This window comes from Spermophilus citellus, assembly GCF_964194105.1.
Source record: "Spermophilus citellus genome assembly, chromosome: X".
Taxonomy (NCBI): Eukaryota; Metazoa; Chordata; class Mammalia; order Rodentia; family Sciuridae; genus Spermophilus; species Spermophilus citellus.
In genome coordinates, this window is record NC_138190.1 from 31,088,164 (window position 1) to 31,212,757 (window position 124,594).

Below are 124,594 nucleotides of genomic sequence, written 5' to 3' on the forward strand. Positions count from 1 at the left end.
ATGGAGAAAAAACGAAAGATACATTTGAGTTGAAGACAAAATGGCCAACAAAAATTCAGACTAAATGATGGCAAATAGGAAATTACTAAAGGTTGCCTTTGTTTTTCTGTTCTGAAAGCTGGATTTGTTTAACTAAAATAATTCAGATTCAATCAAGTGTCTTAGATTAAGAATCATAGCTTTTAGCATTAAAAGGAATACTCACCATTTAGAGGCAAGAGCACAAAGTGACATGTTAGAATACCTGGATTCTGGTCCCAAATCAACCATGTGAACATGGTGAAAACTCTTAACCTCTTAGAGGTGAGTGAACTGGTTCCAAATACTCATTGGGTTCTGACATAGAACCCTGGACATAACATTTAACCTTTCCTAGCCAGTGGTTCACTATTTGCAAAAACAGGGCTAACTGAACCAAATTATTATGGATATTCCATGATTAAATGTATATATTATAATTAATAATTATTACTGGAATAATGGATAATAATTATAATATGCTAATAATATTTACATATGCAAAGAGCATAGCACTGCATCTGGTATACAAGTGCTCAATAAATACTAGCTATAATTTATTCATTTCTTAGGGATGAGATCAGTGAGACTGGCAGGAAGGAATGGAAGGGGAGGATTTGGGGGGTTTTTTGTTTGTTTTGGTACTGCGGATTGAACCCAGGGCACTTTACCACCAAGCTACATCCCCAGTCCTTTTTATTTTTTATTTGGAGACAGGGTCTTCCTAAGTTGCCCAGGCTGGCCTTGCATTTTGTGTATGCTATCAAATATTTCCTACTACTGCCTCAGCCTCCCAAGTCACCCAGATTATAGGTGTGTGCCACCATGCCCAGGAAGAAGAGTTATTTTTTTAAATGATTCTTTACAAATTTCTAAGCCTCTACAGAAATGTTGGTACCATATAGCAAATCCCTAAACCCCTGAGTGACCACACCCTAGTCAATCAAATCTCTGGTAACTGATCTTGCTCTTTTATTTATTTTTTTTAGAATTTTTAATATTTATTTTTTAGTTCTCGGCGGAAACAACATCTTTGTTGGTGTGTGGTGCTGAGGATCGAACCCCGGGCCGCACGCATACCAGGCGAGCGCGCTACCGCTTGAGCCACACCCCCAGCCCGATCTTGCTCTTTTATATGAATGTTAGAGGAGTGCTGCGTTGGGTAGATATGGCCAGGCCTCAGGGATCACAAGCCTCATGATGCTCAATCACCCAGGGGAACAGCACAGGAAGTGTGTGTTGCCTTTGCTCATCCTGAAGGTAATATAGCTGGAGGCTGCCAGCTAATTTTGTTCCTTGCAGACAAACAATTTTCTTTCTTGAAGAAGATCTAAGTGGTGCACTTGAATGCATGCCAACAAGAGCTTCCAGGAATATATATACCTTCAGCATATTTTACTAGAATAAGTTTTCCCTATTTTTTCATGCCTGAAATAATTTAAAATTTTATAATTAACATCTTTTATAGTTTTCTTGCACATATTTTAACAAATGTTTGAATTGTTCATTTTAAATAACAAATTAAAATTGCAGCAAAGGATTTTAAAATATACATTTTAAATGCTGATCTACTTACTTTATTTTTCAGGCAATTAAGTAAGACCTCATTGCTCTGCTCCTAAATTTAACAATAAAGTTGGCATTGAAAATGCTGAGACAATTATAATATTTCACTCATCTTCTGAATTTAATTAAAATTTGTGATTTTGAGGTCATATTTTATTATCACATGCTCATATTAACTACAAAAACAACATTCTCTTCTTCTAGTTATTTAAGCATAAGAGCTATATCCATACCAGCAAGTATATTCTAAGAAGTTATGCACTGCTCAATTGTGATGGACAAAGAATCACTTCACATTTCTAGAATGTGGTGAAGGATTAGTTAAAATATATGTTTCAGTTGAGCATGGTGAGCACACCTGCAATCCCAGTCATTGGGGAGACTGAGGCAGGAGGATCACAAGTTTGAGCCAACCTCAGCAATTTGGTGAGACCCTGTCTCCAAAAAAAAAAAAAAAAAAAAAAAAGAGCTGGGGATGTAGCTCGGTGGTACAGTGCCTCTGGGTTCAATCCCTAGTACTGCAAAATAATGATAGCATAAAATATCTTTCACATAAGTGAAATATATAAATCACATTGAAAATGAAATATGTTTTATATGTATCCTTACATTTTACCAAATTCAAGGTAATAGACTATGGTTTTGTATTGCTCTGTGATAGAAAGAAGTGACCCAAACAAGTCATGGACTTTAGAAATGAAAAGCCATACTCTGATTATTCATTATGACAGCAAACCAAGGATATTTGCTCACATACATTTTTTTTAAAGAGAGAGTGAGAGAGGAGAGAGAGAGAGAGAGAGAGAGAGAGAGAGAGAGAGAGAGAGAATTTTTTTTAATATTTATTTTTTTAGTTATTGGCGGACACAACATCTTTGTTGGTATGTGGTGCTGAGGATTGAACCCGGGCCGCACGCATGCCAGGCGAGCGCGCTACCGCTTGAGCCACATCCCCAGCCCGATCTCACATACATTTTTACAGAGACATATGAACTGACAGATTGAATTCTATAGATATATACTAGAATTTCCAATTCACTTTAAGACATTTTAAGAAATATGAATATTGGTTCTCTAGATAGCCTAAAGATTTAAGAAATTTATTCTGTACATAAATAAGCCATAGTTATTATGTAACTAACTTCTGGATTCTGCAGCCAAAAAAAAAAAATCCTTCTATTTTGATAAGATCAGTAAATATGGATAGCAAAAAAAAAAAAAATTCATTTAACATCATCTAAGTACACCATATTTATTTATTTAGGTATCAAGGATTGAACCCCAGACCATTTTTATTTTGTAGAGACAGGGTTTTGCTAAATTACTTAGGGCCTCACTAAATTGCTGAGGCTGGCTTTGTATTGGTGATCCTTCTGCCTCAGCCTCCCTAGCTTCTGGGATTATAGGTGTGCGCTACCACACGTGGCAGTACACCACATTTTGTTGTGTACTTTTTCCAGTGTTCTATCATAGAAGTTTTCAAACATACAGAAAAGTGGGGAGAACTGTATAGTGAACACTCACATCTAGATTCTACAAATAGCATTTAACTTCACTTGTCCTATCACATTTATCTGTGTGTCAAGCCATTTCTTTATCCTTGTGCTATAGTTTGGATGTGATTTGTTCCCCAAAGGTTCATGTGCTAAAGACTTGATCCCCAATTGGAAGTGTTAAGAGGTGGTGGAAGCCACCTTTAGGTGGGACTTAATGAAAGGTGATTAGGTCATTGGGAGCACACCCTTGGAAGGGATCAGCATAGTTTTCCCGGGATTCCAGGTAGTTCCTCCTGAGTTGGTTGTTATAAAAATAGTGAGCCTGGTCGCTGAATACCTCAGACTTTCTGTATCATCACATGCTCTATCCCTTTCACACATGCTTCTATCACAATGCCATCTGCCATGCTGTGACACAGCCAAGTGGTGCCTCACCAGAGCTGAGCAGAAGTGAGCACCATGTTCTTGAATCTTCAGAATTGTTAGTAAATAAACCTCATTTTTTATACATTACCTAGTTTGTTATAGTAACAGAAAATAGATTAGTACACCTGTATCAGTCCAAATTATTTTTAATGCATTTGAAAGTACATTGTATATATATATATACATCAGCATTATATCCCTTAAATACATCAGAACTAAATGAAGTTTAATATTTGTGTTTTCTTTTGAAGTAAAATTTTGATAAAATGTGATGCTAATGTATTGAATAGATTATTCAATGAATTTTCATAAATGCACAAATCTATTCAACCAGAACAGAATAACAATATTACCCCAGAATGTTATCTCATGTCACTTCCCAATCTCCTAACACTCCATAAGAAAATACCATTCTATACTTTTCTCTCATCATAAATGAGTTTCACATGCTCTATAAATTCATATAACTAGAACTGTACATACTCTATTGTTAAGGCTTTATTCAGTCAACATTTTTTCTTTCTTTCTTTCCTTCTTTCCTTTTCCTTCCTATCCCCTCCCCCTCTCTCTTTCATCTTTCTTTCGGGGACTGAACCCAGGGACAATCAGCCACTGAGCCACATTCCCAGCACCCCCCCCCCCCTTTTTTAATTATTTAGAGACGGGGTATTGCTAAGTTGTTTAGGGCCTCAGTAAATTTCTGAGGCTGGTTTTGACTTTTGATCCTCCTGCCTCAGCTTCCCAAGCCACTGGGATTATAGGCATGAGCCACCCCCAGCTAACATACTTTTTTTTTCCTATTCATCTACGTTGTTCCTTTTGATTGCTAAGTAGTATTTCTTTCTGTGAAGATACTGTTTATCCATTGTACTAAAGAAGGTTACATGGGTTTCCAATCTTGGGTTATTATAAATAAAGCTGCTATGAACCTTCTTGTACTAGTTTATTTGTAAACTAATGGTGTTAATACCTTCAATTTTAGTCAAACTGGTAGGTATTCTATGTTAGCTAATTGTAATTTTATTTTGCATTTCCCTGATGACTAATAATATTGGACATATGTTCATGTACTCATTGTCCATATATGTGAGGGTTTTACTTAATGTTTTTGCTCATTTTAAATAGTTTTTTTTTTCTTTTTATTGTGGAGTTGCAAAGATTGTGTATGTATATCAATACCGTATTTTGTCAAATGTATATATTTTACAAATTTTTCTCCCAGCCTGATGATTGTTTTTTAATTTCTTTTCTTTTGATACTGGCAATGAAACCAAGGGGTACTTCTACCACTGAACTACATCCAGCTCTTTCTTATTTTTTATTTTGAGACAGGGTCTCACTAAGTTTCTTAGGGCCTTCGTAAGTTGCTGAGGCTGGCTTCAAACTTGCCGTCTTCCTGCCTCAGCCTCCCAAGTAGCTGGGATTACAGGCCTGTGCCATTGTGCCTTGTTGTTCATTAATTTTCTTAATGATGCCTTTTGATGAGCAAATGTTTTAAATTTTACAAAGTCTAAATTATCATTGTTTTTCATTTATGGTTACTGCTTTCTTTATTCTAAGAAACCTTTACCTGACCTCATGTCACAAAGATAGTCTACGTATTTATGTAAAAGATTTATAGTTTTACTTCTTATTTTACATATCTGTCCCATCTCAAATTAATTTTTGTTTATAGCATAAAGTAAGAATTGAGCCCGCATGCCTGTAATCCTAGTGGCTCAGGAGGCTGAGGCAGGAGGATCACGAGTTCAAAGCCAGCTTCAGCAAAAGCAAGGCTCTAAGCAACTCAGTGAGACCCTGTCTCTAAATAAAATACAAAATAGGGCTGGGGATGTGGCTCACTGGTTGAGTGCCCCTGAGTTCAATCCCTGGTTACCCCCCATACCCTCCCAAAAGAGAATTGAGTTTTATTTCAGTGGTTCCAGTATCATTGATGGAAAAGACTTTTCTGTCCCCAAAGAATTGCCTTGGTTATTTTGTCCAAAAGTCAAATGACTTTATAGGTGGGAGGATGTTTCTACACTCTCTATGCAATTTTACTGATATATTTGTTGATCCTTATGTCACACTGTCTTCATGACTATTAAAATATAAGCCTCAATTGTCAGTTATTTTAAGTTCTTTAGCTTTGTTCTTTTTCAAAATTACTTTGCATAATATAGATTTATTTTTTGCATTTCCATATGCCTTTATTTTCCTCTATGCCCTATCCAATTAGTATTTCTTTAAAACTCTTCTGGGATTACAATTAGGAGTATGCTGCCTCTAAAATCCATGTTGGAGAAATGATATCTTAACAATTATGAGTCTTCCTATGTAGAAGCATGGTACATTTTTTCATTTAGATTTTGATGAAATTTTCTCAGTAGTATTTTGTAGGTTTTAATATAGAAGTTTTGAATATAGTTTGATATATTTTTTCCTTATCACTATATAATTTATGCTGTTGTTGTAATTAAAATTTTATTCTCTAATATGTGCTAGTATATAAAATGTAATTAATGTTTATGTTATTTAATTTCCAAATATATGGGGCTTTTTCTAGATCTCTAATTTTATTGTAGTTACAGCACATATCTGTATAATTTCAATCCTTTTAAATTTATTGAGCCAAATTTTATGGTCCATCAGATGCTCTATCTTACTTCATTTATGTTTACCAACAGTTTTTGAAAAGATATGAAAGAAATACAAAAATAAAACCCTGTTTTCTTGCAGTTTACCAGTCACAGGGAAGTGTTAAAAATATAAAGATGCAGGGTGTAGCTGTACACACCTGAAATTCCAGCAGTTTGGGAGACTGAGGTAGGAGGATTGTCAGCTCAAGGCCAGCCCAGCAACTTTATGATACTCTGTCTCAAAATGAAAATAAAAAGGACTGGGGGTGTAGCTCAGTGGTAGAGCACCCCTGGGTTCAATCCCTGATAGATTAGATAGATAGGTAGGTAGGTAGATAGATAGATAGATAGATAGACAGACAGACAGACACACACACACACATATATTCATACATACAAAGTTAAGAAAACAGCTACAATTATGTTGTCAGTATGGATTAAATACATAAGTGATGAAAAGTCCTAAAGGAAATTATCTATCAGAGTAGGGGCTCAATCAGCACGTGTACTACTCCACTATTTCTGGATGTGAGTGTTTGAGCCAATTCTTAAAACAGGTGTTGGGAATGATCTGTTGGAGTGAATATTAGTGAAGTGATATGTAACACAAGAGATTTTAAAAAGAGAATTGGGACATCATGAACAAAAGACAGTTTGGAATCTCTTTCCCTTTTTTTCCTTCTGTCTCAGTCCATTTTCTCCTGCTAGAACAGAATGCCACAGACTGAGTAATTTATAAAGAAAAGAAATTTATTTCTCACAGTTCTGGAGGTTGAGAAGTCCAAGATCAAAGGGCTATATCTAGTGAAGGCCTTCTTGCTCTCCCATAATTTAATGGAGGGTACTACATGGTAACAGAAATCCACTGCATGTGAAAGAGAAGAAAAGAGGGCCCCATCCCTCTCTTTTATGACTGACCCACTCCTGTGATAAAAGCATTAATTTACTCATGAGGATGGAGCTCTCATGTTTTGTGTACCTTCTATTAGGCCTCTCTCTCTCTCTCTCTCTCTCTCTCTCTCTCTCCATATATATATATATATATATATATATATATATATATATATATATATATATAGTGCGAGATGGACACAGTGCCTTTATTTTATTTTTTTATGTACTGCTGAGGATCGAACCAAAGTGCCTTTCACATGCAAGGCAAGCACTCTACCACTGATCTACAACCTCAGCCCTAGGCCTCATTTTTGTTACAATGAAAATTAAATCTCAACATGAATTTTAGAGAGAACTAATATTTAAATCATAGCACATATTTTTTCCACAAGAATTTTTTCTAACTTAATATGTCTCATGCTTTGTGATAAATGCTGGCTGTGCACTGTCTCTGCACCCAAAGATTTCTTAGTGAAGAGGAAGACGCAGGCATAAATTGGTAGAGTACAAGCTTTAAGAAGTGGGATGCTAGCCAGGGGCAGTGGTGCATGGCTTGTAGTCCTAGTGGCTTGGGAGGCTGAGGCAGGAGGATTGTGAGTTCAAAGCCAGCCTCAGAAACTTAGTGAGACCTTGTCTCTATATAAAATATAAAAAGGGGGTTGGAGATATAATTCTGTGGTTAAATGCCCCTGGGTTTAATCCCTGGTACAAAAGGAGGAGGAGGAGGAGGAGGAGGAGGAGGAGGAGGAGGAGGAGGAGTTGGAGGAGGAGGAGGAGGATGCTAGTACTAGAATAGCAAGGTGAAGTAGAAATAACTAGTTTACTCTGCCTGGAGTGGCATCAAGAGTATCTTAGATAGTGGATATCATTTGAGCTTGGTCTCTAAACATGTGTCTACTGGACAGAGAGAATGAAAAATGCCTAACAGCATGAAAATATAAGACAGAGGCATCAGGTAGACAACCATTATGGAGTTCAACCTTGTGGTGATCCTGTGATGCAGCAGAAACTACAAATGCTATTTCAGTGTCCTCTCACACATTCACAGGAAGATAGTAGTCTCTGCTCTCCAACGAGTTGCAGCAGAAGTAAAACAAACATTCATTCCATACCCACCTGCAAGAATGACAAAGTTCAGGGTTTAAGACTCTAAAATGATTGCAAAATTGGCAAGGAAGTCCAGGTATATAGAAAGAAATATGTCATCTATATCAAATGGTTGCAGCAGGAGAAGGCTAATGACACGACCATTCAAGTGGGCATTCACCTAAGCAAGGTGGTTATCATCAGGCTAAAACTGGACAAAGATAGAAAAATAAATTATTGAATGTGAAGCCAAGTCTCAACAAGTTGGAAAAGAAAAAGGCAAACATAAGGAAGAGCTTATTGAGAAAATGCAGGAATGAATATAACCTGTTGTGCAACTACAGCTTAAGTGGATTCCTAGCCTCAAATGTGTTTATTTGGAACTTTCCAAGATATCTCTGGAATGTTTCATTGCCTTCCTGTTTGTTATTATTGTGTGGCTCTATCAATTCACTTTTGTTATTTTTATTCATAATTTTATGAATAAAAATTTGCACTGTTTCCTAATTTCAAATGATATTTACATCATTTTATAAGTAAAATCTATCATATCAAAAAAGAAAAAGAAAATATAAGACAAATTGAAAAAATAGCCTAGGGTATATGTATATGATGAGTGGGGATACGAATTTGCAAAGGCGTGATAGAGCCAGATAATTAGAAAATTTGATTGTGCCTAAGGAGTTTGTAATTTAAGTGAATAGTAGTCATAAAATGTTTTTAAGCAGTACAGAGGCTTGATCATATTTGTGTTTATAAAGATAATTGGCAAAATTGGGAAGGATGGTGTATTAGCTTTATGTCACTGTGACCAAAAATACCTGAGAAGAACAACTTAGAGGAGGAAAAGTTTATTTTGGCTCATGGTTTTAGAGATTCAGTCCATGGTCAACTGATTCCATTGCTCTGGGCCTAAGCTGAGGCAGAGCATTATGGCAGAAGGGCAGATGACAGAATGCTGCTCTGCTCATGGTGGCCAGGAAGCAAAGAGAGAAGGAGGAGCCAGAGGGACCAGATATAACCTCCAAAGGCATACCCCCAGTGACCCACCTCCTCCAGCCACACCCCATTTGCCTAGAGTTACCACACAGTCATTCCATTCAAACTTGGATTGACTGATTATGTTACAGCTGTCATAATCTAATTATTTTACCTCTGAATATTACTGTATTAACACAGGAGCTTTTGGTGGGACACCTCCTTTCCAAATCATAACAGGTGGATTGGATTTGTGAGAAATTAAAGACAAGAAGATGAATTGGGAGACCATGTTGTAGCTCAAGTGATTGAGGATCAATCTGAAGTGAGGCAAGAGAGAGGAATTAATATGTGAAACATAAAGGAGGTAGAATGAATAGACACCTGGGAATTAAGACAAAGTGGTCATTAGTTATTTCCACTTTGAATGACAGTAGGTTCATGGTGGTTTCATTAACAAGGAAAGAAAATGCAATAAAAAGGCAGATCTGGGGAGAAAAACTGAGTTCTATTTCTTTTACCTTGAAGAAGAAGGATCCATTAGCCAGCTGTTACCATAGATCTGAAAATCAGGAAAGGGTTTAGTGCTAGAGACTTGATTTGCAAGTCATTATTATTGACTGGACATCAGTTAAGCAGGATCTATACTTGACTGGTATGTCTGAGGGAAACTGGACTATTGGAGGGAGAAGCCCCTTTCAAGGACTTTGAGTAACTATTAAGAGAATGGAGGAGTAGAAGAATATGGGATAACAGAGATGACTGTTGAGAGCCACAGCTGAAGTGGCCCCAGCAAACTTCCAGCTGATTGGCTCACCATGGCCCCAGCAAACTTCCAGCTGATTGGCTCCTCTCCGGTGATGCTCATTGGGCTGTTTCCCCGCCCTTTCAGATCACGGAACTGCTCATTGGGGGACTCTTTTGGCTCCGCCCATGCAACCCAGCCAATTGGCCTCAAGAGCGGGAGGAGTGGGGGTTGAGAGGCTCAGCGGAAGCTGGCGGTGGCAGTTGGGCTCTGAGGGAATTCCTGAAGAGCTCCTGTGGTGAGGCGTGTGTGTTTGCTGGGGCCTCTTTGGTTGTGGCTCTCAACAGATGAGTGCTGGTGATGTAGAAGGATGATCTGTAATAACAACTCTAAAAGTTTGGTTTTTAATCTTGTGTTATTTATTAAACAACAGACATATCAAAAGAAGTAACTGGAGGAAAATTAAGCTTACATCACATATTAATTAGAACACTTTAGGGTTTCTGTAAGAGAAATCAACTTGAGCTAGCTTTGGTAGAATAAGTGACTTTCTTATGTGGATTCAGTGATTCCTCATAGAATCCCAGAGTTAAGAAAGCCATTTTAATCATGAGTCAGACAACCATTGAGGATGCAGGCTCAGCTACACTCTGTCTACCTTTTTTCTTTGTCTCTCCCATTCCCTCCAGTCTTGTTTTCTCTACTTCTCCTGATGCTACAGCACCTACATGGATATGATATAGCATCGGATACTCAATATTACCAATTGCCTCTCCCTATTCTAAATCCCCAGGGAAGTTCTCCATTGGCCCAGCATGGGTGAGATGTCCCATTTTAATCCAGTTAACTGTGTGTGTGTGTGTGTGTGTGTGTGTGTGTGTGTGCATGTGTGCATGCTTTGTATGTGTGTGTATGTTTAAAAGGGTGAAGGAACTCCAGGCCAATTAAATTATAATGGGTGGGATCCAGAAGTCAGTATTTTTGTTTATAAATGCCCCACTTTGAAAACCAATGGATTAGGCTCCATTATTTTTATGAAAATAAATACTTTGGTAGGGATAATAATGCCAGCTCTCCCCAATCCCCCCTCCCGTACATATCTATCCCGTACATACCAGAACCTGTGAAAATCTGAAGGTCAGGTGATTATCAACCATAACAACAACAACCACAAGAACAATAATTCTATCTATAACTCTAATTCCCCTAAAGAAATATTATTTTGTATTATCTGGATGGGCCTAATATAATCACAAGGGTCCTTAAATGTAGACAAGGTAGGCAAAAATGTCAGTGTCAGCTATGCACAGTGGCACACACCTATAATTCCAGCTACTCAGGAGGTTGAAGCAGGAGGATCACAAGTTTGAAGTCAGCCTCAGCAACTTAGCCAGACCCTCATCGATTTAATGAGAACACATCTCAAATTTTTAAAAGGTTTGAAAAAGGTGGGGATATAGGTCAGTGGTAAAGGACTTCTGGGTTTATTCTCCAGTACCCCGCCACATAGCAATTCAGTTTTAAAAATGAGTGTCAGAGTAATATCATGGCTGATTTTGAAGATGGAAGGGGGCCATGAACTAAGGAATGGGGACAGCCTCTAGAAATTGGAAAAGGTAAGAAAGAAGTCTTCCAAAGAGTCTCCAGAAAGGATCTCTACTCTGTGGACATCTTACTTTAGCCCAGTGTGACTATTTTTAGACTTCTGTCCTCTAAAAATGTAAGATGTGTATCTTTTTCTTCTTCTGAAAATAGCATGTCCATCTAACCTTTTCATTTAGAAATATTTCTCTTTATTTTTTTTTCTTAGGTCACACATGTATTTTCTTTACAGGAGTGGTTATGATACCCAAACCCACACAATTAGGCTCTTCCTTTGGTGTTTTAAAAACTGGAATGATGTTGAGACCCTGTCTCAAAATCAAAAACAAACAAACAAATAAAACAAAACAAAACTGGAAATGGGGAAAGAAAGACATCTTCTGTCTGATAGCAATTTAATAGGCATAATCCCACTACTTTTCAGAGGCCATGGTTCCAAGCCTGTAGTTCATGACTTTGGGAGGTTTAGAAAAAAAATGACCCTGTCTGAGAGTGGTAAGATTGAGAGCCTGAACTGGAATTTGAAGCATTCTAGCTTCTGGTTCCATTTATCCCCAAGACCAATCATAGAATTACAACTTGGGTTACACAATAACCTAAGCTACTTCAATTTAGTATTTGTTACTCCAATCAAAATAACCTGACAAATGCAGACAATAAATAAATAAATAAACCCAGTAATTAAATGAAAAGTTTTAAAAAACCTACATATACACATCTGTTAGGATGCAAAAAATTATTTTTTATTAACCCATTGTGTTTTTAAAGTACCTTCTATAAGGGAAAAATTTTACTAGTGAAATGAATAGGACAATGCCCTGCTTCCGGACACTTACAGATGTATTCAACTGTGTCTGTATTTGCCAACATACTTTTCTGCAATAAGTCCTTCGTACAATCTCTTTATGCTTATTTAACAAATGCAAAATAGAAATGTGTTCAAGAAAGTTGGCTTTGTAAAATACACAAATGAAAGAACCATAAAGGTTGATAAGAAGATTTTCATGATAATCTTATCTTTAAAGGCAATTACCAGATTCTTCTGTAAAATGCTACAATTACAATCAAAATACTTGCTGGGAAGGAATATTGGTGTGATCCTGTGGTGATTCTTTTATTCTTAATGAACCAAATACGCCTTAATTCCATCATTACTAAAGTAAAAAGAAAAAGGGGGAAATTAGTTTGGAATAAATCACTTCAGGCCCACAGCACAATTCGATTTGGATTCATTCAGGTGTGTGTTTATTTTAATAGCCGATCTGAAGGCATGTGAGGTGCCACAGCTGACCAGAATCTAAACAGAAAAGCATAGAACTTCCAATTAAGCACACATGCAGCATGGAATAATAATCAAGTTAGGCTCCCTAGAATGCTAAATTCCAGAAAACCTTCAGCTCTTAGGTTGTCATCTCCACAACAGCACAGATCTTTTATTTTGTTTCTAAGAAGGGCTTTTAAAATTCTAAAATACAAATTCTAAAGTAGCAGCCTAAAAGGCAGATTCAAAGATGGGTGTTATTTGACAATCTATGTTCTCTCCTTTCCAAAATATTCCTGTAGGTTTGTTCAAGATTTTTTTTTTCCCAAGAGAAAGCACACTGTTGTCCCCAAAAGTTGTCCAGAAGCAGGGCAAGAGAGTTTGTCCTTAGGGAAAGGGCAATTCCCAGAACTGTAACAGTGGGCAATGCTTGGATGGTTGCCAGTCAGTCATGATCTGGACTCGCTCGAATACCTGCATAGGTCATCTGTGGAAGAGAAATCTCCACTCCCTTCACAAGGGCTGAGGACTGTGCATGATGAGCAGTGACAAAGGAAAGAAAAATGTGTAGTTAGATAGGCATGTGAAAGGGGTAAAGTCTGGCAGGAATCTGTGTGGCTTGAGGAAGTCCCGAGGGCTGACTGTTTGGCCCTGCGCCAGGTCTGGTTTTTTTTTTTTTTTTTTTTTTAGAGTGCAGAGGCGCCTCGATGGCTTTTCTGTCTACCAAGAGTGGAGAGCCCCAGACCGATGCACAGGGTAGTTGGTCTTCCCGGCAGAGGCAGTGGTGACAGCAGAGGCTCCACTCCTCCCTTCATTCCTCCCTTTCCCACTCCGCCTGGCCCCGCCCCTCATTCCCCACCCCGACTAGCCCCGCCCCTTATTTCATAACTCCGCCCCAACCCGGTCCTGTAGCTTATCACCTCCCTTCCCGTCCTCTGCTGCCTGCTAGCTCCCGCTGGACTCGGCAGTTGTGGGAGCGCGCAGGCGCGGCGGGCAACTCTCAGAGCGCTGAGTAGCGGAGAGGGACGCGCGGTAAGTGTGGCAGGAGCTCGGGGCTCCTCCTGGGTAACTTGGTCCCAGGCGAGCGTCCCAGGAGGGATCGGGGTGCATGGGGGTGATTTCAGTCCAGCAAAGAGAAACTAACTAGACGTGAGGCAGCACTGGTGGTGACGTTGCCTAAGGGTGTCCGGCCAGGACCGCGTGGGGAACCGAGTGCTTGTGGAGAGTGGGCGAGGGTGTGTATAAGGAGAAAAATTGGAGAAGGGCTCCAGAGGTTGGGAGTCCACACACGGGGTTGGCAGGATCGGGAAGCTGGCCAAGGGCGCTGGAGAGTGTCCCAGCTTCAAGTTCAGTCCCCCTGCTTGGTGCCCCTGAGCAGCGTCCCAGACACATCCCTTCCCCCTCACTGCCTTCTCGGGGTGCATAGTTGCCAGAAACCTTCACCATCGCTGGGGAGAGGATTTAGAGGTGGGCTGTTGGCCCGGGCTCGTGCCAAGGAGGGCGTAGCTTTCGTGTGACTTTCCTTTACCCCGCCCCCGGAATGTGTCCCTCTTCTGGTCCATTGTGCTCGTGGACGTTTTAACAAAGGCTATGACTGTTTCGCAGGCAGTGGCGGGTGACAGCGGGGGCGGGTGTGTGTATGTGTTGGGGGCGGTGATTGAAAAGTCGGGATGCGGCCCTGGGGACGGGAGATCTAAGGGGTGCCTGGCGTGGGGGAAGTGGAAGGAAGGGAACAACCTTCCTGCTTCAGCTTTTTCCTTCTTCCTGGTCCGCTGATTTTGATCAGTGGTAGAACAACCTCAAGAGGGATACGACTGGATGTTAGTGTGCATGTTCAGGCTCTGGCTGCTGCAGCCTTTGCTTTTGTGATTGTGTTGTTCATATATTTTCTAGAGTCCCTTCAGGGAGAAAAGCGAAACTAATAGAATTTGAAAGGAGTAATTGAATGGGGGCGGTGAGGAGGTGGAGTGACAAAACTTACAACTAAAAAATTGCCTTTTAAAAGTTATAGTTTAAAGCCAGACTTAGAAAGATGTGAAGATGGGCAAGTCAGGGTAAGTAAGAACTTGGTTGGGGTACTGTTGATTGTTTCAAAGACAAGCATACTATAGGGGGTAGGGTGCTGCCAAGTACTTTGGCAGACTCTCTTTAGAACTTTTAAAAATTATATTAGGAAGGCTGGGGCTGTAGCTCAGTGGCAGAGCCCTTGCCTAGCATGTGTGAGGCACTGGGTTCGATCTTCAGTACCACGTTAAAAAAAATAAATTTAAAAAGGCATGCTGTCCATCTACAACTATAAAAAACATTTTTTAAAAATGATATTAGAAATACAAAACACTAGGGCAAATATTATGATGTTGGATATGGGTCCATAGGCTTTCATTTTCAATTTTAGAATCTTTTATGAAAGATGGTATATGTATTCCCAAGCATAAATATTGATATTTTTACTCATTTGTTTTAACTTAATACAACAAACTGATCTTCCTTTTCCTCCACCCCTTTCCCTTGATTGTGAATCCTGTTTTATAAACATTTACTTTCAGACTTGAAATATGTTTAAAGACAATTGCCCCACCTCAGGTATGAAGTAAATAAGATTTCTGCTCCTTTATTCTTGTAACTCTTTCTTCTGGTTTTTTTTTTTTCTGTTATTTTAAGAAACAGAAACAGTTGCTAAATTATCAAACTAGGGAGGTAGGAGTAAGTGATTCCTTGTCCCTTTTATGAGGAACTCCCGGAACTTCCCAAATGAACTCCCTGTGCAAACTCAGCCCAATTCACTTCTTGGACAAATTTGCCAACATACCAAGAATAAATTAAACATTCCCTTTTTCATTAAATTGATATCACTGACCTTATTTCTCTCTTGCTACTAGAACCTCAGGATTCTGTGTTACCCCAGTACACAATGCTACCTGGCATGTGGTGAGTGCCTAGTAGACTTATAGTTAAGTATTAATCAATGTTGTTAGAAAGATAGTAATTCATTCTGCATAAAGTTCATGTGATAATAAAATATTTAAAATGCTAAAATTGTTTTTAATATTTGAGTAACATTATTTGGAATATTGATGAGGAATAAGTACAGGATTATATTCCCATGTATTAGTCCTAGTTTATCCTTATAAAAGAAGTACAAAAACTGCAGATAAAGGGAAAATAGGGGATCAGAAAATGGCCAGATTTTTTTCTGAGGGGGTGCTGGGGATGGAACTCATGTCCTCATACTAGGCAAGCACTCTACCATTGAGCTGCACCTCCAGCCCCCAAGACCAATTTTTAAAAGGCTAATTTCTGATACTGAAACTGTGAAAAATCAACATGTGGCAAATTAACCATCTGTAGAAAACACAAATAGTGTGCTGCTGGAATTTAGGAGGTATTACAAACAATAAAGCTTGCCAGGTGGTATTCTCTGAAGCCTGATGTAACAAAAGAAATTGTAACCTGGTCAGTTGTGTTATACTTCCATATCTTAAGGTGGTTTGAGCCTTTAGTTAATGGATCTCTTTGAGTTGTAGTATTCCCTGATGGGTTTGGTCTGACCATTTCTGCCATCTTACCTTTGATATTCTCTTAATTCCACCAGCCTTACTGGCTTTCCATTCACCTCTGGTTCAAACAGAAATTAACTTCCCCCAGCTCCTCACCAGATCCACTCAATCTCATCATTCCCTCCCCCAGCTTTCATTTCATGAATGGATTTTCCATTTGGAGAGACTATCACAAGCAAATGATCACTCACTTTGTAAAATAATGTAATTGATTCTTTAGTCTAAAAATGAGTCCTGATTGACTACTTGGTTAGTCCAGGTTTCTGTGTGCACAGAATCTATTCTGGTCATTAGTAACTTCTGTTTTTCTTCCTTGATTTCACCTCTATCTACTTAAATGTAAAAGTGACTTAATTCTATTTCCATGACACCTCTTTAAATAACATTAACCATTTACCGCCCCCCCCCCCCGACTTCATGTTCAACGTTTTTTTTTTTTTAAATTTTATTATTTTGTGGGAGTGGGTGCCAGGGATTGAACTCAGGGGCACTCAACCACTGAGCCCCATCCTCAGCCCTATTTTTGTATTTTATTTAGAGAGAGGGACTCACTGAGTTGCTTAGCACTTCACTGAAGCCGGCTTTGAACTCATGAGCCTCCTGCCTTGGCTGGGATTACAGGTATAGAACACTGCACCTGGTCATGTTCAACATTTCTATTAATAAAACTTGAGACGCAGAGACATAAACAGATTCTATAATTTTTTTTTAAAGAGAGAGAATTTTTTTAATATTTTTTTTTAGTTTTTGGTGAACACAGCATCTTTATTTTATTTTTATGTGGTGCTGAGGATGGAAACCAGTGCCCCACGCATGCCAGGCAAGCGTGATACTGCTTGAGCCACATCCCCAGCCCCATAATTTTTTTTAAAGTTCTACATCTTCTGTGACTTATATACCCACCTATTAAAAAATATTACAAACCAAACCATTGCAAGCATATCTTCCTTCCTAAAACTTTCCTCACCTAGACTGATGTTACGCTTTGGATATGAGGTGTCCTCCAAAGGCTCCTGTGTTAATGCAGGACTATTCTGAGGTGAAAAGATTAGGTTATGAGAGCTGTAACCTAATCAGTCCAGCCTAGTTTGAATGGATTGAGTTGTAACTATATACAGGTGGGCCATGACTGGAGGACGTGGGTCACTGGGGATGTATCCTGGAAGGGTTTATCTTCCCTGCAGCCCCTTCGCCCTGCTCTCTGCTTCCTGGCTATCATGAGTGGAGGATAGAACATTGCCATGATGTTCTACCTCACCTTGAGCCCAGAGCAATGGAGCCATTCAACCATGGACTGAACCTCCAAACCATGAGCCAAAATAAACTTTTTTTCATCAAAGTTGTTGTTGTCAAGTATTTTGGTCACAGTAATGAAAAACTGACTAATATAACTCCCTCCTTGTATTAATTCTTTATTAGTTCATTTTACCAAGTCTTTGAGTTTTATGCAAAACTTTCTTTCTTACTATATGCTGAAGACAATACTATGGCAATCAAGGACATGGATATGGAAGGAAAACAAAATTTTAAACTTCTTAGTATCGGTTCCCTCATCTGTGAAAAATGATAATGATAATACTTACCTGATAGTGAGATCAGGTATTTTAATAGCTTATCTTAATGTTCTAAAATGGCAGCAATTTATTTGTATTTGCTATTTCTTGTGAGCTCCCATCATTTCAGTTATCAATTGACTTCAAAATGTGGATGTTTTGACACCTCACACCCTGTTCAAACTCCAGTTGTGTATTTGTGGTTTCCTTCCATATATCTCTGTCAAGTTGTTTATAGCACAGTGGTTGTCAAATTTTAGCATGCACTGTAATCACAAGAATGCTCAGATTTCTGGGTCCCACCCCCAGAGTTTATGATATAAGTCCTGAAAATTTCCATTTCTATCAAGTTTTCAAATAAAGGTGATGTTGCTAGCTTTGTGAAAGAAAATTGTTCATCTGCAAGGAACAAAATTAGCTGGCAGCCTCCAGCCTAGTGATATGGTAGGCATTGTAATGTCATAACACATTACTCATGTGTTTGTGGTAATGATGATATAAGCAAGCATACTGCACTGTCAGTTGTATAAAAATACAACACATACAATAATGTATGTATTACAATAAGGTATGTACATTAACACTTGCTAATGCTAATACATGAGTGTTACCAATTTATGTATTTACTATACTATAATTTTAGATCATCATTTTAAAGTATATTGCTTCTACTTATAAAAAATTACTGTAAAACACTATACCATTTACTCTAGCAGCAGCCTCATGCATCTTGTGTTTACTGTATCTCTCAAGTGCATCAAAAGGCCAAGAAGGATGATTGACCTATACCATCTAGGCTTATGTGAGTATACTCTAAGATGCTTGTCTAAAGACAATTGACAAAGAAGCATATCCCCATTGTTAAGTGGCATATGACTACACACATATACATACACACACATACACATATATATGAAGTCATATAGTGTTGTATTTTGGGGGGAGAAATAAAAAACAGGGCCAGTGAATTGGGGGAACACTTACCTGTGGGTGAATAAGGTGTGATCAGGGAAGACTTCACTATCAACAAAGGCCCATAAGAGATAAGAAAACTATTTATATAGAGAAAGAGCATTTTTGACAGAGAACATCAAGTGCAGATGTCACGAAGTGGGACCTTTTTGAGACCTTGCTAAGAACAGCAAAGTGATCTCTGCAACTAGAGTAGCATGGGGTGAATAATAACAGAGTCAGGTAAGCAAAAAGGAGTGTTGGAGAGTGGGAAAATCCTGTAGAGCTATTCAGCTCAATATTGGAAGACATTGTAAGGTGAGGATAGTTATTAGACTTTAAAGTCAAGAGTGATCTTACTAGATTTCTGTTTTATAGGGATTTTTTTTTCTGGGTGCTGTGTGGAGAGTACATTGAAAAATCACAAGAGAGGTCAATTAAAAGAGGGATTATGGTGGTTGGATTAAGGTAGTGTAATGCTGGAGGTGATGTTAAATGATCCGATTTCCTGATGATTTGGAAGTAGAATATAACAGAAGATGAGAGTCAAGGATGCTGCCAGTGAGTTTCAGCTGAGCACCTGCACCTGGGAGAATGGAGTAGCTCTTTAATGAAATATGAAAGATTGCACTACTTTTGTTGTTCTATAATATTATATTGACTATTAACTTCAGAATCATTTTTTTATACCCACAAAATAACTTGCTGAAATTTTCATTGGGATTGCATTGAATTTGTAGGTCAACTTGGAAAGAACTGACATCTTGAGACTATTGAGTATTCCTATCCATGAACATGGAATATCTTGCCATTTCATTTTCTGAAAGAAAAGATTAAAGATTAAATACTGGCCATGCTGAATTTGAGATGTTTGTTTCATAGCCAGGTAGAATTCATAAGTATGGGTAGTTCTATCTATTTTTATCTCTGGTAATATTCTTTGTTCTGAAGTCTGCTCTATCTGAAATTAATATAACTAATCTTGCTTTCTTTTAACTAGTGTTGGCATGGTACATCTATCCCCATCTCTTTAATTTCAGTGTTATGTGCTTTTAGAGTAAAAATGAGTTTCTTTTAATTGTATTTAGACTATTCACATGCAAAACAATTATTGATTTAGTTGAATTAACATCTACTGAACTTGTTATTGTTTTCTGTGTATTGCCCTTACTATTTTTGTCTTCCACACTTTTTATACCTCTTATGGGTTTAATTAAGCATTTTATATGTGCTATGGTTTGGATAAGTTTCCTCAAAGGTCCATGTGGTGAACTCTTGGCTCCCTGCAAGGTGGTATTGGGAGGTGACAGAACTTTTAAGAGATATGGTCTACTGGGAGGTCTTCAGATCATTATAGGCATGCCCTTGAAAGAGATGGTAGGACCCTGGCCCCTTCCTATCTCACTTTTACTCCCAGCCATGAGGGGAATAGCTTTGTCTTCCAAGCATTCCTGATGTAATGTGCTGCCTTGCCACAGGTCCCAAAGCAATGGAGCCAACCATGGGCTGAAACCTATGAAACTGTGAGTTAAAATAAATCTTTTCTCTTTAAAAGGTGATTATCTCAGGAATTTGCTGTAGTGATGGAAAGCTGACTAAAATTATGGTTTATTGTCTCTTCTTTTTTGGTATATCAAGTATGCTTTTAAAAAAAAAAACTTTAAAATTGTTGCTCTAGATTTTCCAACATACATTTGAATCCAATAAATTTTTAAAAACACTGTTCTCCCCCTGGGTAGTGCAAGTATCTTGTAATAAAATCTTCCTTAATGTTTTGAACAACCAATAAAAAAAATAAAAAAATAAAATAAAATCTTCCTAATTCCTCCCTCCCTCCCTCCCTCCCATTGCTTTGCTTTTCTTAAGACTTTAGCCATATAATTATTTCTAAATTATTAGTTAATTTTGCCTGTTTTATTAAATGAAAACATCCACATATCCACATTTTTTTTGCTCAATATTACATATATGAGATAATGTCAATTAGTTGTATGCTTCTCAAACATTGGTGTGCACCTGAATTCCCTGGAGGTTTGGGATGGGGCCTGAGATTCTACCTATCAATTTCCCATGTGATGCTGATGTTGCTCTTTCACAAATAATGTTTGTAGTAATATGGTTCTAGTTCATTCCACTTTCAATTGTTTAATATGCTCTGAATACTTCAGTTATTTACTGTACAGATATTCACCTAAGGTAGAAAAGACGTGGGAAACTGTCCTTTAGTTTTCCACAAAATTTTTTTCTTTCTAGGATTGGGAACTAAGAAGGAACAAATTATTTCATACTAACATGGGTATTGTCATCAGAATAGTAAATTAAAGATTTGAATAAAATAGTGATATGGTCCTAGAACATTTCTCACATTGCCTTTTTAGTTATAGGCAAGATTTTGCCAACTTTATTCTGTTCAGGTTATTCTGACATAAGGAAAAGTTAGAAAGGACTTATCAGGTACCCTGTGTGCAAGTGAGTATGTGCTCACTCGCATATGTATAGGAGTAACAGACAAGATGGAAAGCTTTTTTAAAAGGGCTTTTATAGGAAACAATAGCTCCTGTGTTTTGTTTTGATTCTTTTTCTTGTTGGGGCTTTGAAGACAAGCTCTTTCTATTGTAACATCTTTCCTATAATGGCAAAGTGATTTGGTTAGCCTGAAAACCTGGAGGACTATAGAAATGATATTATCATTGCAAGTTGACTTGTAGAGCCTCCTAAAGAAGTGAATTTAGGGCTGGGGTTGTAGCTCAGTGGCAGAGCACTTCCCTGGGACATGTGAGGCACTGTGTTCAATTCTTAGCACCACATAAAAATAAATAAAATAAAGATATTGTGTCCATCTACAACTAAAAAAAATATTTTTTTAAAAAAAGAAGTGAATTTATATGTTAAATTTAAATTAAGCATTTATTGAACACCTTTGGCATATAGGAGTGTGTGTGTGCAAGCGTGATCCTTTGTAAATACTTCTTAAAAATGTTATTGGGCCAGATGCAGTGGAGCATACCTGTAATCCCAGCAGCTAGGGAGGCTGAGATAGGAGGGTGGCAATTTTGAGACCAGTTTTAGCAGCTTAGTGAGGCCCTAAGCAATTAGGGAGACCCTGTCTCAAAATAAAAAATAGAAAGAGCTGGGGATGTAGCTCAGTGATAGAGCACCTCTGGGTTCAATCCCCAGTACCAAAAAACAAAAACAAACAACAACAACAACAAAAAGAATGTTATTGGTTATTGGGCATAATGGAGTGAGAATCAAAGAGTCATAGGGCTGGAGTAATCACAGTTCTTAAAAATGCTTATAGTTGCTTTGCTTTCTCCATTATTGTGGGGTAATAATTGACATAGTTATTTTCAAGCTCATTCAAATACTTGGTGATGAATTTTTGATAAAGCACATTATCTCTTCAAAGGCTTAGCAATTAAATGGACCAGAATTGAAATAACCATTTGAACTCTAGGCACATTTTTTTCAGTGCCTCAGAATGTAGAAGCTAGAATTTCTTTAGGAAAATGTGTTATATTTAAAATCTCTGACATGGAGTAAGCTCCCTGTATTCTGTTTTCTTTCCTCCTTTCAAAACTGTCTCAGAAGATGTGGGTTATTTTTTTGGAGTCCTAGTTAACCACATGCCTCCTTTTTCAGTGACAAAGCCTTGTTATTTAAAGCACTTTATGTTCTGTGAATCATTTCCAGCCTCTCTCTGGTGTGCCTATTCTTTGTGATTTGGTTTCTAGTGTTATGCATTCCAATTTTATAAAAAAAAAAAAACTATATAAGTAACTTGCCACAATAATCTATTCTGACATGTTTGCTTCAGGGAGAAAGCAGAAAAAGTCAGGAACATAAGCCCAGTTTTAAAATTTGCTGTTGCTGCAAAAAAAAAAAAAAAAAAAAAAAAAAAACAGTTAATGGGATATATTTCAAGTTTCTTTTCCTATATTAGTATTACTTATGGGACTAGAATATTTATTTTGTTAAGAATATATTTACTTTCATATGTAATTTTATCCTGCTTCAAAATCCCTTGGATTTATCAAGAAAATATTATAGAAGTGAAAAATGAGAGAAATATCTTCATTAGGTTTTTAAGCAGAGTCTGAAAATACAAATATTTTTGTTGTATTAATATGAAGAGTATTGTAAAAATAACTATTCTTTGAACTTTAAACTTTAAAATGCAAATGGTAGATACTCATATTTATTATTAGCATTTTCTTTATTTCATTCTCTAAATTATGAATGTTCACCAACATTTATAAAATTTACCTTTGAAGTTTTGAATAGTGTATTCCTATTACTGTTGTCCTAGTTTGAGGGTTTCTTACATCTTTCCTAACACTTTAGCCATATCTTTTTAAGTGGTCTCCCCAGTCATTTGTTCCCTGCTCTTAATCCAGATCTGCCTATCCACAGGTATTGAAAACCTTCTAAACAAGGCGTGGTGGTGCACACCTATAATCCCAGCAGTTTGGAAGGTTGAGGCAGGAGGATCATGAGTTCAAAGCCAGCTTCAGCAAAAGCGAAGTGTTAAGCAACTCAATGAGACCCTGTCTCTAAATAAAATACAAGATAGGTCTGGCAATGTGGCTCGGTGGTCGAGTGTCCCTGAGTTCAATCCCCAGTCCAAAAAAAAAAAAAAAAAAAGAAAGAAAGAAAGAAAAGAAAAGAAAACCTCTTCCTGGGGCTTGTAGCTCAGTGGTAGAGCACTTGCCTAGCATGTGTGAGGTGCTGGGTTTGATCAGCAGCAGCACATAAAAATAAATAAATAAAATAAAATAAAGGTTCCTGGAAAGCCCCATTTACCCCTATAGACAGAACTATTCACTCAGTCAAAAGCTGTGTGTACCTAACTTTTCTGAGTTGTATAGGCCTAACCATTCTTCTGATTTTCTATTTGAATTCCTCATTTGCATTTCAATTATTAGCCTTTTGACTGGTGCTAATTCTCTGTCAGCATCTCAGGCCTACTAGTCAGAGGCCTGCATCCCACCACCAGGAATCTCAGTGCTAAATATCCCTAGAATCCTTGCCACTAGAGCGCGTGGATCCTACTCTACCTTAACTGGACTTAAGAGGAAAAGGTTATCAGAATCTTCAGTGAACCAGGAAGGAGCCTGTAGAAAATCCTGTGTAGAATGGGATTTTCTTTTTTCCTCTGGGACCCAAACCCACTCTCCTGACAGCCCTGTCGTTCTCAGAAATATAGTGATAGTTCATTATTTGGAAGATTGCTCAAACTATTTTTTCTTCTTATCTCTTAAAAAACTCCTTCCCATATGGATTATCATCTTTATTCATAACAATAACCACAATCACAGTAACCTCTCTATGTTGTACTAGATATTTTCATGACTTTGTATTACCCTCTAGAGTATATGACTTTATCCCCACTTTGTAGTGGGAACACTGAAGTTTAAAGAGTTTTAAGTTTCCAAGGTCACTTTGTGGGTATACGGTAGAGCTGGAATTCCAGTCCAGGTTTCTCTGATAATGAAAGGTGGGAACTTTTTTCAGGAGGCCCCCATGCATGAAGCTTGCTTTGAGGACTTTGTCTTCCTATCCTCACTTTCACATGGCAAGCACACAGTAGAACTCTTTAGTTTAGGAAGAGAAAATGTATATTGAGCATTTACATATGCATTTCAACCATCTAGTGTTATGATCTAGTAGGGGTTAGTGCTAATGAATGGGTAAGTGATCAGATGAGAGGATATTAGTCAAATTAGTTAGAATCGTAACTTCCCTGGGCTTACACAGTGGCAGGCTTATGATAGACATTCAAAAGTATTAATTGAACTGATGACATTATCTACTCAAATATTATTGAATTAATGATATTATCCACTATACCTTTCTGTTAAAATTGATGATGATAATATAAGTATTTGAGTCACAGCTCCAATTTTCTGATGAAAAAAAACTAGTTGTAATGGATGTTTTTTTCCTTTGGATCCCTCAAAATGTCCTTGATATCATATGTTGAACCCTACTTCATATGATGACGCATACTTCAAAAAGAAGGCTTTTGTTACCTGTGTGTTACTTGACCTCTCACTCCCTAAAATTTCTTCTTTGACTTCTGCCCTTTCCCTGGACAACATCATCATTTCCTATGACTTCAGACTCATTCTGCACACAGAAAATCCCCATATCTATATCCAGTCAGAATTTTTTTCTAGAAGATTCAGGAATATATACATGACTGCCTACCTCAAACTAAAATATCTAAAACAGCTTCTCCCCTGCCTACTGCCCAATCTGTATTATCTGCTTTTTTCTCCTTTGTTTCTCATATTGTTAAATGGGAAGAAAGCTCTGAATTCAGACCTCTGGATAAGAAGCACCCTGGGAAAAAGTGGCCCCATGGAGTTCCCTTCTCCAGTCTTGGAAAAATCCCAGGCCTGGTCCTTGAGTTAAGGTCCCTAAATTAAGGGGCTAATGGTAATCTCCATCACCCCTCCAAAGAAGTTTCTGCCTTTAAGTGTTTTTCTTGCTGGTTAACCTTCTACTCTTCCTTGCTGATACAAGTAGGGATGGGAAGAGAGGAAGCCTTCTTTCTCATTATCTCCTTTTCTTGAGCATAATGTGTGAGAAAACACACTCTGATTATCATTTACACAGGTCTCATTCCAGGCTTATGTCTAAAATGCAGATCTTGGGATTAAAATCATCTTATTTTTCATCTGATATTTAACATTCAATTGACTACAATAATCACATGAATTTATAAATTACTATGAGATTTTATTCTCTGTTGTAGGATTAGTACATCTCATTGTCTGGCTGTAGTCCTTAATTAGTAAAGACAATTATAGTCTCTCAACCATTGAGGTTTCACATCCACAAAACTCTCTCAAGGTTTGTGTGGACTTTTTCCTGTTGTCCATTTCTTTCCTAGCTGGATAATAGGCCACAGTTGTTTTGCAAATTCTTTTTTCTGTTACTTCCAGCTCTCAGCAGAGAGCCTGCCCACTGACACAGTATAGTTAACTCTTAACCTATTTCTCTGGATCATGGTTTATCTTTCTTGTGCTATAGTTATTGGACTTCAACTGATGGTGGTATTTAAAAAAAAAATTGTAGTCGTAGATGGGCAGAATGCCTTTATTTTGTTTGTTTATTTTTATGTGGTGCTGAGGATTGAACCCAGTGCCTCATGCATGCTAGGCAAGTGCTCTGCCACTGAGCTACAGCCCCTGCCCAATGATTTTTTTTTTGTGGGGGCAGTACTGGGGATTGAACTCAGGGGCACTCTTCCACTGAGCCACATCCACAGTCCTAGTTGTATTTTATTTAAAGACAGGGTCTCACTGAGTTGCTTAGCGCCTCACTGTTGCTGAGGCTGGCTTTGAATTCATGATCCTCCTGCCTCAGCCTCCTGAGCGGCTGGGATGGTGGTGCTTTTTCCATTACATTATTTCAATGGCTTGTGGTTTTGCCTCTGGGTTTTTTTGTTTTTTTTTTTAAATCACACACTGGGCAGGATTGATTTGTCTAAAACTGTATACAAATTGTTTCCAAACAGCCTTAATTAAGTCAGATGTTGTCTCTGTATAATGTTGACAAAAATATCTTTTTTTTTTTTGGTGCTGGGGATTGAACTCAGGGCCCTGTGCATGTGAGGCAAGCACTCTACCAACTGAGCTATATCCCCAGCCCATTCTTTTTTTTTAATATTTATTTTTTTTTGTTATAGGTGGACACAATATCTTTATTTTATATTTATGTGGTGCTGAGGATCGAACCTAGTTTATTACCCATGCTAGGCGAGCACTCTACCTCTGAGCCACAACCCTAGCTCCAACAAAAATATCTTAAGTGTTTCCTTTTTACATTTAGTCATACTAAATAGAACTTTATAAGGGTCATTGCATTTTTTTATCCTAAAAAATATTTAAAATAACTCCTTATGTAGTATTGTTGAAAGCTATGAATTTTATTAAGATAGCCAAAACTTAGCTTTGTTGGCATAGGTAAATCTTAGTTGCTATATGAATTACCCATCATCTGTCTGTCTGTATCTGTACTAAAAGAAATGTGATTCAAACTTATTTTGCTGGAGGACTAAGACAAAGTATCTCAGAGAGCTCTGATCTGAGCTTATTTTACAGCCTCAGGTTCTGGCAGTGGCTTGGTAGATGTTTCTGATTATCGAGCAACGGTTGTTTAAGAACCATAGCCTTCGATTTGACCTCACTATGTTTGACCAGAAGCAACGGCATTAATTCCAGGGAGTATTACCGGACCTTAAAAGTATCCTTCTGTGGGATTAAGAGTGAGTGGATAGGGAAGATAGCTGCTTCAAGTGCTTTCTTCACTGTTCACAACACATAGCTCCCAAAAATAGGTCCCCTGATTCAAGGGTGCTTGTATATGGAGTGACTAATTGCATTAGACTTTATGGGAGGTGACAGAGGATGTTCTATTAAAAACTTCACACTGGCCCTACTTCACTATCACTTCCTTTTAACTAATTCAGGGCTTAGCTAAAACAGTGTCCCTTCTTAGTAAGTGCTTAAAAAGTCTTGGAATCAAATATCATTCTACTACTCCTGGTTCACAGAAAAGCAGAAAAGTTCAGTATAATGTAGAGAAGCTTCATCGAGTAGCACCTTGACATACATTCAAGACTTCGTAAAGGTCACTGGGCCAATGCCTGACTATACTCTGACCCAAATCATAGCAAAGTATCCTGTAATTCTTGCTGGAGCAAGGAAGATAAGAAGCCTGTGAGCTTCTGTGAGGCACTGGCTCTTCCCTATCTTACAGAAAACTGCCATATGGCCATTTCTCACTCATCTTCTAGTTTGAGTGCAGGATTTTCCACCTCATATCCTGTGAGAGTACAACTACATGTTTCTCTGTAAGTCTGTAAATTTAGTTTAGTTTAGCAATGGCTATTCAAGAGCAGCATGACCCATTGCTGGGGCCATCTGTCATTTGGCTCCTATAGTTTGGTGTCATCATATGAGACTAGGGACTCGGGGAACTGATACCATGCTGATTTTGCTTTTGCTATCTATGTATGTAATAAATTGTCTCCTTACCAGCCAAACTGATGGAAATTTGGCAAGCAAACCTAACAGCTGCAATAGTAATACATGTAGCCTTGTTAGTCACCAGGTTGCTTCTTTGAGAATGTTTATGTGACATAGTAGGGGACTCTCACTTGCCAAACACACAGCTGGCAAGTGTGCCATGAGATATTCTTGGAGTCTTGTACTTGTCTCTGGGCAGAATGGAGCCCCCACTTTAGCAGGCAGATAGAGGCCAGGGCTTTCTATTTAAATTACTCTGGATTGCTTTTCTCATATTGTTAGACCGAGGCAAATACCAAGACCCCCCTCATAAAGAAAGTCTTATGTACATAATTGGAAGGGTCACGCCAATTCTGAAGCTGCCCCTTCACATTCACTCACCTGAGTATGGTAGGAAAGGAAGCATAATTTAAATATGTGGCTGCCTTCTGCTCATAAATCGTGTGGTCTCTCCAGTCTATAATGTTTCAGGTTCCAAAGGAACTAAATCATATAAGTATCTCTAAAACATTCCTATTCTGACATTACATCTGGAAATAGGAGGAAATATGAAACAATTTCAAAATTATACATCTTTAAAAAAGTTTCTTCAATACTTGTTGGTTTTACCGCTTCGAAGTTTCCTTCTAAAAACTATGTTAACTATATTTTATAGATTTTTTTTTTTTTTTGGTACCAGGAATTGAACTCAGGGACGCTCAACCACTGAGCCACATCCCCAGCCCTATTTTGTGTTTTATTTAGAGACGGGGTCTCACTGAGTTGCTTAGCGCCTCATTGTTGCTGAGGCTGGCTTTGAATTCATCATCCTCCTGTCTCAGCCTCCCTAGCCGCTGGGATTACAGGTGTGCACCACTGTGCCTAGTTTATTTTACAGATTTTTGATGCTGTATTTTCATTACCATTTAGTTGAAATTTTTATCTAATTTCTCATAATTTATTCTTCAATCCAGTGGTTGTTTTGAGTTGTGTTGTTTATTTTCCAAATATGTAGAGTTTTCCTGGGTTTTGTATTGATATTTCTGAGGAAGAAGTTAACACAGCAGGTCTGGTTGCAAACTCCTTCGGTGTCAAGGGAACTTGGAACTATGACTGACTCTTAGCCAATCCCTAGGAATGTGGCCTTCAGGTTGTTTTTTATGCTAATGGTTGACCTTTTATGTACACCTGGAGCAATGGACTGTGCTCTGGGTACCTGTTTTTAGAATTGCTTTGAAGCAGTTTGATGATGTGTTTGGTTTCTGAGTGTCCCTTATCATGACTGGTCACCTAGCAGGATATACATATATGGTCAGCCTCTGTGAAATCCATGAATGCTGAGATTCGAATGTCTTTCTGCTCTTCCCTAGGTAGACATATTCTACACATGTCCTTGTATTTTGCTAGTAGAGAAAAAGCACCTATAAAAAACGTTTTGCTGGCTGGATGCTACCAAATTGTCTTAGTCATTTTTCAGTCGCTCGAAGACTACATACTAGGAAATTTATAAAGTAAAAACAAATGTTTATTAGCTTACAGTTCTGGAGGCTGGGAAGTCCAGGGTCAAGGGATCAGATCTGATGAGGGTACTTTTTTTTTCCCCTAGTGGTGACTCTCTGCAGAGTCCTAAGGCAATGCAGAGAGTCCCAAGGCAACCATGTGGGGAGAGGGACACATAGGACCCACTCTCAAAATGAGATAAATCATTAACCCAATAACCTGTTAATTCATTAATAAGCACAGTGCCTTACCTTTTAATACCTCACAATCAAGATTAAATTTTACCATGAGTTTTCATGGAAATTTTACCATTGCATAACTTTTTCCTGCTGCTTTTACTTTAGTCTTTGCTATAATAAATTATAGTGTTGAGTATAACCTTTTATTGAGCCCTAATCATTATCATTGAACTTGTTAATGGTCCTATGTACCCCCCCCCACCAACTGTATTCTATTTTAATTCTGTTGTGGTCAGAGTATATACATTGTATGATTTCAGGGTTTTTTTTTTTTTTTTAATTTTGAGAATTGCTTTATGATATAGAATATGGTCTTTTCTGGTACGTGCATCATGTGCCCTGGAAAGAATGTGTATTCAGCCATTATTGAGTGTATTGTTCTGTAAGTATCAATTAGGTCAAAGTAGCTGATAGTGTTCACATCTTCTATGTCTTTGTATTTTTTCCTAGTTCAATCAGTTGCTAAGACAGGAGTGTTAAAATACTCAATTATGGTTATGGAATTGTCTATTTCTCCATTCAATTCTGTCAGTTCTTGTTTCATAACTCTGTTATGGGATGCATAAATATTTGACATGAAGCCTTCCTATTGAATTGACTCTTTTTTTCATTATGAAGCATCTTTCTTTACCTCTGATAATACATTTGGTTTTACATTTGTATTCTGATATTAATGGCCATTCCAAACTTTTGCTCACACTTTTCAAGGTAGGTCTTTTTCATTCATTTACTTTTAAACTGTGTATTCATATTTAAGATGACTGTCTTATAGACATTCTATAGTTTCTTAGTTCTGTTTTTTTTAACCCTCTTACAACCTACTTTTGAATTGGAGTCTAACCCAGCAATATCAAATGTAATTATCAATATGGATGAGCCTAGGCCTCACATTCTATTTTTTTTTAAATTTTCTACACATCTCCTATTTTTTCTTCATCTCTCCCTCTTTGTGTGTTTGTATGCTAGAATAAGTTTTCTTTATACTCCATTAGAATAAAAATTCAGCAGAATGCAGTGGCACACACTGTAATCCCAAGTAGTTAGTAGGCTGAGGTGGGAGGATTGCAAGTTCAAGTCCAGCCTGGGTAATACACACACACACACACACACACACACACACACACACACATACACACACAGAATAAGACTTGTTTTTCTATTGATATTTTAGCCTTTTTTTGGCACTATTTTTATAGTGGATTTCCTGGAGATTACAATATATATCCATAACTTTCCCCAGTCCATTGAATTAGTTAATAATGTGCTACTTTAAGTAAAATATGGAAGTCTTGCAAACTTATAGGCCCATGCCCATCCTTTCGTTAAAATTGTTATATGTAAAACACATCCCCCCACATATACCCTATAAGACTCTGTTATCATTTTAGTTTTAACAGCTCTTTGGTGTATAAGAAATACATAAGAGCTGGGTCCGTGGTGCATGCCTGTAATCCCAGCAGCTCGGGAGGCTGAGGCAGGAGGATCACAAGTTCAAAGCCAGCCTCAGCAAAAGTGAGGTGCTAAGCAACTCAGTGAAAATGAAAAAAAAATATATAAAACTAGGGCTGGGGATGTGGCTCAGTGGAAGAGTGCCCCTGAGTTCAATCCCTGGTACCCACCCCACCTCACCCCCCAAGAAAAAAGAAAGAAGAAAAAAAAAAGATCTCTTTCATTTACCATTTCTAATGTTCTTTTTCATTTTTGAGTATCCTAATTCCATTTGGTACCATTTCTCATCTATCTAAATGACTTCTAGCATTTCTTACAGTGTAGGCAGGGCAATGACAAATGCTTTTAGTTTTCTTTCATGTGAAAATATCTTAATTCTTTTTTGTGGTGCTGGGATTGAACCTAGGGCCTTATACATGGTAGGCAGGCTCTCTACCATTAGATGTGAACATATCTATTTCACTTTAATTCTTCAGTGATATTTTTGCTGGATATAGAATTCTATGTTAACATTTCTTTCTTTACCTCAAAGCATCAAAGATGTTATTCCAGTATTGTAATTTCTGGCATCCATGATTTCTTCTTTATTTTTTTATTTTTCATTTTTGTTTTTGTTTGAGAAAAAGAAAAAAAAAAGGTTTATTGCTTTGCTAGCAAAGGAGAAACACAAGGGGACTCCGTGTCCCAAAGTCTATGATTCTGCCCATCAGCAGGAAGGGGTTTTTAAAGAGGTGCCTCAGAGGCTACATTCCACATGTTCTCTGTCAGGAGTTGTGATTCATTTGTTAATTTGGGAGACCGTCATTTCTGAGCTCTTCTGGTAATATCCCCGAGAAAGTCTGGATTACTTGTTCCTATGGTGGGTGTGTGCTCAAGGACAGATAAATCTGCCTAGAATGCAGAAGAAAGGTTATCCTATTTCCCTTGAGATTATGGAGGGGGAGAGATTAGGGAGGAGCAGGGAGAGAAGAAGAGAAAGAAACATGTCCATTTAAAAAATAAGTGACAAGGCAAAGCAGCAAGAGTTATATTCAAAGCATAAAGTAGACCACTGTTACATTTCCCTCACTGTCTTTCTACATTCCATATCTATGGAAAAATGGGTGATGACATTTTCAAATTGCTTCCTGCTGAAAGGGGGCAAAGTTGGGGGAAGTAACCCAAAGTCCTTGTTCTCTATCAGATGAGGTGTGGACCATTAAGGGCATTCAGCATCAGAGCAGTCCAGAGGTCCACAGTGGCAGATGGCAGGTGACTGGACAAGGCATACATAGGGCAGGGATCATGCAAATGGCCAAAGTTGTCTAACTTTCAGGAGTTCAGTTTCTTTCTTCTTAAAGTGGACCATGATGGAGCAACCTACATGTTCAAGGAGAGAAGGCAGGAGTTTTCCAAAGCAAAGGAGCTTCATCAGCTGCTGGGATGGTCCCTCAGTTCCTCCTTTTACTCACAGGTGTAGCTCCTCTGGTTCAACTGGAGGCAAACCCACCTTCTCCTAACTTTCCTGCAGTTGACTCTCAACAAGTTTGACAGCATCATGAATCTTCAGCATAGAAGTGGGATTCCTTGGAGGGCCAGGCCTGCGCAAGAGAGCTGGAGTGGGAGCTGCCCTCGGGTCCCTTCTGGGTCACCAAATTTGTTGTTGAGCTTGATCCTTGTCCCTGATGCCAATCCAATAACGAGGACATGGTTTTGAGAAAAAGGAAAAAGAAGTTGTATTGCTTTTCTAGCAAAGGAGAAATAACAGGGCACTCTGTCCCAATAGCTGTGATTCTTTCTTCTTTTTAATCAACAAATTAAAATTATATATGTATATGTATACATATATACACATACATATATTCATGGTATAGAACATGTTTTTAAAAAGATGTATATTGTCTAATGGCTAAATTGACCTAATTAACATGCATTACCTCACATACTTATTTTTAAAAATTTTTTGGTGTGGTATGGTGAGAATACTTAAAATCTATTCTCAGTGATTTTCAAATATACAATATATAATTTTTAATTATAGTCATCATGTCTTACAAAACATCTCTTGATGCTGGGTGTGGTGGCACAAACCTGTAATCCCAATAACTCAGAAGCTTGAAGCAGATGGATCACAAGTTCAAGGCCAGTCTCACAACTAAGTATTGCAATGTCTCAAAAAATAAAAAAGGAATGGGAATGGGAATGAAGCTTAGTGGGAGAGCACCCCAAGTTTCAATCCCCAGTATTGCAAAAACAAAAACAAAAGGAAAAACAAAAATGTCTAGAATTGGTTCTGCTTGTCTGGATTTTTTATCCTTTGACCAACATCTCCCCAATCCTCCCTTACTCAGGCCCTAGTAACTATTATTACCCTTTGCTTCTATGAGTTTAATGTTTTTAGATTCTATGTATAAGTGAGATTTTGTAATATTTGTCTTTCTCTGTCTTATTTCACTTACCTATAATAACCTCTAGATTCATCCATATTGTTACAAATGACAGGAAATCCTGTCACTTTAAAGGCTGAGTAGTGTGCGTAATTTTGTATGTATACATACATTTTCTTTGTTCATTTATCCACTGATGGACACTTGGGTTGATTCCATATCTTGGCTATTGTGAATAATACCGGACCAAAATGAGAGTATAGATATCTCTCTGATACACTGATTTCATTTCCTTTGGATATATATCCAGTAGTGGGATTGCAGGATCATATAGTAGTTCTATTTTAAAATTTTTGAGGAACTTTCAGACTGCTTTCCAAAATGGCTATAAATTTACATTCCCACCAACACTTTACAAGGATTCTCTTTTCTCTACATCCTTGACAACACTTGTTGTCCTTTGTCTTTTTGACAATAGCTATTCACCAAGTTTGAGGTGACCTCTAATTGTGATTTCAATTTGTATTTCCCTATGATCACTGATGCTGAACATTTTTTCATAAACCTGTGTGTCTTCTTTTGAGAAATGTCTATTCATTTCATTTGTTCATTTTAAAATCAGGTTGTTTTCTTGCTGTTCAGTTGTTCGAGGCACTTACATACTTAGGCTACTAACCCCTTATCAGAGATATGGCTTACAAATATTTTCTCCTTTTCCACGGCTTTTCTCTTCACTGTTGATTAATTCCTTGGCTGCATAGAAGCTTTTTAGTTTGAGACAATCAATATTGAGACAATATTTTCCCTTTTGTCTCCCATCCTGTTGGTGTCATATCCAAAAAATTGCTCAGACCAATGTCATGAAGCTTTCTCCCTCTGTTTTTTTTTTTTTTTTCCTAGAAGCTTTGTTGTTTCAGGTCTTGTTATGCTCGAATTCGGGACCCCCAAAAGACAACCAGAGACCCAAGATCGGTGTAAACAGCAAAGAGGTGTTTATTGCAAGCTAGCTCGGTCCTCCACATGCACACAGCAACTGGTGATGCTGAGAGGCCCCAAGCCCAGGGTTTGCAGCAGTTTTATACATTCTTTGGGGAAGGCAGGGACCCCCACATACATCATAGCATCTCTTAGCAAATCATCACACACCGCGGGAAAATCAAATAACAACTCTAAAACATGATTAGCACATTCACTGGCGGGAACAAGTTGGGTAGGAGTGATTGGTTACTACAAGAGGGGGATTCATTTGAACTGATTGGTTTAAGCCAAGAGGGGGTTCGTGCTGAACTACGTGGTTTCCCAACACCATAAACTACTGGGAGGGTCATCTGGCATCCCAGGTATTTCCCTGTCTCATGCTGATTGGTGGCTGCTAGGGGATTGGTATGGGTCTCCACCTAGCCTGACTGAGTCAGGGACACCTGGCGCAGCAGATCTCTCCTGTTATTTGTAGATAAAACCACTTAGCAGGGTGGGAATGTGCCTAGGAGTGCTCTGTGGGTCTTTCCAAGGACATAGATCATGTCCCTTCCTTGGACAGGCTTTGCTCTGAGGTAGAGGCTGGTTTTTTGGTCTTACCTTTAAGTCTCTAATCCATTTTCAGTTGACTTTATTTGTATTGTGAGGTAAAGGTCCAATTGTATTCTTCTGCATGTGGATATCCAGTTTTCATATACCATTTGTTGAAGAGACTGGCCGAATTTTCCCATTGTCTATTCTTGGCACCTGTGGAGAAAATCAATTTACTATAATGCCTGGGTTTATATCTGAGTTCTCTGTTCTGTTTCATTGGTCCATATGTCTGTTGGTGTGACTGAACTATGCTGTTTTGTTTGCTTTGTTTTAGCAGCTGGTTTTCGTAGCTGGACTTGAACAGCTAAATGTTATTTGTGCAGCAGCTCTTGTCTTTTTCTCAGATCTTTTGGTTTTGGATGAGGCACCAAATGTCTGTTGGGCATAAACATGGTTCAGAGTTTAGTCAGAGATGAATCGATAGGGCTTAAGATTCTACTCTTTTTTTTTTCTTCTTTTTAATAATCATGATTTCCTGGACTCTTTTAATCTAGTTTTCCTGGCCTGAATGACTGGGTTTTTCATGGGTGTCCATTTCTGCTTGAATGCCTTTTGACTCTACCATGTCCCTTCCACCAAGTAAGCACACATATTCCATCTGTGTGTTTCTGCTTCTTCATTCACTGGTACCTTCTTCAGGGTGGGCAACTCTAGTCTCAGTTCAGCATTATTCTTTTGTTTTCTATCTGTTCTTCACAAGCTTGGTTGAGGATTCAGTTGTAGATGTGGGTAGACAGTTTGGGAATTCCCTGTCTGGCTCTTTCCTCTGGTCCTCCCACACACTCTTCAGCATTTTCCAACTTAACTTTTCTGGTTCTCTGTGCCAGAAAAATGAGGGTTTTTTCCATGTATCATCCCTCTTCCACTAGCTGCTCTTCACCACAAGGGCTTCACTTAGCCCAGGCTTAATGCCAAGATGATGAAAACTTAATTTGTATAGCTCCCTGTCTGCATTCCTCCTTGCAATTGTGGGTTCCTCATCAGAGTTTCTATGCTTCTGTTTACTGTCCAGTACATTAAGTTCATTTCTTTTTCTATTATATCCAGATTTTGTAATTGTTTTCCATGTGTGCTGAGGATGGAGGAGATCCTACAGGTTCTGAGTTCATCATTACCTAGAAGTGGAAATATTTCCCTGAGGACAAACAAACAAAAAACTTACTTCTCCTTTACTAAATAATCTCTTAGAAACCACTATCAGTGACTGTCAGTAAAGTGGCATCTTGTGATGTCCTAACCTTTTGTTGTCCATGAAACAGGAAGTAGGGGAGGGAGAAATTTGGGAGATAAGCAGAACCCTTTGGAGGTTATGAGCAATTTACATAATTCCAGGGCCTTAAATTGTGTTAAAATTTGAATAACTTTTTATAGAATCTGAGGATATTTAAAAAATATATATATTTCTGGCTGTTTTGAACCAAATGCTCGCTTCTTTTACTGTGCTTACCACAATGCCTACCATGAAGTTGGATATTAAATAAATGTTAGTTGAGTTCATTAGTTTGGAGTCACCATAAGAAATTACTCAGTATTCATAAATTAGCTAAATGTTAACATTTTGATCATCTCAGAAGATGATTAGTTAAAAATTATTTTTATGTTTTTCTTCTTATATTCATGTAGATATGCAGTCAACATTTCAAGTCATTTTAAGTAAAAGATTCATCTGTCATATAATTTGCTATATAGTGCTATATAAGTGAAATGTTTTAGGAGAGGTCCCTGTAATGTTTCCTACTTCAGTCTAACTCATTTATTGAAGGACTATAGGGAATAGTGAGCTAATTAATTAAATAAAGTTCCCTATTTCGTAGTTTCTGCCTCTTACAACAGCCAAAGTAAATGAGAATGTTAACAGGAATACCTTAAAGATACATATAGAAATTAGGAGGTTTCTAGAAATTATCATGGAATCAAGAGTATAGAATAGCAAAGAGTAAGTTTTTTTCTGATATTGGAGTTAAAGTGTTCTGGAGACAAATAATGTATAAAATTCTTTAAAATATAACTTGCAACATTTTCGACTTTTGACTCATCCTCTTGTTAATGCACATGTAGGAGATTATGTGGAGTCTTAATATCATTATGGTAAAGTACAGGCCTTACAATAGGAGCTGGTCAGTATTGAATGGGAATGAGATCAAAGTAACCTCACTAAAATTAGAGTTTTGGCTTTGACTTGTCAGGTTGAATATTGTAAAAGAGATATTACTGTGGAACTTTTTTCTGGGATTCACCCAAGTATTTAGCATCATAAGTCAGAAACTGCTTTCATTTCTCTGTGATATACCCTGAAAAGACTTGCAATTTCTGGGTTCTTAAGGGGCTGTGGTATCCATCTTGCTGCTGGCTCCATGGCTACAGATCAACCTTGTGCACAGTCTCTTTCTCCCTCCCTCAGGTATCCTGGGTAGAAATCCAGTGCTCCAAGCTGCTTTGAGGCTTTAATTGCATGAGTGAGCACTGAAAATGTGAAAAACAATTTTAGACCAGAATAACAAGGTAAGCAAGGCTAAAGAATGTTTTTGTGGATATTTGTGCATATTGCCAGGAGGATATCTTTTCCAGATGATTCAAAAGATTCATTTATAATTTAATGGATTTTTTTATTCTTCTGAGGACCTAGTTGAATTCCTGTTGATTCTGTACCAGACCACATTAATTATTACCCTTTGTCTTACTCTAACATCTCTGAGGTAGATGAATGCTTCAATTAAATGGGAAGTAAGGAGCTACATTTTCAAAGGACTTTCCTCATATTTCAATGTCTGTGTGATATGGATACAGAGAAAGTCTGTTTTAGAATTTGCAGCATGAGGTATTTGAATCCTATAATGCTTATGCAAAGTTAAGCAGAATGCTTGGCCAAAGAAAATTTTCTCCTCAAATTAATAGTGACATTGGTATGTGGGAGGAGTCTTTCCTAAGATTGGCTTTCCATGGTAGCTAACGATGCAGCTAGACATTTTAGAAGCAGTTTCCAAGGAGGTGACTGTGGTGAGGTAATTTTTTTTAAGTTCTTGGATCCTGATTGTCCCCAGAGGCTTAGAAGCTTTGAGTTACCCAACAGACTGATTTGATCTCCCGGGATCTTTGCCAGGTTTGTAATTGCATTGAGATTTCTAATGATCACAAATGACAACATGATGTCCTTCTCTTTATTCTAGGAGTGAGGTAATTACTAGGTAGTAAGGAACAAGAGTAGGTTTAGTTTGGAAGACTTGGCAGACTTCAGAGCAGACACAGCAGTATATAGTTATGCAGCCACAGAATTGTGACTAGTTGGATTGGTGAGCTAGCCTCAGAGATGTCCATTAGACCATAAGCAGTGTAAAGGCAAGTTTTATATAATTTTGGTAATCATTGAATCCTGCCAATATAGTTGACTGTGGTAAGTCCTTATTATTTTTTAAAATATTTTATTAGTTGTTGATGGACATTTATTTATTTATTTATTTACATGCGATGCTGAGAATTGAACCCAGTGCCTCACACATACTAGGCAAGTGCTCTACCACTGAGCCACAACCCCAGCCCAGTGCCTATTAATTTTGCTGGAAGAATGGGAAGTTATATTGTTATTACACTGTCCTAGGTTTCCTTACCTTTTTATTTTAGCATGGAAATAGAGATAGCAGTGTTAGGGGCTGGGGTTTTGGCTCAGTGGTAGAGCGCTCGCCTCGCACATGAGAGACCCTGGGTTCTATCCTCAGCACCACATAAAAATAAATAAACAAAATATTATGTCCATGTATAACTAAAAAATATTTTTTTTAAAAAAAGGGATAGCAGTGTTAGACAGGAGGCAGAATAAGGTGTCCTTTCTCTTCTACTCCTGACAAACAAGTTTTCATTTTTCCAGACCCTTCAGTGTTGTCTTATCCTTGAAGCTTTCAGATCATTTCTGGGTACAATTAGCCTAACCATTCTTCTCTCAATGTACCCTTTCATTCATTCGTAGTTCTATGATGAGTTTATTGCATTTTAAAATGTGCATCTACCTCTTTCTACCACAGTAGAGGACTCAATTGTTATTTACCTGTCTATCCTTGGTATGTTAGAGTGTGGCTACAAGTAACAGGAAGTACAGTTGCTAGAGAAATGGATAAATATGTGGCTATCTCACAGAATTAATGTGAAGATAGACAGTTCAGGGCAAGTCTTCAAGGATGCATATTTTTCTATTTTTGCAATCTGTCAAGCTTAGCATGTGGTTCTCATCTTCACAATTGTACAATGGCTGTACATCCCTCACATCTGTATTCAATGCACAAAGAAAGAGGGTAAATGGCAGAAGGGTTTGTCAGAAGTATATCCTCTTCTTGAAAAGACTTTTTTTCCCTTGTATCACTTTTATCAGAACTGGGTCACATAGCCACCCTTAATTGCAAGGGAATCTGAAAACTTTTCCAGTCCTTCTATTGGAAAAAGGCAGGGGGAAAGGCATTGTGAATGGCCACAGTATCATGTTCATGATTGGGGCCTCCCTTGAAAATGTCTTGCCACATGTTGAGTAAATGGTGTTATTCATTTAACATATTTTAAATCTAAAGGACAAAATCAGCTTCTTTGCTATTACTCCAAATTCTTTGTACTATTTTAAAAGTGTGGTTTGGCTCATGGTTTCAAATTAAACTGACTTTGGCCATTTCCAAGATGAAGGATATGGTTAAGGTTGAAATAAGCAATAGCACAAGAGAATATGGTTCCAAGAACTTGGCCTTAGCAGTATGAAAATCATTTAACTGTGTAAATGATGAACTCCATAAATGGCTCCAGCAGTATAAAAAACATTTAATTCTGTAAATGATGGGCTCATAAATATTAAAATAATGTCTGCTTCCTAGGATTCTGTGATTTCTAGGTGCCCTTTAGCTTTGAATTCCTTCCTCCTGTGAATTGAATTTGACAGAGGGAGGGGCTGCAGCATTTGGTGGGTCTCCTTATTTGTAGTGTGCTTAATTTCTGAATCAATGAGGAGTCTCTGGTTATCAACAAGATAGTTTCCTTAAGCTAATTGGATTGAGGCTAGGAGCAGCTGGGAATCCATAGTGTACCCTCTAATCTTTGATGTTTCCCCCTGCTTTTATTCTCCCTTGATTTCTTAGGGCCCTCCTTCCTTTGATTCATGAATTTACATCTGTCCTTTATGTGTTTTCTACATAGTTGAACATTTTAATGCCTCTTTCTCCCAATTCAGAACATTTGTTTCAGCCACAATTTTTTTTGTCCTTGTTACAGTAACAGGAAAACCCTGCCTTGATATCTGGACTAATCCCTTTCCTCAGAGACTGAACTTTCCTCCATAGGCCTTCCATTCAATTGTTCTTGGAAAGGAAGAGCTTTTCTGAATGTTTCTCTAGTTTTGAATTGTTCCTACCAAATTTATGTCCAATTTGGTAGTAAAGTCTTTTTCCCCCTTGATGGCCACATATCTGAGGAGGAAAAAAAATCCCAAAAGTCCACATATATAAAGATCCTACTAAAGGGCCAGGGTTGTGGCTCAATGGTAGAGCACATGCGTAGCATGTGTGAGGTGCTGGGTTTGATCTTCAGCACCACATAAAAAAAGTAAGCAAATAAAAAAAAAAGATCCTATTAAGAGTGTAATTCTTTGGGGTAGAAGACTTATTTTTTGAGAAGAAAATGTTCTTGCATGCTTTTAAAATTTAAAACAGAGAATGTCACACCCATAAAAAAACAGAGCACACAATTTTATCCACAAGCTGTAAGAGAAAAAAATACAGTTAGCTCATACACACATTGTATATTATATATTCAGTCTGAAACAGACTGAAGCTAGGGACCCTCTGAAATGGAAAACAACTTACTCATGCTAAAAGTAAAGGCTGCCCCTCCCCCAACACATACACCTGGAGGGGATGCCAAAGAAGCTAGGAAGCTAAGTGGAGACCACTCCCTGTCCTGGCCTGTTTGTAGGCTAACTCAATCTGCATATGCATATTTCCTACCTTTTGTCTCACTTTGCCTCTTCTACTCCTCTAAAAGCCTTCTCTGGCCTACTAAATCTACACGTTTAGTGCACGTTTCCTTATATAATGCTTCTGTAGGACCAATGGGAGAAGCAGTCTAGCTGCTGCTTCTCCCAATTTGATCAAAGTGCATAAAGTTCATTTTTTCCTGTTTCCACCTTTTGCCTATTTCTCACACAGGCAGGCTGCAGAACTCAGCCAGCTGGGATCCAGGCAGGCTCCCTGGGCTGAGTTGCCAGTAACAAATCCTCCCAGTAAGCAAGGAATTGTAAACTAATGAGATACCATTTTTAATTTACTGAATTCACAAAATTGAAAAACAAAATGCTAATACTCATTGCTAATAAATATGCAGAATAGGTTGTCTTAAAAGTTTTTTTTTAATTATAAAAGATTAGCATACCAAAAATTAGAGAAGCCAGTTAAACAGAAACTTCTGTGTCAACCATTTTATTTTAAATTATATTTTAAATACCTAATCCTCCCTAATCTGGTTCCCTTACTCCTTCCTTCCTTCCTTGGCTGACAATATCCTCTCCCTTATTGCCAACCGGAGGCAACCACTTTCTGTAAATATAAAGAACCCATGTGGTGAAAATACTGGTGTTGACAATGAGATTGATACAGGCTTTCTGGATCACAATTTGGCAATAATTATTCACCCTAGGAATTTAATCTCAGAATAAAAAAGGTGTGTCTTAAAAGATAGGTATGTTTATTGGCATTATTTATAACAAAAAGAAATGGAACCATCCTAAATGAACACCAACAGGGCTGGTTAAATAAAAGGTAAATATGCATATCATGGATTATGAAGCAGACAGCAAAGCATTTCCAAAGTTATCTGCTTTACATATTCACCAGTTTGGTGAATAGAAAATACTTGGGGCTGGGGATGTGGCTCAAGTGGTAGCGCGCTCGCCTGGCATGCGTGCGGCCCGGGTTCGATCCTCAGCACCACATACAAACAACGATGTTGTGTCCACCAATAACTAAAAAAAATAAATATTAAAAATTCTCTCTCTCTCTCTCTCTCTCTCTCTCTCTCTCTCTCTCTCTCTCTCTCTCTCCCTCTATCACTCTCTCTTTAAAAAAAAAAAAAGAAAAAGAAAATACTTCCCATAAATGTCATCTATAGTCCATTGAGTGTTCAAACATATGGGTTTCATGTTGTGTAGACAGTAGAAAAGTAAAGTAAAGGGGGAAATGGGACATTAAAAGATTGGTATCCAGTGAAAGAAAGGTAGCAAAATATGCAACTGCTTTGTTTAGACTGCTCAGAGGATTCAGTGCCTGAGCCATCAGTTACAGAGTGTTTTCCTCAGTGCTGGATCCTGTTATCAGTGTGGAGAGGCCAACTCCTGGCCTTACCCCTCAAGCAGCTTGCAAACTGGGGGAAATACTATGATAATTATATCAAAATGAATTCTACTGTCATGTGTAACTAAAAAGAACCAATTAAAAAAACCCTGAGCAAGTAAGAATATGTACTATAGATTTGAATTCTTTAGAAATTCAGAGGACAGAAAGATGACATCCTGCTGGGCTAATGGAAATTTATTTCTAAAGAGGTGGGGAATTGGGAATTATACTGTCATTAATAATGGCTTTAGGATTCAGCTAAGCCAAAAAGAAAGGAACAACGCATTTAAATGAGGAGGCATGGTGTGAACAAAGGATTAGAAGTGGGAAAGTACATAGCCTTTGTAGAGAGGGGACTTGACTCCATTTGTAGTGTTCTTGAGGAGCCAATAAAAAAGGCCAGAACTCTGAGAGCCTTGTCCTAGGACCTGTGATTCAGCTTTGCATAACATCATATTTGTTGCTTTTAACTGGAATTTTCAAAAATAGCCATTTTATAGACTCCACTGCAGGGACATGTATTTTCAGTCGAGAACTGAAAATTTTACATTCTTGGTTCAATACTATGATGGGGACAACATTAGAGTTAAGAATCAGACCTCGGATGTGGTAACCAAGTAGTGGCTCTGTAGCCAATCCAAGCCTTGGTTTCCTCATCTGTGAAACTTACCTTTCTGAACTCACAGGGTTTTTAATGTACAGATTAAGTAAAATGGTACATTCTTGATGGACTGCTGAGGAAGCAAAAGGAAAAATCTTTTGACAAAATCCCCTCTGTACCTTTGGTTTTCTCACCTCAAATCTGATGAAAAGGTGTGTAACTAGGAGAAATGATTTACAGAGATATTTTAACTCATGTGAAAATGAAATACTGAAGTTGCAAAAGTCCAGAAAAAATGTTCCCCCTATCCAGCATTAGAACCTTAGTACATTTTCCCTAGACAGTTGGGACCAATATGAGGTTTTGGGATTATCCCTTAGTCTTCACTATATAATAGCAAACATCCTGTCTTGTTTTGGTTGATTGATCCCAAGGCTGTACTGATTTGGTAAACCAACTTGGCAAGCTTTCCATTCTGCTGCTGGGGACTAATTCTTAGGGACCCAAGGCTATCCCTAAAAGGAGTATATCCAATGCCCTTAATAATTTAGAATAGATTGACATTTTGAAATCTCTTGGCCCTTGGGGTTCCTTATCAGCATTTCTTTAGGACTGCTATTCTTTTTGGAGAAAGGACAGCAGAGGGAGTTGGATCTTTTAGGTTTTGTTTATAGAATGGCTATCAGACATTGGTCTGGATCAGCCAGGTGCAGTTGAGTCTTTGGACGGTCATTCCACTGGGTGTTTTTAATTGTATGTCTAGGCTGTTTTAGGAAGCTGAGTGGGCCAATTTCTAAATATATTATACAAATATAGAGTACCTTGCTTCTGTGCTATTTTACCTTTGGCCTACTTATAAGAGAGAAGCTATAAGAAATTATACTATAAAATGTGTCACTATATTTACTATGTTGATATTGACAACACTGTCCATTGTCCACTACATTTTGTCTTTTGAGGACCCTAGGGATAATTTTTCTTTGGAATACCAAAACATAAGTAATGAAGTTTCTGGGCAACTGCTTTGTTTTTATCTCAGTGATATCATGGCTCATGTAACTAATTGGGTTTCTTGGCACTAGCTACTGGGAAATTTATCTCTTCCTTTATCAAAGTTCCAGAACCTTTCTGGCACTTTTTGTGTACAAATTTGAATCCTGTCTTTGTCTTTTATATTATTGATTTTTTCCCCTTTGTTGTGTTTTTCTCAATTTTTTTAAAAATAAACTTTAATTTCTTTTATTATGATTTTTATACAAATGATCTTTAACTCTTCCCAGAACTAGGTAGGATGTGAGAAAATAAAGTGAATTTTATGAAGTATTCCATCTATAGTGTGGAATTGGCACAGGTTTTTTTCCTTTTTATTTGTCTGTCATGATTTGCTGATAACCTAGGGTACCAATTAGGTGATATATAGAAATATGTAACAATTGAACTTTTAGATAAGGTAGTTTGAGAGTTAAAGCAACAACTGATCATATGTATACAATGACCCCCACAATGAATACCTTCAGGTATACATAAATGATACCTCCCTTCCCAAGCTTCCCTGAGTCTCCATACATTTCACCAAGAACCCTTTTATAGGAGAGGAACCAGAACTTCAGCAGTATCTCACAACTGATGAAGGAACAGAACAGGCTGACCTGGTATGTCTTGCCTCATTGGCATTAATTACCCTCCATGCACCCTCTGTGATCCAGCACTTTCACTGCCATGTCATCTCCACTTTACCAGTTTTTGTAGTCTGTTTCAGCTAGGTATTAAGAAGCAAGCTGATTAAATGATTTACATTTGTATGAAAACCGTCTCTTTGCTTGCTTGCCTCAAAGAGTAAGTTAGTTATAACTCCAAAAGTCCAAATCCAGAAATAACTCCAAATGAGAATAGGTATGAGTGGAAAAGCAAAACAGAAAATGGAATATCATATGAGCTAAACTTGTTAAAATATGTATTTTTTATTTGGTAAATTTTGCATGTCCAGTATATGTCAAGTATAGTGATTAGTGAGGATATAGTATCAAAAAAGATATTCATGATTGCTGCCAGCATTAAACAAAATAGGTCATCATCACGAAATTAAATCTTCCTTTGGAGATTAAGAGTTTGTAGACTCTTTAGGACCTTCATTTCATTTCTCTTCTTTTTTGTCTCCTAATCCTTAACTCTCCAGTTCAATTAGATTGAGCAGAGGAGTTTAAAAATAAAAGCAAGAGACAATTCAAGCCTAACATTCCCTATCATCTTTAGATTTTCTTTGCCTCTATGGTTAGTGTTGCCCAGTAACATAGTTTCTCCTAGGAATCAGTCCTTGTAATTTTTTTCTGGACTGCTTCTTCAGGAGAAGGTATTAGTTTGCAAAGGAAAAAAGCATTTCTGCAGGGGCCTTTTAATTTTGCCTTATACACAAACCCACACTCAGGGCTGGGGTTGTGGCTCAGTGGTAGAGCGCTCACCTCACATGTGGCCCTGGGTTTGATCCTCAGTACCACATAGAAATAAATAAACAAAATAAAGGTATTGTGTCCAACTACAACTAAAAATTAAATATTTAAAAAATAAATAAATAAACCCACACTCATGCTTTTATAGGATGTAATTCTTACTGCTTGTGTAGCATTATCAATTTAATGTTTTGAGACAAATTTCTTTTTTAAAAAAAATGTTTGAAAAGATATTATAGGAATCTGGCATGGTGGCACACTCCTGTAATCACAGTCACTCTGGAGGCTGAAGAAAGAGGATCGCAAGTTTGAGGCTAGCCTCAGCAATTTAGTAAGGCCCTGTATCAAAACAAAAAATAAAAAGGGCTGGGAATGTGGCTCAGTGGTGGATTGCTGGGCTCAACCCCTGGTGCTGGGTAAAAATAATAATAATAAGATAAAGATGGGCCTTGACTGGGAAATAATCTTTTCTTGGAGGGTGTGTTACATCTTTGGCCTTTTTAAATTTTTATTTTGAGACAAGATTTCATTATGTTGCTTAGGGCCTCACTAAGTTGCTGAGGCTGGCTTTGCACTTTCAACTCTCCTGCCTCAGCTTCCTGAGTCTCTGGTATTATAGGTGTGTGCCACAACACCCAGCTACAAATAATTTTTTATTGAAATAACCATAAATCTTGTTTAAGAACTTCATCCTACAAATTATACATTTTTTTTTTAAGAATTGAGGTTAATATTTGGGGGCTTTGGGTTTCTTTCTTTCTTGTGTGTGTGTGTGTGTGTGTGTGTGTGTGTGTACTAGCGATTGAACCCAGGGCCCCATACGTGCTAGGCAAGTGCTTTTCAACTGAGCTACATCCTCAGCCCTTAGGTTAATATTTTAATTGTGTTAGGTCATAAAATTTGATCTCCCAGTAGCTTGCATAATTATTAAAATGATATGATTTGTTAGACAGTGATGAAATAGTAATACAGGTCACAGAAAGAAACCTTTCCTTTTAAGGTCTCAGAAATATCAAATTTGTCCCATATACTATTTGCAATGATTTCTTTTTTTTTTTTTTGAATTTTAATATTTATTTTTTAGTTTTCGGCGGACACAACATCTTTGTTTGTATGTGGTGCTGAGGATCGAACCCTGGGCCGCATGCATGCCAGGCGAGCGCGCTACCGCTTGAGCCACATCCCCAGCCCCGCAATGATTTCTTAATGTCATTTTTTTTTGGTGACATTCACACAATAGGATAATGGAAGAATTTTAAATGTGAGAAAACCTATTTCTTTCTGGTTTAATAGTGTTGAGCTCTTGAAGTTATTTGGTTATCTGACCTTGTTTATTTTAAAAATTGAAATATCTGAACTTGTTACATGATCACATCAAAAACACTAGTTTGTTGCATTTGGGCCTGAAATTCTGTGCTGTGGTATGCCTAAGATAAAAAGAAACAAAGTCACATTGTTTATTCTTCTACTTTTTCACTCATACATGGTGTCCATTATGCATTGATCTTGTCCAGCAATATTAACTTTCTTTAACTGATTGTTCTGCTATCTGAAGAGTCTTATTAAAATTTAATCAGTAAACTAAAAATACACAGCTAATGCCACAGTACATTCTGGTAAATCATAAAGGGAAAAAAAGAAAGTGAAGCTTAATGTAGGCTTATAGGTTAAAGGAAGGTTAGTATATACTTATTTGCTATTCAAGGGTATATATAAATGACTATTTTTTTTTCCTTTGAGAAATGTGATGTAACGGGACCACATTGATAGGTGATATACTTTTTCATTTGCAGAGTACTTCTGCCTAGTAGCACTGAACTTCTCTGAATTATATAGCACTGTGACATAGGGCTAAAGAACATTTGTGCCCTTTCTTATCCTTAGAAAAGCCTTTCTGGACAGTGACAGGCTAACACAGTTCTCAAGCTATTTCCTGGATGTGGTTATTTTCCATCTATTAGAAAGAAGCAGATCCTACCCAGATGCATTGTCTTCATAATAGCCTCCCGTTTTTTGTCTCATTCTTAAAAGTTCCTTCTGCCTTACTGCTTTTCTTGTTGCTCTTCTTAAAACATTTCTAGATTTAGACGACACATCTAACCATCTTCCTGCTATTAGTCCTGCTGCTCAAAGGCATTTGTTTTCACAATACCATAGAGAACTCATTAGTTTAGAAAATTATGGTCTTTTGCTGATCTTAAAAGTAATATATGCTTCAGTGGACAAGAGTTGAAACAGGCACTTTACAAAAGATCTCCAAAAGGGCCAATTAACATGCGAATAGAAGGTGTTCAACTTGATCACTCATCAAAACAGTGCACAGTGTGATACCAGGACCTCCTACCAAAATAATGAATGTAATAACTACAGTACCAAGAGTCTTTAAGAATGTGGAACAATTGGAACTCTGCTGTGCTATTGCTGGGAGTATGAATTGGTATAGCCATAGTGCAAAACTATTTAGCAGAAATGAGTAGAGCTGAATATAGGTGTGCCAGTGACTCAGCAATTCCAGTTCTAGGCATATGCTCAAAAGAAATAGATATATAGGTTCATCAAAAGACATTTACAAGAATGTGTACAGCACTGTTGGTAATAAACAACTTAGAAACAACCCAAATGTCTATCAATAGTAGAATGAATAAACAGTGATATATGTGTAAGCAAAAACAACCAAAACAGTTTGGGCACCATAATAAAAGCACAAATAACTGGCACAGGAGCAGACTTCATGGATCAGCAATGCCTTTTATTCAGCAGCGGAGTCAGGCATTGGAGGGGTTCACTTTCTGCCACCGGTTACAAGAGGGGCCTGGGTTTTTATAGTTACAATGAGAGTTGACTTAATTATTGACAGAATATGTCAGTTTGTACACTCAGGAAACAGGTTGTGAGAATTTGAAGCTTATTTTTACTGGGCAAGGATGGAGGGTCCAGTGCTTATCTTTTTCCTCCAGGGATCATTATACTGTCACTGGGAAAGGATTAATGTTTGGCTTCTTCCTCTGGGGTCTGTTGTCACTGGGAAAGAATTTACTGGGAAAGGATCAATATTTTCCCTCTTTCCAGGGACTGCCATTTTAGGATTGATGTTCATCTCCTTCCCAGGGATTGTCTTGTCACTGGGAAAGGAAAGATTTATTGGGAAAGGATCTTCTCTCTCTCTTCCTCCTTCCGGTCACACAGTCTTGGGTGGTTGTCATTTTCCATATCCTTCATTATGCCTAACATGAAATCAGTAGCAAGAATGAATGAACAAAGTATATGCAATAATATAGATGAGTCTTATGGACATGATGTTGAGCAAGAAGCTTCATCTCAATGAGAATGCACATGATTCAGTTTGTATGAAGTTGAAAAGCAGGTACAACGTATCTGGTATAAGAAATCAGCCTAAGAGCTTTGAGGTAGAAACTGGACTGTAGACAGGAAGGCAGTTTCTTGGGTGCTAGTAATGTTTTGTTCAGGTTTCTTGATCTGCGTGCTGGCTATATGGGTGTGCTCACTTTGTGAAAATTCAAAAAGGTTATTGAACTTTTCTATATGTATTCTATATTTTTAAAATATTACGTAAAAGAGTGATATGTGCTGCATTATACATGTACTGTTACATAACAAATTATTCTAACATTTAGCAGCTTCATACAACAAACATGTTATCTCACATAGTTTGAGAGCCAGCAGTTCAAGAGCAGCTTAGCTGGGTGGTTTTGGTATAGGATTGCTATCAAGATGTACACTGGGGCTGCAGTTATTGGAAGGCTTAAATGGGGCTGTAGAATCTGCTTCCAAGATGGCTGACTCATGGACTCATATACCTGTTTAGGCAAGCCTCAGGGAAAGTTCTTTGTATTACCAAAAGCTTTTAAAAAATCTTTTTTTAAAAAAAAAAAACCTACAGATTACATTTTATATCGGATGTTCCTTGACTTTCAGTTGGGTTTACATCCCCCAAAAAACATCATAAATTGAAAATATCTTGAGTGAAAGTTGCATTTACTACATCTGACCTACCACACTTCCTAGTTTAGCAATACAGTCTACTGAGGAGTGTCAGGTGTCTCACCTTCATGATCTCCAGGCTGGCTGGCACTGTGGCTCACTGCTGTTACTGCTGCCCAGCATTGCCAGAGAGGATCAGACCCATTATCTAGCCTGTGAGAAAGTCCAAATTGAAAATGCCAGTTTTAAAAATTGTGGTTTCTATTGAATGCATATTATTTTCACACCATGATAAAGTTGAAAAAATAGTAAATTGAACCATTAGAAGCCAGGGACCAGGAATACATGTTTTTACATATGTGTGAGAGATTATATATATATATATATATATATATATATATATATATATATATATAACAAATGATATTATGAATATTGCTTCATAGTTTTTTCTTCACTCAATACCTTATGGACTTCCTTTATTAAAATTATTTATGGTTGGCTCATCTATAGATCTATTTCATCCTTTTCACACATAGCTTGATTGAGGTGTAACTGACATATGATTAGCAAATGTACACATATTTAAACTGGACACTCTTTTGGGGAGGGGTACCAGGAATTGAACTCAGGGGTGTTCAACCACTGAACCATATCCCCAGCCCTATTTTGTATTTTTTTTTTTTTATTTAGGGACAGGGTCTCACTGAGTTGCTAAGCCTTTGCTGAGGCTGGCTTTGAACTCGTGATCCTCCTCCCTCAGCTTCCAGAGCCGCTGGGATTACAGGCATGCACCACTACACATGGCTAAATTGGACACATTTTTATGTATGTACATACCCATGAAATTGTTATTACAGTCAAGATAATAAGCAAGTTAATAACACTCAAAAGTTTCCTCCCATCTCTTTGTAATGCCTCCTCTCATTCTTTTCAAGGGCTGGAAAGCTTTACTTACACATACAATATGTATCTTTAAAATCCATACTTATATTTGCTCACAGGTAGCTCAATCTAATTTTGAGGTTAAATTGTAAACCTCCACTTCCTTAGTCAAGAATGTGTTATTGCCTATCATTGAGCCAGACTTCCTGGGTTAGTGTCTTAGCTCTGTCACTTTCCAAATTACATGACCTTGAGCAAATTGCTTAACTACTGTGTATCAAGTACCTTATCTGTAAAATGGGGGCAATGGTAGTACTATATTTAAGTCATAAAACTGCAAAGATTAAAGGAAGTAATCAACATAGCGATCTGGAAACAATGCTCTATGTGATTTTCTGCTGCTCCTCTTCTCATGTGTTGTGATATTCAAAGCCTCTTCAGTTTTTCTTGATGATATTAAATCTATGAGTTGAAAGAGCATTGTATTCAAATAGCCTACCAGAACTTACCTCTTCTTTTTCACTCTTACTTCAGTTATCACTTCCTTCTGAGCATCTTGCTGAAAATGGGGAAAGATGTGTATTTAAAGTGAGGCTATTTTAGTATTGGGGAATTGGAATTGGGCTTTATGGACATTTCTTAATGCTGAGAGATATCTGAAATAGGATGCTTAAAAAAAATCCAATACCTTATAAGACAAGATGTGAAAACACCAATTACATATCTGCATTAGAAGTTGTTAGTGATTGCCTTGATGGTAATGATTATACATGTACAGTGGCTACTGCTCAAACACATACCAAAAGCATATTCTTTTATATTTTAGGCATCTGTCTAGCAGGAAGGTGATCAGTAAGTAAATGGACATTAAGGAATTAAGATATTTCTTTGTTTTCACTTATATGTGGAATCTAAAATGTTGATCTCAAAGAAGCAAGGATAGAATGCTGATTACCAAAGCCTGAGGAGGTTAAAAGGAGGGGAGGGATAGAGAGAGCTTGGTATAGGGGTGTAGATGGATAAAAGGAAACTTCTAATGCTCGTAGGATAATTATGGTGTGACAATTAATTGAATATTTCAAAATAGCTAATAGGAGTTTGAATGTTCCCAACTCACAGAAATTATGTTTGTGGTGATGGTTATACCAGTTATTCTGATCTGACCCTTACACATTGTATACAAGTATTGAAATGTTAGATAGTATCCCCCAATCACTATGTATCAATTAAAAATAAAAAATATTTTTTTTAAAGAGAGAGTGAAAGGAGAGAGAGAGAGAGAGAGAGAGAGAGAGAGAGAGAGAGAGAATTTTTTAATATTTATTTATTTTTTTTTAGTTCTCGGCGGACACAACATCTTTGTTGGTATGTGGTGCTGAGGATCGAACCCGGGCCGCACGCATGCCAGGCGAGCGCGCTACCGCTTGAGCCACATCCCCAGCCCAAAAAAATAAAAAAATATATTTTAAAGAGATATTTCCCATCCTTGGGAAATATGCTGTTAACCTGAAGAAATATGATGTGGGTTTGTAGTAGTGAGAATGGAAAGACTGGGATCAGGTATTAAAGAACAGAAAGTAAGTAGGTCTTACTGGTTGATCATCTAGATTCAGTTATGTATGTGTATACTGCCACTGCCTTAAACCTGGGTGACAGGGATTTGTTCTACTAATACTAAACTGAAAACAGCCTATCTCTGTCAGTTTGGGCTGCTATCACAAAACATCGTAGACTGGATAACTTATGAACAACAAGAATGTGTTATGCACAGTCTGGAGGCTGGGAAGTCCAAGAGCAAGGCACCAGCAGACTCAGTGTCTGTGAGGGTTCACTCTCTTACTTCTAAGATGGCACCTACTTCCTGTGTCCTCACGTAGTAGAAAGGGCTGGAGAGCTCCTTTAAGTCTCTGTTATAAGGACACTAATCCCATTCATGAGGACAGTGTCCTTATAACTTCATCACTTCCCAAAGGCTCCACTTGTATGTGCTTACACATCAGGTCCATCATATGATTTTTGTAGGAATACGAACATTCAGACCACAGCACAACCCAAATGCCCATCAGTAGGAGAATGAGTAAGTAAATGGACATATGTGTACTTAACATGGAGCCTGTAGTGAGAATGAATGTTCTACAACTATACGCAACAGTGTGGATGAATCTCTACAAATAAGATGTTAAGCAAAAGAAGTTAGATCCAAGAATGTACACTATGATTCTATTTATGTGACAATCAAAACACATTAAAGTCATGTATGGTTTAAGAAATCAGGCTAGTTAGTAGTACATCTTGTAGCAGGGCCCTCTTGTTCTTCAGGGCTGATGGTTCAGGGAGGTTACAAGGATGGTTGTCTATGTGGAGCGAATTCAAAAGGGACTGGAGTTAGCCTCAGGCATGCATAGGCATCTGTCTAGCAGGAAGGTGATCAGTCAGGGAATGGCTACTGTCCAAAAGAGGCCTTCAGTATTCACTACCAGAAAAGAGTCTATCCATATGCTTGCTCATTTGGTCTGTAGATGTTCAACTGTCTGCAAGGGGCTACTGGGCACTCAAGCAATGCGTCTCACTAAAAATGGCCCTTCATTTTGAATCTGTTTGGTCCCTTTAGGTCTACCCTTCCATCCTCTGGCTTCTCTCTTCTCTTTAACCCAGAGTAACCTTTCTAGCTTGGAAGGGGAATTGTGGGTAGGTGGGATTAGAAGGCAATCCCCTGTTCACATTCTTTTCTCAGTCATTTTCTCTCTGCTTCTAGCCTCTCCTTTTCCCCAAGTACCTTAGAAAAACTTATTTTTCATATGATGGAATGAACATAGAATGGCTTAGCTACTAGTTGGGACAGTGGTAGGTGAGGAGTAAAGAAAGAAGAGAGAAAAACGAAACTTTAGTTAGTATCTTAAAATGTCATCCTTCAATACTAGGGTTGAATGAAATAAGATATTGTTTATATAATTATGGAATTTGAGGAGAAGCCCATTTACACGTGAAGTGGAGAAAATATTTCATGTTAGATCTGCGTTTTTCCAGGTGGTGGCAAGATAATATAAGTGTATTTGAAATTGTGGGATTCAGGGGAAAGGTCAAGGTGGGATATATACATTTGTGCTTTATTGAGATGGAAGTGATAACTGAAACATTACTGTGGATAAAATAAACTATTTCTGTTAGGAAATACAGTTGACTTCATCAGGTGATTTATCAGGCATCTAGATCGTAGTTTTCAGTGAGGTGCTTCTGCAGTTTTAACATGATTTATTTAGATGGTTATACCATTATCTTTAATATTTTATGATGGACTTGAAATTTAAGATCAACTGTCATATAAAATTAATGTCACACTTGAAAGTTTGTAGAGAATTGTCTAACTTGTTATTGATGGTGCTGATCTTTATGTTTCAATAACACGCTGAGGTTCCTTGTATTTCGTTTGACTTGTTGATTGATAAAAATTCTGTAAATAATTTTGTTGTGTATACCAGGGATTGGCAAATAATGGCTTGCTGCCTGTTTTTTTTTTATAACCATGAACCAAGAATGTCCTTAACATTTTTAAATGGTTGAGAAAAACTAAGCTACTTCGTGACACATGAAAATTACATACAATTTAAATTTCAGTGTCCTTAAATGAAGTTTTATTAAAACATATACATACAAATTCCTTTCAGTGGCTGCTTTCATGCTATAATAGCAGATTTGTGCAGTAACAACAGAGACTCTCAAGACCTAAAATTTTTATTCTCTGGCCTTTTACATAAAACATCTGCTGACCCCAGTGTACACCAACCATGGTATCATAAGGAAACTAGTAAAAGTCAAGTATCAAAAAAGCAGAAGTATTTGTCTTACACAGATAAATATTACTTATACCAAGTCTGTCCTCCTTTCCTGTCTTCTTATTGTCTTGCTGGTATGTACAACCATTTATCACATTTAGCATACTTGTTTGAATGAATAGGCAGGATGGGGATGAAAGCACACATCCATAATCCAAGTGACTTGGGAGGCTGAGGCAGGAGGATCGCAAGTTTGAGTTGCTTAGCACCTCACTTTGAACTTGTGATCCTCCATTCTCAGCTTCCTGAGCTTAGTTCTGCTGCCTAGTGAGGAAATACATGTACAAATATTTTATATTACATATTAATTTTGAAAAGTAGATGTCATATTTTAATCTTATAATTTATTAATTTTATAAACAGTTATTATTAATATATAATATTTGCATATAATATCTCTATATCTTGGGATTTTATGTTATTGTTTTTATACTTTTGAGATAATGGACCTGGTAAAATGTAAAGCATATAAGAAGTAACAAAAAAGCCAGGCACAGTGGCAGACACCTGTAATCCCAAAAGCTTGGGAGGCTGAGGCAAGAGGACCATGAGTTCAAAGCCAGCAAAAGTGAGGCACTAAGCAACTCAGTGAGACCCTGTCTCTAAATAAAATACAAAATAGAGCTGAGGATGTGGCTTAGTGGTCCAGTGCCCCTGAGTTCAATCCCCAGTAGCCAACGCCCATCCACCCCCCCAAAAAAAAGAAGTAACAAAAAGGTTAGGGTAATTAAAGAATTAAGCGAGCTCTTAGGGAACTGGTTGTTTTGTGAACACAGGGGTATCGCTTAGTGGTTTTCCATTAAATTTAGGCCAGAAATCCAAGAGGTTTACCAGCCAGTAAAGCCTTTGTATGATTTGACCATTTGTCTAACCTCTTTTGCTGGCCTTGCCAACGTCATACAGAACTTATTTAAATTCCTCTGAATAACTTAAATTCCTTTATTTGCAGTTTAAAAAAATATCTAAATTCCCCCTAGATGCTAAGCTCAATTAGAGTAGGAATCACATCTGTCTTATTCACCATTAACTCCCCAATGTTCAGCAAAATTATTGCAACATCATAAGCATTAAGGAAATATTTGTTGAATACCTACACATGTGATTGAAAGATCACAGGACTTGGTGAAAAAATCCTAGTTTAAAATCCTGAGATGTGTTCTGAATCATAATGCCAATTACACAGATGTGTTTATGACAAATCATAGAGCTTTAATGTTAGCCTTTTTGATATATATATTGAGAAGTTAAAAGGCAATCCTGGGCTGGGCATGGTGGTGCACACCTGTAATCCCAGGACCTCTGGAGGCTGAGGCAGGAGAATCACAAATTCAAAGCCAGCCTCAGCAACTTAGCAAGGCCCTAAGCAAGTCAGAGAAACCCCATCTCTAAATAAAATATTTAAAAGGCTGGGGATATGGCTCAGTGCCCTGTGTTCAATCCCCGTATGAAAAAAAAAAAAAGTAATCTTGGGACACTCCTACTCACTAGCTGTAGGAACATGAGGACTTTGATTTTTCTGAAATTGAGTTTTATCATTCATCATTAGGTTTTGTTGTACCTACCTCATTGGATTGTTGTGAGCATCAAGACAATACAAATGAAATATCTTATTGTAAACAGATATACAAAAAATACCAGTTGAATCTTTATTATCTGAAAGACATGGAATCTACAGAGGTGAAGCTCCCAGAGGCCTCATAGAATTAACCTTTCACTTAAAGAAGATCCCTTAGGCCACTGAAGAGAGCTGTGTCTTTAAGAGATAGCTCCAGGAGGGAATGGACTCTAGGGAACATATCATCTTTGGAGTATGACACAGGGCCCTTAGGCCCAGTTGTCCTGAAAAATTAGAAGGGCTTTGGGGTTTGGGGAAAGGCCAGGGACTAGAACTGGAAAAACCTTAAGTAGTGTAGCCAGAGGATGGTGCATTGAGGACAGTGAAGGGACTCTATAACCCAGCCTGGAAAGGGCCGTGTGGCTGAAAAGTAAAGCCAATGAGGAAGTACTTCTCTACAAATAAAAATGTAGCCTGCAGTGTTTTGAAACTAATAAAATAGGTAGCTATAATTGAATCTCCGAGGATTCCTGGAAGAAGAATAATTACCAGGAATAGGAGTTTCTGGACTGTGATACAGGAAAGCTGGGAAAAAGGGGGCGAGTATATGTAATGGACATCAAAAATAGCAAAGGAAGCTCTTAAAGAACTGGTACCCCAAACTTAGTTGTGCAGCTAAAACTAAAACTGAAAAATCAAATTTTGATTTTTCAAATTCAGCTCATAAAATCTATTTTACAGTGTGCTCTGTCTTAAGTAGTCATAGTTACACTTAATGAATTGAACCAGATTGACCAACTAAAAATTAAACTATAAGAATCAGATTGAATAAAGATATTGGGGGTGTGCCAAACCTTTGTTATCATCTTCACAGTTCCTACTTAATGATATCAAGAATCATTATAGCTATTTTCATTTAATCCTCTCTCAAAGCCTATGAGATGAGACCTATCATTAATAACCCCATTATATTTGAAGAAACCAAGGCTTAAACAGGTTAAATAACTTGCCCAAGGTCAAATAGATAGTAACTGGCATGCCAGGCCTCAAACCCAGTTACAAGTGGTGGCAAAGCCATGCTCCAACTTGTTGGAATTCTTCATCAGGGATATATAAAGCCAGTCATTATTTAAAAATCCATGCTTAACTATGGTCAACTCTTCATTATGTACATGGCTATCAAGATAATTATACCAAGATGGGCGTGGTAGCACACATCTGTACTCCTAGTACATCTGTACTAGGGAGACTGAGGCAGAAGTATTGCAAGTTCAATGCCAGCATGGGCAATTTAGTGAGACCCTGTCTTCAATTTTTTTAAAGAAGTTAAAAGGGCTACAGATGTGCTTCAATGGTTGAGCACTTGCTTAGCACACATGAGCCCTGAGTTCAATCTCCAGCACCATGCACAAAAACAGATAAGTATATCAAAACATTATATCTAGGTGTGCTGGTGCAAACCTGTAATCCTAGCAATTTGGGAGGTTAGGGCAGGGGGATCACAGGTTTGAGGCTAGACTTAGCAATTTAGGGAAACCCTGTCTCAAAAAATAAAAAGAACTGGAGATAAAGAACCTGTGGGTTAAATCCCCAGTGCCCCCCCCCCAAAAAAAACCTATCATGTTATACCTTAAATATATACAATTCAAAAACTATAGCCACAATGAAATCTACTATTCTTTATATTATGCACCAAAATTTTTTTAAAAGAGACTGAAAAAAACTGATACAATTCTAAAAAATTAGGGAAAATATAAGTTCTATTGTTAGGATCCCCAATTAAGGAAATTTTTAGCTCACCAAATAAATAATACATAAAGGAGCCTAACACTCTTCCTGGCATAGTATTACATAGTAATTATTCAGTGTTCAAACTGCTTAGTGCTATAAAATGGTGTTTAATATTTGCTGAACTGAATTGATAGCAGGTTCTAGGACATTGATATAAGGTTGGTCTAGGTCCTCATCTAAAGCAGTGTCCACTTTGCAGTACCCAGTCTGTATTTTGAGATGCATGACTCTGTTCATAGTTCCTTGGTAGTTTTGGTGACACTGGACTTCTTATATTATGGATGTTAGCTTACTCGACTTAAGTATTCTATTGAACATTACATTTCAGCATTGTGTGCATTTAAAAATATATAATATGTCAAACCCATGATTTTGCATACTTTTTAATAAGACAAGAATAAAGTGGATACTGAAGTAAAAGAAGTAACTTAATTGAAATAACATTAAGTAAGTGTAGATAATAGAAGCATTTAGCAAGAATCATAAATTTGATTAAGGTGGCATGTGAATAACTGGAGTCTGAAGCACTGATCTGTACTAAGGGGAACAGGCAAATGATGTGTTTTGAACATTCTTGGTATGTGAGCTTCCCGTAAGTCTGTTTGTATAGGCCACTAGGATCCTCACTGGGATGTTCCAGTGCCCTGCACAGACTAGATATAGGTGTAGAAGAAAATTTGCTTACTCTCCAAAAATTAGACAGTCTGATAGATCCTATAAGGTATGCACATCTGTATGCAGTAGGACCTAAGTTCCATATTATATAAGAGTTCAAAGGAAAAGGAGATTACTTCCTGCTCAGATAATGAAGGAAGACTTCACTACTGATGTTGAAAGATGAATAGAACTTTTGTAGGATAATGCAGATGATACAGAAGAAATGATCAGAGACATGCAGTTGGAACAGATCAAAGCATGTTTAAAGGAGCAGTAGAGGCTGTTTTCACTGGGGTGTAGTATCACTATTAAGGAAAATGGAATCTGGTTGAGAGGATATTTAGTGCTAGGCTGAGAAAATCCATTGAACCATTATTTAGATGTCTTAATGTCTGGCCAAAAGCTGCTTTGTTGTTGTTGTTGTTAAGTATGTTGTCATTACTATAGAAGTAATGTTTAGTTTGGGGTGGTGACCTGAGGGAGAATCAAGATAGATTAATATTCCTGCTGATAGAAATATAAAAACTAAAGTGCCACACATACAACACAGATACACACACACACACACACACACACACACACACTTGCCAACTGAAAGAAGAAACTAGAGCAGCAAGAGATCAGAGTAGAAAGAACAAGCTAACCATTGGCAACAGAAGAAGTAGCACAGAAATAACCTGGGTCTGGGAGAATTTGGGGTTTGGGGTGATATGGGCACTAGGCCACGAACCCTGTTTCTCTGTAAGGAAATCATCTTCTTTAAAACAAAAGTCTAATCTAGAAGGCTAGGTGAGATGGTTGACAGGGGGCATTCACTTTTGCATCCTTGGTTGTATTCTTCCCCTAGAAGATGGCTGGCTCCCATCTTGGGTCCTCCATGTTGACCTCTGGAGAGGCAATTTCTCTTTGAAAATCTTGGACTGTATCTGATAACCCTTTCCTTTGTGGTTTCCCCAACACTGTTGAAATAAGCTTGATTCTTTTCAAAAAAACTTTATTAAATATTAAAGAATAAACAAGAAATAAAATATAAAAAGTCCTGCCAAATTTATTGATCATTATCTGATATTACTGTCCCTGGTCAAACCACCCTCACCCCTCAAATCTCTTTTCCCTTGTATTGTCAGAGATATCTTCCTAAAATCCAAATTTAGCCATATCATTCCCCTGCTCAATTATTTCATGGCTTCTCATTTGTACATGGGTTACACTTTAGCATGTTGAATTTCTTATAGTTATTTCTGGAGTAAGAAATGTTTTATAATTCTGTTTACATAATGATTATTTCATTTATCAGCTTGGGAAGGGTTTATAGTTAAAATTGAGGTCTATTTGAGAAGGGTAAGGACCTTCCTGTGACTATATGTAAAAATTCCAGCTCTTTTCTAAAGCCTTCCTAGAATAGCTTCCTCAGAAGGGTCAGGAGTCACTGGACTCCACACTCCTATAGTGCTGAATTTCTGATAACTGTATATTCAGGGTGCCTCAAGGAAAAGTCCCAGCAGGTAAGATTACAGCCCTTTGAAGAGTTCTATATTTTATAAATTGGTATTCTACCAAAGTTTTTTTTTTTTCTTTTTTTGGTACTGTGGATCGAACACAGGATGCTTTACCACTGAGCTACACATCCTCAGCCATTTTTATTTTTTATTTGAGACAAGGTCTCTCTAAGTTCCTTTGGGCCTCGCCAAGTTGCTGAGGCTGGCCTTAAACTTGCAATCCTCCTGCCTCAGCCTTCCAAGTCGCTGGTATTACAAGTGTGTGCCACCATGCCTGGCTCTACATAAGATTTTTTGAGGGCTGTCTGATGCTTTCAAAAATGGTGGAGTAGTGAGAAGACATTAGATGGTCTCTCAAATTCTTTTTAGCTCCACAATTCTCTGAGAATCCAGATCCCGACTTTTTTTTCCTTTATCTTTTTCCAGCTCCCTTCTTTTTTGATACACTTTGTTAATATTGTTCCATATAATTAGTATCATGTTAGAAAATAGTAACATTTCAGAGTTAAAAAAGATGTTAGCAGTTATCTTATCCTGTTTTTCAAAATGACCTTCAAATTAGAACTCTTAAGAACTGCTCATTGTTTACAAAAACCACTGTGTAGCTAAATAGGTTGAGACTGTACTTTTGCCATATTGCTCATTTTAAAGTCTCTGAAAAATCTTGTACTAAAGAAACCTGTGTAGCTTACATTTATTTGATCAGAAAGCCTTGGTTTTGAGTAACACCTTTTAACATTGTGTGGCATATAATTTGGGAAATACCCATATAGTTCAGCACCCTCCTTTTGCAAAGAATTTGAAATAGTAAATGATTTATCCAGTGTTACATGGCTAGTTATCAGATTGCAGTCTAGTATTAATCCTTGATTGTTCCTGCTTAACTTATAAATTTCCTAATGGACTGATAGATTATGTCTTACAGCTTTACCTCTCAGGTATTGGGAACATAACAAGTGAACACCTTTAGTAAATATATGGTAGCTCTATGATTGAAACTTGTAAGAAAATTAAGCATTATGGTATGAATTGGTTTTTGTGTATGTATATGTTTTTGATTTTTTTAAAAACAGAAATGTTGCTCTCCTATACATACCTTCCCCTCTTACAACTGTGATGTCCACGTATGCGCATGCGCTGGGGGGCTGTGGTTGTTTCTCCAAAGTTCCTGTTGTCAATAGTTCATGGTCCTTGATTCATACTGTCTATTGGGAATCATTCTGTGGGCTGCTTTGCCTCAGGGATAATTTGATTAGGGGTGCTGCTATTTGATACCATTCAGGAAAATGTTCAACTGTAAAGGGTATTGGATTTGTCACAGAATGATATTGAAGGGAAGCCAGGGACAAGCAAGCTAATAACATGCTAGACTGGTTATTAACACTGGGCCTTTTGGCATTTTTGTTCACCAGTTTTTGTTAATATCACTGCCTTCCTAAGAGAAAGTGTGTGACCAGTTTGATTTTTATTTGGCAAGGACATAAACTAATACCAGATAAAGAAGCTCATAGTAAGTTGATACAGAGTCTGTGCTTTCCACAATACTGTGTTTTGTCCTCTGAGGTTAGATATCTATGATAGAAGAAACATTTTTCTAAGGGAGCAAGATTGGAATGCACTGAAATGAAATGCTCACATTGACCACATCAGCTATAATGGAGCTTATCTGATGTAGTGACTCAGCCTCTGTGAATCTCACTGTGTATGTGCTCTGTTTTGTGCAGAGAACCTTCATCATTCAGGACCTGCCAGAGGCCACGAAAAAATATGGGGAGGGGTAAGTTTCTCATTCTTTTAAAGTAATTTAAAATCTCTCTATACTAATCCATTGTAGCCAGGAAATTTCATTTGCAACTCAAAGTATGTTTGTGTGTACCTAAATTGTATTTCCTGTTAGTGTTAGAAAGTTTTTGTCGGAAGCAGGGCTGTGCAGAGAAAGATCAACATATCACGTGTTGCCTACTGGTCTTTTATTCTGCTTTTTTGTGGAGATCTACCAGTAAAGGGAAAGACAGCTTAAACCCAGCTGTTTCCCACTTCTTAGCAAGGCTACCCATTATGCTTTCAATGTTTTCTAAGCTTTGTTAACAGTAATAGAAACAACTAAAAAAGTTTCTCTTATGCAACCAATGATAATAGTAAAATGATTCATCTGTGAGGTTGATTTGTAAACAGTTTGGTTTCACTTAAGATCTTAAGGCCCAGCATTAAGAAACGTTAGATCAATTCTTTGTGCTTGTTTTTGCTTTCTCATAAGGCTATGGGAAGTAGGCAAAAGACAAATCTAAGGTTATTTCATTGAAAATATTAACCAGCTACCACAGTGACTTCATAAATAATTCTAACCAGTGAAGATGATAAAATCAGAGTGCTATAAAGGACCCCAGAAGAAGACTTTGTGTGATGTAGCATAGTGAGAAAAGTATTGGATGCAATCAGAAGGCCTGAATTTGAGTTCTATATCTACTACCTCCATCAGATCTCAAAGCTTCCCTAAAATTGTTTGTTCATCTCTGAGGTGGGATTAATGCATTCTGTACTTCTAGCCTCAGGAAGTTGTGGTTGGCATAATGTGATAATACATGTATTTTGAGAACTCTAAAGTATAATGGAATATTAGCTCATTGCTGTCCTTATTGAATAACTGTGTCTTTACTGGTTCTTTAAACAGACAAAATGAAGTTATTTGATCAGATGCTTCTGTAGGCGGCAGGCTGGGGCAAGGGTTGTGTAGGTAACTGAGAGTTCCTCCTTATACTGCGCCTCATTTGCTTCATCTACATATGTGTCTTGGTAAGCAGCCCCCAAATGATGGACCGGTCATGGAAAAAAATCTTCTTGAACCCTGACAAATCAGCTTTTGCTCCTGTTTTCTCCAGAGCTTCTCTTGGAAATTGATTTGTCCTAGGGATTCTGGTTCTTTCCAAACCTTCACAAAAGATGCCAATCTCTGAAGACTTAGAAATTTTAAAAATAAATTTAAAAAAAACTGGAATCACCTAGGCAAATTTCTAGAACTAATCCAGACCCTGCTCTGCCACAAAGTCAGCCATCAATAGAAGCTTCCAGAGTATTTCATTGTAGCTTGGTCCTCACCCAATCCCAAAAACTTCAAGTAGATGTGGAAAATGTTTTGATTGTTACATGCCACCATAGCCATATGGAGAAGAGAGCCCACACTGAGACAAGCAACCCATTCTTTCTTGTTTCCTCTTTTCTTTTCAGACTAATCATCAGTTGCTAGCAAAGGGATCATTAGATCTTTACCTTAAAAGATATCTCAGCAAATATTTGTTCAAATGGGCAGGCAATTAATAAAGTTCCTGCTAAAGAACAGGACAGGATAATGTAATCTGCAAAGATGGGCATGTTCCAACCTGGAGGTGAGATAAGGGAAGTGCTTCACATAATGCTGCTTTTACAAACATGGAAGCTTTTGATAGCAGCATTTTGACTCCTAGTGTTGACAACTTTAAAAGCATCTTTAATATCCTGAGTGTCAAAGAGACGCTATCCTTTATTCTCCCAACTTTGCTTAGTTAGCCTGATTACATTTGTTAATTGCTGACACTGTGAGTAGGGGAAAAAGATGCTACTGTGTGCTCATTTTTCTCTTTTCTGGTTCTATACAATGAAGTTTTTACTGGATTTGGCAAAGATTCTCACAAACATAGCTCAATGTGTCATACAAAGGGACACCGAGGGAAATATCACAGAGATATGGCACCAGCCTCGTTAAATAAATTAAGATCCATGAAAACAAAGAACACATCAGGCCAACTGTACAGTGTAGGTGAGAAATTAAGATTGAGGTGAATTTATTTTAGTATTATTTAATAAGGATAAAAATTATTTACAAATGTGTTAGAATTTTTTCATTATGTGATGAAAAAGATTATAAACAGTCTTAAGTTTAAAAAAAGGGGGAACAGGTAAGAACAGAATTGTGTTTTTAAGTTATTATTAAGCCACCAGTGTCTACTATGTGTGGCACTGAAATCCTATTTACTATATATGAAGTATTAGCCATCGCTTAGTATTTGGGACTTTGATTTATAATTATTTTGATATTAACAAGTATCTGTAGAACGTTTCATAATTCATAAATATTTCCTCTACATTATCCTACTAGAGTTATGAGGTAACCCTATGATATAAAATGAGGAGAATAATCTCCATTTATATAGTATAAAACTGAGGTTAATAACAGAAGATCTTATAGTCTACAGCCTGTAAATAGCTAAAATGCAAAAGTAGGCCATCTTATGCTACAGTTATTTCCTTAAATAAACCATTTCTGAATATCCTAAACATCAGTAATGTATAAAATTGATTAAAAACCTAGGAGCCCTCTATTGCTGTCAAAAGTATGGAAGAAATTATCTTCTAAGATCTACAATGATGTTCATATATTTTGGGAGACAGGAAAGATAGGAAAAAGGAGAGAGCTCAGTGTCTATCTGCATTTATCATAACAGCTAAAACACATATGTATTAGATAGTGGGGTATGACAAATACAAACATTTTCTGAGCAGTAACAGTCTTTGTTTGTAATCATTCAAAAAGCAGCAGCACTAGCTGGCTGATCATACCAGATATCAAGTTAATTTAATTTGGAAACATTCCTCTGCATAACCCACAAAGGAAGGTGCCTAAAGGAAGGTGCCTAAAGTAAGGGGCTTAACTTAGAATGTTTACCTAGCCTGTGTGAAAGTCACCCTTTTTGAATGATGAGATTTTCATCTTTATGCCTTTTATTTTCTTTATGCCTTTTCTTGGCACAAATAATATAATACATCATGGAACATCAGAATAATTTAAGACAAGGTAAGATGCTGGTTCAACAAAGAATGATATGTATAAATAAAATTACATATTAAATTCTAACAGAATTATCATTTTCACAAAGAAAGGAATGTGAGGACTTCACAAATGTATAGACTCACAAAATAGTATGTATATTATTTTTTAATCATCTTCAAGTGGAACTTACTTAAAGCTTAATTCTCCCTTTCCATTCCTCCCCTGAGCAAGTAGTTTATTCATGACAAAATGATAAAAGGCTCAATACTCCCAGTAAATATTGTCTTGACCCAGAATGCAACTTTTGGGTGCTTTCTTACCCCCAATTTTTTTAATAAATAAAATCTGGCCAGGCATAGTGGCACATGCCTATAATCAATCCCAGCAGCTCGGGAGGCTGAGGCAGGATCACGAGTTCAAAGCCAGCCTCAGCAATGGTGAGGCGCTAAACAACTCAGTGAGACCCTATCTCAAAATACAAAATAGGGCTGGGGATGTGGCTTAGTGGTTGAGTGCCCCTGAGTTCAATCCCCAGTACCCCAAAACAAACAAACAAACAAACAAAATCTAGGATTGTTGCTTTTATTAGAATGTTTAAGTAGAGTCTGATTTTTCACATTAATTTTTCTATCTTGGAACACACTGCATCTTCCAAGTGCTATAGCAGTGATTTGTAGTATATATTAATTACCTATAGCTAATTTCACTGTTTTCATTTTAAGAACGAGTTTCTGGGGCAAAAAATCATCATGCTATTTCAATAATAGCAGCCACAGATGTTCCTACCCATCCTTTACAAAATAGGAATAATAGCCATGAATTAATTTACATTGTTTTATAGAAAGCAATATGTCTGGAGTGGCTTAATGATTGAAAGCAGATAAGACTTGTTTGTGGAGGATAATTAGAATAACAATGTGAAAATATTTTAGCATTTTTTTCTGGTTCTTCTCTTCCAATATTTAGTCCTCAGAGATAACTTAAATGGTCAGGTCATTAAAAGAGTTCAAAGTTTAGAAGAAAATCTTAGGTCTATAAAATCTAAATCTGAAAAGTTATTTTCTATCTTTATTTTCTATAGTTAATGGTAAATGATGTTCAGGTATAATTATATAGTTATGCTGTCATCAGTAGAATGCTGTCAATTTTTTTTTGTTTCTTATTAAAACAGACCAGCATGATTCTTTGAAATCTATGGGTGTACTTGATTCCTTTGGCCCAAAGAAGCCAACCATGTCCCCAACTTAAGACTTACTGAAAGGAAAGATGGTTTACAGCCACCAGAGTAAATCTGAGTTCTTTGATTCACTGCTGAACTTCTGCACAGTTGAGGCCAATTCTAAACTTTAACTCTGAGCATACAGCTCCATATTTTCAAACAGGGAATGAATCTTCAAACTGACAAGCCGTGTAAAGTGACAAGCTCATAATGTAGTACCTAATTTCATTTGGCAGCTCCCTGGTTTATAGTTCAAGTGAAGGCATACATTTAAAGTCAATTAATTATTTAATTTTCTGGCCTCTATTAGATCTGAGAGTCTTTATTATGGTGACATTTTCATGTCTCTGTAGTTTAGATGATGTCACCAATTTATCGTAAACTCTTCATAATTTTATAATAGTAATACAAATCTGTTTGGGGCTGACAGCTGCCATTATTTTTTTCCTGGCAAGTCTTTCCTACCAGAAAAAAAAAATGGGTTATTTCAGCGTCAGTCTACTTTTTAAAATTCTTTATAATGACATAACTTTGATGTAGTCCTTTCTGCCTTTTACTTTTTTAAATATTACATTTCATCTGTAAGTTTTGACTGGTTTCTCAACCTCAGCACTGTTGAGGTGTTTTAAAATTTGAGGCAAAATTCACCCAACATGGACTTGACTATTCTAAAGTATAACACGCAGTGGTATTTAGTATATTCATGATGTTGTACAACCAAATAGTTCCAAAACATTTTCATTACTTGCAAAGGAGACACCATATCCATTTAAGAAGTCACCTTCTGTTTCCCTCCTTCCAGACTCTGCTTACTGAATCTAATCTGCTTTCTATTTATTTGCCTATTTTGGATATTTCACATAAACAAAATAATACAATATATGACATTTTGTTCTACACACTGTGCACATGCATCTGTTTTTTCCCCCCAAGTAGCATACTGTTTTTGAGGTTTATTCATGTTGTTATTATTTAGACCACATTCCTTTTTATGACTGAATAGTATCCTATTGTATGATTATGCCACATTTCATTTATCCATTCGTCAGTTGGTGGGAATTTGTTTATTTTCCACCTATTGTGAATGGTGTTGCTGTGAATACTAATGTACAAGTTTTGGTTATAATGTTGTTTTTTAGTTATTTGGGTACACATTAAACAGTGACTAAAGACACTTGGGACTAGATTAGTCTTTGTTGTGGGACTGTCCTGTGCATTGTAGGATGTTTAACAGCATCCTTGGCCTCTCTCCGTTATATGCCAGTAGCACCCCTGTCCTTAAAGTTGTGACAATTGAAAATGTCCAGACATTGCCAAATAGCTCCTAAGGAAAAAAAGTGGCCCAATGTTGAGAGCCACTGATATTAAATAAATCAAAGGGAATCTTAAGAGATAAGCCAAACTTCACATATTGTTCTTTTAAAAAATCATTCATTCTTTTTAAATATACTCTATTGTTTTTTAGAAAATGTTTTCAGTTTGTAACAAAATTAAGCAGAAGGCACAGAGATTTCCCATATGCTCTCTGCCCTCATTATCATAGCCTCCCTTACCATCTCAGCCTCCCTCATTATCAGCCTACCCCACCAGTGGTACATTTGTTAGTCTAAGAACCTGTATTGACACATCATTATTACTCAGCATCCATAGTTTACATTAGGGTCCATTCTCGGTGTTGTACTTTTTGTGGGTTTGGACAATGCATGGATCCACTATTATAGTTATTATACAGGTTCGTTTCACTGCCCTAAAAATCCTCTGTGCTCTACCTATTTGTCCCTTTCATCCCCACTTCCCCACAAAGCCCTGGAAATTACTGAGCATTTTATTGTTCCCATAGTTTTGTCTTTTCCAGAATGTCACATAGTTGGAATCATACAGTATGTAACTTTTTCAGATTATCTTCTTTCACTTAGTGTTATACACTTAATGTTCTTCTGTATCTTTTCATAGCTTGATAGCTCATTTCTTTTTTGCACTGAATAATATTTCATTGTCTGGATGTATTACAATTTACCCATTCACCTACTGAAGGACATCTTGGTTACTACTAAGTCTTAGCAACTATGAATAAAGCTGCTGTAATCATCCATGTGCAGATATTTGTGTGGACATAAATTTTTAACTCTGGGTAAAGAGCAAGGAGCATAATTGTTAGATAATATGGTAAGAGTAATTTTAAAAAATATGCCAAACTGTCTTCCAAAGTCGCTATACCATTCTGCATTCCCACCATCAATGAATAAGAATTCCTCTTGTTCCATATTCTTGACAGCATTTTATGTTGTCAGTGTTCTAGATTTGGGCCATTTAAATAGACATAAAGTGGTATCCCATTGTTTTGACTTGAAATGCCCTAATGACATGCTGTGAAGCATCTTTTCATATGTGTATTTGCCATCTATATATCCTCTCTGGTAAGGTGTTTGGCCTATTTTTTTAATTCTGTTGTTTTACTCTTGAGTTTTAAGAGTTCATAGTACATTTTGGATAAGAGTCTTTTATCAGATGTATCTTTTGAAAATACTCTTACCCATTTATGGTTTGCCTTTTCATTCTCCTGGTATAGTGTTTTCCATAGAAGTAAGTGGAGTCTAGGGTGTAGTCTTAATCTTATAATCAAACATATCTATTTGGGAGTAAGTCACTTAGTCTGTACATCTCCGTTGTCCAGTCAGTAAAATGGAGAGATTGAGATGGATCTGTATGTAGTGTCCAGTGTACTCAGTTAAGCACCTGATCTTCTAAAGCGGCCCCTGAAGGAAAGGAGGAAAGGAAGTAGAGTGCCTCTGGTATATAGAACTTCCCCTTCAGATAGACTAACTCTACTGTTTTATATTTTATCTGTTTTCTTTCTCATAGGTTTGATTTGTACAGGATTCCATGGCTAATAAACTTTAGAAAAAACCCTGGATTAATTAAATCTTATATATCCTTCCAGATCTGAGATCCTGTGATAAATGAACTCTCATTAGAATCCTTTTTTTTTTTTTTTGGTACTGCAGATTGAACTCAAGGGTACTCTACCACTAAGCCACATCCCCAGCCCCTATTTTGTATTTTATTTACAGACAGCATCTCACTGAGTTGTTTAGCACCTCACTTTTGCTGAGGCTGGCTTTGAACTCACGATCCTCCTGTCTTAGCCTCCCAAGCTGCTGGGATTACAGGTGTGCACCACCATACCCAGCTTAGAATCCAGTTTTTGAAGCTATAATAATGTGTAAAAGGGAAGAAAAGTGACACAGGGAACAAAAGAATAGCTAATATTATGTGCCTCTCAGTCTCATGACAAATCAGTTGCTTCTCTGCATTATGGTTGTGAAGCATATAATTCTTCCAATGTTTCCAGGGTAGTCTTACACACTCATTACATTAGTTTGAACCATGTGAAATGGCTGAAAGTCATGATTTGGGTGTTCAAAAATTATAATTCCATATGCCTCAACTTAAATGCAATGTGCATATAGGGAGCCCTTGACTTCAGAGGCTTCTTAAGCATCCAGCTCATATAAAAGTGTGTACCTCATGGGTGGTTCAAGATCCAGTTTGGAAGCATATAAGATTAAAGAATTCCATGCATCAACCGAACACATCTTTTGGTATTGATATACATAAAGAATCATTAAAGAAGGTATTGAAATAATCCAAATCAATTTGTTTTTAAAGTTATTAGGCTCTTTTTGGTAAATGTTGGAATTGGCTAAAGGTATGTGAGATCTAGGTCTTTCCACAGTCTAGTTGCTAGATAATAACTAAGTCTTAGGCCAAATTTTGCTATATACACAGACATATATCAACAAGAAATATCTAACATATTCTATCAATTCTATGAGGTCCCATTTCTTTCCCCTTTTAGGTCCTACCACAATACCTTAAATGAAAAGTTCATCTGAGGCATATGTAACAGCATGCTAGCAATATTATTCAGCTAACATATGTAGTTAGAGGAAAGAAACCAAGACTCCTTCAAGCTGAACACAGGACCTTTTAAGACTCAAGTCTTGACCACCATTTCTAAGGGTACAAAATGCCAGGCTTGGGCTGGGGATGTGGCTCAAGCGGTAGCGCGCTTGCCTGGCATGCGTGCGGCCCGGGTTCGATCCTCAGACCACATACCAACAAAGATGTTGTGTCCACCGAGAACTAAAAAATAAATATTAAAAAAATTCTCTCTCTCTCTCTCTCTCTCTTTCTCCTCTCTCACTCTCTCTTAAAAAAAAAAAAATGCCAGGCTTTATATTTGTACACTGTAATCAGGCCAAACTTTGATGCTGTCATTCCGAGAGCAAACTCACATATAAACAATATGATTTAACCATTGAAAAGTCATTTCTGAAATCCATGCACTAATTATAACCAAAGCACTAATTCATCTGTGAAACTCCATTTCTTAAATCTATTATCCATTGGTGTGAGCTGAAGTGAGAGAGCTGAATGTTTTTACGATAGCCACCTTTGGAATGTGGTTTTGTTGTTACATTATGTGTCCTACTCAGTTATTCACTCCTAGAGTCTAGATTATAGCTGTCACATAGAATACACACTGTACTGTCTGTTGATGGGTTGTGAAGCAATCACCATAACAAAAAATTATGTGTTTAAAACTGTATTTCATACTTAAGGAGTTTTATCTACCTGCCCTTTTTCCCATTAAATGTTGATTATTAGTTATAGTTATTTCCATGTTCTTCCATATGGGACAGAAGTATAATCAGGTATAAATAGGCTCCATAAACTCAAAGGGAAATTTTTTGGTTGTAACAACTGTAAATGTGAACACTGCTGATATCCTTGCTGATAAAATTGAGGCACTAGTAATAGGAAAGATAGTCATCTTTTGAATACTCCCGTTTTGATGGTTCCACATGATTGTGTATTTAATTAGTCAAATTAGATCATTTATTAATTCCATATTAGTTTGATTCATGTGGGTAAGGTACTGCCTCTAGTTCAAAAATATCACATTAGAATACCATGCCTTTATATCAATTGGCATAATTGCTAGTAATTTGATGTAATTAGTAATGTTACCATCTGTCATTTCATGTGGGATTCTTTTTATAAATAGTTAGAAACTGTAAAACCCCTTCAAAGAAAATTTTGTCTTTTACCTTCCTTTGTAGGATAACCTATTAGGTCATTTCTCTATATTTCATTTTCTTTTCAAAGCATAAAATTATTAAGCAAGTGACATGAATATACAATCTAAAATTTGCCTTTTAAGAGGGCTGGGGTTGTGATTCAATGGTAGAGCACTTGCCTAGCACATGTGAGGCCCTGGGTTTGATTCCCAGCACTGCATATAAATAAATAAATAAAATAAAGGTCTATTTACAACTAAAAAAATACTAAAAGAAAAAGAAAACTATACTGAGACCCAGCAGCTTGGGAGGCTGAGGCAGAAGGATTGCAAGTTCAAAGCCACCCTCCGCAACTTAGCAAAACCCTAAGCAAAATAAAACCCTGTCTCAAAATAAAAAATAAAAAGGGCTGGAGGTGTGGCTCAGTGATTAAGTGCCTCTGGGTTCAACCCCTGATACCAAAACAAGAAAAAAACATATATTGAGGTAGTTAGTAGCACTCCAAGGAACCATGTTTGTTTTGTTTTTAAAGAATATTGACTTTATTCTCTTTCAAAGGATTTATCAGAGGGGAGGGAAGGGAGGGGAATGGGGGCAAGAAAGATGGTGGAATGAGATGGACATTATTACCCTAGGTACATGTGTGACTGCACACGTGGTGATGCTACATCGTGTACAACCACAGAAATGAAAAACTGTGCTGTAATTGTGTACAATGAATCAAAATGCATTCTGCTGTCATATATACGTAATTAGAATTAATTAATTAATTAATTAAAAAAGACTACTACTACATACATTATTTCTTTTGTTTTTTCTAGAAACTGATTACTGGCATATTATCCACACTTAGTTCAGGAAACCTGCCTGTAATCATCTGGCATTTTATTGTATGACTCTGGTAGCAGAAAGACATTTTTCAGAAAGTCTTAGTAATGATCACAACCACCATATTGTCTTTGTAAGAACACTTTGGCTATTAAAGATATTAATAAAAATTGTTTCTTAAGTCCAACTCTGTACTCTCATGAACTCAATCCCAAAACTTCAAATTATTTTTTAAACACCTGAGTTCTAGAATGGCCTCGTCTCCCTAATTCTTTGTAAATACAATACTGTATGCCATCCTAACTAAACTATAAGTTAGTGACAACCTGGTTGGGCATATGAGTACCACCATACAATAAATTCTAGATTATAAACATACCATCCATGAAAAAAATCAACCTTAATTTCCATAAATAGATTACAGTGGTGAAATAAAATTGGGAAATATTCTGTTTTCTATCATCCTAAGTAAAGTTAGGAAGATGGTTCAAGTAGTCTATTTTATTTTGCATAATTTTATTTTTACTAGTGAAATATCACTTCAGATTGTGAGATTTTGTTTTCCTAGGGAAACTTATTTCCATCAGTCTATGATAAAGGGATGAGATATTTTTATATGTAATATATATTGGGGATTGAGCACAGGGGTACTCTACCACTGAGCTACATCCCCAGCCCTTTTTTAAAATATTATTTTTAGACAGGGTCTCACTAAGTTGCTGTAGCTGGTCTTGAACTTGTGATCATCTCAGCCTCCCCAGTCACCGGGATTACAGGTGTGTTTCACTGTGCCTGGCTACATTGGTCTATAATAAGAAATACCTATTTTAACAGGGAAAAAAAACTTGAAGGCATTGTATGCAGGCACAATTGATGAATAGTATCAAAATGGCTTATAAGTAAGAAAATAAGGAAGCATGAATGTGACACTTTATAAGATTTAAAAAAAATAAATCCACACGCAGAATTGGATGGAGAGGCTGCTTTGTCAGTTTTCTATGTGTGTTAGTATGTTGGTTTGGGGGATGTTTATTGCTTGGCTGGAAAATAGTATATTCATATCCCAAAAGAATTTGGGTATGATACACTATTCCCTCTTTGCAAAATTCTTTCCAACGATGGAAACCTTCATTAGGACAACTGAAAGTACTTAAGAAATCACATCCAACACCTTGCTTCACAAAGGAGGAAAAGGCCCACATAAATTAAGCAACAAATATTAGAATCATGCAGCCAGTTTAGTGTCAGAAAGGGAACAGGAATCACATTTCCTGACACAAATTCAGGACCTTCTGCCCATATCACTCTTTTGTTCTATAGCTTCATGGGCCTCCATGCAAGGGTTGGTGAAAGTGGTGAATGGATATTGGCTCTTTTAGACTTGAACAATATATCAACAAAGGGCACCTTTCATGTGACAAACAGAAAGCTTGAATAAGCAGATAGCTTTGCATGTTCTGCAGTCTCGTATGGGAAATTCACAACTAAACAAGATAGCAGAGATTTATTCAGAAATGAAAAATCAGTTGTCTGGTTAGTTTGTGGACTTATTACAGATTCAGTCTGCGGTACACCAACATTTACATAGTATTGTTTGGGACCAAATTTTCCATTTGAATAAATATATTTGGCAGATTGCCTCCCTTTTTTAATGTGTTAAAATCTTTTGGGCTGGGGTGTAGCTCAGTGGTAGAGTGCTTGCCTAGCATGTGCAAGGCCCTGGGTTTGAGTCCTAGCACTGAAAAAAAATTAAAAAATAAATTTTTAGGGCTGGGGATGTGGCTCAAGCGGTAGCGCGCTCGCCTGGCATGCGTGCGGCCCGGGTTCGATCCTCAGCACCACATACAAACAGAGATGTTGTTTCTGCCGAAAACTAAAAAATAAATATATAAATAAAAAATAATAAATAAATTTTTAAAGTACTATTTTTATAGAAATAGTTCTAAATAGATAATGTTTATAGAGGCACTAAATTATATTATCTTGAACATCATATGGCCCTTTACTGGTGACTCAGATTCGCCATGATAAACATAATCATTGATGTCTACTGCTTTGGAAGCTGTCAGCATGAGAGGAATTAGATCCTTCTCTAAATATCCCTCCAAGGGCCTTCTGTCTTTCTTTTCCTTTGCCTTTGGATTAATTAGCTTTCACTTCTTGTTTCTGTCAGTATATTGATCTAATTCAGCCTACACTGACCCTTCTACTTTTCAGTTTTAATGTTCAGTGAGGCTTTGTAGTCTCACAGCCAGGCTGGTTGGTGGACATGGATAGAGAAAACTGACCCTTGATTTGTTTAAGGAGGCTGGGGCTCCCCTGAAGGTAAAGCATAACATGAATTATAATACATGACCTTGGTCATCTCTTTGTTTCTGAGTTTATGAGAATGGATTTATTTGAGTGACTTATGCAAAAATGAGGTATTACCATCATTAAGATCCACAATGATTATATAAAATATTGAATAGCCACATGAACTATCATCCTAAAATTCAACAGAACATAATTTAACCAGTGTATTTTTGTAACTACCCATGATTCTCTAAACTTGTATATCTGTCACATATGCAATATTCTTTTCTTAACCTATCCTTTCTAAAAGTTTTTTTTGTGACTTACTTATTGTTAAAATTCCAGTGATGATAGGTTATCTATCAAAATGCATTTGATAAAAAGGAAGTAAAGTATACGGGGTAAAAATGGGAGTTCATAACCCACTTGAATCAATCTGTGAAATATGGTATATTAAGAACTATGAAATGTTTTGAACAACCAACAATAAAATAATTTTAAAAAAAAAGGAAGTAAAGTAAAAGCAAGCATACAAATTATAGCCTAGGATGTTTCTTTGTGAGTTTGTTACAAATACCAGGTCCTTATAAATAAGGACTAGAAACAGTCCTTAATTTACATTCAGAAGAATCTCTGAAATTTTAAAATCTGATGACACCCCCCTAAATATTTATGACTCATCAAAATATACTGTAGCGGGGCTGGGGATGTGGCTCAAGCGGTAGCGCGCTTGCCTGGCATGCGTGCGGCCCGGGTTCGATCCTCAGCACCACATACAAAGATGTTGTGTCCGCCGAGAACTAAAAAATAAATATTAAAAATTCTCTCTCTCTCTCTCTCTCTCTCTCTCTCTCTCTCTCCCTCCATCCCTCTCTCCCTCTCCTCCTCTCTCTCTAAAAAAAAAAAATATACTGTAGCAACAATACCACATTAGATAATTGAAAAGACTTAGAAGATTCTATAGGGTATATTCTCATAGTCTTTAATAATAGCAAAGGTAAGATGCACAGGGGAAAGATGGCTCCCAAGGCCATTTTTAGTCACACAGAACACATTTGTCTTCTAATTGTGAACAACCAAGATATGTGCAAGGCTCTCATGATTCTTTGATATCCCACTAGTTATGTGTCTGAAACTAGGCTGTAAAATCAATTAAATCAAGTGCAAAACATTAGTCTATACGTTTTCATTAAACAACTTAGAAAAGTTAATACAGAGTTCCCATAAAGGAGTTTCAGACTTTAAACTGAGCTTTGTAAAGCTAGTATATTTTATCCCAGATTTGACCCAGGGAACCAAACTCCCAGTATTCCTGAAGTTAAGCAGAAAGGCAAATAGACTCATTGCAAGCTAACCCAGTCCTTGCTCATTTATTCTGATTTTTCCAAGAAAATTTTTTTGTACTGAGAATTAAACTCAGGGGCACTTTACCTCCAAGCTACATCCCCAGTCCTTTTAATTTTTTTTTATTTTGAGACAGTGTCTCAATAAGTTGCTGAGATTAGCCTTGAACTTGCAATCTTCCTGCCTTAGCCTCTGAGTCACTGAGATTACATGTATGCACCACCATGACTGCTTTAGTGCAATTTTATTATCGGTTTGGTAAATCTTTTTTTTTTTTTCTTTTCATGCAATAACTGCCACAAGTCATAACACTATTTATTGAACATCCATCCTTTGCTAATTTCTGAGCAGTCTATGTACATTACTTCATTTATAACTGAGATTAGTTCTATTCAAAGAAACTTTTATTAGTACATTATAGTATACATCATATTGGGGTTGGTTTTGACATAATTACACAGGCATGAAATACAATTTCCTCCAATTCAATCCCCAGTACTTCCCTTTTCCTGTTCCTCCTCCTTCTACTGCTATTTAAATTTATAGATCCCAGAATGATACTTAGGTTTTTCTTTCCTCAATAGCTGTTTGCTCGGGGAATACTTTTACTTACTTTCTAACTAGTTTGGGATAACAATGACATCACATTTGTTTTTCAAATCAAACAATCACAAGCTACCCATGATGTGTTTTAGTCAGCTTTTGTGTTGCTGTGACCAAGACATTGGACAAGAACAACTTAGAGGAGAAAAAGCTTATTTGGGGCTCATTGTTTCAAAGTCTCAGTCCATAGATGGCAGACTCCATTGCTTTCGGTCCAAGGTGAGGCAAAATATCATGGTGGAAGGGCCCTATAGAAGAAAGCTGCTCAGCATCTGGTGGAGTCAGGAAGCAGAGAGAGAGTGGGAAGAGGATGCAGGGAAGATGCACCCTTCCAGGATACACCCCCCATGGACCACCTCCTTATGCTATACCTCATCTGCCTACAGCTACCATCCAGACATTCCATTCAAATTAGAATGCACTGCTTGGGTTATAGCTCCTATAATCTAATCATTTATCTCTGAATATTCCTGCATTAGCAGGAGCTTTGGGGGAATATCACACATCCAAAGCATAACAGCAAGAGTGTTTTTCTTCCTTTCCCAGTCAACCCTGTCCCCATAGTAGATCCAAGAACTCCAAAATTTCACATTAGGTCTAGAGGGATAGGACTTGATTCTTGGACTGAAGAAAAGATACTGGAATGCTAGGTTCGTTTGTAGAAAGTTCCTGTTCTCCAGTATTCTGATGTTCTTGATACTGTCGCTGGTATATAGTCTTACATAAAAAACAGGGCACAAAAATCAGGCTTTCTGTTACTCAGAATAGTTCCAATGTATCTAGAGAAATCACTACAGTAACAACATAGGTTATCCCAACGAGGCTAGTGGTAAATTACAATGCTAGGAGGACACTGTTCTACCCAGAATTTCACTTTCCTGTGCTTACTTCATTGCATAATAGGCTTGTTTTTTGATATTTCAGTATTTAATGAACCTAATGTTTAGGCTTTCTTATCTCTGGTGTATTATCTTGTTTTGTGTTGCTACAATGAAATACCTAAGGCAGGCTAATTTTATAAAGAAGTTTATGTAGCTCACAGTTTGGGAAGTTGCAAGTCCAAACAACATGGTAGAGGCTCTGGTAAGAGCCCCTCCCTCAACTGTCATCTTTTGGCAAATGGTAGTGATGGGGGGCATGTGTGAGAAGAAGAAATCATATCTCCAAATGGGATGACATTAGAGATTCTGGAGTTCCACAGTCCCTTCTAAAGACATGCCCCAGTGACAAGGACTTCTCACTAGACTCCACCTCTTAAAGGTCCACCACCACACTGAGGAACACAGCTATCAGGTGAAAGAAAGACCTAATAGTTACATTTATTAAGTAATTAGGTCCAAACAGTTTAATCATTTTTATCCTGACAGCATAGTAGCTGTTTGAAAGAGTAATATGCATAAATTGGAAGAAAACAATATTTTATCTTCGTCTTAAATAACATGGCAATATACTAATAGAAAGTATGCACATATTGGGCCCTGCTGGCTTCTCAAATCTTGGAATCAGATTGGCTACTGCCACCCCCATTTTTTGTTCCATGCTGATTTTTCACATGGCACTTGTATTTTTTTTTAATCACAGCTGAAAATCCAGCTTTGCAAGGAAAAGGAATGTAGATCTATCCAATGATAAAACTGTGAAGTACCTCAAGCTCTAGTTTCTGTGGTGTCTGACAGATGTTGACTATCACTGCTTTCCTTCAAAAATCACTGGATCTCCTTCAAAAATGTAAAATATACTGTATATCCTCTGTGATTACCCCCAAGGGCTTTGTTACACACTTTGGGAACCAAGGTGCTAGTTTCTTGCCAAAGCAAAAAGCATCTGACTACTCCCTCTTCCCAGAACAGTAGATGCCTAGCTATTTTACATCTAAGTAACTACTGAAAGAAACTAAACCATTCTTACAGAACAACAAAACTGTGTGCTCTATGGGAAGTACAAATAGAAGTATTCTATAAATTTTCAAAGTTAGTTTCTCTTAGCTAAAAAAAGCTATCTCCTAGAAACTTGGCTACAAATATATTTTACACAATATACAAATACCTTTGACAACAATATTTTAAAATTTCAGTACTGCTTCATAATTAGAGGTATGTTCATGGCCTACAGGATTCTTTTCATTCATTCTCCAAGTCTTTCCCATTCTGCCTTTTCATTAATCCTATTCTGTACCAAGTTCTTTACTAGATGTTACAAAAGAAAGAGTTTGAGTCAAAATACTAATAATACATGGTTCCTGTCCTCAAGAAGTTTATAACCTTAAGGGGAAACCAGAGTCATAATAAAAATCATAATAAAATTTGCTTAATAGCTCTAGTCCTTAGCATGTCTATCTAATGAAGTAGGAAGTCAAGTCTGGGGAAGGTTTTAGAGGATGTTACACTGGAATAGGAGTTCACTAGGCAGAAGAAATATCAGGTGCAAAATTATAGAGGCATAAAACAGCCAATTTATAGAATGGTTAAGATTTAGTTTAGCTGATAATCAGATGCATGGTAGGTTAAGCAACAAAGAAATCACTCAATATTCATATCTTTTGTGTCCTTTTCTAATGAATGATCTTATTATTTCTTTTCTTTTCTTCTCTCTCTCTCTCTCTCTCTCTCTCTCTCTCTCTCTCTCTCTCTCTCTCTTTCTTTTTCGTACCAGGGATTGGGGTCGGGGGCACTCAACCACTGAGCCACACCCCAGCTCTTTTTTGTATTTTATTTAGAGACGGGTCTCACTGAGTTGCTTAGCGCCTTGCTAGGTTGCCAAGGCTGGCTTTGAACTCGTGATCCTCCTGGGTGTGCACCACGATTGTGGGTGTGCACCATTTCACCTGGCTCATTATTTCTTAGCCTGGCCTAGTGTAAGCAGTCTTTTCCTGGCCTTTACCCATCATTCTATTCCCCAATCTGTTGTTTGTATATACACTGTTTTCTAGGTTACTCCCCACTGCCCACTACCCCACCTGCCCCAACTATTGATCCAAAACCTTGATTGGCTATAAATAGTTCAAAATGTGTAAGCCTAACATTAAGTGCCTCCATGACCTGGAAATTGGCCAGTTTCCAGTTGCATTTCCCAGCTATTTTGAATCTTCTACTCTGGCCCTACTAACCAGCTCATTGTGCCTCATTTGTGTCCCTTTGCTCAGTTCCAAGCCATTTCTCATTGTTTTGTTTTCCTAGGATATCTTTTCTTGCCAGCTTTGCACGTTCCAATCCTGCCACTCTTTGAAAAACCAGCTCAAGTATACTTTTCAGGGGCCCTTCCCCAGGTGCTTCCCCTCACTTCTAAACGCACATGTATCCAGTGGAAATAGACCTCAAAGAATATCAAAGTTCAGTCTTACAGCAGAGTTTTTTATGTATCTTTTATCTTTGTTACCTCTTGCATTGAAGAACCTTGGAGCAGAGATCATCTGCTACTCATCTTTGTGACTTGTCATATTCTCATTGCATACAGTAAATATGTCCTAAGAAAAATAATTTTGTTCACTTAAAATAAAAATGTAACCATTAAATACTGGCTCCTTCAATGATATTGGGCCCAAGATAAGAGACCCAATTAGATAATTGGAGTAAAGGTTTTTCCAAAGAGGCTGTTAATTTTTAGGCCCTATCCTCTGCTGTTTTTCAGCAAATTTATGGACATGATCTCACTTAGCTAAAGATTATTTACATTAAAATGTCAATTTTAGTAACCTTCAGTGCATTAAATATAAAATGGATGGGACAATCAAATATTTTGGCTTAAGTCAGTAATTTAGGGAGTAAACTGAGTAGCCCTCTTATTTCATTTATTTCCATTGCTTTCTTTTGAAGAGAAAGCACGAGAGCTTATTTATTAACCACTATGAAAAAGTGGTTATTATTCTTTAATGAACATATTTGTGAGTTTATCAGTCTTAGATTTGAAATATTTTCTGTAAGTAATTTCAACTGAATCTGAAAAAAGGTTTAGGTTTTACTTTATTTCCTATTAAAGGAAAACTACGTGTTCTAAGTAGCATCTCAAGGCACATTTACATTGTGTACATTTGTCACATCATGTAATCTATGGTTAAGACATGCATGTGATTCTTGACAGCTGTGGGTTAACTCACACAATTTAAGAAGAAGGAAGTAGAGGGAAGTGTTCAACTAAAGTGTCAAACATCCTTGCTTTAGTTTTGATTTTTTACCCCCTTTGGTGCTGAGGATTAAACCCAGGGCCTGACAAGTGCTAAGTACTATCACTGACCTACACTCCCAGCCCCTAGTTTTGAATTTTGAAGTTCTAATCCTAGCCCTTCCAGCCTGGAAATTGCCCATTGTTTTTGAAAGGAGATGATCTGATCTCATCCTATAAGTCAAAGCTATCACCTTCTCCTTTATTTTGTTTCCACATTGAAAAAAAAAATTCTAATTCTGGTGTTGTCATGTAAGATTCATTAGATTTCCAGATTACTTTGAAAAGGACTGGCAAATGCTCTGCCACTAATTCGTGTTCTTTAGTACCTGGTGGCCATAACTAATCTATAGTAATGTCTTTCTTTCTTGCTGGTCAGATTTTTACTCCAAGTAATGTCTTTTAATTGACTGTATTTGGCAAGTGAGATAAGATATATTCACCAGCTTAGTCCATCTAGAGTTCCCAGTATTATATTACATTGCCTCTTGGTACAAGAAATACATAGGAGATGTTTATGGAATGCTCTTGATAATTTGATTAGGCTGGGATTAGAAGATCTTGTGTCCTGCTTCATTACCTCCCAGTTACTTATCCTTCTGAATTAGTCTGTTTGGTTAGAGTTAACCATTTTCCTTAACTATTATTTTCCATTTAGCTAGCATGCAAGAAAAAATATTTTCTCTTTGTAGTATTTTGTAAGTTTTCCTCCTAAAAGCTCAAAGTACATTATTATGATGATGATGATTAAAGATTTGAATGCTGGTGTATTATTACCAAGGAACATTAGAATTTCTGCCAAATCCAGAAGGCATTATCTCATATCTTGTCTTCTTTTTTATTTTATTGGTTATTTTTAGTTACACGACAGTAGAATCCATTTTGACATAATTATAAAATCATGGAATATGTCTTGTTCTAATTCAGTCCCCAGTACCTCTCCTTCCCCTCCCCTCCCCTGACCCCCAACCCTTTCCCTCTACTTTGCTGATCTTTCTGCCTTCAAAATACATTATTGCTGATTTTTTGTTTTTTCCTCAGGAAAACTGATTGAAAACCCAGAGATAGCTTAAAACTGCACTAGCATATGTACTTTGTTTAAAAACAAGGAAGTTTATGGTTTTGATCAACTTTGCACTTGTCAGACCATATACAGATTATTGCACTTAACATAGGACACTATTTTTTGAGAGAAAGATGGTGCAGATATTCACTTTATATGACAAACAGATGAAGAAAAAAGAAACCTGTTTACCTTGGAAAAGAGAAGCCCCAAGGGAAAAGAGTTACTGCCTTTCTTCATGTGCTAGTTGGAGGAGGTTGTTTTAGAGCCAATTTAGACTAATGGCTATGAAGTTGTAATTCAGTGAAATGTCTCTTGAAAAAGACCACTGTAGTCAAAAAATATGACAAATGCATATACCATGCTCCCTTTCAGGGGATGTGCAAGTATATATTAAATATATATTAAGGGCCCTAAAAACATCACGTAGTAAGATTTCTCTTTAAATTTGTTAATCAACGCATTCCATAGACAACTTCCTCAGAACTAGTTTTCTAAGGAGTTGGCATTAGAGTAGTAATTTTCAAATTGTGATAATGAGAATGGTAACATCAACATTACCTGGGAACTGATTACAAATGTAATTTCTTGACCCTGGCCCAGACCATTGGAATTAGAAACTGCTGGTAAGTCCCAGCAATCTGTGTAATAATGAGTCCTAGGAGATTCTGATGTTGCCAAAAATGTGAAAAGCACTTCTAGTAAATTCTGTTGTTATTCTCCAACTCAACAGTGCCCTTTTGGTTTCTTTCATAGCATTTTCCATAATTTGTATTTTTAAATTATTTTTCTAATGATATTATATAACTCAATTCATTTTATAGATGGTTTCCCATACAAGGTGTAAAATAAAAGAAATACTTATTGAATGCCAACCATGGTTTTTACCCTAGTGTAAGTACCATCTAGCTGGTATTAATTTGGATACTTTAAAGAATCCTAAATAATTAATCTGTATCTTCTATAAACTGAAATATATATTTAAATAATGAGGTAAAACATAAATTCACTGTCATTGTCTTCTTTTACAAATACTTGAGGGACTAGGGTTGTGGCTCAGTGGTAGAGTGCTTGCCTAGCATGTGTGAGGCATTGGGTTCAATTCTTGGCACCACATTTAAAAAAATGAATAAATAAAATAAAGGTGCTGTGTCCATCTACAACTAATTTTTTTTAAAAAAAATACTTGAAATTTGGAAAATGGAGAACTTTCACTTTATCATCTTAAAATATCTGTTTTGAGCCAGGCATGGTGGTACATGCCTGCAATTCCAGCAACTTGGAGCCTGAGGCAAGAGAATGGCAAGTTCAAGGCCAGCCTCAGCAATTTAGTGAGAACCTCAGCAACTTAGCAAGACCTTCTCTCAACATAAAATAAATAAATAAAAAGGACTGGAGATGTAGCTCAGTGGTAAAGCACTCCTGGATTCAATCCCTGATACCCCCCCAAATCTGTTTCATGCCTTCTCCCATATTATAAATTCATAAAATTAGGAAATTTTCTAATCTTTTAACATTAACAGAGATTAAATTCTGGTGGTATTAAATTTATGTCTCCAACAAGCAAGGCACTTTTAGAAAAACATTGTTAAAGTACAGCTTAAATTGTATTAGTGTATAAAAATAAAAAGAATGCACCATAAGTGCACATGTAACTATTGCCTAATTTATTATACTGGGCGTCATAAACATGTTTTGAATGTTTATATGAAATGCCTCTAAAAGTTATGCAAAATAATTTCCTTTTCCTTAAGAAGGACAGTAAAATGAGTTTGGGGTGTGTTAAAGTGTCACCACACTATACTTAAGTGCATTTAGAACAAAATTACTATTAGTGTTTCCTTGGAAGGAATTATAGCCAAATTTATCTTAACTTCTTGTTATTGTTTTGTCACTTCTTTTGAAGTCAGGGTTCTCTGGGTAAATATTATTAGGTCAATTGCAGGTCTATTTCTTCTTAGATGGACAAATACTGAAAGACTTCTACAGTCTGAATTTAGATTTGGTTGCTGTTGTCCAACAGCCGAATGCCTTGGGGTATCCACTTACTGTAATGAATATAAGTAGTGGTATCATTATTACTATATTTAAACACTCATGCTCGGCAGGAATGTGCTAAAGTTTGAATATAACATGGTAAATTATGTCACGGGGCAACTGCTACTGAAAGGACACACTCACATATGAGGAAGCTAGCAGATGCAGTGCTTGTGAGCTAAGTGTTACTTCATTGCTGACTCACACAAAGAGGTTTAGGATGTTGCCTGTGTTATCTGAAGAACATCTGGCAGTTTCCATCTTGTATTGTAATTTACCTTATGGAATTTTCATTCCATTTTTATGCTTATTATTATATCTCTTTTTAGTTTTCCTCACGGGAGAAAGAGCCAATTCAGTATTAAAACGCTACCGAAGAGCTAATGGACTTTTTGAAGAAATAAGACAGGGCAACATTGAACGTGAGTGCAAAGAAGAAGTCTGCACATTCGAAGAAGCCAGGGAAGCTTTTGAAAATAATGAGAAAACTGTAAGTATACGAGCATTTTGCCTACGTTTTGATTTATATTTGAGATCCGAAGTATGCACATTGTTATTAATTAAAAATTAACTTTTTCGAGGAAGCCTGAAAGTGGCATGTAATAACATTCCATGCGTGGGAAAGCTAAGTTCACTTCCCTGTTCACTGGTGTGTTTCCACAGGATTCTGCCAAGAGCAAAGATTCATCAACTTGGCAAGGGAGAAGAATTTAATTCACCCAAGGCTTTGATCTAGAAAGATAATATCCTTACCTACTACCAAAGAGAAAGGATGGAGGAAGCTAATGAAAGCTGATAATATTTTTAAATGTTTTACTTCTCCTATTAAAGAAAAAACATATTTAGACTCCCCATCCCCATTCAGTGAGACTATTTCCCTTTACCTCTCTTTATTCTGGACTGTGTGCTCTTCAAGGAGAGCAGGGATGGGAAATCACAAGGCAGGGGTGTATATTCTATAGAACTGCTTCACAGTTGGAAATCACATTACTAGAGGTAACCATTGTAGAAAGATCTAGTGCCCTGTACCATGAAAATAACACTAGCTGCTAAACAAGTGATGGCTGAGGTGCTGGAGGGATATAGAACACACCTCAAGAGCAATGGATACAGAAGAGTTTTAAAGAGAGGGATTTTGATCTTTTGTTAGGTAGAGAAAGCCCCAGAAGGAGATCAAGGGAAGATGCTTAGAGAGACATGATTGCTAGGTTCTATTATATACAGCGAAAGCAAAATTCATTTAGAACTTGATAATCTGTGAAGTTCATCAGCTTTGTTGATTCACTTGGAGTTTATTGTTGTATATAGTATGAGGCAGGGATCTGATTTTTCCACATGACTACCCAGTTTTCCAAACACCATTTAATATAAAGCTCTTCTTCTCCCTAGTGATTTTAGTTAACATTTTATCGTGTACCTAATTTCCATATGTCTATTTGGCAATTCCCTATTCTGGTCCATTGGGCCATCTCGCTGCTCAAATATTAGAACCATACTGTTTTAGTTATAGTGGATATGTAGTATGTTTTAGTGTAAATTAGAACTACTTCTCCTTTGTATTGACTTCTTCAGTGGTTTGTGAGCATTGCATTCCTGATGTTCCAGATAACTTTTAATATTGATTTGCCTAGCTCCAGGAAAAAAAAAGTCAGTATTTTTACTAGGACTTCTTTCAGTTTATGTCCTTTCCCCTAAAATTTGTTCTTACCACAGCCTTTCTGATTTCATAAATATTAATTTCATCCATCCATCTCATTGCTGGTGTCCAGAAGTTGCTTCAATCACCATTCTTCTCTCCTTTTCATATCCCACATTCCATCTGCCAATAGTTGGTTCTATCTTGAAATTACATTCAGAATGTAGTCACATTTCAGCCTCTCTTCATGTTACCATTATATATCCAAGTCACCACCACCTTCTCATCTGTATGATTTCTTGGTCCTCTTTGATTCTCAAAACAGCAGGCCATACTTTAAAATCTCTTTTCTGCATTTTCTCATCTCCCTCAGTAAAAGCCAAAGCACTCAGAATCATATATAAGATACTACATAATCATCTCCATCTCAAACTTCCACTGCTCTGTAGTTATTTTATTTATTTATTTATTTTTTTGCCACATCTCTTACAACACTCTACCCTTTATATTCACTTTGCTGTGGCTTGCTTGTGCCTTCACACACACACACACACACACACACACACACACCACAGTTCTACCTCATGGCATTGGCACTTGTGCTTTGCTCTTCCTGATGGATGTATCTGAGCTTGCTGATCTCGGTCAGGTCTTTGCTCAAGTTCACTTTCTCAGTGAGAAAGTATCCTACCTTAAATTACAACCTGGAGTCCCTTCCATGAATTATTTTTCTTCCCAGCATTTATCACCATCTAACATCCATTTGTTGTATTTGTTAATTGATCACTCTCTCCCCAGGACTCTTAGCTCTATGACAACAGCATTTCTCATCTGTTTTGTTCTTAGCTATGGTCCCTAGCAAAGCTGGCACATAATGGGCACTAAATAAATATTTGATGATGGAATGAAGTAATGGATTGGCATATTATGAAGTACATTTAATGCATAGGAAGATGTGATTTAAAACTTTTTCACACATTGACTGAAAGAGGTGGACTTTAAAATGGATTTTTATTATATTGACATTATGTTTGTTCTCTTCTTTATGGTTTAAAGTCTGTAATCCAGGTTTGCTTATGCCATTAAAAGGCCATTTACAATAAAGTGTGTTGAAGGGCTTTTGTCTAAGTGTAATAAAATTGGCAATCTCATCCTTTATTTGCTTTAGAACAACTATTTCAGAATAGTGTTTTTTTTTTTATGTGCTAAGAAGGATCTAGCATTGGACAACAGTTTCATCTTAATCTTGGCAACGAAGAAAATGCTTGGCTTTTGAGATTTGCTTTCTACTCTTAGACTTCTTATTATGTTTTTTTTTTTAACTAAATTCTATTGCTTGGAACAGGTTTACTTACACATATTTTCATCATCCCCAAATGTAGACTGATTTTAAAAGTCCACTTTCAGTAGACTGAAGTTTTACTTGAAATTCTATTTATAATTCTTTACCTAATTGGGAACACAAGTATAATTAGACAATGGGAGAAAACGTGTTGTGCTTAATGTTCCTCCTTATCACCAAATAGAAATTAGGTCAGATTTACTCAGACCTCATCTGCTGAATACCTACTACGTACCAGACATAGGACACATAACAGTGAATAACCTGCCACTCACTCATGGCTTTTGAGATCTGATAGAGGTAGCTGACATATACACAAAAGTTCATAAACACTCTGTACATCTTAAATATATACAATTTTTATTTGTCACTTATACCTCAGTAAAGCTCAAGGAGGAAAAAGCAGTAATTATCTGAATGGCATGCCCAAATCCTCTCTGTAGAGAATTAGATAGATCTGTTGGTGTCTCAGCTCTGCCATCTACTGACTGTATTGCTTTGTAGTAAACATTTCACCATTTATTTTTATGTCTTTTGAAGGGGGAAAATTATACCCACAGCCTAGCATAGAGAAAGCTTTCAATAAATACATTTTATTCTAGTTTTTAGGTGAATTATAGATACTTTATTTAGGAATCATTACTAATTTCTACCATTGTTATTTTTCTCTCCTGTCTATGGGACCATGAGGGTTCTCTGCATTTTGGAACTTTTTTTTTTTTTTTGTACTGGGAATCAAACCCAGGCAGGAGCACTTTACCACTGAGCCTCATCCCCAGTCCATTTTATTTTTATTTATTGATAATTTTTTAATACTGGGGATTGAACCCAGGGGCACTTTACCACTGAGCCACATTCCCAGCCCTTTTCATTTTTTATTTTGAGACAAAGTCTCAGTAAGTTGCTTAGGGCCTTGCTAAGTTGCTGAGGCTGGCCTTGAACCTGCAATCCTCATGTCTCAACCTCCTGAACCACTGGAGCTTTTAATCTGGAGGTGCCATGAAGAAAATAGTAATAATTGTTTTCTTGGTGTTTTTTTTTTTGTGTGTGTGTGTGTGTGTGTGTGTGTGTGTGTGCGCGCGCTAGGGATTGAAACCCAGGGCCTTGTGCAAGCTAGGCAAGCACTCTACCAACTGAGCCACATCCCCAGTCCTAGTAATAACTCTTTAAAACAACAATTTCATAACTTTATTTTTCACAATTTCTGGTTTATTTTGTTTGACTTCCAAAGTGGTTATTACCAAACTTCAAGGTGCAGATAAAGTTACAGATAAAATTTAAAATTTTTCTATAAAATTCATGACCATTTTAGTTAGCTTTCTGCACTGTGACAAAATACCTGAGAAAATCAACTTAAAAGGAGGATAGATTTATTTTGGCTCCCAATTTCAGAAGTCCATGGTCAACTGGCTACATCAGTTTGGGCTTGTGGTTAGACAGTACATTATGGCAAGAAGTATATGACAGAGAAGGCCTACTCACCTCATGGTAGTTGGGAAGCAAAGAAAGACGGGAAGATGCCAGGGTCCCAGTATGCCCTACAAGGACACCCCCAGTGATCTGACTTCCTTCTACTAGGCCCCACCTCCTGAAGTTTGCACCACCTTCCACTAGCTTCACCAGCTGGGACCAAGCCTTCAACACATGAGTTTTGGTAGGACATTTAAGATCCAAACCATAACAATGACTGTGACTCCTCAAAACTGTCAAGGTCATAAAAAAATTTAAAAACAACACTGAAGTAACTCTCACAGGGCAAAGACTAAAGAGACATGATGATTAAATGAATGTGGGTTAGATTCCAGAATAAAGGACAACAATGGGGAAACTAGTGAAATCCAAGTTTAGTTAATAGCAGTGGGCCAGTAGTGGTGCAGTAATTATAATAAATCTACCATTGCTAATATAAAAGCTAACAAACACTAGGGGTGAGGGGTATTGGGAAATGTTGTATATCATCTCTGCAACTTTCGTAAAATTTAAAATTATTCCAAACTAAGAGAGTTCATTTTAAAAATGTCCAATCCAGGGTTCACAGGACTTCATGGGTTCAGGGAACTTGCTTTAATAGATGACACTTTGTTAAATTCTAAAGCAAATTGTTTAGCAAAAACCAACTTAGAATACTTGAGGATTTCTACAGTGTGTGTTATTTCTGGGGGTGTTGATGACTGTTATGTCTGGTATTATCCCAAGTCGTTCTGCTTCCTGTACACCCCATGCTTCAACCCACCTCCAAGTTACAGATGTATTTAGAGACTAAGTTGTTAATATCCAAGAATTTGAGATCTAAGTCCAGCAATTCTATTTTAAGATAATCCCTCTCATTCCAAAGTGTTGTCATTTAATTTTTTTGTAGAAATTACTGGGAAAGAAAAGGACATGCCATATCCCCTCAAACATGTTACAAAAGCTACATTGGAAATCTTTGAATTTAGAGTCTATGGCAAAAGGTAGCATGTAAACACTTGTGGTTATCAACAATAATTATAAGAAGTGCTCATGTCTGAGGTATTTAAGAATTCATCATTAGTTCCTGGAGATTACTCATTTTACTTGCAGGCAGAAACTCAGATTCTTTGGCACTCTTAGAGATACTCTTGTTTCACTTAGGTTCTCATGATCTGCTGATGACACTTGAGCTAGATTTAGAACTTTAATTCAGGAAGGAAGAAAGGTGGAAGATGAACCTAGGCACAGAAATACAGAAGGAAAACTTGACATATCACTATGACCATATTTCCCTGCACCATTCCTAGACTCATCCCAGGCCCTCCTAAGTGAGCCAAATAAGATGTTCCCCTTTAGACAGCTGGAGATGGTTTCCTGGGGGCTCTCAAAGGCTTCCTCACTACTTCTTTTGGGAACTCTTGAGAATAAGTTAAATGGACAAAATATGTCATTTTGTACAATTGGCACTCTGAGTTATTGCAGAGATGAGGAAGATCTGGTTTCTATAGGCAGACATCATTTTCCCTTATACGATCAAAGTAAGTTTTTATTGATCATATTATTGATTTTGATGTTAATTTCATGGTGAATTTTAGCCTCTGGTAGTTGGGCCCTTTTGTAAATTCATAAATCCTCTGTAGTCTCAAGTTATTCTTGTTGGGTTATAGTTCTAACATAATTAGGAGGGTTTCAACCCATATGATATTAGTAAAGTAGTATACTGGCTCCTGTGGGAGTCCCTTCTGCTATGCAGTGTGTTAACATTGACCTGCAGTGACCTCAGCAGGTTTTCTCTCCCAGCACCAGTTAACCTTTTTCAGATCTAAACTTACTGAACAGGTACTAGTGAGATGGGCAGGTGTATTTGTTGTCACTTGCAGAATAAACTGCACTGTGTATTTAATAATTCTGCATATTATAGACAGCAGTGTCTAGTTAAAAATGTCCTGTTTGCCAGGCATAGTGGCACACACCTATAATCCCAGTGGCTCTAGAGGCTGAGGCAGGAGGATCACAAGTTCAAAGCCAGCCTCAGCAACTTAGCAAGGCCCTAAACAACTTAGCAAGAACCTGTCTCAAAAAAAAAAAAAATTAAAAGGGCTGGGGATGTAGCTCAGTGGTTAAGCACTCTTGGGTTCAATCCCCACTAGCATCCCTCACCAAAAAAAAAGATATCATTTTTTTTTTATGGCTGGATAATATTCCATCATGTATATTTAACACATTTTCTTTATCCATTCATCTGTTGATGGGCATCTAGGCTGATTCTGTATTTTAGCTATTGTGAATGGTGCAGCAATAAATATAGGCATGTAGGCGTCTCTTTGTTATGCTGATATCATTCCCTTTGGATATATACCCAGAAGTAAGGTAGCTGAACCACACACTAAGTTAAGTGAAATAAGTCAGTCACAGTAAGACAAAATACATGTTCTCCCCCATATGTGTATGTTTTAAAAAGTTGATCAGAATGTGTAATAGTGATTCCTAAATGCTAGGAATGGTGGAGAAGAGAGAATAGAGCAATGTTAGATAACCCGTACACAAAACAGAAGTAGTAAGTTTTGGTGTTCCACAGTATGGTAGGATGACTATATTTCACAATAAGCTATTATATATTTTATGAATACTAGAAGAAAGGCATTCAAAGCCTCCAAACTAATGATGTCAGAAATGTTATCCTGATTTGATCAGTAAGTATACACATATTGAAATATCATACTGTACTTCATAAATATGTATTATTATTATGAGTTAATAAAAATTTTAATGTTTAAGGAGATGGAAATTTTAACTACCTAATTTGATTATTACCACACTGCAAACATATATCAAATTATCCCTGTGTGCCATAAATTTATATAATTAAAATAATAATTAAAAAAATTTAAAACTATCCATTTTCATCCATTTTTAACTTCAGCATTCAATGTGCTTTATGCTTACCTCTTCCTCCTCCTCCACTCCTTTAGCTGCTGCTAGACTTTGACCATAGATCATAGAATGAGGAGAGGGGGGCATAGTCTCTTGTTTAACTCCTACACTCTCCCACTTCTCTCTTCTCTGGTATTTTGAGGACTAGGAGGAAGTAAGGGAAAAGAGAAAAAATGTTAACTGGTATTGCTATAGCCTCTTCTTAACTATCACTAATCCTATGGTGAGCCCAGTTATAAGTTGGGTGGGAGGTACATAGCATTCTTTTTTTTTTCCTTGAATATTTATTTACTTCTTCTTCTTCTTCTTCTTCTTCTTCTTCTTCTTCTTCTTCTTCTTCTTCGTATTATTATTATTATTATTATTATTATTATTTCTTCTTCTTACATACATGACAATTGTGGAATGCATTACATTCATAATTATCCATTCACAGCACAGTTTTTTGTAACTCTGTATATAAAGTATGTTCACGCCAGATTATGCCATTATATGTCAGCTATTTTTTTTGCATTATAATTCTTAATACACCTTTATACCACAATTTATCATATCTCTGTTTGTATATAAGGTATGATGAAACAAAATTCACATCTTCATACATGTATTTTGTATAATAATGACCAACTCCTTCCACCATCCTTGCTAATCCCCTTCTCCCTCCCTTTCCCTCACACCCCATTCCCTATCTAGAAGTAATCTTCCTCCCATGCTCTCCCTCCCTACCCCACTTTGAGTCACCCCCCCTTTTATCAGAGAAAACATTTGGCATTCGTTTTTTGGAGATTGGCTAACTTCACTTAGCATAATCTTCTCTAATGCCATCCATTTTCCTGCAAATGCCATGATCTTATTCTTTTTTAGTGCTGAGTAATATTCCATTGTGTATAAATGCCACATTTGTTTACTTTTTATTTTATTTGTTTTAATTAGTTACACATGACAGTACAATGATCTTGACATATTATACATTTGAATCAGATGGGATATAATTTCTAATTTTTCTGCGTGTACAGGTTGCAGAATTACATTGGTCATGCAGTCACGTATATACCCACAGCAATAATAATGTCTATTTTATTCTGCAGTCCTTCAATTCCCCCTTCCTCTCCCCTCCCCTCCCATCACTTCTCTCTACCCAATCTAATGTGACCCACTTCTTTTTTTTTTTTCCTCACATCATCATACCTGAATTCTGTATAACCAAGGGGGTCTCCTTCCCTCTTCCATGCAGTACCCTTTCTCCCTCCCTTTCCCTCCCACCTCTCTTCCCTATCTACAGGTAATTTTCTTCTCATGCTCTTCCTCCCTACCCCATTTTGAGTCATCTCCCTTTTTTTATCCATTCATCTACTGAAGGGCATCTAGGTTGGCTCCACAGTTTAGCTATTGTGAATTGTGCTGCTATAAACATTGATGTGGCTGTGCCCCTGTAGTATGCTGTTTTTAGGTCCTTTGGATATAGTCTGAGAAGAAGAATAGTTGGGTCAAATGGTGGTTCCATTCCCAGCTTTCCAAGGAATCTCCATACTGTTTTCCAAATTGGCTGCACTAATTTACAGTCCCACCAGCAATGTATGAGTGTACCTTTTTCCTTTTTCCCCACATCCTCGCCAATGCTTGTTGTTGTTTGTCTTAATAATGGCTGCCATTCTTACTGGAGTGAGATGGTATCTTAGAATAGTTTTGATTTGCATTTCTCTGATTGGTACAGATGATGAGCATTTTTTCATATATTTGTTGATTGATTGTATATCCTTTTCTGAGAAGTGTCTGTTCAGGTCCTTGGGCCATTTATTGATTGATTATTTGTTTTTGTTTTTTGGGTTTTTTTTTTTTTTTTGGTGCTTATCTTGTTGAGCTCTTTATATACCCTAGAGATTAGAGCTCTATCTGATGTGTGAGGGGTAAAAATTTACTCCCAGGATGTAGGCTCCCTGTTCACCTCACAGATTATTTCTTTTGCTGAGAAAAAAAAAAAAAAAACTTTTTAGTTTGAATCCATCCCATTTGTTGATTCTTGGTTTTAATTCTTGTGCTATAGGCGTTTTATTAAGGAAGTTGGGGCCTAGCCCCACGTGATGGAGATTAGGGCTTAGTTTTTCTTCTATTAGACACAGAGTTTCTGGTTTAATTCCTAGATCCTTGATCCATTTGGAGTTAACTTTTGTGCATGGTGAGAGATAGGGATTCAATTTCATTTTGTTGCATATGGATTTCCAGTTTTCCCAGCACCATTTGTTGAAGAAGCTATCCTTTCTCCAGTGCATGCTTTTGGCACCTTTGTCTAATATAAGGTAGTTGTAATCTTGTGGGTTAGTCTCTGTGTCCTCTATTCTGTATCATTGGTCTACCAGCCTGTTTTGGTGCCAGTACCATGCTGTTTTTGTTACTATTGCTCTGTAGTATAGTTTAAGGTCTGGTATAGCCATACCACCTGTTTCACTCTTCTTGCTTAGAATTGCTTTAGCCATTCTGGGTCTCTTATTTTTACAGATGAATTTAATGACTGCTTTTTCTATTTCTAGGAATGACATTGGGATTTTGATCAGAATTGCATTGCACCTATATAGTACTTTTGGTAGTATGGTCATTTTAATAATATTAATTCTGCCTATCCATGAGCTAGGAGGATCTTTCCAACTTCTAAGGTCTTCTTCGATTTCTCTATTTAGGGTTCTGTAGTTTTCATTGTATAGATCTTTCACCTCTTTTGTTAAGTTGATTCCCAAGTATTTTTTTTTTTTTTGAGGATGTTGTGAATGGGGTAGTTTTCCTCATTTCCTTTTCAGAGGATTTGTCACTGATATACAGAAATGCCTTTGATTTATGGGTGTTGATTTTATATCCTGCCACTTTGCTGAATTCATTTACTAGTCCTAGAAGTTTCCTGATAGAGTTTTTTGGGTCTTCTAGGTATAAACTCATATCGTCAGCAGATAGTGCTAGTTTCAGTTGTTCTTTTCCTATATGTATCCCTTTAATTTCTTTTGTCTGTCTAATTGCTCTGGCCAGTGTTTCAGGAATTATGTTGAATAGAAGTGGTGAGAGAGGGCATCCCTGTCTTGTTCCAGATTTTAGAGGGAATGCCTTTAGTTTTTCTCCATTTAGAATGATGTTGGCATGAGGCTTAGTGTAGACAGCCTTTACAATGTTGAGATAAGTTCCTGTTATCCCTAGTTTTTCTAGTGTTTTGAACATAAAGGGGTGCTGTATTTTGTCAAATGCTTTTTCTGCGTCTATTGAGATGATCATATGGTTCTTATCTTTATGTCTAATGATGTGATAAATTACATGTTTTGATTTCCATATGTTGAACCAACCTTGCATCCCTGGGATGAATCCCACTTGATCATAGTGCACAATCTTTTTGATATGTTTTTGTATTCGATTTACAGTATTTTGTTGAGGATTTTTGCATCTATATTCATTAGAGATATTGGTCTCAAGTTTTCTTTCTTTGAGGTGTCTTTGTCTGGTTTTGGAATCAGAATAGAATAGAATGCCACAGGGAATAGAATGCCATAGAATGAACTTGGAAGTACTCCCTCTTTTTCTATCTCCTGAAATAGATTGAAGAATATTGGTATTAGTTCTTCTTTAAAGGTCTTTTAAAACTCGGCTCTATATCTGTACAGTCCTGGGCTTTTCTTGGTTGGTAATCTTTTGATGGCTTCTTCTATTTCCTCATTTGATATTGGTCTGTTTAAGTGGTATATCTTCCTGACTCAATCTGGTCAGGTCATATGACTTTAGAAATTTATCGATGCCTTCACTATCTTCTATTTTATTAGAGTATACGGTTTCAAAATAATTTCTAATTATCTTCTGTATTTCTGTAGTATCTGTTGTGATATTGCCTTTTTCATCATGAATGCTAGTCATTTGGGTTCTCTCTCTTCTTCTCTTCATTAGCATGGCTAAGGGCCTGTCAATCTTATTTATTTTTTCAAAGAACCAACTTTTAGTTTTCTCAATTTTTTCTATTGTTTCTTTTGTTTCAATTTTATTGATTTTAGCTCTGACTTTAATTATTTCTTGGCTTCTACTGATTTTGCTGCTGGTTTGTTCTTCTTTTACTAGGGCTTTGAGATGTAGTGTGAGGTCATTTATTTGTTGGCTTTTTCTTCTTTTAAGGAATGAACTCCATGCAATGAATTTTCCTCTTAGTACTGCTTTCATAGTGTCCCAGAGATTTTGGTATGTTGTGTCTGCGTTCTCATTTACCTCTAAGAATTTTTTCATTTCCTCCTTGATGTCTTCTGTAACCCATTGTTCATTCAGTAGCATAGTATTCATTCTCCATGTGATGTATGAATTTTTATTTCTTATTTTATCGTTGATTTCCAATTTCATTCTATTATGATCAGATAAAATGCATGGTAGTATCTCTACTCCTTTGTATTTGCTAAGAGTTGCCCTGTGGCATAATATATGGTCTATTTTTGAGAAGGATCCATGTGCTACTGAGAAAAAAGTGTATCCACTTGATGTTGGTTGATATATTCTATATATATCAATTAAGTTATTAATTATGTTATTGAGTTCTATAGTTCTTTATTCAACTTTTGTTTGGAAGATCTGTCCAGTGGTGAGAGAGATGTGTTAAAATCACCTATGATTATTGTGCTGTGGTCTATTTGACTCTTGAACTTGAGAAGAGTTTGTTTGATGAACATGGCTGCACCATTGTTTGGGGCATATATATTAATAATTGTTATGTCTTGTTGGTGTATGGTTCCCTTGAGCAGTATGTAGTGTCCTTCTTTAACTCTTTTGATTAACTTTGGCTTGAAGTCTACTTCACCCCTGCATGCTTCCAGGGTCCATGTGAGTGGTATGATTTTTCCCAACCTTTCACCTTCAGTCTGTGTATGTCTTTTCCTATCAAATGAGTCTCCTGTAGGCAGCATATTGTTAGGTCTTTTTTATAATCCAGTTTACTAGCCTATGTCTTTTGAATGGTGAGCTTAAGCCATTAAAATTTAGGGTTACTATTGAGATATGGTTTGTATTTCCAGCTATATTTGTTTATTTTTTTCTTTAACTTGACTTGATTTTCCTCTTTGATTAGTTTTTCCTTTAGTGTACTATCTCCCACTGTTGGTTTTCATTGTTATTTTTCATTTCCTCTTCATGAAATGTTTTGCCAAGGATGTTTTGAAGTGCCGGTTTTCTATCTGCAAATTCTTTTAACTTTTGTTTATCGTGGAAGGTTTTTATTTCATCTTCAAACCTGAAGCTTAATTTTGCTGGATACAAGATTCTTGGTTGGAACCCATTATCTTTCAGTGTTTGAAATATATTGTTCCAGGATCTTCTAGCTTTCAGTGTCTATGTTGAAAGATCAGCCATTAACCTCATTGGTTTACCCCTATATGTAATCTGCTTCCTTTCTCTTGTGGCTATTAAAATTTTCTCCTTGTTCTATATGTTGGGCATTTTCATTATAATGTGTCTTGGTGTGGATCTTTTGTGATTTTGCACATTCAGCGTCCTGTAGGCTTATAGGAGTTGGATTTCTGTTTCATTCTTCATTTCTGGAAAGTTTTCTAATATTATTTCACTGAATAGATTGCTCATTCCTTTGTTTTGGACCTCAATACCTTCCTCTATCCCAATAACTCTTAAATTTGGTCTCTTTATGCTATCCCATATTTCTTGGATATTCTGCTCTCATGGCTTCTTATCAGTTTTGCTGTGCTGTCTATGTTCTTTTTGAGTTGATAGAAGTTGACAAAGTATGTCTTCATTGTCTGATGTTCTATCTTCTAAGTGGTCTACTCTGCTGGTGATACTCTCATTTGAGTTTTTAATTTGGTTTATCATTTCTTTCATTTCTAGGATTTCTGTTTGTTTTTTGTTGTTGGTTTGTTTTTTTGGTTTTGTTTTTGTTTTTTTGGTTTTTTTTTTTTTTTTTGGTTTTGTTTTGTTTTTGTATAACCTCTATCTCCCTGTAGAGTTGATCTTTTGTTTCTTGGATTTGTTTATGTAATTCATTGTCAAAGTGATCTTTCATTGTCTGCATTTGTTGTCTAATATCTTCCCTGAGACTCTAGAACATCTGAACCATGTATATTCTGAAATCTTTATCTGACATTTTTTCTGATGAAGATGTTACCTCTTCTAATGATGTATTGTCTTGCATTGTTTGTGGTCCTTTCTTTCCTTGTCTTTTCATGTTGTTCACGTTTCTTTCTGTTGTGTTATTGTTTATCCCCTATAGATTTATATTGCTCTTGTATAGTTCCAAAAATCTCTCCTTTGTGGGGAAAGACAATATTAACAGTTCCCAATATCAACAATACATCATCTGTGGCAAGTTTTCATTATTAATACATTTATAGTTAGTCTCTATGTCTAGAGATGTTGGATTCAATTATTATTTAAAATACAGTCATTAGTTTCATAAAAGGCATACAGTTTCTGGTGGCATATAGAGAACTGAGGGTCGGGAGTAGGATGTTATAAGGCGGGGAAGGTGTGAGGATATGGGGTTAATGTATCTTAGCAACTTTGGAGGAGAACTCTAATGAATAGACAGGAGGTAGTTTAGGGAAGAATGTGTAAAATCAAACACCTATATGTATTTAGAAAATTAACTGAAGTAAAAATAGTAAAAGTTAGGAGGTTGAAAGTGGGAGAGAGGGAGGAAGAAAAATAAAAAGGAAAGAAAGAGAAAAAAGAGAGAAGGAGAAAGAAAATAAGAAAAAAGGGAGGGGCCTATGCAATTCCTCTATATTATATTATTCTGGTGATTCAGTTCTTAAAGTCCTATTTCATGCAAAGTTCTTGGTTTCACATATGTTGGGGTTGTGAGGACCAGAGGGGGAAGGGTAGAGGAAAATGGATGAGAAGAGAGAGAAAAAAATCTCTTAGAATTCTGTTTTCTTTTCTTCCCATAGGCTGCATTGTGTATTCCTAGCTTGAGTCTCTGCATTCAGGGTATTGGAGGTAACCAGTGTGAGAGGGCTTGAGCTTCTGCCTGGAGCCTCCTTGCTCTTAGTCTCTCTGAGTTGGAAACCAGATGCCTGTACAATTGCCATGCCCCCCAAAAGATTGTGGGAAAGCTTTTGAGTTATCACATCTGGGGGTGGGGGAGTTGGGAACCAGGTACCTGATCAGCCGCAGAACCACCCTGGTAACCACACCCACCAAGAGATGGCAAGAAAGGTTTTCCAAGATGTTTCTGATGTCGGGTATTTGGTGATGTGGGGGTGCTGGAGTGACCTTGTGCTGTGGTCTGAACTTGGTCTGGTGACCTGCGTGGGAGCAGAGCGTAGTCTGGCGACCTACAGTTCTGTAGAGGTGCTCATTTTCTACTTCTGATCTGCCACTTGTGTTCGGTGCTTGTGTTCAGACTACGGGCTTTGGGGCCAGCATCTGGAGTCTTACCAGCAAGCAAAGCCTCTGCGTTCACTGCGCTCACCGCTCTGGTAGAATCTGCGAAAGATTTGCTGTATGGTATCCTGTCACATGCTCTGAGATGTAGTTTTTCTGTCAAGGCAGGACCCGGTGGAGAAGACTTTTGACTGTTTTCTTAGATTTGTGCGCAGAGCCACCAGAAGCCGTGTCTCCTCTACTCCACCATCTTGGCTCTCCTCCACATAGCATTCTTTAAGGAGGCCTAGAAGGGGCCTCCCTACAACACAGTTCCCAGGAAGCAGAGTTATCGCTCCATGTTGGTCTCTTTTGACTCCTTTCTCAACTGACTCCAACTGTGCCTACCTCTCTCTCTTGCTGTTGGGGCCCTCTGCCTAGCAAGCAGCTTTCTGGGACAAAGTGGCAACAACATAACAACATGGCTCAAGCTTTCCAACGAACCTATGGAAAATTCCTAATGCTCTTTTTAGTCAATGTAAAGGATCTGTTCTATCACTGACCCTATTCTCAACCTTGCTCTTTCCTCAAATCTACCCCAACCATCACACGGGCACATGGTACAGAAGTGGGGCAGATCAACCAGTCAACTGTTTGAGCAGACATCCATGTGGGAAATGAGATGTCAGTGTTCCCTTCTTGCAGGTAACCTACAAGTGGAGGCTTTCCAATAATGAACTGCAGCTAGTCAGTACAATTGATGAGAATAAAACCCTCATGCTCAAATTGGGATTTGAATGGAACCCCAGTGCAGCAACTTGACTTGCTTTGACCTTGTGAACCTCCTGCCTCAGCCTCCTAAGCCACTGGGAGAAGGTAAACTAGGAATCCAGAGAACAGGGGGCAACCTGTCACCCAACACATCATATTCCTAAATATAATGCACTAAACCTCTCCTTGCAAAAAAGGAAAAGGAAAAAAAATAGGAAATAACAATTCTATAATATCACTGAAATGCAAAATAATACAATAGCCAACAGAAAATGCTGATTTTTACAGTTTTTGATAGTTTCTGTCTTTGTACATCATACTGTAAAACTGACAGTGTACACTATTAATTGAAGCCATAAATAAATTACCAAAATTATAAATAATCATGAATAGTAAAAAAACAAAGTATAGCTATTTTGATAAATGTATCCAGATCAGTGGATGACAAAACCTAATAAATATAATATTTCATTTATTCTTCATTTATTCACATTTTAACTTATCTGAAATTGATATGCATTTTACAAACAATGATATATCATGAATTAATTGAAATTTAATTAATAATTGACTTTTTTTCAATATAAAAAATGGTATCCTTTTCAATTCATGGCATATTTGCCAAAGGACAGCAACCAATTACCACCCCTGCTTACTCCCAGAGATTCTAATGTGGATGAGGACACTACTGGAAATGAATTTCTGTTACAATAGGTGGCTGCCAATCCCTTTAATACTGGGGGTTGTCAGTGATTCTTTATTCTAGTGTTAGGATATGGTCCCCTTGGGCCAGGGCATCTGACCATGGCTCTCATGGTTGGAATATCAGTAATAGTAAAAGTTAAGATTTAGTCTAGCCACTTCCAATGTACAATAAAATCAGTTGAAAAATAATTTGGAACCCTACTATAGACCTATATCATTAGCCCAAGTCTTAGGGACCATCAGGCTGAAATAGGGAATATATCCCTTACTGCAACACACAGCACCAGTAGATCCAAAGAGGGTAATGGCTTTCTTGAATTATATGTTTTAGAGGGTCACACTTAAAATGACACTATTATTTGAATGTCAAGATAATATAATTCCCAAAGCTAATATTTGATACCAAGCATTGCTTATCATGAATAGGCTAAAGACTGATTTTTCATACCATTCCATTATTGACAAAAGACTCTTTGAGTAAGCTTTAATCATCTTCTCACAGGGTCTACAAAAACCAAGTAGGTCAAACTCTTCATTTCACAAATGAGGAAATAACAGCTCCAGAGCAGTTGTTGATTTGCTTATTTTTCCCATTACAAGATACTGATAAAGTCAGAAATGGGACCCAAGTTCCAAGTCTCCTAATTCTGTGTCTTCCCCACTTCCTTCTTCCTCCCTTTCCTCAATGAAAAAAAATGCTCTTCTAATTTAATTGGTAATGGTTATGCTAGGAGCTTTACAATAAACAATTTTACCATCAAGTTTCTTATTCTAGTCCTAATTAGGCATTTGAATGTACATCCCATAATACTTATTCAAAGTCAATATGATAGAAAAAGTGCTGGCTAGTACTGGGATTTAGCTTATTTTTATGACTTTAAAAATATGCTTTAAAAATGCTTTAGAACAACATCGACTGGGATAGACAAAGTGATATTTTCCCATCTTTAAACCAGTATTTTGTGTGCCATAAAGACCAATGATACGATTTCTAACTGGAATTGGAACTCATGGCTTTTAATTACCAGCAGTATATGTTGTTGACACACTTGAAACACAAAGATGTCTTGAAAAGAAAAAAAACCTAATAGATCTTGCAATATAATTGGATCAATTTGAAAAGAACATAGACGTGAACTGAGATCTACCATTATAAGTGTAAAGAGGTAGCAAGATGATAAACAAATAGTCCTATCTAAAGTATCATATTTTTTCAATGCTACAGAGATTCATTTTTTATTATTCTGAAGTACAGATTATATTATAAAGATCTAGGTATGTGCTAATAAGTGAAATGGGATAAATGAGTAAAATATTATAATTCTGAATAAACCCAGACTTTTATATTAGTTTTTTCACTAGAAATGTTCCATTTAGTTTGCTTGTTTCTAATTTAAAATATTTAAACTCAGGGCAAACTCTAGACAAAACAGATAAACAATTATCTATCAGAGATTTTAGTATCACTGAAACCACAAAGAGATTTTTTTCAGTGTGGACCCCTGCCTTCTTATGCCTTCTTCATACTATCATCTCTTGTACTACTCATTTCATTACCCTACAAATTCTGGGTTCATTGCAATTTAATCATTAATTGCCCTACCACTACCACCCCTGGGAAGAAAAGAAAGCAGTTTTTTGAATTAATATATTCTGTGTTGCTAACAAAGACAGCAGACAATTTTGATTACTGATCTAAAACCGATTTTACCTCTTCTTCCTTGACAAGAGAACCCCAATTTTTAGGAGTGAATATATACCCAATTACTACATAGAAGTATTATTCTTTTTTAATCTGTAGTAATGCCTTCTCTTTCATTACTATTCCTATTGGTAATTTGTGTCTTTTTTCCTAACCAAGTTGTCTTGAGAGTTATCTTTTTTTTTTTTTTTAATATCAGCAGTTTTGCTTTTCTCCCTCCCACCCCCTCTAATTCACTGCATTCTCCTTTTAAACACCAGTTCCTTCCTTCCTTCCTTTCTTCTGCTTGATTTGGGTGTTTATCACTTAGCTTTTTGTAGTTCATTTCATCTATGACTTGAGTATTATTTCTTTTTTAGTCTTTCACTTTGTGATCTTAACAAGCAATTACTGGTTGCCTCTAGAGAGGAGGGCTGTACCACTTTTGAATCATGTAAATATATTAACTATTCAAAAAATTATCTGAATTTTTAGAAAAAAAAATGATTACAGTACTGTGGATTGAACCCAGAGCCTCATACACACAAGGTAGGAACTCGAAACTGTACACTCAGCCTGCATTTTTAGAAATTTAAAAAATGGTAATGGAATCATGGTAGTAACTAAACACACAAAAAGTATCTACACACACACACATGCAGGCACACACAAGAGTACCCTTACCATTACCAAAACTCGTTAGGAATTCTAAGAAGATGGAAAAGGAGATATTATCACATTGCTTTGTTCAAAAAAAAAAACAAAACAAAAACGAAACCCTTGCAACAGAAAACTAACTGAAGCACATTCAGAGAAAATTTAAGGGAGAGTCAATAAGATTGAAGACCTAGGTCAACTGTGAGATTAAAGAATTACTCTCTAGGGCTGGGGTTGTGGCTCAGTGGTAGAGCACTTCTCTTGCATGTGAGAGGCACTGGGTTCGATCCTCACCACCACATAAATAAATAAAATAAAGGTATTGTGCCCATCTACAATTAAAAAAAAAGTCTTTAAAAAAAGAATTACTCTTTAAACAGCAGACCTGCTTCCCCTGCCTTGCTATAATCCTCACCCAAATCGGTTAAAGTGGGTAATGAGCACCAATGACATTTGGTCAACTTTAATCGCCAAAAGCTACACTGCAAGGACCCTGAATTCTTTGACCTGAAAGAAAACCCAAGTAACACTAGAGCTTGAGACAACTGAGGAACTGCACAGAAGGGACACAAAATAGAAGCACATATTACCTAGAAGACAGATCCACTAAAGCTTTCTAATGTTGGATATGCCCAAATTTTGGAATTGAGATGATCCCTAGCCCACCTTCAACCTCCATGCCATGCATCCCCAAAGGAGAAGAGAAGTCTGTTAGTGAAGTGGGCCTTACAAGATTTAACGACTATGGATCAGAGTCGTGCTCATTCCCTAGAACAAATCCAAGTAGTCCTTGATTCCCAGATATGAATGGACAAAGTTGGGCCAAATATTTCAGGGACTGAAGAGGAGATCATGATGAACCAAAAACCTAATTCTGGAGGGGGAAAAAACAGATATAATATAGCGAACAGAACTTTACAAAAAAAAGTTCAAATTCATATTCTCAGAATTATAAGGAAGACCATTGACTTATAAAATGAAAACAAATTATGATAAAAAGGAGCAATAGAAAATCCCCAGACACTGCAAATTTAAAATGCACTAGAGACCGTACAGTGCAGTCTCCTCTATTGCTGATGGACTCAGGACCCAAAGGACCAATGAACACAATGCCTGACAATCCTTATGAAGATATGTTAGTCCAGACACTGACGTCACTGAGGAAAGCTGCCATTCAAACGCAGCCTGTGAGATTAACCGTCCCAGAAGCCCTCCATCTAATGAGAGGGTCCCACTGGACAGTATTCACACGAGCCTCTTCTTACCTGACCACCATTACCACGACGCCCGTCCCTCTAGGCCTCTAACTTAAACATTACGCAGGTGAGACGCCCAGCGGAGTCGCCCAGGTTACTGAGGGAACTCTGCGGGGCACAGCAGGGCACAGCAGGGCACAGCCGGGTACCGCCAGGCCCCTGACCCCTGACCCCTGACCCTCAACTCCCAGGAAAACGCCACCGCCATTGCCAGGCTCCACAGCCGCCATTACCCGCTTGCCTTCCGCCGAGGTCAGACCGGCCCAGGCCCCGGCACCGCTCACCGCCCCAGGCGCCGCCCTCAGACAGCCTGGCAGCGGTCCGGGGACCCCGCCGCCGCTACCGCGGCCGCCGCCGCTGCCCACTGCGCAGCCCCAGAGCCCGCTCCGCCCTCGCCTTCGTGGTGGCACCCCTCCTGCCCGCGCCCGTCATGGTGCCCATCGTGGTGTCGCAGGTGCGCCACAACTACCACCCCGACTGCGAGGCCGCCGTCAACAGCCAGATCCAGGTGCAACTGCACGCCTCCTACGTCTACCTGTCCTCGGCCGCCTTCTGCCACCGCCCACAAGTGGCCCTGGAGCACTTCGCCAGCTTCTTCCTGCGCCTGTCGCACGAGTGGAGGGACCGCGCCGAGAAGCTGATGGAGCTGCAGAACCAGCGCGGAGGCCACATCCGGCTCCACGACGTCGAGCAGCCCGAGCGCAGCGCCTGGCACAGCGGCCTCCAAGCCATGGAGTGCGCCTTCCACCTGGAGAAGAGCCTCAACCAGGGCCTCCTGGAGCTGCACCACCTGGCCGCCGAGAGGGGCGACCCCCACCTCTGCCAGTTCCTGAAGCGCCACTATCTGCACCAGCAGGTCCTCATCATCCGCGAGCTGGCCGGCTACCTGACCAACCTGCGCAGGATTCAGGCCCTGGAAGACCCGATGGCCGAGATCCTCTTTGACAGGCTCACCCTGGGCCGCAGCTGCAAGGACGACTGAGCAGGACTGTGCCCAGCCCATGCCACCCCCCGGGTGGGTCCCCAGGCCGGGCCTACACGTAGCCCTTTCAGCAAGTTCCCTTCAGTTTGGGCCTTTCAGTTTGATTGTTACTTCCAATAAAGTTATTTATTTGAAATAAAGGTGTTCAGTTGGTGTGTGTGTGTGTGTGCGCGTGTGTGTGTGCGTGCGTGTGTGTGTGTGTGTGTGTGTATGTATGTGAGAGAGAGAGAAGCACAAAGAGAAACTCTCACTTTTCCAGAATGAGGGCAGATCCTTGTGTATCCAGGATTCTTTCTAACCACCCTTGTCCCATCCACAGGCTACTCAGAATCTCCATGGGTAAAGAGGAAAGATATACCAGGAGCCCCTGGAAAACACAAAATTAATCTTCCCTTATAAACAATGTGTGCAAGAGGAATAGGACCGTGTGGGGAGATGTCATGGGGTCTCTGTGGTTATTCACTGCTAGATAAAAGTGTAGGAACTTGGTGCCTCTGGAGAAAAGTGAAGGGAATGGGATTGAGCATATATTGAAATAAAGGAATCATTAACTTTACCTGAAAACTTAGCTTACCAGAATGTAAATCTTTAACATTTGTTGAGTCTGGGTAATAAGATGAGAGCCCTGGAAAGATGATTGTCAGAGTACTTTGACCAGCTCACAGTAGACGGCAGTGATAAAAGGACTATGCCTTAGCCAGGCTTCCCCATAGACACAAGGTGACTTACTCTGGTCATTAATGAAAGGTATACATATTACCCTCGAATACTTGCACTTCTGGGGTTTTTTTTCCCCAAGTGTATCCTTTCTTCCATTAAAGTGACCTGGTACCAAATATATCTACATTATCTCATAGAAGGACTGTAAAATACAAGGCCAAGTATGTAGGGCATACCTCTGATACTGAACATAAAAGAATAAGTCATCCTGAATGGTATGTTTATGATTCTAGCAGCTTGGAATAATGTACAGGGGCAGGAGAAGTCGAGGTCAAGGCCTCAATTCCAGTTAGGAGACTGTATTAGGGTTATCCTGAAGAACAGAAACATGAAATGGTATTTATTATATTTGAAATGGTATTTATTATATTTGCTTACACAGTCAGAAGCTGGATAGCCCCACAATGGCCACCTGCTGGCTGGAGAGCTGGAGAAACAAGTAGTTACTCAGTCCAAGGAGCTGGCACGCCTCAGAACAAGAGGGACCATTGGGTGCAATTCAGTCTGAGGATGAAGGCCTGGAAGCCTTCTCTTCTACTTGTGGATTACAAAGAAAACAGAATAATTACATATTTCATATGCAGTATTCAAAGTTACATGGGTAGTTGGAGTCTTTTATAGCTAAGTGACTGGTTTGAACTGTGAGTAAAATGTGAACAGATTTAGCAATTAGCTTTCACATTTCTTGATTATACTTTAGCACTTTCTTCAAAACAAGGATGGTGGCTATTTGAGTTTTCAGAAAGTGTTCAATGTCCTTTCTCTAATCTTAATCTAACTACCTCTTCTCACTGTATTTCTTCTGGTTGCTTTGAGAAACTCAGTCCCTTCTCTTTGTCTCTCATATGTGCGTATGTCAATATACAATTTTTTCCTACATATGAGGAAGAGCAAAACAGTCATCTATTGGTGAGTATTTAAAATTGTTCACTGTGGATCCTTCCTATATCTCCATTTTGGAGAGGCAGTTTGCTCTAGTGGTTTCTTAACCTCACATTCTTTATGTTCAAATCCCTGTTCAGCCTCTTAGATGGTCTTGACCTTTAGCTTATCTGTGTCTCCATTTCCCCAAATGTAAAATAGGGGTAATAAAAGCATCCAACCCTTTGTGTTAAGGTATGCAAGTCTCTTAGAAGAGTGTCTGGCACAGTGTAAGAACTGTACATGTTAGCCATCCTTTGTCATCAGCTTCACTACCATCATCTTAAATTCATCACTTCTAGGTTCTTTTGTGATGTCTATGCTTTAAGGAAGACATTTCACATCCATCCCTCATCCCTGGGGTCTCTTGCATTTCTATCCACTATGTCACCCTGCCTACTGAGAAGGGAAAATCCATAGAGACTGCTTTGGTTATCAGGTGCCAACTGACTCAGGAAGGTGGTTTGCTCTTTACCCTGCTCCAAACCCAGGCCCAGTAATATAGGTGAGTTTTGCTGTGGCGGTTTTCCATGGTTATCACACTAGTTCTGTCTCCACCTGCCCTCCTGTGAAATCACCTCTAGAACAATTTGTGCTTCTCCTCCCGAAAGCCTGGTGCCTGAGCCTACCAGTTCCATTCTGAACTTCCTCCTCATTCAGCACAGATGGAGAGGAGAAGAATGAAGTGCTAACTCTGCTGCCCATTTGTTTGGATATTTGGATCTGAAAAGGAGAGAAATGGGTGGTCAGGGGTGGGGAGAGAATGAAAACAAGGAAGCAATATTGTGTCTAATGAAAACTACAACTGATAAAGCACCATGAGCTTTAGCATGACGGTTCCCAAGCTCTGGTGCACATAGAGTCTTCTGGAACACCTTTGAAAAATCTCAGTGCCTGGTCTCCTCCCAGACTGAATGCATAAGCCTTTGGGATGGACAGAGGCATTCAAGTCATTGAAAACCCATGCTAGTACTGATTTTCAAACAACTGAACCACTCTGCCCTCATGCACATACTGAACCAAACACTTAGAATATCTCAACAGCTATTAATGAACCGACAAATATCCAAAGAGATTTGGATACCTTCTTTTGTTTCCATTTGTTTCATAGACACACACATTTAATCATTCTGTTCCAAAAGTGGTTTTAAAACTGACTTGTTTTATCACAAACATGAGTTGGAAAACCATGGTATAGAAGCCAAATCCAGCCCATCTGGCCTTGTAAATAAAGTTTCATTAGAACAGATGCATGTCCATTTGCCTATTGCTGAATTCATGCAACAGCATAGAGTTCATATGTATGATAGAGACTTTGTTCTACGAAGTCCAAAATACTGTCAAGTTCTTAAGAGAAAATGTTTGCTGACACTTTTGGTTTTGTTTTTGTTTGTTTGGTTTTGGTACTGCAGATTGAATCCAGAGGTGCTTTACCACTGAGCTACATCCCCAGCCCTTTTTATTTTATTTTATTTTTTTTATTTTGAGACAGGGTATCACTAAATTGCTTAGGACCTCACTAGTTTGCTGAGACTGACTTCAAACTTGTGATCCTCCTGCCTCAGCATTCAAGCCACTGGGATTATAAGCATGCACCACTGTGCCTGGATACCTGACACTGTTTTATAGTAACTTTTCGTAGGCCTTTAATTTAGCCAAAACTACCAAATCTTTTCAACTATCTTTATACTTATAATATGCTCATTGCAGTTTGATTACCAATTTCCCTACCTCAGACATCCTCTGGAAAAAGGAAAGCATGAACTGTATTGATTTTCCTTAGGATTGTACTAATTTAATGTTACATCTCCAGCTAAGGGAAGTATGTATGGTAGGATAGACATTGTTAGATAACAGCCATTCCACTTATTCTTCCTTATTAACACAACACTGATTTGGGGAAGTGACAGTGTGCCCAGTTCTTATTAATAAATCATAATTAGTCTACATTAGTCATGGCAGTCAGGTTCCCTTTTTAAGATACTCTATTAGTCACTCTTGCCACTGGGGTGGCCATATGACTTCTGGACTAAGGATATATGGAAATATCTGGTTTTCTAAGAAATGTTTGCTTCCCTGATTTTTTTTTTTTTAAAGACAAATCTTTGTGGAAAGCAAGCATTTAATCTTCTTGGTAATCATCTTTCGTGGGATGCTGGAATGAGACTGTGATGCCAGGAGCAGACAAAGTCACCTTGTCACCATGAGGAAAGGCCAAGAGAATTACAGGACTCCAAAGTAGATCCTGTCTCCGTTTTCTTTATCTTACTCGATATTAGACCCAATTTACCTAACTACACTAACTACCTATCTGTAAATCTGGCTTCACTCTTTGTTGCATCTGGTCATTCCCTGACTTCCCTGAAAGAATGAATTTCTTTATGTTTTGGAAGAAGTAATATATCCAAAAGGTTCAAGAATAAAACATAAAATTATTAATGATGAAGCCTTGGTCTGTCCTCAGGTTCTCAAGTATCTTCCTTCCTGCCACAATAGGTAGCCTTCCTCAGAAGTTTTCTGTACAGTCTTACATCCATTTGTTTTATATAGCATGCATGGACATATGCCCCACACACACACTTTACCCAAACAGTAGCCTCATTGATAGGCTCCTTCACCTTGCTAATTTTCCTCAAATAAATTTTTGTCAATAAACTTTACATACTAGTCACTAGTGATATTTGGGGACCTGGCATTCTTCCTTTTGCCTAGTATACCAAGACAGCTACCAAATCCACCACCTTGATTGGTTTCATCCAAGTGTCCTGAATAATCATATCTAAATTAAAGAGGTTTTACTTTATGTACTCTGCCACCTTGCAAAAATAAAGTCCCCAAAATTAATCTACACAAGACAAAGCCAGCCTTTCCCCTCTTCTTCATCCCCCAGCTGTTTGTATTTCAACTAGAAGTTTTTTAAAAAAAAGGGGGTTGGCACATAACCTACCCAGTGCAGATACTGTTTCCCAGACACTTCACTACCTCCTAGTGTCCGTTTTCACGAAAATACCTTACTTTTTGTATTAATTTACAAATATTCTATTTTCTCAGGAGTTAGATACACCTGTTAGGTGACTTATATGTAAGTCCAGCCATTTTCCCTAGAATTCTCTTGATAAAGAATTTGAAGAATTTTGGACTTCTTGCTTGGATTTCCAACTTGCAGTTCTTTTGACTTTCTGCCCTCAACAAAGTGTTACTAGATGGCACTAATACCAGCTTTGAAGGAAGATAGAAGAAACTTTTGGTTTCAAATTTTCCATCTTCAGGAGGCTCTGGGGAAAGGAAAGCTTTTAAAAGTGAAAAGGCAGCAAAATGAGACAAAAGGTGGAATATAAACATATGCAGATTTAGTTAGCCTATGCTAGACAGGCCCTAGGACAGGGGAGATCTGCACTCTCAGTTTCCTTGATGTCCCCCAGGCCAGGGCAGGGACTGCCCTCCAGCTTGTACTGTCAGCCTGAGGAAGTTGTCCTCAATTTCACTGGAGCTCTTAATTTCAGTCTATAATAATTAAAACATTCTTATAGCAACTTTAAATACCAAGTAAATTATTTGTTTAATGAAGAAAAAAGATATTAAAGGGAATCCATAGTTTTCAAAAGTAGCTTTTGGGAGTTAGAATTCATTTTTAGCCCCTCCTTTTTTATATTTATTTATTTAGTTAGTTAGTTTGGTAACAGGGATTGAACTCAGGGGCACTCAACCACTGAGCCACATCCCCAGTCCTTTTTTTGCATTTTTTTTTAGAGATAAGGTTTCACTGAGTTGCTTAGCAACTCGCTAAGTTGCTGAGGCTGGCTTTGAACTCACGATCCTCCAGTCTCAGCCTCCAGAGCTGCTGGCATTACAGGTGAGCGCCACCGCGCTCAGCCTAGTTCCTTCCCTTCCCTTCCCTTCCATTATTGTTCAAGGAAAGAAGTCAACGAAAGTGTTCTATGTCAGTCTGCTGGGCCCTTCTCAGCACTACAAACTCACAGGGAAATCACTCAGTTCTTAACTTTCCCAGGCTCTGAGCTGATTAATCAAATATGGTTAAAGTATGCTCAGCTCTACTCTTTCCAGTTAGGAAAACAGGCCTTCATGCCTTGAGTCTCTCAAATTTTATTCATAAATGGCAGCAAGAAAAAAAAGCACACATTCTCTACAAGAGAAGCAGATAGTCTTTGATGGAATCTTGTATCTACTGAATTTTGTTCTATAACTCCCCTATCATGATGAAAGGTCTGCCTCTTGGGACTCCTCCTTCTGAAATGATTGTCAGACTGAGAGAAACAGAAAGTCTGGTGGTCCATTTTCAGAATATAGTATTCAGCCTTCATTGGATTCAATTATAGCCATTTTAATTGTAGTGCTTCCCTTTGCCCGCCCCAATTTTAAAATTAGCCAATCACGTAGATTGTAACCCAATGCTCCTCCAATCAGGGTGAAGGGCAGTGTTGTGTGAGATATACAAACAGATGGACTGCCTGCTCAGGCACTTGCTAGGCAGGTTCTGTAGCTCACCTTTCTGGCAGAAGTAAAGTTTGCCTTGCCCACCCACTTTGGAGCAGGCACTTGGGTATTTCTAACATGACCTTTCTGGCAGCTTCAGATCATGTCTATCATTTGTATAACTTTAGCCTGTTCTAAAACTTTGGATTCTCTTTAATCACTTTTTTCTTTATTAAACAAATATTTGATATGGTACTGTAGATTGCTATAAAATGTTTTAATTATTTAGAAGTTCTTCATTGGCTATGTCAAAATTTGTGCTGCTGTAAGCATAACTATAAACCATCAGTTTTCATTCTTACTAAAGCACTGTTCTACTAAAATGTTGAAATTTATTTGCTCTAAGTAAATTTTGGCTGCTTTCAGTGAGATAAAGATCGCGCAAATAGCTTAGAGACATGAACTGAATCTATTTGTCTGAATGACAATTACAGTATTAGTCTTGATTTTAAGTGAATTTTCTTCTGATCCTCTGACCTCAAGGACAAAATAAGTATTTCCCAAAGAAATAAATCTGTCAGGAGCTTTTTATTCAGATCATTGCTACTTTAATTGGAAATCTTTTATCTGTAAAATGAGCAGGCTTGCTTTTGACTACACATCAAACATGAAGGCAAGATTGAATTTTCTAGGAGAGTGGCCAAATTGGTTTGAAATACCTTATACATCAAGACAGACTGCTTTTTAGTTTGCTGTGGTGCCAAGCCTCTTGGGCTCAAACTCCAGCTCCAAAATTTACATTTTAAATGATCTTGAGTTTATTATTACGTAATCTCTTTGGGCCTCCATTTCCTCACATGCAAAATGGGGATTATAAGAGTAACTGCATTATTTGATGTAGTAAATGCTGAGTTGCTACATGTGAAATAAAAATTGGGTTTAATAAGTCCCTTCAAAATTAATGTATTTTTCCTTAATTTTTTCGAAAGGAAACAGAAAAATAGCTTATAGATTTTTGATATCCTGTCTTACCAAAGAAACCAGACAAACTGAATTATGCTATCCAGATATGCAAAAAAGACTCATTTTCATGTGCATTATTAGTGCTTATTATTCTAAAGCAATGTGGATAATATGAAATGACCACTTTTATTGCCTATTTAGGGTTAACATTATATAATTATTTGATATCACATTTATTTGCATTCATAGATAAGATGAAATGGAAGCAAAGGATGTGGTGGTCTGAGAGACTAAGAGAGAGGGTAAAATTTCACCTGTAGGTAAAGGAAAATTGAGCCTGTATAAGATACTTGATAGGTCTCTAGAAATAGCTGATTAATATTTTTTATTCCACTTATTGCAATTTGATTCCAAATTTGTGAAGAGTGGATACTTGTGTAGGGAGGCAACCGTGATTGATAAAAGCATGGGAGAAAGAGCAGATGAAAATACTTTTCTAATTATGTAAACCAAAATGTCCATAGTACATTATATCTTTGTGATGAAATTACAAGTGATTTGCTTTCTGTTTTATCTTTTTCTGCATTAGTGAAATTTTGTATGATTAATTTATTTTTTACATTTTAAACATTATTGTACAAAATTTAAATTTGCCATTATTAGGATGACAATTATAAAAAGAATTAATGAAGAATTTTTAAAGTACGCTTATTTAAAAGAAGCTTATGCTGGGAATGTAGCTTGTTGTAGAGTACTTGCCCAGCATGCACAAGACCCTGGATTCTAACTCTGGAATGACTAAATATATATCTATGTCTTCATCCATCTATATTTCACAAGTTTTCACCTGTGTTTACATTGTTTACATTGTTAATAGTAATGAAGTAAATGAGTCATTTGACAATTTCAAGTTTTTGGAATCATCTTTAGAAACTGTTTGTACATCTTTAATCATCTTTAGAAATTGAAAAGTACACAGGGTATACTTTTTCTATTTGGAACTTATTTTAATATTGAACCTTGTATATTTTTAAGTATATCTTTTGAAATATGCACAAGCCTCTTGTAAATCACACAATATTTCTCAAAACACATCCCAATGCATCTTAGAATCACAAAATGTTGTAGTAATAATGCCCCTCAGAGAAGATCTAGTTGCACGGTAGAATACTATGACTTTGCATCACTACTGTACCCATGGAACAACTGAGTTTAAAATCTCTGATGTAGTCAAACTCCCTCAATTTTCCCATTTGGGTAATGATCAAACTCCCTTCTACAATTCCTTTTTTTTCCCAAGTTGGATTCCAAGGGTTCCTCCCTTGATGCAAAAAGATTTAAATAATATTAGTGACCTGTTGCACCTGCAAATAAATAACAGATGGTAAGAAAAGTACTTATTGACTATGATTAAGCATAGAAAAATAGAGGCAAAGGCTGGGGATGGAGTAGTAGAGTGCTTGCCTAAACACACACTATTAATGGTGATGGAGATCGTGTGATGAGGACCTCAAGTTGGATATGGACAGTGACTTTTTTTTTTGTGGGTGTGGTGCTGGGGATTGAACCCAGGGCCTTGTGCATGCAAGGCAAACACTCTACCAACTGAGCCCTAACTTATATTTTTAATGATAAATTATTTGGTATAATCTGAAAAGGAGAAAAATCCTCATTCCTGATTTTTTTAATCTAAAATGTCATAGCAGAAAATGCAAATATCTCCAAGTTTTGAAAAAGAGTCTTGGTGTCTGAGTATTTTAAGGAGGATCCAGGTCAAGCACAATAAAGTATAGATGGTCCCCAGTTACTGATGGTGGACTTTGAATTTTTCAGCTTTGTGATGGTGAAAGGGATAGGCATTCTGTAAAGATCATACATCAAGTTTTGAATTTTGATATTTTCCTGGGCTGGTACTATTTGGTAAAATACTCTCTCTCCATCCTGGGCAGCAGCAGGGAGCTTTAACCCCCAGTCAGCCCCTCAATATCCAGGGTAAATAGCCAAGCAACCAGGACTCTACATTGTGCTGTGATCCTAAGCTTGGCTGTTCGGTAGGTTAGGTTTATTACAAGAATTTTCAAATTAATGATATTTTCAATTTATGATGGGCTTATTGGGACATCACCCCATCCTAAGTCAACGTTTTTCTATATTCATAATTTCTTGTCATGGAAAATACAGGCTGTGAGTTATTCAAACCAACAAGTCTGGTTTTGGTCTTTTGTTCATGACATTCATTGAACCCAGAGATTTGCTCATGTGATATCTCCCATCTCTTGATCACACTCATACTGACTTTTGACTTTGACTTCTTTTGTTTTGTATTTTCAGAAGGAGTTTTGGAGCACCTACACAAAAGCTCAACAAGGAGAGAGTAACAGAGGAAGTGACTGGTTTCAGTTTTATCTTACCTTTCCACTAATCTTTGGCCTCTTCATTATCCTCCTTGTCATTTTCCTTATCTGGAGATGCTTCCTACGAAACAAAACTCGTAGACAGACAGTGACTGAAAGCCACATTCCTTTCCCTCAGCACCTTAACATCATCACTCCACCTCCCCCACCAGATGAAGTGTTCGAGAGCACTGGGTTGTCTCCAGGCTTTCTGGAATATGTAGTTGGGCGCTCAGATTCTGTCTCCACTCGCCTGTCCAATTGTGATCCCCCACCAACCTATGAGGAAGCCACTGGCCAGGTGAACCTGCGGAGGAGTGAAACAGAACCTCATTTAGATCCACCCCCTGAATATGAGGACATAGTCAACTCCAGCTCAGCCAGTGCCATAGCTATGGTGCCTGTGGTCACCACCATCAAATGAAGCTGCAAACTTCTTTTTATTCTAATCATTTTTTAAAATACTAATGAAAGAACTTTCTAGCACTTTACCACTACATAAATGTGTATTGACTTATTTTATTAGACTCAGCATACCACTTCATTCTTACTGGTTTGATTTTTTTTTAGTTTTGTTTCCTATCACAAAATCATTATCCATGCTAATTTTTGCTAGAGGAAATATGTGAAAAAGGAAAAACATACCAGTGAGAGTCTTCATGTGATATATGTATATGTATGTATGTATGTGTATGTGTGTGTATATATATATATATATATGCACACACACACACACATATACATATATCCATGTGTGTGCATCAACCCAGTATATTTGCAACTGTCTTAAAAATCCACTAACTTCTATCTAAATCACTTGTAAAGACAGCATTACTCACCATAACTGGGGAAAAAAGGGCACCAAGAATTTGTCATACATAGCCATAAACAAGGTATAGAGTTTTGCAAAAAGGGTGTACTTAGCATGTTTCCTAATTCTTACGGGTTTTTGTTAACCTATTTCATCTACCTTAAAAGAGCAAAAAAAAGTATGGAGTCATTTTCCATTTTAGAAACATCTCAGAAAAAGATAAAGAGAGCATGTACATGCAGTACTTAAAGAGTTTTAGCAACAAAATCTTTGCTCCTTAGTGGTATCTGGCTCATTTTATACTAGAGGTTTTCTTCTTGGTTGACTACCACCCACCACCCACCCCTGCCTTTAAATGTTTTGTCTAGCATCTTTGAATGTCTCATGCTATTTTTATTAATATCTTGGTGGGGAGGATTTCCTGGCAATGGAATAATTTCTAAGGAGGATAAATGTATTAATAACAGGCAATAGATACCAATTAGTCCTTGTTCCTGGGGGGGAGGCAGTAATTATTTTCTTCTTGCAATTTTGTTGCCTTATTACTACTATTAACTCACTCTCTCCTACCACCACAAAATCTTCACGCACCCATGAGTTCAATTAAAATAAAAATTCTGCAATTCTTAATGTTTTTGTACAGTCTGAAGTCTTTGCCTCAAGATGATTACAAGACCACTTGCCATTAAATTATAAACTGTGGTTTTTACATTGCCCTTCAGTTGGTGAAAAAAGACTACAAGATACATGTTGTGGCAGGTGCACACTAAATCTAGTTACAGTCCCACACACATCTCATTATTGTTGCCATTTCATTTTGTATTTTCATTCGATTTTTTTTAAATGCAGGGTTTTTATTTTTCCCTTGAAGCAGAAGGAACAGGCTCAGAAAGAAAGAAAGAAAAAAAAAAAGGATCAACTGAGATTGTGCGTATTATAATTTCTCCAACATGGAGAGCCATCCAAGTGTGAGATTCTGGTATGCTTCAGGGAGAATTTTCTCCCTCTGTTTCCCAAAAATTGATCAGAGCTTTCACATAGTGAGAAATAGAACAGGCATCTCCTTAAATGCCTAACATCTTCCCAGTCTGAGTATGTGAGCTATTTCCTAACCCTTGCTATACTCTGGTCTATACCAAAACTGTGCCAACTTAAAAATGATTGCCAACTCAATCAAACAAGGTTTAGAAATGGAAAGGAAAATAAAACATGTGAGTGTAGTTAATAGATGCCCCAGCTTCCATAGACCAAAACTGATGATATCTTGATAGTGGTCTCAGGAACAATAATATTGTTTCAAATTTTGCCATGACTACATGGTGATCTTTGGTTTCTAATTTTCATCATAATATAAAGAGATTATTTGACTTTTCACTCTCATTCTCTTAACAAAGAGTTCAAAAATGTAAATCAATACTGTTTTCCGACACATATTTTTTTCTGTTTTAGAAATCACAGCTATTTTTCATCAAAATATTATTTATTTATGTTGGCACATAATGAATTTTTTAAGTGAATTATACTTAGTTTTTTCCAGTTTATTTTTTAATATGGTAAATACTGATAGACATAAATCTCCTAAGTAATAGTGCTTTGGCATCCGGATCCCCATAAATGTTAAGAGTAGAAAGAGGGGATCTAGAGATCAAAAGTTTGAGAACTATAAGATTAGGCAAACACAATAGTCTATATTTTGTATCTATTCTTCAGATGTTATTTTACATTTTAAACTCCTGATACTGGTTTTAATGCCACCTCCTGAATTGAAGTACAAGCATGAATATTGGCCGGGTGCAGTGATGCATGCCTATAATCTCAGTAGCTCAGGAGGCTGAGACAGGAGGATTGTGAGTTCTAAGCCAGCCTCAGCAAAGGCAAGGCCCTGAGCAACTCAGTGAGACCCTGTCTCTAAATAAAATACAAAATAGGACTGGGGATGTGGCTCAGGGGTCAAGTGCCCCTGAGTTCAATCCCCAGTACAAAAAAGAAAAAAAAAAAAAAACAGAATGTTGATCCTTGACGCAAAAGCCAAATTTTTAAACTGATTGATAACTACAGCTTTTTACAATGTTGGTTAAAGAAAACCTACTCCATAGTAATAGCTCCATCAGCCACAAAATCTCATGGCAGCTTTCACATAATGATGAATAAATAAACAAGATACCACTTTCTTCATGAAACATTATCTTAGGTTTGTTTTGTTTGAATATGGTTTGGGTTTTATATTTTTAAAATCCCTTTTGCTACCCCATCTGGTTTTATAAACTGAGTTTCTTAACATTTATTATAATTAAGGGGCTTGTCTGGAATAATATATATTTTTATGCTTTTGCCTTTCTTATCTGATTGATATTGCATTCACCTTTGATCATTTTTAACAAAGGTTTATTTTTGCAGAATGTATTTAGTACCTTTCTTAAGCAGTAACTAAGCTGAATCAACTAGTTTGTATTGAAATTAAAGAATGGACTCAATGGTCTTCCAGCGGAATGCTTTACAAACCTCCACATGCAGTGGTTGTGTCTGGATTCCTGGAACTGGCACTTTTTGCTTCCCTATTCTAAAAGTCACAATAAATCATATTTGTTTAAAGGAAATAAAATGATTTATTCTTTGCTTATTGACCAATGCAAATGGAGATGTTGTGTTTGTTACATTGCTAATGATGACTTCTTCAAGACTGATTTGATCCAATAACTGTGGAGGTAGCTTTAACTTGGTTCTATGTAAATAGCATGTATTTTATTCTAACATTTCACATTTTTAAATGCTTGGTTTACATTAAATTATGATATTTAACTATTTTTATGTTTATACTAGGTAGGGGTTTTCTTATGTTTCTGTGTTTTTAGTATGCTAAATAAAGCTATTTTTAAACCCAAGAGGCCTTTTCTGCCATGTGTTAATCATATTATGGTTAAATGATAAACATGCTGCATAAGCTCTTATTAAATTTGTTCTTTTTGATAAGGTACAATGATTATGTTTCCTTTATTGTGGACTTAGGGAATATTGCTCAGTAAAGAAACCAGAAATCACCTGGTAAAAACCTCAGGATGTTCTCAGCATAAAAAAGAACTTTCTAGGCTCAGGTATAGCTCAAGTATAGGGGTTCAATCCCCAGTGCATACATACATACATAATAAAAACCTCTCTGTACTACTTTGGAATGACCCTGGCATGATAAAAATGAAAACACTTGCCAAGTGCAATGGCACACACCTACAATCCCAGCAACTCAAGAGGCTGAGGCAGGAGGATGGCTAGTTCAAAGCCAGCCTCAGCAACTTAGCAAGGCCCTAAGCAACTTAGGTACCAAAAAACAAAAAGAGAAGAAGAAAGAAACAAAACACTAGTACAAAGGAATAGATTGAAACCCCCCTATAGTGTAGTTTGTCGAGCCCTGGAAATGGTGGCATTTGCAGATACCAAAAAGCTGGTTTTATCCTGCTTAGAAGAACAGCTTGCTCTTGACATTTGAGAAGATGAGAAAAGAAAGCACAAGATGAAAACATTGTGACCACAGGGCATTCTCCTAAGTATAGCCACCTCAAAGAGTAAATGCTAGTACATCATGTCATTAGGCAAGCAAATGTAAATATAAGCTGATCTTTATGGTATAAAAATTAAAACTATGTATTTTATATTCAAGGAAAAATTTTAAATATAATTTATGTCTTAAGTATGTATTTTATAAGCATACTTCCCTAGGGACTTGTCCAAGAAAGCATAAAAAATAATTTTTAAAATATATAGCAATTTCAATGAGACTCAACACCTATATCAAGACATTGTGGACTAGGAATGGTACAGCTCAGTAGTATGGCACTCACCTAGCATGCAGGAGGCCTTGGGTTTGATTCCCAGCACAGCAAAAAGGGGGAAAAAAGACAGTTCTAGTACCCCAAGGATACCTCATACCTTCTCCTTAAAGATAATACTATTCTGGATTCAAGAAGGTAGAGCAGAGCTTGGTGGTGACCCCTGACCCCCTCCACAGCACAGAAAGGGGCAATGAAGGAACAGCTGACCAGAGATGTAGGTGATATAAATGCTAGAAGACCCAACATTAGACTAGACCTGGAGAAACTTGAAGTTCGGTTACCATAGCAGAAAATAAGGGCAGAGCTCCTTGACCCTGAACCTGGACCAGTGTTTGGGGGGGGGGGAGGGCAGAAACCAAGACCAAAGGAGAGGAAAAGCACATAAGCTCACTCCCTAAAAAACATTGTCTGTGTCCAGGTCTCACGAGCTGGAGGGGGGCAGTGGGGAAACAGACCAAGTTAAAACACAACCAGAGCAGTGTCTGGGTCATTAAACATCAAGTAGTTTAAGTCAAATTATGAACTGAAAACTGTGCAGGGCATAGCAGTCATTTTATGGAGTTCACAGCTTGTCAGCCTCTCAAGAAGAAGTTAAATCAATATGGCATCTCCCCACTTGAAGGGAGTAATGAAACCAGAGGGCATACCCCTGCAGTCAGATGTTTCAATAATCCATCTAGAAGGAACTTGTAAAGGGATTAGTTGAAAGTTGTTGAAACTCCTCCCCCTTAGTGCCAACAAGGGGAGTGGGCTGGAGTAACCTGAGCAGGAAACTTGGGAACGGCTGGCCCTGACCCAGTGCTCTGCATCTGCACAGACTCTATGGGAGGGCAGAGATGGAGCAGACAGATTCATAGTAGTAGGAAATGAGAGTTCAGAAGCAGGCTGGTGGGAGCAGTCACCATCTAAGACAGCAGAGAAGGATGGCACCAAGGATTTGCAGCTGCAACCCATGAGACCTTGGACACAGACAAGATAGTTGTCTCTGTCCTAGTCAGCCAAGGGGTGCAATGCCCATGGTTTACAACTCTAGGCAGTGATAACTCAAAACTCAGGCAAACTAGTTGAATCTCTTTCCTGGTAGCAGGGACAGTGCCCTGGCAATCTGTGTCAGTTAGGAGAATGCTTGTGCACCACAGAGAACCCACAATCAAGGTTTCATGCTTGCAGAGAGCCACTGGCTCTATGCCACTTTGAAGAGGACCCTGTAGATGGGAGTGGGTGCAGAGTAACCTGCAGTTGTCACAGCCACAGGCCTCAGCCCTGTATTTCTGAGCTCCAGTACAAAACAGAAACAGCCAGCAGACCCAGAACAGCAACCTTCCAGAGTTCAGTCTCAGGCCCCTGGGCTGACAAACAAGAACCAGCTGGGGGAGGTCCAGAGCAACTAGGGCCTTAGCACCTCTGAGGGATCCAAAGTCAAAGAGTAATAGATATCTTCTTTTTTTATATATTTTTTATTTGTTTTAATTAGTTACACATGACCGTACAATGATCTTGACATATCATACATTTGAATCAGATGGGATATAATTTCTCATTTTTTCTGAGTGTACAGGTTGCAGAATCATATTGGTCATGCAGTCACATATATACCCACAGCAATAATAATGTCTATTTTATTCTGCTGTCCTTCCTTTCCCCCCTTCCCCTCCCCTCCCCTCCCTTCTCTCTACCCAAACTAATGTGACACACTTCTTCTTTTTTTTCTTTCCCTAACATCGTCATACATGCATTCTATATAACGATGAGGGTCTCCTTCCATTTTCCATGCAATTCCCCTTCTCCCTCCCTTTCCCTCCCACATCTCTTCCCTATCTAGAGGTAATCTTCTCATGCTCTTCCTTCCTACCCCATTTTGAGTCACCCCCCCTTATATAAGATAAGACATTCGGCATTTGTTTTTTGGGGACTGGCTAACTTAGCATAATCTGCTCTAATGCCATCCGAGTAATAGATATCTTCTAAAGGTCTCAAAACATGAAAAAATCCAAACCAAGACTCAAAAAGAATTTTCTTCACCTCAGCATGGTTTACTATAAATAGCTCTAACATCAACTTTGATATATGTCACTCTCTATTTTGATTTGATAGTTGTTATGCTAATATTCAATATTGTGCCCTCAACCCATTTGATTTTATATTTCTTCTAATGTTTTAAAGCACTAATTGGAATCATTCTATCTTTGTTTTCCTAGTTCAAGTTTACATTTGCCCTCTTACCTCTTCCTTTCCCTCTTATATTATCTGCTATTGTCTTAAGCAACCCTGAAAACCCATTTTTTTTGTCTTTCTACCTTGGTGCATACTATTCTTTTCTGTTGTATCTATTCTTTTTTTCTCTCTTCTTTTGCCCATTTTTTTCTTCCCGCCTCCTTTCAGCCCCTATATAATGTTATAGAAATTTGATTATATTTAATAGCTAATGTTTCAACCTATTTCAGATTTTTACTACAAGTTTATACCTGGATTAGAGGAACTGTGGAGAACAGTATCAACAAGATTTTCCTCCTCTAAGGTTGAATATTACATGGCTTTTCTCTGAAGTAATTGCAGTAAATAGGGTTTAGTGTTTTGTCACAAAGTAGTACTGATACAGGGAAAAGCAGATGACAAATACCTGGAATATTCACCTAGCCTGAGGCTCTTAAGAGAAAGAAGCTCACTAAACAGTCCCTTGCATAAAAGAAGGAGTAATAATCATCCCCAAATATGGGTAGATATATAAGCAATATGAAAAAGCAAGAGAGAAAACCAATCAACCCATAACACTTCTGCAACTAACCCCACACTACAGTGGAGGAAATATCTGAGAAATCATTTAGAAAGTTCAACATTGAAATGTTCTGCAAGCTATAATGAAGTAAAGAATGAACTAGAAAATACAAAAACTGAAAGATCATTTACATAATAGATAAGAGATTATGATAAAGATCCAAGTGGAAATCCTGGAAATGAAAGGCTCAATCAAAGTAAAAATTCAATGAAAACCATCACCAATATATTAGACCACCTTGAGACAGATTTTTCAGGCCATAAAGATAAAGTATATGATCTTGAAAATAGGCAAGGTGTTTTTTTTTAAAGTCCTCTCCAGGATGCATTATAAATGAAAATGTCTAATATAAGAATGAGGATAGAAATTTTAAAAGCCACAAGAGAAAAATGGCAGGTCACGTTTAGAGGTAAACCAACTCAGACTTCAAATGGTTCCTCAACCCAGACCCTAAAAGCCAGGAGTACTTGGAATTGTTAGGTGCAGGGCAGGCTGAACTAAGTTGTCTACAGGGCAGGCTGAACAAATGTTAGTTGCAGGATAACCCAGGCACTCAAACCCCCCTCAGTCTGGTCCTTTATCACCTGTTTGTGTCAAGTCAGAACACTCAACCCCACTCAAGGCTAAATACTCGACCCCCACCTGTCTGGTGCAACAGAAACCCACATCTGACCCATGCCCCATTTGCCTGAAGGCAGAAGATAACACCTGTATGCCAACAAGGCAGCTTGCAGACCCAAAGACCCCATTAGATTTTGGCTATAAAAACTCCCTCCTGCGGGGTCCCTCTCTCTTGTGCGTTCTCTCTCTCTCTCTCTCTCTCTCTCTCTCTCTCTCTCTCTCTCTCACCCCCTCCTGTCTTTCCCTGCTCTCTTTCTCTCTCTCTCCTTCTTTCTCTTCTCCTCTTTCTCACTGCTGCAATAAAGATCTCTTGGTTGCTCCAAGTGTTGTGGTCACTTTCCTTTCAGGAACAATATATACCATGCCCTGAAAGAAAATGAGTACTAACCAAAATTATTATATCCAGCAAAACTATCTGTCCAAATTGAAGATGAAATAAAAACCTTTCATGATAAATAGAAAAATAAAAGAATTTACAAACATTATGCCTGTACTACAAAACATACTTAATGAAATATTTCATGCAGAAGAAATGAAAGATAAAAGTGAAAACCAGAATAGAGATAAATTGCACTAGAAGAATACTTAACTAAAGGAGAAGTCTGAATTAAGCATTAGAAATAAATCAAAATGGCAGGTATAAAAATCAACTCTCTATAACAACACTGAATGTAAATGGTCAACACTCTTCAATCAAAAGACATACATTGGCAGATTGGATTAAAAGTCAAGACCCAACAATATGGTGTTTACAGGAGACTCATTTTACAAAGAAATCCACACACTGAAAGTGACAGGATGTGAGAAGACATACCACACAAATGGAATGAGACCAAACAGGGATAGCTGCTCTCATATATCAGACAAAGTAGACTTCAAGCCAAAATGAATCAGAAAAGACAAAGAAGTCACTTTATACTAGTTAAGGGAATCATCCAACAATAAGACATAATGGTTATAAATATTTATGCCCCAAACATCAGTACATCTATGTACATAAAACAAAACCTTCTCAATATAAGGAATCAAACAGATGACAATACAATACTGGATGATTTCAAAACACCTCTCTCACCATTAGATAGGTCATGAGACATAAACTAAGATTCTTCAGAACTAAAAATGACTATTTATCAAATGTAACTAAAAGACATCTGTTGGGCTGGAGATGTGGCTCAAGCGGTAGCACGCTCGCCTGGCATGCGTGCGGCCCGGGGTTTGATCCTCAGCACCACATACAAACAAAAGATGTTGTGTCTACCGAAAACTAAAAAATAAATATTAAAAAATTCTCTCGCTGGCTCTCTCTTTAAAAAATAAAAAAAATAAAAAATAAATAAAAGACATCTGTAGAACATTTCACCCATCAACAAATGGATTCACTTCTCAGCAGCACATGGAACTTTCTCTAAAATATATCATATTTTAAGGCACAAAGCAAATCTTAGCAAATACCAGATCATAATGAAATGAAATTAGAAATCAATGACAATAAAAAACAGAAGCTATTCTAACACATGGAGATTAAATAATACACTTTTGAATGATGAATGGACCAGAAAGAAATCAGGGAAGAAATAAACAACAGTCTTAGAAATAAATGAGGGTAGAGATTCAACATATCAAAATCTCTGGGACAGTATGAAGGCAGTTCTAAAAAGAAAGTTTATGGCACTGATTTGCTACATTAAATAAAAAAAACAGAAAGATGCCAAATAAATAATTTAATGTTATACCTCAAGGCCCTAGAAAAAGAAGAACAAAAAAACACCAACATCAGTAGAAGACAGGAAATAATAAAAATCAGAGCCAAAATTAAGGAAATTGAGAAAAAATGTAAAGGATCAATGAAACAAAGGACTAGTTCTTTGAAAAAATAACAAGATCAATAAACCCTTAGCCAAAGTAACCAAAAGAAAGAGAAAACCCAAATTAGCAAAATTAAGATGAGAAAGGGGATATCACTCTAGACACTACCAAAATCCAGAGGATCATCAGAAACTATTTTGAAAATTTATATTCAAATAAGCTAGAAAATCTCAAAGATGTTGACAAAGTCTTAGAGACATATGACCTAAAGAAATTGAACCATGAGGCTATAGAAAACTTAAACAGACCAATATCAAGTAATGAAATTGAAGCAGCTCTTAACAGCCTTCTAACAAAAAAGCATAGGACTAGATGGATTCTCAGCCAAGTTGTACCAGACCTTTAAAGAACTAATGACAATCCTCTTCAAATTATTCCACAAAATAGAAAAGGAGGGAACACTGTCAAAATCATTCTGTGAAGCCAGTATCACCCTGATCCCAAAACCAGACAAAAACACATCAAGGAAAGAAAACTTCACGTCAATATCCTCAATGAACATTGATGAAAAAGTTCTTAATAAATATTGGCAAACTGTATTCAAAAATACATTAAGATAATGCACTATGATCAAGTGAGTTTTATACCAGAGATGCAAGATTGGTTCAGCATACCCCAATCAATAAATGTACTCCATGCCATAAATACAGTTAAGGACAAGAATCACATGATTATTTCAATAGAGGCAGACAAAGTCCAGTCCCCATTCATGTTTAAAACACTACAAAACTAGGGATAGAAGAAATTTACCTCAGTATTGTAAAAGCTATATATTATAAACCCAAGGCCAATATCATACTGAATGAAGAAAAACGGAAAGCATTTCCTCTAAAAACAGAAACAATACAAGGATTTCCACTCTCAGCTTGAAACCCCTGTCCAGTATAGTCCTTGGCACTTTAGTCAGAGCAATTAGGAAAGAGAAGGAAATAAAAGGAATACAAATGGAAAAGAAGTGCTCAAATTCTGTTTGTTGATGACATGATCCTATATTTAGAACAGCCAAAAAACTCCCTCAAAAGAGATCTAGAGCAGATAAACAAATTTAGCAAAGTAGTAGTATACAAGGTCATCACCTGTAAATAAACTGTTTTCCTATACTCCAATAATGAATCTGCTGAAAAAGAAATTAGAAAACTATCCCATTCCCAATAACCTTAAAAAATACTTAGGAATAAATCTAACTAAGGAGGTAAAAGACCTCTACAATTAAAACTATAGAACTTTGAAAAAAGAAATTGAAGTAAACCTTAGAAAATGGAAAGAACTCCCAAGCTTTTGGTTAGACAGAATTAATATTATCAAAGTAGGCATGCTACTAAAAATGTTATACATATTCAATGCAATTCCCATCAAAATACATTCTTCACAGAACTAGAAAAAAAAAGAGTCCTAAAATGCATTTGAAAGAATAAGAGACCCATCATAGAAAAAGCAATCCTGAGCAAGAAGAGCGGTACAGGAGGCACCACAATACTGGACCTCAAATTATAGTGGTTAAAGTAATAAAGACAACATGGTATTGGCACCAAAAAACAGACATGAAGAACAATGGAATAGAATATAAGACACAGAGACAAACCCACATAGACACAATCATCTGATACTCCAGGAAGGTGTCAAAAACATGTT

At 37.3% G+C, this 124,594-nt stretch overlaps 2 protein-coding genes across 3 annotated transcripts; both read left to right on the forward strand.

Moving 5' to 3' along the window:
* Positions 1-13,604: 13,604 nt before the first annotated feature.
* PRRG1 (proline rich and Gla domain 1) lies at positions 13,605-114,815 on the forward strand. 2 transcript variants are annotated; one of them, XM_081276745.1, is made up of 5 exons: positions 13,669-13,722; positions 15,570-15,618; positions 61,184-61,236; positions 83,224-83,384; positions 113,000-114,815. In XM_081276745.1, the coding sequence occupies exons 3-5, from the start codon at positions 61,227-61,229 to the stop codon at positions 113,483-113,485; spliced, it is 657 nt and encodes a 218-aa protein (XP_081132871.1). In that variant the 5' UTR covers positions 13,669-13,722; positions 15,570-15,618; positions 61,184-61,226; the 3' UTR covers positions 113,486-114,815. The 2 variants fall into 2 exon arrangements, with proteins under 2 accessions (XP_081132870.1, XP_081132871.1); XM_081276744.1 differs by lacking the exon at positions 15,570-15,618 and having other exon boundaries at positions 13,605-13,722.
* On the forward strand, positions 103,079-103,630 carry LOC308638856 (ferritin heavy chain-like; the record flags this gene model as incomplete). Its single annotated transcript, XM_081276746.1, has 1 exon — positions 103,079-103,630. The coding sequence occupies one exon, from the start codon at positions 103,079-103,081 to the stop codon at positions 103,628-103,630; it is 552 nt and encodes a 183-aa protein (XP_081132872.1).
* Positions 114,816-124,594: the final 9,779 nt, after the last annotated feature.

Excerpts from the sequence above, each read along its gene's own strand:
- PRRG1 (XM_081276744.1), top strand. Across the intron at positions 83,385-112,999 it reads TTGAAAATAATGAGAAAACT|AAGGAGTTTTGGAGCACCTA; the intron begins GTAAGTATACGA and ends TTGTATTTTCAG.